This window comes from Epinephelus fuscoguttatus, linkage group LG20 (assembly GCF_011397635.1).
Source record: "Epinephelus fuscoguttatus linkage group LG20, E.fuscoguttatus.final_Chr_v1".
NCBI classification, from domain to species: domain Eukaryota; kingdom Metazoa; phylum Chordata; class Actinopteri; order Perciformes; family Serranidae; genus Epinephelus; species Epinephelus fuscoguttatus.
Genome location: NC_064771.1, coordinates 12,455,709 through 12,597,424, shown reverse-complemented (window position 1 = coordinate 12,597,424; position 141,716 = coordinate 12,455,709). Strand labels below are relative to the sequence as shown.

The following is a 141,716-nucleotide window of genomic DNA, read 5'->3' as shown; positions in this document are numbered from 1 at the left end:
AGTTAAGTGTCCAGCTGTAATGGGAACAAGATATAGTGTTATTTATTGTTTTCTGTGTGGTGATATGTGTTTAAATAGGCTTGACGAAAACAAGTGTTTAAGTTTTAATGTATTGCTGTCGTAACAATCATGCTAAAAATAGCTGCAGGTGTAATTGCATATCCTAAAGGTTTTTATTGTATGTATTTGATATGGTATTATGGATTATGATTATGTCCAAATAGGTAAAAGCTTATTGTGTTATGTGTGCTCTTAAGCTCTCACAGTGTTCTCAGAAGAAACCATGTTTAGTGATTGTGGTGTTTTCTGGAGAAAGGTGTTTAAGAATAAAAGCTAACGATGGTGTTCAAATAAAATGGATGACAGCTGAACATAATTGAAAACATCAATATGTGTCACTACTTTCTGGCCTGGGGTTTGCTGCATGTTTATAAGATCTGTTTTTTGCTAATTTTCACAAGACATCATACAAACCGTTGTATGAGGGTATGTTCACTGATAACAACCCTTCATCATACTCTTGTTGAGACAGTGAACATGCCAGCTTCCATATTGTCAGAACGATGTTGGGGGATTAGTGATTATACTGTAATTACTGAAATTCAAATTGTAATACCATACACTATTCTTACATTACTGAAAAAGTAATCACATCACTTAGTAAGTTTCTGCTCAGCATTATAATGAAGTACGGAATGAGTTACTGTAAGCCAATATCAGTACCAGTAAAATGACTGCATTTACAAGTATGACTCATCTTCAAAGTGCTATGTGGAGTTGAGCAATGAAGAGAGAAGTTATTTGAGATCTGACCAGAGATTACAATAATATTAATGTAATCCTTTACAGATGTTCAGTATTGTTTCATATGAAATTGTGTAACTATATAAAAAAAGTGTCCCGACACACTGAAGTGTATGTAATATGGTGCTGTAAAATACTGTATCATGTTTTATTGTCTCATTAATTTCTAATTCATCTTTCTGTCTGGCACAAGCAGAGTCATAAGATACTTACAAATCAACTGACAGCGCACCAATAACTGGACATGAACTAGACACGAAATGATGCATTTCAGGTCACTCGTGGTTTTTCGCTCACGGCACGGGCAGCACGGGGGGCGTCTTAACACCAGTCATCTGTGCACGCTCCTTATACTGCGGTGATACAGACCTGGTTGAAAACTGAGAGTATCCCTTTAAGTTGCCTAGGTTTCATTTCAAAATGTGGAAAAATTCATCTTGATAAAACCGGACAGGAACATTTTCAGCTCATACAGAAGAGGAAGACATGGATGTAAGGCTCTGCGGTGGGTAAAAGTCTCTGGATAATCAGAATTTACCACGCATAGTTGCGGATAGCTTCTTGAATTGTTGACTTCATGTTCAGCCATGCAAATCTTATTAAATGAGCTGAGCTACAATGGGACAATTGGGCTGCAGTTAACAAGGCAGAGAGCATCTGGTAAAAGTAAATCTTTACAAGCCCCAAACACAGACAGAGCTGCATGGTGAAAAAGCCGCTTTATACAGAGATAGGAAGAGAAGGGCTTTATGGGACAGCTGTGTAACCCAAGAGAGCAGGAGGAAGTGTTAAAGGATGCTACTGAGGCATGTTGACATCCACCATCCTCTCTGCCTTTTTGTCACATTGTGTAGAGGAATAGAAGGTGACTTGTTAGGTAAGAGATATTTCAATTTCAAGACTTTTATGGATTTGTGCCTTGAATAATGCAGAGAATTAGAGTTAAAACATTATTATTGATAAAAGTGTTAATTTTACATGAATACTTCCTGTATAGGTTGGTACAAGAGACTTAAGAAAACACCTCACTGAAATCACTTATAGTTTCAAGCAATATGTGCCGGTGTTTAAGTCGTGTTGTTGCATACAAGAAATTGTTCATCTTTATTCTCTGACAATGTGTCAGACAGTCAAACAGTAACTCATTAGTCAGTTTGGTGAAGGAAAAAATGGTTTGAAGAGACATGATAGGTGGGAACCAGCAGGAAATATTAAAACATTTATAAAATAAACTGATATAATGAAATATTTTACAACATCCAGTGGATACCCAAACAAAAACTTAAAATCTTTGCAGCTTTTGACATTGGTTGAGGTAGATATGAGGTTTTCGAGGTCATTAAAAATGAGAAACTTAGATTTTTTACCGTGACATTGCCTCGTTTCCTGACGGGATAGTGCCACAAAAAGCATGTTTTTTTACCAGGACATCACTGCCACAAAAAGGTGTTTGTTTTTTTTACCAAGACATCATTGTATTTTCTGCAGGTACAGTGCCGTGAAAAGGTTTTTTGTTTATTCAAACTGAGATATTGCTTCATTTCCAGCTGAGGTAGTGCCACAAACTTTTTTACTGAGACTTTTAATTTCCTGCCAGGATACAAGAAAAGGTTGCTATTTACAGAGAAAAGCTTTTTTTTTTGGTTGGTTGTTGTTGTTGTTTTTTTTTACCAAGACATCACTGCATTTCCTGCCAGTATGTTCCTGTCAGTATGTGCCGTGAAAAAAAGTTTTTTTTTTTAAACTGAGACATTGTTTCGTTTCCGGTTGGGATAGTGCCACAGGAAGGTTTTGTTTTTTTACCAGGACATCGCTGTGTTTCCAGCCAAGATACTGCCACAAAGGAGTAGTAGTTTTTTACCAAGACATTGCTGTATTTCCTGCCGCTACAGGTCCGGTAAAAAGAGTTTTTCTTTTTTATTAAACTGAGACATTGTTTTATTCCTAGCCGGGATAGCGCAACAAAAACAGTTGTTTTTCAGCAAGTTATTGCTCTGTTTCCACTAAGGATAGTGCCATGAAAAAACGGTTGTTTTTTACCGAGACATTGCTTCATTTCCTGTCAGGAAGTGTTTTTTATTTCCATCACTACATTTCCCACCAACATAATACCAAGAAAAGTGTTTTTTTGTTTTGTTTTGTTTTTACTGAGGCACAGCTTTGTTTCCTGCCACGAAAAGTGGTTTTCTTTTTTACCGAGACATTCCTGTAGGAATACAAGTAGCCGTAGTTCTTCAATGAGACATCACTGCATTTCAAGCCAGAATTACACCATGAAAAGCAGTTATTTTTTTTTACTGTTTTGGTCCCCCTTTTACTTTTTACCGTTTTAGCCCCTTAACATAACCACACGTTAACCACAGCGTTGTTGAAACGTAAAGTTTCAATGTATCCACTACATAATAACCTACAAATGTAACATATCCGTGGTTTGGAGAAAAAGTACAATGCCAATTTGTTCTAGCAGTTGGGTTTGGATCTTTCTGAATCAAGCTTTCATAGCTTTGCTATTTGTCATCATTGCTCAACACAAGTAAATGATCTGAAGCAAGCATTTCTCCCCGTGTGTGCAGCTTGTAAAAATATCACAGCTGCTTTGCGACTGTAGAGTTAAACGGCTTTAAAAGCTGTGTGTGTCTGTCTCCGTGTGTGTGTGTTAATGTACTTGTCTTAAAGCCAGCATGGGTTGCTGCCCGTCTGCACGAGCTCTTAACCTCAGAATACCACACATTTACAGGATACCTATTTGCATAGCAGACATAATTGAAACCATAAAAATGTTTGTCATCCTCAAGGAGGGAAAGTCACTAATTTGAAGTATTTGAATTACTGTAATTATGCATGGGATTTTTGATATACTGAGAACATAAAAATTGAGAGAGTCTGTTTGAACTGCCCCACAGCATTTTAAAAACACGGACATATTTCACATGTCTGTAGGTTTAGTTTCAACCCAAGCAATCTTGCTTGAATATGAGCTGTATTTACAGGACCATACCCCTTTTTGCATGTTTTATATTAGCTGTACTTTACAATAGTGGTGACCGAAGAATACTATAGTGTTTCTGATATTTGAACCATTCCATTGATCACATACACAATGAACATCACATTGCTTAGACTTGACACTATGCCATTGTAATCTGTTAATGGAGGGCAGACTTTTCTGCTTTACTGTGCATACATGTTATTCATTGTTACCTAAATCCTCGGGCAAAGTCACTTGAGCAACTCAAAATTCATGCCGTTGCCTGCTATCCCACTGATTTACAGCTGTTGGCAGTTATGTACCAAACCTGCTGCTTGTCTGTGTTTAGTTAATTTTTACTTGTGTCTATACCTGTGAGTTTATGTAAACATAATTTTTACCCATCACACAACTCTTTTGTAGGTCACCCAGTGAGTACCCATGGATACGGACCGGTGCAGGACCTGGACTTTCGTCAAGGGGCCATGACCATGTCCTCAGTCATGTAATTTGTGTGTAACTTGTGGACAATAGGCGAACAAACACCAGCATATAAAGGTGGGCAGATGCTTTAAACTTCAAATCCAAATCGGTTGTCCCCTACAAATTTTTGAACTGCAACAAATTCAGGTCGGTTGTTGTTTGATGTGCAGAATGAGCATGAAAGCCGCACCCAAGACAATTACAATGTGGGGTTTGCGTTAACACAACATACAAGATTAAAAAATCTACAGTGTCTTCCCAGCTTGACTTAAAGGGACACGTTGCCAATTTTCAACCAGATCTGTGTCAGCATGGTGTGGGGAGACTGTGCAGATGAACGGGGTTAAGGTGCCCCTCGTGCCACCAGCTCCAAGAGCTCCCAGCCTGTTTGCTAGCTAAAATCTGCCCAATGACCAGAAATGATGTGTCTGGCAAGGAGCTCCTGGTGCTGGGGTGCCTGGACACTGCACATCATCTGCACACACTCCCCACACCGCAGTGACACGGACCTGGTTGAAAATCAGCAAGGTATCCCTGTAAACATAGAGTATTGTGTATTGAGAGAAGTGTCATTCCTGTGCTCTTTCTGTTTTTGGTCGTACTGCTCGTCCTTTAACTTTTCAGTTCCTTGAATTTACCTGGACAGTGTGTCCAGGCACAATTGTGCCTATGTCTCTCAATCAGCACATGAGATAGTACGCTGATGCTTTTTGACTATCTGGCGATTTCTGACGACTTTCTGAGCAGCCAATAGTTCTTTGGCGTTATTCTAACTCAAATTCTAATGTGTCCAATGTTCCCTTGTGTTCAGCTCAGTGCTGTGGAAAAGTTTGCAGGTTTCGGCAGCTGCAGTTGGAAGAAAACCTTGAGGACCGAACAGCGCTGGCTCAAAGGGAACACTGGGTGCAACTCACCTCTGCGAGTGTTTTCTCAACTGGTCTCCAGTATGGGAGACTCAGCACTAAAGCACTATCCCAGATGTATGCTATGCATCAAGGTTTTTGATTGCTGTCCATAGGACACGGCGCCCAAATGGCCGTGGATCCGATGGCTTTCCAGTGGCTTTATGACTTGAGATCTTAATAAAGTGTCTGAATGACTTTCCAGTTCTCTCATTGGTTTTTATTCTCTTCACTGAGGGAAAGCGAGCCCTCTCTGAGTGCTGCGAGGATCTGCCTTGAAGAGCTTTGCAGGTTTTTTGCCTTTGAAGAATCCGTACAGTAGGGATTTTCCCACTACAATTCATCACTGTCTGTCTTCTGTGTGTCTCTGTGTGTGAGTGTGTCGGTCTGCCACAGGCCTTAACCGCTATTAGTGGGGATTTTGCCCTCTCTTTGAGGTGGTGATCTGTTTCGTTTAAATAGGTGAGAACTTGGATTAAATCTGAATCTCCTCCACACACTATGGGATTCACTTCCCCACAGGGGCCCTGCAGATCATCAGGAAGTGGACCACCATTTCCCTGGATGTGTGGTGGGTCTGCATGTGTGCTTTTATAGAACCTCTGAGATGAGATCACACTGGGAACGTGGGGAGCACAGTGACCGAGAAATTACACACAACTGTCATGTAAACTAAAAAGGTCAGAGTTTGATTAGCTGGTGAATGTTAAAAAGCCAAATATTTCCCTCAGGAGTTGGCGGAAAGCAAAAGGAAGCTAAAAGGAGATTGAACATGAGACTTACAGCTGTTGGGTTTTGAGAAACACAACACCAAATGATTGTTAATGATTCTCTATGTCTGCTGGATGCATAAAGCAATCACACAAGTAGATCTGGCCAGGCAATGTGATTGGTCAATCAGACACTGAGAACGTAATAAAGTTAGTAGAGAACATCACACCATCCTCATCACTAAAAATATTACTCCACAGTTTCCATGGCAGCAATGTAATTTCCAGAGCTGAATCAAAAACCAGTAGGTTACATGTTGATACAAAATGGACCAGTTTGTTGTTAATTTAGATTTAAATAAACTTTTTCTAAAGAATATAATTTATGGAGCTGATAACCAGAGAGCAAACAGTTTTGTGACCATGGTGAAAATTTTGTTTTGAACAGCTGGTGGTTGCTGGTGACAACTGGTGGCCCTATCTTTAAGGGTCGGCCTACTTGCTGGAGTAGTAAACTAGGTTTCATTACACTGGAGTCTTCTGACGTGACTGATTGTTTTGCAGTCATTAGTCAGACCGGAGTCAGAAACGGAGATAACACCAGCAAAAAGCATTTTGCATTTGAATTGCCCCACAATATGAGTGCATTTTAATTATATATTTTGTTTTATTGGTAACCGTTGTATAATCAAGATATTACATTTGAAGATGAGCTTTACCATCATTACTGGTACGACAGTGATGCTGCCAGGAATGAAGTGCTTGCCAGGACTCATAAGGACCTCGGTGCAGGCAGCTCAGTGCCGGGCTACATCAGTGTCGTGCCACAAGCTGTTCTTATACACTATACTTATGCATAAACAAAAAGTAATGCATAATTGGGAAGACTGCAATCACATTGCAATGTACTGATGAGAGTTAGGAAGTAGTGTGAAGACTCAAAGTCCATATAAAGATGCATGCTGGGGCGGCAGATGGGTCACAGAACACAGGACTTTCTCCCAGGAGACATGTAGTCATGTACTGTGTGAAACCTCGTGAATTCTGAGTTATTTTTAGGTATGTTGTCATCATGTTTCTTTTCCTAACCCTAACCTACATGACTTTACGTTGAGTATGCAATGTGAGGACACCATTTGTGAGGCATAATTTGTTAGATATTATACAAACCATTGTATGAGGATATGATGTGTGCCAATAATGACAGTGGGACACACCCTCTCATGTAATATTGCTTGATTGTTAAGCTGCCCCCTGGAGGCAATAAATGAATTTATGCTGCTTTAAGTTGTAGCTTTGAACAGAATAAATACGATATACAGCTTTTTTGAAATGAAAAGTTGAATTTCTAATCAATAAAACATACCCTTACTCAACTCAGTACGCTGCGTTTTTGCTGCTGCAGCCACTTGGTGTGGTATGACCAGCAGCTGTATGTTTGTTATCATACTTTCTGTACTTAGATATTACTGTGAAATCAGCATCATTGACTGGGTTTGCGGACTTGCTTTTCTCTCCCTGTGATACTGTTACACAATGTTTTAGCATTTACCATTATCCCATAATTGCTTACCTTAATGCCCTATAAAAAAGGTTGTTGAAAATGTTGCTGCTGAAAGTGAAAGCCGTATTTGTTTCAACAAAGCTGAACAAAGAAAACAACAACAACATTATACCCTGGTTGACTTGATAGCCCAGGTTGTGAATTTCATTGCCCCTAACTGGTTTGTGTTGAGGCACAAAGTACAACACGGAAAATGAACAGATAAAAATGGATAAATGTGTCCGTGTGTATCTGGCAAGAAGAGTTTTACAGTACATTCCACAAATACTGAGTCTCGTATCTTTATTTCAAAGGGAGGCTTTTCTCCAGACATCGTTGACAATTTACAACCTTAGGGTTTGCTTCAGGTCCTGTATGTCCCATTTCATGCACATTTTCACACACACACACACACACACACACACACACACACACACACACACACACACACATACTGATTTGAAGTACCTCTCCACCCAAGTATTTTGCCAGGGAACCTTAGATGCTTTCATGTGCTTAAGTCACGTCTATCACATTTACCTTAATTGGCATGTGCAAGCGCAAGAAACAACAAACACATTCTGAGTGCTGCAGAGACAGCTCAGGCCCGAGGGAGAAGCAAATATGCATCAAAATAACTGTGACAGGAGAAGAAGGGAGCAGACGCTTCGGGACAGATGAAACTGGTCTCTGCAGAGTTGCTACTGTGTGGACAGTGATAATCATACAGGTAGCAGAGGTGCACACGTGGACTATAAATGCATGCAAGTTTTGTGTGCAAACATTCTCTTGTGCGAGTGTATTGGTGGGAGTTTTTTTGTGACCCTGTACTTTCCGCCATCTGCTGTCACCAAACTCAAAACCTTCCTTTCATTCATCTGGGGGAACAGCAGCGTCCTCTTCCTGTTTTTAGATTGTCATAAAAAATGACCACAATGGACCCTGTCAGGCTTTAATCTAACTTCGTTACAGTATTTACATTAAAATAAACGTTTAATTATGTGCTGATGTTTAATCTTTGAAGTGATGACGTCACATGTGACCACAGTGTATACCAAACAGGCAAACACCAATCAAGACCAGCGATGGTGTTAAAAGGTTGCAAACAAACAAAAAGAGAAAAATGACAAATATATCCACCTCCACATTTTTTACTGCACATTTTTTTCTTTTCAGCTCTTGTGACAAAACAACACTTTTGGACCCTCGAGAAGGAACAGCAGCTTTTAATGACAATAGTCGGGTTTCCATCCACCTATTTTTATTCGCATTTTCAACAATTGTGAAAAAAAAACTTGAATGGCAACGCCAGAAATTCAAAAAAAGGCCGAAATATCGCAAAAAAGTTTTTACGCTTGGAGGGGGTGGAAAAGTCAGCGTATCGATATTAGGAAAATGCGACTTTTGGCAATGGAAACAGATTTAGCGAATAAACAATGACGTAGGCTACCGAATCCCACTTCTACTTCACACACACACCTGTGTGAACTTAGTGAGTATAGGCTACTTCACAACTTACCTGAATAGACTGGACGTGCTGAATACCGTTGCATCATGTGCGCTGCCTGGTGAACCAACACAGACATCACGGCATTATGTAGGCTATGCTGACAACGCTGATATGAGTGTGATGAGAGCTCTCACAATAGCCAAGAAGTTCCCAAGGAATCTCTCCATCTTGTCGTAGTCATGGATGTGCCGGTAATTGTTTACATCAGTTGTGGACATGAGACGTTTTCAATGACGTCATCTCACGGCGCCCTCTTCTTCTACAGGTGTTCTTTTGCATTTTTATTTTTATTTTTCACGAGAAGCGCCACCTTCTGCTCGACCTGTTGACTCCCAAAACTCGCAAAACAATAATGAATGGAAACGTGCATAAATTCGCATTTTCTTTTGCGCATTTTCACCAAATTCGCTTAAAATTTGTGATACATTTGGATTGAAACCAAGTTATTGTCTCTCCTTTGTTGAACAACAAACTCCTTTACTTCTCCTTTTTTCTCCTTTGAGAAAACTGAACTATTTGAAAATATGTTGCATTATAAGTTGACCTTGTAATAACTTTGATGATCCGTTGACTTTTAATCTCGCCATCATCAGGTAATTTTTTAATTTGTCCAATTCTTTGCTTTATCACGAGATTCCCTAAAAAACTAATGACATTCCCATCAGCCTCAGCTGTATTTTGTGTTTGGTGCTAATTAGCAAATTTGAGCATGCTAACTGAGCTGGCGAACATAGTAGACATACCTGCTAAACATCAGCACGTTAGCACTGTTGTTGTAAGCATGTTAGTATTGTAACATTAGCTTAAATCAGCCCAGAGTTAGGCAACCTGCAGCTCCGGAGCCACATGCGGCTCCTGTGCCTCTCTTTAGCCAGTCCCTCCAGAAAATCACGATCTTACTTGATTTATTGTTTCATTGTATTAAGTTTTTATTTTGATTGTACTGTATATATGAGTGTCTGGACCCCAGGAAGAATAGTCTTCACTTTGTGAAGACTAATGGGGATCCATAATAAAAACATGAAACATAAAACATAAATCTTGCGATCACAATACTTAAGGCAAATTCAATGAAAATCCGCAGTATTTGCGGGGACTTGCAATTTTTCAAAAGTCCCGCGATTTTTCCGCATTTTCCCGCATTTTTCAGCAGACCAGAAGTCGTTTGAAACGTCATCAGGCGCATCATAAAATCGGGCTAGTGGCTTTACAGAGAAACGTTCTATATTTTAAATGTATATAATATGTATTGAATGTTTTATAATGTTATGTTTACAGAAAATGTAGCTTACATGTTGTCTACAGTCACATTGTCTGGTTTGAGAGCTACAATATCCACTCAGGATTTTTTGCAACATTGTTGGAGTCCTTGATTTTAAACTAATTAAATAAAACGGAAGAAGAGAACTATAAAAAAAAAAACATTTGCAACTATTTTTGTAAAATTCAGTATGATTATCATAGCAAGTGATTACATGACTTTTTTTTTGGAGGTAACAGTTTTTAAAAAATCACTTTTTTTTCTCTTTTTGTCATTAGCCGCAATTTTTGTCATTTGCCGCAATTTCCTGCAAAAAAATCACAAAAAAATGCCACAATTTTTATTGCAATTTTTGACAAAATTGGCCGCAAATACAAGGGGTTTTTTTTTGTCGTGAGATCCTGGAAGGACTGTTTAGCAGTTCCACTGTGGCCTTGACAAAAAAATTCATATGGGAATGAAAAACATTTTTTTTTATGTTTTGATTTTCAGTAATCATTGTTATAGGCCTTGAGAATTTTTTTTGCATATTCCAGTTAAATATGTTTCCTTCACACTAAATAAAAAACAGTTTTAAAATTTCAAAACTAAAATTACACATCTACAGCTTGCCGCATTTTCCTCTCAATTTTGCCAAACCTCAGTGGTTGGGCTGGTTTTAAGTCGTCCTAGCTAGACCAGCTATAGATTCAAAATTCAAAAAAGGAAAAGTCTTGATGAAAAAAGAGAATTTATTAGTAGGCTATGTGAACAGTTAGCTTTTACCACTAACTTTTACAACTAACTCTGCAAAGTTTAAGTAACAGATAATCAGAAATAGCCCACTGCAGAGTAGCCATCTTGTGGTAAAACATAAATGAATGCTCATTTAGACTTATTAATACTGGTAGGCTAATTTAGATCTAATAGCCTGAGTTACCCTCAAGGCTTAAAAAAAGACAGATTTTTGATAGTAAAGGTTGCCTACCTCTAGTATAGCCTTACAGGGCCGCGAACAGTACCTACTGTAGACTGTCTGGAGGTTTTCATTGGATCCAAGTCCACTTGACCCTTAAGTCCAGTTTGTTTGATTAGTGTGAACTCTGTCTATCATACCCACACGCAGAGTGCCATTCCGTGCCCAAGTCCACGTGAAAAGGTTCGTCTTGGGTATGGTTTATGTGTACTCCGGTACAGTATGCATCGGGTGTGAACACCAGCTGTACCAATACACATAAGTGGACTGCTATTTAACACAACTACAAGGTGTTATGAAACAGTTGCAATTTAATTCTGATGCCCTTTATATTAGATGGAAATGCCGCCTTTGACCTGCAGCTGACAGCAGCAGCTCTTCCTCTGGCCAGAGGCAGAGCTACGCCTTGCTGCTCCTCTGGTCTCTGGTGGATGACAGTCACCAAGGCAGCAGTGTCTTGTCTGCAGTGCCCTTTTCTACACTGTAGCACAACAAAAATGTCACATGCATGATGTTCTCAAGTGTACATGGGTACATAACAACATAACCGATGTAAAAGCTGAGCATTGGGGGTGTTGAAAGGGGGGTTAATCCTACTGGGGGGGCATGGAGTGAAAGTTCAGGTTTACATCTTTTAATCTACCACAGATTACATCAAATGGACTGGAGACAAGTTAGTTGTGTGTATTTTTTTCTTCACATAAATCTAGTTTAGTTCCACTGTGTACATCTATTACAGCATGCAGTCTGTAAACATGCAGAAATATGACAGGCAGCTTAATGTGTTTGTATAAGTCTTGGGAAAGCATGAGTGGAGCAGCTTAGTTAAGTGTTTGATTCACACCTTCAAACACTCCCACCACACCGTACACACACACACACACACACACACGCACACACACCTTTCCCTCTCCCACCATTCCTGGCGTCAGTTGAAGCACTACATGTGAGACACCCCTCATTAAGTTTGTGTATGTGTGTGTGAATTTTGACTGGCCCCTCTTCTCACTTATTAAACATTCATAGGAGGGTGACTGCTCTGATGTATAAGTTCCTTTAGGTTATGTGTGTGTGTGTGTGTGTGTGTGTGTGTGTGTGTGTGCGTGTGTTTTCTATGAGGCCTGCATCCTGCGGTGATCGCACAGGGAGAGCGTTTCGGTCTGCTAACAAAGAACCACTGTTCAACATGTTACTGTACCAAACTGCGGAGGAAAGCAGTCGTATCTGCATCCTGCTGTAGAATATACATTTCCTCATATATTTATTCTGCAATGTATATCAGTTCTTTACTGTGTGTAAAAAGAACCATATCTGTAAAACATTTAAATACAGTAAAACCCTGACCGTATGCCTCACATGACCAAAAATGTATGATTTTCTAGTTTCATTTTTATGTTTTTGAAGTGTAAAATACAATAGCACAGAGTAATAAACACATCAAATATGATGTCTGTGACCATTTTCAATCAACCACACCAACCCCCCCCCCCCCCAAAAAAGTTCTATGTTCACCACAGGAAACAGAATTTGAGGTCTAAATTTCACATTATAAGTTGATGATGTAAGTGATCCATACCTTTCCTCATTCAATTTCCACCTCATTTGAAAGTTAACAAGGTACCGTCACATTACACTTCCTGCCCTGCACTCAGCTCGTAAAAGAAATATGATGTCATGGCTTCCATGGGATTAAAGGGACAGTTCACCCCAAAATCAAAAATACATATTTTTCCTCTTACCTGTAGTGTTATCAGTCTAGGTTGTTTTGAAGGGAGTTGCAGAGTGTTGCCTGTAGAGATGTCTGCCTGCATCATGCAGTGCTCTCTCATTTGAAAAAGTGAACAGCAATGTCTCTTTCTAGAAATCATGATCTAGTTACTCAAGATAATTCACAGACCTTGTTGTGAGTGGTTTCATGTAGGAGCTATTTTCTTTCTACTGAACTACACCCACCAACAGGCATATGACACACATGGAATGTAAACATTAATGGTGTCCTCCTTGGCTGAACTGGCGGGTGTTCAGTAGAGAGAAAATAGTTCCTATGTAAAACTACTCACAACAAGCTCTGTGGATTATCTTGAGTAATCGGTTCATGATTTCTGGAAAGAGACATTGCTGTTGAGTTTTTCAATTTTATGTCCTTTTTTTTTTTGTAAAGAGCTGGGAAGTAGGACCGGGGGGCCGCAGGACCCAGGAAAAAAGGCCTCTCTATTATGGAGGAGACTTTGTTATTCAGTTATATTCCCATGGCCTTATGTAATGTATATTCTTTAAATAGTAGTAATAGCATAAGTAAAAAAATAGTAAAAAATAAACATTTTGATTTATTTTCTTTTCCCATTTGAGGCGCCCCCTAGATAATGGCGCCCTTAGCATTTGGCCAGCACTGAGTAGTACGCTTCTTTCTGTCCTGTGATGCAGTTGGTGGGTGTAGTTTGGTAGAGAGAAAACAGTTCCTACATAAAACTGCTCACAACAAGGTCTGTGGATTATCTTGAGTAACCAGGTCATGATTTCTGTTGTTGGTTTTTCAAATGTATTTTTTTTGGCACTCTGAGCACCACAAGCTGAGCGCCATCTGGATGCATTATATTGGAGAGAAGGAAGACATCTCTACAGCTGATCTCCAGCACTCAGCAACTCACACCAAAACAATCAAAACAGCACTAGGTGAGTAGAAAAATACATAATTTTGATTCGGGGGTGAACTGTCCCTTTAAGACAAACATTAAGCAGAACACTTGTAAATTAAAATCAGTCTTTAAGAGTGTCGCTGCAGTTCGTAGTGTGCTAGTGTGATTAAACAGGGTGATGACACACTCCATTTCTAATTACAACATGTTTGCATGCACATCACTTGTGACCTCAGACCTCCTCAGAAATACTGAGTACGTCTTCAGCGTAGAAGATTTTACAAAAGCTGAATTTTTAACCTGATCTGAAACAGACCATATCAAAACCTACCGAAACCTACACAGCACAGTCAGACCTTACGTGCATAGAGGGAGAAGAGAACCAAGGGCATCACCATTTGACCTATGGCTAAGCCACGCCCCCCTCCACTTACTCGGACAAACTATCAACATTCAGTGACCAGCGCTATGGCAGGTGTCACAGTACACGGCATTTCGCAGGAGGCACTTGATGATTTTTGGAGACATAACGATCAGATGTCATTGAGAAATAACCAAAAGGGCCTAAACTACGCATTGGAGGGATATATTAATCACTTTATTGTTGAGAAGGTCGATGAAAAGCTTAAATTACAAGCCAAAATTTAGAGGTCACAGTGTACGCTTGTGAACCGCATCTCATTGCCGTCGCCATCAAAGACAACAAGTTAAGTACCACTGAAGTTAAGGTTTTTGGCTCAGAATATGAGAAAAGGATAACAGCCTTTTTACCATCTTTACCAAGAGTGTCTCTCCGTTAGTTTGGTGCTACAGTATTTACACTGAATCATTCAGCATAACGTTTGCCAACCTTTGTTATCTCTGCCATTACAGATAAATTAATGATGCTAAGCTCCAGAAGTTAATGTTAGCTTAACTAGAGACCTCTGGACAACAGCTAACAATGATGTAGGATCACCAAAGTACAAAACTAGAACAAAACAGGCTAATGAACTCCCAGCAAACAAGGTGACATGATGAACAACGCAGCTAGGACCTAACGTTAGGCTAACTTTAGCTAACGTTAGCTAGAGATGTTAAAGATAGCTTTATATTTCTTTCCAGCAAAGTGACAATATGTTGCCTCAAACACAATGTTGACTTACCTTAGAACAGATGTAGACATCATTGTTAATCTTATTCACGTTGAGTTGGTGTTGTGGTCTAACATTACCACACAACTTTATCCAAAGGAGACACTTTTCATGGTTGAGATGTGGTTTAAAGTGTAAAAAATACACCTCCTCGGCCAGCCTCTCAGGATACCTTGTGTCGGAGTTGCATGTACCCCATGCACACTGTTAGACCATTTTTAATCTTCAAATCTCCGAAAAAGCTCATAAAACCAAACAAAATTGACCTTCTGTAATGTATTTCGATGAATGTCCAGGCAGAGAATGTGCGAGTATATGGAAATGGCTATACGCACTGTGATTGGCTCATCAGGTTTGAGGGCAGGACTTAGCCATAGGTCAATTAACATGCAGACACCTTTAAAATAAGTAGTAATATTTTTCGTTATATCTGTGTTTCATTCTTTGTCTCATCTTAAAACACTTTTCCAGTACCAGCAGTGATTATGACACACCATGCTGATACTAAGCCTGCTCCTCTTGGGCATTAGACATATTGGCACACAAACCTGGGGCTAGCAGCAACACTATGGGGCCCTACTTGACAGAATTAGACTCAATATGATTTGGACCCAACCCAACAAGGGGCCCTGGTTGAGTCTCAGTTGTTGGAGCTGAGTGGACCACCAGCTGTTTGCACTGTTTTCTGAAATTTACACCAAAATATATTTTAGTTAATCACAGCTGGTCAAAGCTGAACTTTTCCTCCTGCTCTCCTTTACTTGTTCCTACTGGCCTGTGAGACCGACTAAAGACCTGTGAAGCAACTTAAAGAGGTGGGAAACTCTTAAAGCTGTTGGCGCACACACCTGCCGCTTGTTTACTCTTTCGCTTTGATTTATTCATCCAAATAACAAAAAAACGGTTAAAATCCAGAGAAAGAGCCTTTTCTTACATCTCGTCAGCCTAAGCAGTCATCCTCAAGCCAGCAGGGTTAGGGAGGTTGGATCTTTTAAATCCTCTCTCTGGGGAGCTAATCTTCCATTCCATGCTTTAAGCCAAAAAACCATTTTAGGCGATGTAATTATTCAGCTTTCACAATGCCTCCAGCCTCGCCTGCCTGCGTACCTGGCTGGCTCCCCGTGCAGGGTTATTTGCTCGGCTACCAATTGCTTGTAAAAATAAGAAGTAAAAAAGCAGCTTCTGAAACAGAGCAACTCATTACTTCTCGTAATCAAGTTCAGATTTGGTTTATTCACTGACTGCAGTTTTTCGTAGCGTTATGAAAACCAGGCTGTTTCATTTTCCACTAATTTAAATGCTGATGGTGCTGACTGTCTGAAATATTACAGTGTGAGTAATAGTGCAGGGACATAAATGTGCTTTTTAATGACAGATGATAAAATATAGCTGCACATTCAGAAATCCCAGCAAAAGATAGATGCAAACACATCCTGCACATAAACTGTGAATGTCTAAAGATACACACAGGATCATTACTAATAAGATCTAAACCTGTACACAATTGTTCCCAGGTGAATTTGCAGGGACACATAGTCACACTGGCTCTTCTGTGTTCCATCTCTGATGAGGCCGGAGCGACACAGCCAATTATTTCATTACTGTGTCTACAAAATTGTGTCGCAGAGTCTATGTGAACTTATAAAACAGATCTGAGACTCAGAGCTGTGATGCTCAGCCGAGTAGACAGCTTTCATTTCAAAACAAAACAGTGTTTTAGTAGAATAATAATGTAGTTTCCTGTAGAAAAAAACAAGGTTGGAGGTTAAACTTTAATCATGTGTAAAAAACTGTAGTGTGTTGAAGGTGGTCACTTTGAGTTAGTTTTTTATGCCAGCCTATGCTAAAAACAAGGTGTCAAATTATTAGCATATATTTATTTTTGGAAAGAGTTAAATTTAAATTATTTTGTATATTTCCCCATGTGAACTTGACAGCAGGGCTACTTTATACCAGATTCAGTTGGGCTGGATTTTAAAACCAGAAAATGTACATGGGCCAAACATTTTCAGCAGCCTATTCAAAACCTTTTTAGTTTTTGGTAATGACAACTTTTAATAAATGCAAATGAATGTAGTACAAAAATCAACGTTTATCATTTCACTTATGAAGTAAAAAAAAAAAAAAAAAAAGTAAAAGTGCTGAAACAAAATTTAAAAAAAACAGCTATCAGTCCTATGAATGCACAGAGCCATACCAAGTTGCAAGAACCAGTAACCATAAACACTCTATCTTTCTCTACTAGTATCTCCGTCCCTCCATTTCCCCTCTGTCACCCCCTCCACCACCACCACCACCACACACACACACACACACACACACACACACACACACACACACACACACACACACACACCTCACCACGTTTTCCATCCTGGACTGGAAAAAGTGTTTAGGAAAAGATATATTTACTGACTATGCCAATGCAGCCCAGATGTTATGAAAAGGTACAAGCGTGGTCGGGACTGCATCACATGAAAAAACCATTTGTGAAAAATATGATTGGCAACATCTCTTTACCGAGCAGTACATCCTGCCCAGTCAGTATTCTACTGCATGCGTGTAACTCAACAGAGATGAGGAGGAAGTGAGATGGCTCACTTTTAGCTACTTTCAGATACTATTTTTTGTTTGCGTATTTTGTCATACCAGTACATCAGATTTATGTATGCTGGGTCACTTGGACGTTGCTGTTGGGCTGGATGTGGACCTGCTGTACAACATTTTAACTGTAGTAATTTAAAGATTTACCAGAATCTTCAAGTTAAACCTACATTATTGCCATTATCTTGTAAAGTTGATTTGTCCTGCGCAGGGTTCAAACTCAAAAGCCACAAGGAGCAAGGAGATAAGAGCTCCCCAAAAGGCTTATTTGAGAGATTTAGGAGGAACCCTGAAATATTGTCATTTTCTGTGCCAGTGTGTTTCAAACAGAGAATAGGAAATACCATTTAAGTTGACAAGCAGTAAATGTGCAGTGTAAGTTTCCGTTTGTCAACGAATAAACATTCCAGTAGAACTCTGCTCGGGACTGTTTTCCTAATCCCGCCTCTGCCTGCTCACACTGGATTTTTGACCATTACCGCCCACTTCTGCAAAGTGTGTTATCTGTTCCCACCCATTCCCATGTTCTGACCATACATGCCTGCACAACTGATTGATTATCAACAGGTTAAGTCTTCTCCCATTCCGCAGAGAGAACACGTTATTTTACTGAGGTATTTAGAGAAAAATGCATAGCAACTGGTAATAAGTAGAGAAATTACATTCTTGTGCATAATTACATTCATGATTACAGCCATTTTGTGATATATTATATTCATATTATATATTTAAAGCCTTGTTTTTCTTTTATATTGTAATACCCTGCTTTCATCTTCTTTTCCACTTCACATGATGACATCTCCTCCTCCTCCATGTTAATTAATCTCCAGAACCCGCACATTTTGTTTTGACTGCCCGCTCCCAACCGCAGCTTAGATAAAACCGCCTGTTTTCGTGAGATCTGCTTTGGGTCTCACAGGAAACATGGAATTTTAATCCCAATGCAGTCCTCTACTCTCCAGTTCCTTAAGACCCAAGTAAAGTTCCCGTGTCTAGCTCCCAAACTGCTGGGTAAGGGGGTCAGCCCTGAGGTGACCATCAATGATGGCCCTGGAGGCAGTTCATAACACTGCAATCTTGACAATATAATTTGTACACTGGAGGATGCATTTATGTATGTTCATGCATGTGTATAGTAGACTTCCACCACCTACCCCAAAATATGCGGGCTCCCCCAAAAGCTACAGTGTAATTTGGCAAGCTGTTCTCACAAACTGTTTAAAGTAATGCACCCAAATTCATATCTATCTCATGTATTTTGAATGGCTGCAATCACATGACCAATGCGCTGATGGGAGTAAACAACAAAGCATTCCCAAGCGTCATGTTGTCACAAAAAAATGGACTTTCCCCCAGGGCCTTCCCCATGGAGTTACGTGATTGAAAGCATGTGAACTTTGAGTCATTTTAAGATACGTCTTCTCCATGTTTCTTTTCTTAAATGTAATCACAGTGACTTAACCTGCCTGTACCTAACTTATGTAACTTTATGTTAATTACGTAACTGTACATTAGGAATGTAACGTCATTTGTGGGCAGCTAATTCAAAGGATATCATACTAACCGTTATACGAGAATATGTTGAATGTGGACGCTCGGCTAACATTAACAGTCACAGAAGACAAAAAGAAACCTAGGCATTCACTCTTGTTCCTGGCTGCCTTGAAAATATAAATCTTAAATCCACTTTCCTTTTAGTTCTGGAAAAAGAAAGAAAACAGTTAGCATTTTAGCTAGTCCAGCTAAGCTAGCTAAGCATTTACTTAGCTAGCAGTCTAAATGGTTCACTTTTCACCAGCTAGCTTAGCTAGTCACTAAGTGCCCAGTAGGTTTGGCACATGGACATGTGGTACAGCGGATTCATCAGAGCTTTTTGAATGAAAACAGGAGTCTGCTGCTGGAAACAGAGCAATAGGAAAAGTAAAATCAAGGGCTGTTAACCAAAACAATCAGCTGAAAGACACTTAAAAGTTGTGCACAGCTGAGAGGATCTGCAGATTCTGGTTGTGGGTTTGTCACCATGAGCAACCCTTTTCACATTACAGGTGGCCATTTGATCCATTGCTTTCATAAGAGTATTGATAAGAGGGGCTTTAAGGTTTTGCTCTTTTAATATTTCTTATACAGGTCAAATAAGTCTGGATGGCAAATGTATCAACACAAATCTTTATAAATACCAAAATCTTCAGAAGAAGTCAACACACAAAGGTCTGGAAAAGTTTGGAATTTTACCATTTAACCTAGAAACCCTGCTTTTCTCTTTAACATCCTCTGTTCCCTCATCGCTGTCATTTTTCTCTCTGGTCCTCACACACAGTCTCACACATACAGTTTTGTTATCAGTTCAAAGCACATAGAGAGGTCAGTGAGGGAGCATGTCAGTCAGACAAGTTGTCACCCAAATGATGACAAATTGGCCGCCTCTCCGCTCGCCTCCCAATCAAGTCCAGACCTGGCTTTCATGCAAGCAAAGTTCCTGTAAATGGAGATCGATGGCGCTGAGGTGAAGCTCACAGTCACACGCAGTCAGCACTCTGTCACTGCCATATAAAGCTGCTCACAGTCAAATAACTGAATTTATCTGGCTTTTATCTTGAGAGTTTTACTGTATGATGACTTATGATGACTACAATGATGTTGTGAGAGCTTTTCTCCTCCAGAACACACACTGAACGCTTTCGCTTCTGACAGGAAAATTGTCCTATTTGACCATATTGAACACAATTGCTGCTGGCGTCAGACTTCCTCTCACCTCACACAGTAAAGAGACAGTATGACCGAGAGGGAGAGCCTTCACCTGTTTCTGATCTCTGCCTCTCCGACGGGCTTGTTTCCAGGGAGACAAACATCATGTAACCCAACACTGTGAGTCTTGCAATAACATTGTCTTTATCGTCGGCGATGGATGGAATTTTCTCATTTCGCGCATTGAAGCTGAGAGAATATGCAGGAATGCTTCCTCCTGGTGAACGTAGAGCGGAACATGGGGCAAAATATTTGCTTGCTTTCATGTTATTTTCTCCCACTTTTCTGGACCTTTATTGTCTCTCTATCTTACACGCTATGTTTGGTTTGCAACTTCACATGGAGCTGGAGCTGCTTATGTTTCATATTATGAACATATTAATGTGCATTTCAGCACTTATAAGTGACTCAGTTCATACTCTGGTGGAGATAAAATTTGGTATTACTGAGTGGGTACTATATTAGCACGAATATAAGATTCTTTATGCGGATATTACAAAAAAAGTGGGGGTCGTGTGGGGACTAGACATTTTTGTATTCACAGCAGCAGATGTTCTTTGAATGAGGGAAGTACCAGTACCCGCCACACACAGTAAGCCTGAGTGTTGCTGTATGCCTTGTTTTAGCTTGAATGTCTTTAGCCTTGCTAGCGGCATGGCATGGTTACACAGAGGGCAATATTTAATTGCCATGAAATTTAGTACAGTCATTCATGTTTCCCTCAGTTTTCCTCAATTGAAATAAATTTGGTGATCATCTGACTTTCTATCAAGTGCCACCATGATGTCCAAATTTCACTTTATCCAATCTTTCCAAAAACCTGCAAAACTAATGATATTCCCAACAGCCTCAGCTGCATTTTGTGTTAAGTGCTAATTCTTAAATGTTAGCATGTTAAAATGCAAAACTAACATACACATCATACCTGCTTAGCTTTAGCATGTTAGCATTGTTCTTGTGAGTATGTTAGAATGCTGAAGTTAGCATGTAGCCAACAGCACTGATGTGCTTCGAGAGTACTGCCTCACAGAGCTGTGAGCATGAGTGCAAACTCTTATGCTTTGGCTACATTGTAGACCTAACAGGTGCGGATCGTTCCCAAAGCGGATGTGCCTTAAAATGTATCTTTTTAATTAGCCACACCTGCAACGCACATACGGCGTAGGGTTGGTTGAGTAAAAGGCACAACAAGATGATGAACTTTTGTGTTGGGATTGTATGAGATTGTTTCTTCAATTTTTCAGACCTAGCACAGCGCTGTGAAGCTTCAACAGTTTCACTGAGTTTGTGTAATATGGGTGAGCTAACATGTACAGACTACAGTTGCTGTGTAAGGACTATGGTTACCAAGCAACTGCTAACTGGTGCTGGCAAAATAAGAGCCGACAAGGTGATCAAGACCCCAAAGTGGAAGCCCTGTTAGAGACCTTTTGCCGACACACAGAATGATTAATTTACTTTATAAACTGACAGGAAATACTGATATAAAATTATGGTGCTTCATTAACTTGTTTTTGAGCTTAGCCTATTATCAAGTAATTTCTTGTATAGGAAGGTGTCTGGTTTGGGAAGCTCAGAATTCCATCTCTGCTTTTTGCAGATGATACGGTTCTGTTGGCTTCATCACACTGTGACCTCCAGCATGTCAAGTGTGAGGCGGTCAGCATGAGAATCAGCACCTCCAACTCTGAGACCATGGTTCTCTGCTGGAAACTGATGGATTCCCCCCTCTGGGTTGAGGGAGAGGCGTTGCCTCAAGCGAGGGAGTTCTAGTATCTTGTTGTCCTGTTCACAAGTGAGGGTAGAATGGAGCATGAGATGGATTGGCAGTTCGGCGTGGCATCTGCAGTGATGTGTGCATTGTGCTGGACCGTCAGGGTGAAGAGAGAGCTGAGCCACAAGGCAAAGCTTTGGATTTACCAGTCCATCTACATCCAAATCCTCACCTAAGGTCATGAGCTCTGAGTAGTGACCGAAAGAATGAAATCATGGATACAAGTGGCCGAAATGAGTTTGCTCCGCTGGGTGGCTGGGCTCAGCCTTAGAGATAGGGTAAGGAGCTCGGACATTTGGAGGGAGCTCGGAGTAGAACCACTGCTCTTTTGCGTCGAAAGGGGTCAGTTGAGGTTGTTCGGGCATCTGATCAGGATGCCTCCTGGGCACCTCCTGTCGGAGGTGTTCCAGGCACGTCCCACTGGTAGGATGTGCCAGGGCAGACCCAGAACATGCTGGAGGGATTATCTCATCTGGCTAGGGAATGCCTTGGGGTCCCCCAGGAGGAGCTGGAAAGTGTCGCTGGGGAGAGGGACGTCTGAGGTGCTGTGCTTGGTCTGCTGCCCCTGCAACCCGGCCCTGGATAAACAGTTGAAAATGGATGGATGGATGGATGGATGGATGGATATCCTGTATATTGCAATTTTTATTTATTTTTTTGATGTACAGTTTATGATCTAATTCTCTGTAAAAGGGCTGCGTACAACTTATATAAAAACATAAATAGAAGACCTATTACTAAATTTGTAGAGTGGATAGCTGCAGCACATAGCCTATGCATCATGTTACGAGCTGCTCTCATGTCTTGTGTTGCCAGTTTTATTAATTACAGTGTTGCAGCAGCTGCCCCCCAAATAGTCAGTGTCCATTATTTCTTCACTGTATTCACAGTCTTAGTCTTGTGAGAGTGTTCTTTAAAGTTAGTCAGCTTTAATGTGTTTTGGAAGCCTAGTTTAAGCTGCTGAAGTTTCTGATGGATTCAAACTGTTTTGCTGCTCCTAAAAATAAAAATGAATGGAAAGCATCTCCCAAAGAGAAAAGACACTAACTGCCAAAGAAAATTATTCCAACCACTTCCACAAGCCTGACAGGAAAGTGTGGTAGTCTACGACTGATAAACAGAATGAATAAGCAGCTGCACTTGAAAACTCTGACAAGCTAAACAAGTGATTTATGTCATGGTTTAACTGAGTGTTTCATAATTCACTTCAACATGAGAAAAGACTTCCAGGATGAGAAATATCTTATCCTGTGACTAACAATATCTTAGGGGAAGTTCTCCATTAGGACCAGACAGATGAAGTTATTTTGTATATTCAACAAGTTTTTCGAAAAACAGGAGGTTGGAAAAAGAGGGGTTGTCTTACAATTGGGGTTATCTTAGAACTGGCTAACATGTTAGGTTCATTGTTGATCTTGGACAAAGTAGTTAAAGATATTAACTCAACATTCACTTTAGCCCCTTTTCCACTGCACAAAACACCCACTGACACCTCGCTTGTTTTTTCATGGATAAAGTTACAATTGGCATTCCCTCCCTGGTAAAACGACTTTGCAGTAGTCACGTGTATTTATTGGTTTCAGTTCCACTTGTCTCCGATCGGCAGTGATCAAAATGTGACATACGACACTAGAGTAGACGTACTAATATAAGTCTCTTTGCTGGCACAATGCAGTGACAGACAGTAACACAATAGGTTTCTCTCCATTTAGGCAGTGCTAGTTCCAAATTGGTCTGAACTGAGTTTGAGAAACAGACTGAAAAAGTAAGAGGTATAAAAAAAGAAGTGACATTTTTACTGGCCCCCATGCTGCTTTCTGTTTACTAACCTGTTTTCTGGCCTGTCATGGTGTCTAACGTGACACACCGGGAAAAAAGCATTGGTCCACTGGCAATGGGAAAGGAGTCTGACATTTATTTTTAGTGGGTTGACACGTGCTCATTTTGGCAGAAATGGGGGTATTACCAGCTTTTTCAAAGTCTCCAACTGCATTTCATCAGTACTGTCGATGGACTCTGATAAAAGCTCTGGAACATTTGGTTGGGACCTTTTGGTTTTTTTGGTCAATCATTTGAGATGGTCTTTTTTCCTAATTGTAGAATTAAATGAGATAAAGACTTTATTGTGAATTCAAACCAAATTTTTGTACCATCAAAAAACAAAACAAAAAAACATTTGATTTGGAACTGAAGTGACTGAACACAATGACAGAGAAAAGCTAAACTTTGACTGAGGTTTGCACTTTACCAACTTGGAATCTGTGTCTCAATCACAACAGAGAAGAAGGAAAAGAGAAGCGTATAAAATATCAGGGAAATGAGTTTAATATTGTGTATGAATCCCACCTCTTACTTTACATTTGCACTTTTGCTCCTGTGATCTCCTTGATCTGTGGTATAAACTAAGTATCGAGAGACACAGGAGTTTGAAGTTAAAGCACACTGACTATATTCTATTTTGTGGCATCACACAACAAATTATTTCGAGGACAAATGCAGGACAACCAGGGCTTCTGCTGTGATGTGGACAAATCCCAGGACGAAGCTTTCACTCTGATTCATTGCCATCACTGCATTCATTCCCATTTGGTCAGAAAGTCGTTTTGGGAGGGAGGGGTGCGGGTGTTAGTGGGGGCAGAGGTGAAATCCAAACTTTAAGGCCAAACCACAGGGTTTGCATGAAAAAACAACTCTGGACCTCAGATGGCAAATGTGAACAAAATAACCTGACTCATTTTCTTTTCTTTACCACAAGCTTCCTCCAGGCGGGGGTCCGCCAAGTCACAAATTAACGTTGATTTAGAAACAACAGAAGCCTTTTGTCTCAGAGGGCCCGGATTTTTTCTTTCTTTCTTTTGACCGTCAAGCCACTTGGCTCCGCGTCTTGTTATTTTTCCACGCATAAAACTTTCATGATGAAATAAAGCAGAGGGTGTACGGCTGTGAGGACGGGCCGCTCACTAGGCCTTTGGCTGCTATCACTCATGAACCTGTCTGATTGATGAGATGAGGCCGAGCTGGCTCTCTGGTGTTTTTTTGTCTCACTTTATGTGCCCCAGCCTTTCTTTTTACACTTTTTGAGTGTTTCTTTGTTTCAGTGCCTCTTTTTGTTTCCTTAAATGTCTCCTTTATATATCTGCCTCTTCACCTTCCTGCTTATTTCTTCTCTTTGTCTAATGAAACTGTCTTTGTCAATCTTTTTCCCTCTTTTCTCTGTCTCATTTTCAGTCCACTTAAAGTCAATTACAAAACCTTTTTATTGGCTTGTGATTCTGGAAATTAATCCAGATGACAAATCAGAAAAACTCCTGTTATCTGGATCATTCTTTTTCTCATTTTCCCCCACCACACACACTCAGGTTCAGGTTCCCTTAGATGTCAGGTTTTGGGATTCACTCTGGACGTCTGATGAAGAAGTACGTCTGGGTCATTTCCACGCGGATGTTGGTTTTGCCTGCAGAGTGTCTCTTTAACGCTGATATCTGATATTCATATTCTGTCATCTCTGATGTTTTCCTAAGCCCCTTCTACCTGTCCTCATAAATAAGGATAAGCTGTGGATTTAATGGGGCAGCGGCAGACATTGATGACTGAAAACACATTTATCTCATATATCTTGAGTTTTGTGAGTCAGAGTTTTATGGCCAGGGAACTCAACCTGTGTCCCCTGGATTCAAAAAATACGATTTTTCTAATCAGAGAAAGGGAAGCTTGAACCAAGTTATGCTTTTAAAAGCCTCTCAACTAAGCCAAGAGCTAGGAGCTGATTTATGCGCCCTCACTGTGTAAAGATCTGACACACCTGTTGTGCAACCATACTCCTGAACAAGTATCTCATAAATCACTACTAGTAAATACTTTTATATTAACAATAGATTAAATGGCTATATACATGTGGAAAGTCATATTTGTAGTGATGAACCCACAAAAAATTATCACTCAACTTAAGTTCACATCAGTTCCACTGAGATTTTTAACATCTTTCAGCTCAATGTTTTGATTTTACAGACCAAAACTTAACTATTTTGCTTTAATAATTTATTAACCTTTATACGACACTGTTCCCACTTTAGATCCGGTAGCTGCAAAGGATCATTATTAACTATTAATAACACGTTATTAATTTAATCTGATAGGGTCTTATAGTGTCTTATAAACCAGTAATAAATGTGGTTATTATTCTATAATTAACCCTTATAAATCATAATTAATGTAAATAGACATCTTATTAATATTTAGGATGGCTTTATAAACTGTTAACAAGTTTCTATTTAGTGTTTATAATGCTCCTATATGCAATAATAACTGCGTTAATTATGCTATAATTAACACATATAGTCTTATTAATGTCTCAAGTGCTCATTAACTGTTAATTGGTGCTTATTAAGAATTAGTTAACGCTTATTACAGTACCTTAATATAAAGTGTTACCCTGTGTTGGTTTGTTAGCATCTTTGACAAATCAAATCTACCGGCACGTAAACTAAACAATGTATTGCTGTGGATGGGGGCAGCAGCAAAAAAAACATACCTATTTGAAGCACCTAAGAAGAATTACCTAAAAAATCCAGTTAGTGTGGGGCGTCGGTGGCTTAGTGGTAGAGCACGCGCCCCATGTACAAGGCTGCTGCCGCAGCGGCCCAGGTATGAGTCCAGCCTGTGGCCCTTTGCTGCATGTCATCCCCTCTCTCTCTCCCCCTTTACACTTGACTGTCCTGACCATTAAAGGCAAAAAATGCCCAAAAAATATATTTAAAAAAAAAAAAAAAAAAAAATCCAGTTAGTGTAGTGTAAGCTATTTTTGGTATATATTTACCGCTTTACCCCACACACTAACTGATGGGGGCAGTGGTAGACCAGTAACTCCCATGTTCTGTGAAGTAAAATGACTGTTATTGTCGATGGAGTCTGGTGGCTTAGAGGTACTGGCTTCAGTTATCTATTGGACAGGACTATGGGGTGCCGTTTGTAAAGTGTCTCACGCTGAAAATAACATCAACATTTTGCCACATTTAGCTTCAAACAATGTTTAAAAAAGTATTGTGATTTTTTTAACGTCACCTTTTACCACATTTACAGCAATATTTGTTAACTTAGAAATATATTAAATAGTTAAATCTAAATATTAAATGTGGCACCTAAATGTTAAATGTTAAATCTAAATGTTAAATCTAAATCTAAATCTAAATCTAAATGTTAAATCTAAATATTAAATCTAAATCTAAATGCTAAATCTAAATCTAAATATTAAATCTAAATCTAAATATAAATGTTAAATCTAAATGCTAAATATAAATCTAAATCTAAATGTTAAATCTAAATATTAAATCTAAATCTAAATCTAAATGTTAAATCTAAATGTTTTGGGTGAAACTAAATATTTAGCTAATATGCAAATTCACACTGCCGGTCACCGGAAGTACCAAAATAAAAGCTCGAGATGGTCAGACTGTTTATAGAATCAAATAACGAATTAAAACCAACTTATCGGGGGAAATGGACACTTGAACATACATTAGCGTGATAATAACTACCTAAAATAACAAGAAACGTGTTTGGAGAAATTTTATTTGACGTGTACTTTGAGTTGTTAGTGTCCCTTCGGAGGTATAGTATTATCACGCTAATGTATGTTCAAGTGTCCATTTCCCCCGATAAGTTGGTTTTAATTCGTTATTTGATTCTATAAACAGTCTGACCATCTCGAGCTTTTATTTTGGTACTTCCGGTGACCGGCAGTGTGAATTTGCATATTAGCTAAATATTTAGTTTCACCCAAAACATTTAGATTTAACATTTAGATTTAGATTTAGATTTAATATTTAGATTTAACATTTAGATTTAGATTTATATTTAGCATTTAGATTTAACATTTATATTTAGATTTAGATTTAATATTTAGATTTAGATTTAGCATTTAGATTTAGATTTAATATTTAGATTTAGATTTAGATTTAGCATTTAGATTTAGATTCAATATTTAGATTTAACATTTAACATTTAGGTGCCACATTTAATATTTAGATTTAACTATTTAATATATTTCTAAGTTAACAAATATTGCTGTAAATGTGGTAAAAGGTGACGTTAAAAAAATCACAATACTTTTTTAAACATTGTTTGAAGCTAAATGTGGCAAAATGTTGATGTTATTTTCAGCGTGAGACACTTTACAAACGGCACCCCATACAGGACTGTCTGATGGCAAGGTAAAACAGTAAAAACCATCTAAATATGGCATACACTTAAACTGATAATGATTTTTTTAGATGAATCTTGGTGGCTACAAACTTACCAATTGAGGCAGCATTTGCTCAGGGCCATTATACTTTATGTAGGTGATGTTGTGGTTTTCAGCCTGAAAATTGTAAAAAAAAAACCAAAAAAACATTGGGGTTCAGTCACTACTACACTTTCGTTTTGGTTGTTGGAGACCAAAGCAAAGCTAAAAGTGTAAATGTTGGATTTATATCCAACAGGTGGCCGGAAACATGACCTCTACTGGATGCTAATGATGCCCTGTTTCTTTCTTTTTTTAAAGATATTTTTTGCCTTTAATTGATAGGACAGACAAGTGTGAAAGGGGAAGAGAGAGAGAGGGGCCACAGGCTGGATTCGAACCTGGGCCGCTGCGGCAACAGCCTTGTACATGGGGCGCCTGCTCTACCACTAAGCCACCGACGCCCCGATGATGTCCTGTTTCTAATAGATGTGTAAGCAACTGTTTGCTAACAAGTTAGCCATAAAACCTATGATGTGATTTTATGTAAATGTTGTGTTCACAAAAAGAAATATATTAATATTGCTTTAATGTTTAAATGTTTATAACAGAACAATTCTTTTCAGAAGTACCAGTGAGGAAACTATATTAGCAGAGACCACCAGTATCATGTGGAGGAAGTTTACTTGCACCACTCTCTAATCAGGCGTTCTTTATAAAGACTTTATGAGCTGAGAACTAATGGCTTTATGAATGGTTAATGAATCATTTTCAAATGCTTTACGGATCAGGTTTAACTTGTTACAACATTAATGACAAATTTTACTGGCCAAAAGTTGTCAGTGGTGTCTAACTGAGCTAAAAAGTCAATGATTAATTAAGTCATTAACTACAATTTGTAAGTACTTCATTTAAAGAACTTTATTTAAAGTTTTATTAATTTACTGATTTTGTATTTTCAGAGAGAGGTTTTGGTTTTTCCCATTCACTTCAATGCAGTCAGGTTTTTTTTTTATTAAGCTTGCATCTAGTAGCCATTAAAAGAGGTACATTTTAACTCAATCAAAAATAACCCATCAAATTAAATATATATTATATTATTCAGTGGTAAGAATGTTGAAAACAGGCTAGAGTGTCCTTCTTAGTTATTTTTAATGCCACATGGGAAAATCTGTCATATGTATCTCCATTTTTTTAGTTGTATTTATCATATTTCACCTGTAAACAAAACTGCACAAGTCATACTATTCAGTCTTTATAATTCTTCTGAAACAGCTTACTTTCCTCTATATATGGAGCATGTGACAGGACAGACATCAAGGTTAATTGTGAAATGATGCATGAAGTCCCTCTTGCCTCTCCCGCAGAACTATGAAGTAGCGGTATCAAATATCTAACTGAAAAGGGTGTTTGGCAGAAAGTAGCAGCCTGACTTCACTTTATACACACTAGAAAACGCACTGACTGACAGGCAGCGTGAAAGAAAGGAAAGTGAGCTGGGAGCTGGGAGTTCCTCTGTATTATTTGATGAAGGGAGGAAACAGAAAGGAAACAGACAGAGTTCACTGTGGTTTGATAAACGCAGCAGTCAAACTTTTACAATCACATCGCACTACATGTGGAGTATTTGATGTCAAAGGTTCAGGACTGGGTCACATGATCATTAACGGCAACCTGAGAGCTTGTAGCAGCACGGTGTGTGGTGGAAGAGTGCGATTACAGAAATAATTCAGTCAGAACCAGAAATTAGCTCCATTCAAGTCATTGTTGGCTTACTGACAATATGACGTGTGTGCGTGTGCACTGTGAGGGTGCATGCTGTTTAGTCTGTTACAGTAGAAATATGGGTTAATTAGTGTCAGTGAAAAAGGAGACTACACAATTATAACTTCAGTCATAAAAATGCAGAGGCTGACATAACAGCACTCCAGCAATAAGACCTCTGGGTTTTGTCAGGTATGATTGTGGGACAGTAGATACAAAGCACAGCTGCACACTTTAATGACGGTCAAAATGTCACCAAGGGTATTTCATAAGTATTTAGAATTATGGCCTCATGGTTGTATGCTTCCACGAACCACTCAAGTTGCAATAACAGTTTGCATCCATGTCTGTGAAAACATGGATGCTTCAGATACATCTTTTCCCCTGGCATCAGAGAAGATTTATACAATCAGCACAGTTTCAAGGTGGACACCCAAGATTTAGTATCTGACCAAATGTTTCCCCTTCTGTTCCTGAGTTATGATGTTGAGTAATGGCCAGAAAAGGGTTTCTGCAGAACATTATGATGACACAGTGAACCTGACCTTTGACCTTTTAGATATAAAATGCCATCACTTCCATTATTTTATCCTTTTTTACATTTGTGTGAAGTTCTGTCATGATTAGCGCATGAATTCTTGAGTTATGGCCAAAAACATGATTTGTGAAGTCACAGTGACCTTTACCTTTGACCTTTAACCACTACATTCTCATCAGTTCATTCTTGAGTCCGAGGGGACGTTGAAATGAAATTCCCTGAAGGTGTTCTTGAGATATCGCGTTCACAAGAATGAGACAGATGCAAGGTCTCAGTGACCCTGACCATTGACCACAGAAATTTATTCAGTTCATTCTCGAGTCCAAGTGAACATTTGTGCCAAATTCGAAAAAATTCCCTCAAGGTGTCCTTGAGTTCTTGAGTGAAATGACTCGTTTCACTATCGGGATGTCATCCATTTGGTCCAGTAACATTTGGAAAGTCTTGAGGAACCACACGATTTAATGTTGAAAGTTCAAGAAGTAAACCATTTTGTCTTCATGCGCCACTGAGCACTTTTATAGGAATGAACGGGGCCCCGCCTCCAACACTGTATCCAGTTCCCTTTTTACATCCCTGATCTACACACCTGCTCTGAATCAGCCTTGTTAGTCCTTCACTGCTCCCAGAGTGTTTCCCAGCCAGTCCACTTCCTGCTTGTTCTCCTGCCTAATCACCTCATTCCTCTAACCTGCCCTTCACCTGCACTTCATCCCCTCATCAGATAGTTCAGTTCAGTGTTTGTTGCATCCTTGGTTTTGTTCTGGCATCATTACTTTCACCTTGCCTGCATGAACCATAAATTAAGAGTTATTTCTTCAACTTCCTGTTGCCTGCTGTCTCTTGTGTTTTGGTCCAGCAACACATGAATCAGGAGATAATAGCAGCAAGAAAATGAAATTTTGCCTTTCTGAGTTCCAGCATAACCTGACTGGTGGAGTGGAACGCCTGTGGGTCGAGGTGAAGAAAGAAAGACCGGGTAACATAATACCACCTCAGACTTTTTGCTCTTGGAGAGCAAGAAGCTTCCAAAACCTCAAAACCCACCCAAACCCAAAAAGCTGGTCAATTTACCATTAAACAATCTTAATATAACATCACTTTTAATTGATGTTTGTATTGAGAGCTCCAGTTCCATGAGAACGGACATTTTTAGTTTGAGCATTCCCAGCAGGACCAGACCATTTCAAGTATTAGGTTAGTTTTTCCCAGGAGAAAGGCTACAGCCAACAGTGAAGATTGAGCTTGGAGTCAGTGCTCACTGGAAGAACAGAAACCAAACTAATGTGCAACTGTTCTGGCATCAAAAGGGTGTGGAGCATCTAGGGGCATCTATTGGCAGAAATGAAAAATAATATTCCTAACTATGTTTTCATTAGTTTAAAATCACATTCGATGTTTTTGGTTACCTTAGAATGAGCCGTTTATTGCTACATACGGAGCAATTCCTCTTCCATGGAGTCCACCTTTCTGTTCTACAGTAGCCCAGAATGGACAACACTGGGCTCTAGATAAGGTTATCATTCGCTGTAGTTTACACATGCTTGGCACATGGTAGAAGTTTCAGTTCTTCAACATCACAGCTTGATGCCAATAAATCCTAGACACTAGACCTTTGAAGGTGCAATGTTGGATTGAGACAGCGATTGAAAATTATGGCCTTGAATGAGCAATGAACTGTAAGCCTGCAAGCTATTTAAGCCTAGCTGCCTTAGCTTGGCTGTACACTGACGTTAAGTGCCTGACCTAACACCAGTATCAAGGATTTTGGACTTGATTCTGGACATGACTTCTTTGACTTTTTCATGTAGGACAGAGGGCAGACTGAATGCAACAGTGACTCACTACTGCCTCTCGAGGTAGCCTACAAGTGGTTTTACAAGACATTATAGGCTGAGGCTAGCTGGTTAAAATGCTAATTTCAGTAAATATCTCTGCAACACAATATATAAATGTCTTTGATATGTCAAAACTGTTACATTTTCACATTCTGTTGATAATCTCTGGCCATATCTTACATGTTGCACCTTTAAAGGTCCAGTGTGTAGAGTTAAGTGGCATCTAGTGGTGAGGTTGCAGATTGCAACCAACTGAAACTTGTCTCAAGTACCAAGCATGTAGGAATACTGTGGCCAGTGCGAAAATGTGACGATGCAAATGGCTCCATCAAGAGCCAGTGTTTGGTTTGTTTGTTGTGGGCTACTGTAGAAACAACATGGCAGACTCAGCAGAAAAGGGCTTGCTCCATATAAACAGCTCATTTTGAGGACACAAAGACACACCAGTTCTTATTCCTAAAATGACTATAAACAATGAAAATATGGTTATGAATATTATATTTAGTTCTGTCAACAGACACTCCAAAATCCTAAACACTGGACCTTTAAAGAATTCTTACACATTATCAGAAATACAGCCATTGCAAGTTTCATTTCTTGAAGGAATAGTTTTGAAATTTGGGGAAATGCTCATTGACTGTCGTGAGGATTAATACCACTGTCATACCTATACTTCCAGCAGTCATTTAGAGATCTTGGGGGTGTGTAGTGTTCGCTGCAATTCAGAATAAAGCTGACACAAATTCTTTTATGGCATTTATTGCATCTGCAGATGCAATTTCAAGATACTTAAGTGCAGAACTATTTCTTTCTTAGATTTTTTTTTATAGTTTTCCTTTCTGATTTCTCCCATCACTCTTTTTGTTTTGCTAACTTCCCTACTATCTGCGTTGTGAGCGTCTGCTGCCTCCTTCTCTGTCTCACTCGTCAGCTCTCAGACACAGGAAGCAATTCACTAACCCCTCTCATCACCACTCCAGTTGTTCCCGTCTCCAGCATTTCGGTGAGCCATTCTGATAAATACCATGACAATTCATACGCAGCGAGTCCAGCCATACCATATAAGCTTCAATATGATGGAGTGTGTGAATATGGAGCACAAATCTAGGGGCCCCTGACTGAGTATGGTGCAGTATCCTCTTAAATCCCTTCAAAAAGCGAGCATTCCCTCATGGATTCATGAAAAGAGCCCATTTATAGACATGAAAAAAAAGGCCTGTTTCAACAGACTTTAAGTGCAGCAGCCAAGGAAAACAATGTGCCTGGCCAGAAAAACTGAAGTCTGTAATGCACCGACTTAATTCCATTCTCTCGCATGAAAAGAGAATAAAAAGTTCAGGCCTGGCTGGAAAACTCGCTGTGTCCGAATTGTGTGCGACTGACAGAGGCACTGACATACAAAGTATCACTCTGCACGAAAATCAACTGGAGACTAAATCACACCGCAGGCTGCCTCAGCAGGGCGGGAGTACGTCACAGTGATATGACAAGTGATTTATAGACAACCAGGACAAAATGCTGAAAACAGGATTGAGAGAAAACGTGAGAGGGAAGTGAAAAGAGAGAGGGAGGAATAAGCAGAGCGGGTGAGGGAGAGAAAGTATACAAAGAGTAATAAAATGAGGGGGAGATGGAGAGCGCTTGGTGCCAGTCGTCAGTCCATTTGGTCCATTAATGTGGAGAGTAACGGCCTCACTGACTGAGGGATGATGGGAAAATGGCCCTTCCTGTAGGGTAGCTCTTGAAGTGATGTATAGTTGCGAGGACGGAGCGCGGCGCTCGATGGCCGATTCCTCCTTCCCCAGCTCATCACAGGCATAAACAACAGGGGGCCTTCCTGTAAAGAGAGGGCACTCTCACAATACAGAGCCAAACCAAACTCAAGTGTGTGAACAGTTTCATTTTGATCTGCTGAAATCTGCTCAGGTTCAACTTTAAATGTTGCTGCTTCTGAAAGGGACGCTGTGATAACACATAAAGGCTGAAATTGAAAGAATACAGAGTTATGCCGCAAATGTAGTTTCAGTCAAGTGTTTAATCAGTGCTTTTAATTACCATGACGATGGCACTAATACCTATAATATTTTATAATATTTGATTCAATATTTTTATATTACGCATGGATCAAATGACCATGTGTAACATTTATCTACTTATCTACTAGGCATTATATTGTCTTTCAGCTTGTTTTGGATTAACGGCCTGAAACTATTAAGACAGAACCAGAACTGGAACACAGTTTTGGTTCTGCTTTACTGCTCTCATCAACCTAATTTCCAGCATGCAGCAGGCAACTGATGTCAGCAAATAAGCTTTGAAACACACACCATACACAACTAGTAACTATCTAGTGAACACAGTGGAGGATTAAGCTGCTAAAGTGCAGAGATGGTGGAGATCACACCAGACCTGCAAAATCAAACATAGATATTCTTCCTCTTACCTGTAGCGCTATCTATCAATCTAGATTGTTTTGGTGAGAGTTGAAGAATGTTGGAGATATCAGCCATACAGATGTATGCCCTCTCTGTAATATAATGGAACTAGATGACACTCTGCTCACGTGGTGCACTCTGTGGTGCTCAAAAGTGCCCCAAAAAACACCTTGTTGTGAGCAGTTTCACGTAGGAACTGTTTTCTTTCTACCAAACTACACCCGACAACTATATCACCGGGGCGGAAGGAAGTGTGCATCTGCTCATGGATGACAGGCTTCTGCTTGTGACAGTGTGAGATGTAAACATTAATGATGTCCTCCTCGGCTGAGCTGTAATGTTAGCTAGCTCAGTGGTGCACTGGCAGTAGATATACGCCTCCTTCTGCACAGTGATATAGTTGGCAGGTGTAGTTTGGTAGAAAGAAAATAGTTCCAATATGACACTGCTCACAACAAAATCTGTGGATTATCTTGAGTAACCAGGTCATGATTTCTGGAAAGAGACATTGCTGTTAAGTTTTTCAAATATATTGTTTATGGCGCTTTGAGCACCACAAGCTGAGTGCCATTTGTTCCACTGTATTGGAGAGAAGGCAGACATCTCTATGGCAATAGAGACACCAAAACAATCTACACGGACAAAAGAAAATAGTTCCTCCATTAGATTAGCTCACAACAAGGTCTGTGGATTATCTTGAGTAAGCAGGTCATGAATTCTGGAAAGAGACATTGCTGCTGAGTTTTTCAGATGCCATCTAGTTCCATTATATTGGAGAGAAGACAGACATCTCTAAGGCTGATATCTCCAACACTCTGCAGCTCACACCAAAACAATCTAGACTGAGAAATGGCACCACAGGTAAGACAAAAAATATGTACTTTAGATTCTGGGGTAAACTGTCCCTTTAAATATCAGTGTATGTAATAAAACATGGGCTGTTGAAATATAAGAAAAAAGCAGACATGCCAGACTGGAGCACTGCATCTTCTTTCTGGAGTTATTTTTTTGAACTGACAACCATGTTCCCCAGTGGAAATAAAGCTTGTATTTACTTTTATTTCACAGATAAAAAAAGACAATAGATTATGAAGACTTAGACCCCCACAGAATAGCCAAATTAAATGCCATTTGCATTTCACACACAAGTTTGCATCTGGTCTTGTTAACAATTTCCAGCTGTCTTAGTTGCAGCAAACAGGGTATTTGAAGCCAAAACATTTTGTTTTCCTAACCCTAACCAAGTGTTTTTGAGCCTATACCTAACCACACATCAACTACAGTGTCATCACAACATAACATTGAAAACTGAAATGTAAAGTTTCAACATATGGTTTGAAAAATCTACAATAGCAAGATTTATTCTGGCAGTTGGGTTACAGTAAAACAGCAACAATTGCATCTACAACAAAAATTAATATTGTACAAATGAACAGAATCTATAGCTGTAGTTTAAGCGCATTATTTGAGAGTGGCAGCTTTAAGCTCGCCTCGCCTCGTCCTCCAGTCTGACACAACAACAGCACAGTCTGGAGGTAGTTAACAAGGAGAGAGCTGACAAGGTGAAGCCAAGTACGAGCACAGGTCTGCTCCCGGAGTGTGAAATCGACTGGAGCGTCTGGTGCTGCGAACCGTTCCTACTGGCAAAGAAAGATATGCAATCATGGCTGGCTTTTAAAATGCAGCTGTTCCAGAAGCCTGAGATGTGAATAATAGGTGCAATTTGAGATCGTTGTCAATTTTTCAAATAACTGACAAACACGTCGTGGATGATTGTTCTCAGACGGGGGCCTCTGAGGAGGAATTGCCAAAACAACTCGCTTAGAGAAAATTGCAGTCTTGAAAACACTGGAGGAGAGTGATCACCATTTACTAATGAAAGCTCTCCTCATGGGAGACATTCAGACTCATCCGTCACACAGTCTCAGACTGACGTTTGGTTTAAAGAGAGAGATTGTAAGGTTTGGGCCTCAGCTATGAAAGCTCCCTATGACATGTTTTCTCATGATTAGTGTGAGTAAGAACTAAGTGGAAGTCCCTCAAACTCCTCAGTGGAAATCTGCTCTTGGATGGCATGGCAAACTCGTTTTTCAAAAGTGCCGTTAGTCTGTCTGCAAGTTTTCAGGCCTTTTTGCGCCTGCCTGTCTTTGGTTTTTTGAGTTCAGCACCTTGCTTAAGATCTGGTTTCTCACTTTCCTTTTGTGCAAAGGGATTTCCCCAACTCCTTATTCCTAACCATAATGAAACTAAATTTCCTCTTTAAAGTCAATCCATCTTCTAGCCAACAGTACAGCACATCAACCACTGGATCAGACAGTAAGACACAATGAGAACTTAGCTTTGTTAAAGAAAGAAAAAAAAACAACCCGCAAAAGTATTTTCCTAATTGGGCCGCTTGAGGAAAAGCGTGTCAGGGCTGAAATCCATCACGCTGATTGCTGGCCTTGTCTGTGTGGAGCCACATGGGGGTGGTGCTGTGTGGGGTTTGTTGGGGTTCTTGTGGTTTTGGATTCTGCACATGCTAGTTGGATCTCCGGAGGGAAGCCCTTCGCACAGCCGAGAGCAGCTCATTACCTCGGTTAGTCATCAGCTCCACTGTCTGCAGCGGGATGATAAATGAGCAGGTCCTCATGTGTGGCTCTGACAGCCCTGTGGCACCGGGTCAAGCTGACATGTATGGAGGGGCGCAGACAGGAGGGAGGCCGAAAGAGAAGAATCCGTGAGGGCTTTCTGGGAATTTAAACACAGCCTCCAGTGGCTGCAGTGGAGGTCTTCTCTGGCGGCAGTAGTTGTGTGAACAGTTGATATTGTTTCTAAAAGAACAACTTCCCATCCATCTCAGCTCCGATCGCTCTGTCACTGACGTTAGTGATGGCCAACACACAAGCAACGCTTTACAAAACTACAGTCAACTGCGGTTGGGCAAAGGAAAAAGTTCAGTCCATAATCTGTTTAATGTCAAAATCCCTGTGCATGTACAGAGTTGTGGTTGACGATCACTTCAGCAGAGAAAGTGTTCTCTATCAACTGCAGGAGACACTTAGAAACAACACAGTGGAGCACTACAGGGTTTTTTTTCTGTTCCTCACTTTATTGCAGAAAACACACACCAGCTTCTGTTTTTACTAAAACAATTAACAGTGGAATTGTTGACTTTCACTTTCTCATTACACAATCGAGAATTCTGAACTGTAATATACGATTCCCAAAAGATTCCCACCCCTAATCCATGTCTAATCAATGCCGTGTTAAGATAATGACTCACTATTTCTACTTTTCATCCCTAAAAATAGGTCCAAATGGGCAACAGGCACAATGGTCAGATCGTGTTACAAGTTGTATACAAATCTCCAGGTTAAGCACATTGTTTGGAAAAGATATTTGAAGGCAAGTGACAATTACTGCTCCGACTATTACCCAAACTGGCAAGCTTCCTGGTTAAATGCTGACCTATGTGCTGAAGAGCACATACATTGTTCTACAATTTTCGATTATTAGCAACATTTTTCACTTCATAATGTGCTGGATAATCTGGAAAAGCTGTCAGCATGTTTACAACCTGTCTGACTGTCTGATCGCTCAAGCTTGTTGCCTTGTCCTGATCTACTTTCAACAATGTCGCCATGTTTTCAGATTTATGTTATTACCTTTTGTACAATTTTATCATAACCTGTAAAATGGTTATAGTTGTAATAAACTGTAGTTTTCCTTTAAAGCACGGTACATTTAGATGAAAACTGTCAGAAAATTTGGATTCTAAAAATATATTTTGCAGTGCTAATGTTCTGTAGTTTCAGCATCAGTTGAGAGCTTCAGGCTGATGTGCACTGTAAGCGCTGCCTCTTCTGCATTTTTTTGTACATAGTTTTTGATTTAATAGTTTCTTTGCATTTGATGTTGCTGTCCAGACAGAGGGCAGGCAACTGAAGGAAAAGACTACCAACACTGCACAAATCCCTATGATTTTAGGTGTTTAAAGCTGTTCCAATCAATCAAATGAGGAAAAAACAAGAGCTACTTTAAGTCCAAAAAATAATAGGATGTAAATGGGAGAAGTAAAACAAACAAACAAAAATTCACTGAGAAACAGCAGCAGATGTGGATCAGAAACCACCGTCCTCAGTCTAGAGGAGCGGAATTAACTAATTTCAGACGTCAATGTTAAAGCATTGTGTTAAATATGCCTCAGGTTGGATGCAATTGCAATGTCTGCATGTTTTTAGCCACAAACCAGACATTTAACAGATTTTTTTCACTAGACCGGTAGTTTAAAACTTAACTCAAAATCTCAAGGCACACCTGTATTTATATCTGAGCGCAACAGCCTCTATCACTATCACTCTTATCACAACATAAATGTTTGTTTTTATTTACTAATATCAAATAAAATTGACAGCCAACCATTACTCATGAAATATATTAACAAATCATTCAAGAATTCATTTTAAACTTTTTAAAATTACATTAAAGCACCAATCAAAGAACACATCCATTTCAACAGAAAATGATGGAAGATAATGAAAGATAATGTGATTTGTCACATACATGCCTACGCACGAATGGCGAGAAATAAGTTCCCCGGGAAGGTTTTTTAAATTAGGCTACATTAAATTAAATTACATTTTTTAGCTGGACTTTGCCTCTTTATCAGGAAATGGCTCTGCACAACATACTGATACAGTCAATTAAAAATTAATTCATAACTTTTTGTATAGACCCAGTTGAATATTGCAATAATAATGTGTGGTTATCGCAAAACCCCACAGCACACCTGGATTTGCATCACAGCACACCATTTGAGAATCACTGCATTAGACCTCTGGGAACAGTTGACCTAGTAAGTTGAAAATAGCAGCTAAAGTTAGCTAACGTTAGCTAGTAACATTAGCCTCTCAGTGGGGCACGTGTGTACAGAGCTGAAATATGAAAAAATTAGAGCACATTTACTCACTCAAAAAAAAGTAAGAAAACTTGTATATTTAAGAAGCTTCCAAGTTAATTTTTCATCTGGCTGGTGCCTGCTATTTGTTAGCCAGTTAAGCTAACAAAGCCTAAACACTCAGTTCAGATCAACATATAGCAAAGACAGTGGATAAACCAAGACGGTCCCCTGCGAGTCAGTTTCCTGTATTAGTGTCATGTGGGGTTCGCGACCACCACGCCCCTTTAGGAGACTAACAGCAGGTCCTGAGTCCATTGACTTCAGTGGGAGAAATGAATGTGATTACAGATTATGGCTGATTCTTTCGCCCCATAGTCACAGAAGCAAATATTGGACCCATTTATCACAAGCCACATATCTTCAGAACATTCCGACACCAAAATGGCAAACTTCAGACGGACAAATCAGGAGAAAATTGACTTTGTTCAAGACCTGTCTCTGTCTCAAAAAACACACTCTCGCGAGATCTGACAATAGATATCTTCTCTCTGGTGCTGAAATCAGTGCAGTTTCACCAAAGATACTGGATTAAAAAAATATTTTTTTCCAGCGGATATATTAGTTACAACATGACTGAGCTAGCAAAGCAGTTTTGTGTTGCTATGTGTGGTATTTATTCAGTTTTGAGAAATCACAATGTCTAGAAAGCATCAGTGGCTGCAGCTGACAGGGACAGCTAACAGCAGCAGCAAAGCTAACATCAGGACATCATCTGTTAAAAGACTCCCGTTGTCAGATATGACATGAAACTACTTCTGTTAGCTCAATCATGTTGTAACTAAGACAATTTTTTTTTTCACGGACCGTTTATTTATTTAGCTTACGGCCAGTAAGGGTATCTTTGCATATAGCTGGCTGTCGAGATTTTGGATTACAGTGGATGAGTAAAGGTGGCATTTATCTCTATCGGGTGGGCCATTCTCATAAGTTTCTTCGATATTTTTTGCATACAGCCAATTCTGCAATTGATTTTTCATTAGACATTTGAACTGGATGTTTCAATTATACCTAGAAGATTTCAAAATCAGTGAAATAGGAAAAGCTTTTAATATTCCAGTGTCAGCTTTAGGAGCTGTCGTTAATCACCAGACACTCTCCGTCTCTATGTCACACACATGACGGTGATGACTTCCCTGTCAGCGTGTTGCCCAGGTGCTGCATGAATGAATAAATGTGGTCTAATCCTCCTGAGATGTCAGTTGTTGTTTTTTCACCGTAAAGTTGGGCTAATTGCAGTGATTTGCAGTCATAAATTTGTCATGCACAAGTTTCCCCTCTGACTCCAGCAGACATGCCTCTCTCGGCTGGCACTGCTGCGGCTACTCTCAACGCTAATGCATGAGACAACCGGATGTCTCCCGGAGAGAGCGGGAGGGCTGTATGTTTGTGTGTGTATGTGTGTGTGTGGACCTGTCACTCCTGGTTGAGTGATGTTGATGTGAGCTCAAGTGGCATGACTGTGGCTCTCTATGAGGGAGGTATGGCACAGAGTCCAGACTGGAGCGGGGCATGGTGTGTGTGGATGCTTTGGCAGACATCAGATGAGGGGATGTCATGCCCCTCAGATTCTCTCTCTCTCACACACACACACAAACATAAACATCCATATCCAACAGCAGCGAGCATGAATGGTCATTCAGCTCCAGCCAGCAGTATGAAAACAAGTCAAAGGGAGGAAGAGGAGGAGGAAAAGGGGGAGGATGAAGGATGGGATCACAGGCCAAAAGAAACATGGTGGGCTCGTCTGTCCTCCTCCCTGTCCTGATGAGCACCCCAGGCAAATATTCTGTGAATGAGAGCATATTTTGGGGGGCTACACTTCCCATTTTACCCTGCGGAGGAGAAGGAGGGGGAGGTGGAGGAGAGGTGACTCATCCATGATGTCATACATAGATGAAAAATTTTAAATGAGTCTCAATGTGTAATAGAGGACGTGAATTTTGGCCTGCCTCTTGGTCTGGTGCTGCTATTACTGTACAACAGCGCTGGTCCTCAACCTTTTCAACCTCAGTGATCCCGAGAATGAAGAAATTAAATTGCCTGATCAACATTTCCTGCATGTTCATGTGGTCCAGAAAGCCCCTCAACAATGTACAAGACATTTGTGGTGAGGCATGAATGGATGATGTACAAGAAATAGAAGGAAACACACTTATTCCTACTCATGCTGAGATGTAGTTGACAGATTGATGCCACTTTCATGTCTGTACACTATATGAAGCTACAGCCAGCAGCTGGTTAGCTTAGCTTAACAAAAAGACTGGAAATGGGGAAACAGCTAGCCTAGCTTGGCCTGAAAAATTAATAAGTACCAGTTTTTCCAACGGCCCAAAATTCCACAAGCCCAAGTAGTCCAAAAAATGCCCCACTGAACTGAAAACCCATTTGTATGACAGTCAGTTATCCCGAAAACATATGCCTATTGCTTCAAAGGGCCTTTTTCCAAACAGAAACACATGGCTAATCATTATACAGAATGATGTTATCAGACCCTGTCTCTATAGCGAGGTGTGACCAAGTAGCAACCTCCAGAGCTGAAGAATTAAGCCAACAAAGAAGTGCCAAAAAACAGCAGTTCCTTTAATGGCCACTTGAGGCTGGCCCCAAAAGTTTGACAATCCCATAGACCCCAATGTTGAAATGTCCAACTTTACAGCTAAAATAAACATGTTTACAGCCTGGTACAAAAACGGTTTTGGTCGCTATAGCTAATTTCAAAACTCATGCATTTACATTTTATTATGGCTTAAAGTAACACATATTTAAGAACAGGGCTGCTTGAGTGACAGGCTGTCTGCGAGGCACTGCTACAGACTATGAGTCTGTATGAGTCCAATGAGCTCCAAAAATCCAAGATGCTGAAATGCCTTACTCTAGGCTTCAAAACAAAAGTCCACAAATCAATGGGTGACGTCAAGGTAGACTATTATTTTATACAGTCTGTGGGCATGACCCGCCCAACTCTGCCTCTGATTGGCTTGTACTCGTTGCCTTCATTGGTTTGGTTGGTTAGATTTAGGCATGATGAGTAAGGCCCAATCCCAATACCCCCCCTTATCCACTACCTTTTAGCCCTTTTCCACTACCCCTTAGCCCTTGTCCACTACCCCTTGGCTCTCAAAATGAAGCAACAAGGGGTATGGGTAGAAATCTTTCCCTAGGAATTGGGACACCATTCATTATGTCACCGCATAGGTTACGTTCACGCATACATAACTATTTTAAACAGGAAGCTGCGAGCCATCTACATTTCCAACCAGCATCTACAATGGAGTCTCATTCATCCCACAGATCCCGTTTGCCGCATTCATTATGCTTCGTTTGATGAACGACAGATGACAGGGGACTTCTGCTAGCTAGCTAACCAGCTAACATTACGAGGCAGCATAGTTATACTAGCTGGTGTGTTATCGTAATGTGAAAAGTCCGACAATTTTGCAGAACAGGACAGATGACAGACGCCAGATAGTGCAAGCTAGCTAGCTAGCTAGCTAACAAACAGCCTGACGACGTTAACATTAGCTACGTATGAACTTTTTTCCCCGTCTCTTGCTCGGTGGTAGCCATAGCGACGTCTACCCCTCACTGGCAAGTCAGCATCTGAAATCCCTCGCTCCGAGGGGCTAGTTTCATACCCACTACCCCTCGTTATGCTCCCTACTCCTACACGCAAAAAGGAATTGGGACACCAGTGCCCCTCGCGGGAACACGCAAATGTAGGGGTAGGACCAAGGTGTAGGGCTAAGGGGAGGTATTGGGACGGGCCCTAAGAGTGGATAAGGTTAGGTTAAGAAAATCAGGGTAAGCCTATTGGCGGCAAAGTAGGGTGGGTCTGGCCTTTGCTATAGTAGGAAGGTCTGATGATGTCATCCTGCATAATAATTAGTTTTTCTGTTGGGGAGAGTGAGTATTTTCGTAGAAACAGCTCTTTGGAGCAAGCTCACGTTTATTTTCAGGGAAACCCAGGCTGTTGGACAAATGGACTTTTGGTTCAATGGGACATTTTTCAGACTACTGGGGCTTTGTAATTATTGTCTGTTGGAACAATGGCACGGCACCAAAGATCCTCAAACGAGCACCTTTAAAGCTTGCTAATTAACACTTTATAACTTGTTTAGTCCCTTTAACCTCAACTTTATGGTGATGACGGTGATGGAACTCAATGTGACTAGTGAAGAAATACTCAGGCACATTAAGTCCCTGTAAACTTGTCATGTTTACTCCTTTTTTGTACAGATTCAGTAAACGAGATACACACATTCATTACTGAGCTTTAGAGGCACTGGTAGGTGGATTTTTTAGGCAAAGCTATACTTGTTGTTTCCTCTTGTTTCCAGTATTTATGCTAGGCTAAGCTAACCAGCTGCCGGCTGTAGCTATATATCTAGTGAGCCGACATTGTAAGTGTCAGTCTTCTTATCTAACTCTCTGCAATAACACAGATGTGTTGTGGGGTTTTGTTACATCCTGACAGAGCCAGGAAGCTGTTTCTTGCTGCTTTCTGTTTTTATGCTAAGCTAACTGGCAACTGGAATTAGCTTCCCAGTAAATGGACAGACACAAGAGTGGTAACGATGTTCTCATCTAACTCTCGGCAATAAAGTGAAACATTTTTTCCAAATGTGTTGAACTTTTTCTTTAACTGTCCGAGCACAGAGAACGTGATGAGCTGAGATATTTCCAGCAAAGCTACAAAGAAGAAAAAGGTTAAAAAGCCTTTTTTTCCAGTTTTATTCATAGAAGAAATTAAAAACTCCCCATGGAACATAAAGCCTCAGGCTCTTTTTAATATTTAAGCTTTAACACCTAATAATGACTATTTTCTACGTTCACATTTCTCTCTTTACACCCTTTACTTTGTTTAGCGGCTATATTGGTAACCAGGCTGACGTGTGTGGGACACAGTGCCTGCACACGCTCCTTTGATCCCTGGCTGCAAACCCACGATAATGAGGTGACTTTATGATCATTGAGAATTTATGCTCATTGGATATAACAGTTTTCAATTCAACAAATTATGAGCCTTGTCCGTCTGACATTTTCTCTACTTCTCCCATTGCAGGAAAGCCATTAAGTGAGAGGTCTTATGAAGTTTGCTGTGGGTGTGACAAGTACTCATAAGGGTTTAGATTACCTTTGAAGTGGCAGCTAATCACTGTAGTGAAGCAGTTTTGGCTCAGTGGCAACAGCTGCTGAAACAGATGAGTTGATTTGGAGTTGTGGCCTTTTGGCTTATGGTTTCTACAAGGCAAGGTGGCACAATAGAGATTCTTCCAACATTACATGTCAGATTTTTGTCTCAAATGAAAGAGCCACGGTTGAGCAATCAGTACTAAGACGAATACAATGACAATCTTACGCACAAACTTGGAGTGCAAGACATCATGACCTCAGTGGCTCCAGATGGAGGGTGATTCAATTTTGTGACAGAGGTGAGGATAGAAGTCACTTCTCTATCCAAGTGCCAGATGCTGAGTGTAACTTTCTCTATTATTATTTTTATTTTACGTGATGAATTTTTGGAACAATCTAGGAGGTGACAGAATCTGAAATTTAAGACACATTTAAGAGACACTTACGTCAAGGAATTGTTCACCCATAGCAAATGGTTAACTACAGTTATATTTGGTGGGAAAAAAAACTTGCTCTTTTAGGGAGCTCTCATAGTATCCAAGAAGAAGCAAAAAATTTGCAACATGTATATACAGATTCTGACCTATTAAATAGCAGTGCACTATTGTAACACAACATACACAACAGTGTGTTCAATGCACCACCATTTCTGTTGAAATTAACCTTTGATGAATGTGCCCCAGGTAATGGCCATGCTGAACAGCCTGGTCTCACTGAAAAGTCGTTGAAATCTGATGCTTGGTCAGATCAGACACTAATGAAAAATGCTGTCCTTTCATGGCATGATACCTGGCCAGTTGCAATGATAAATGGTGCCCAGTGGTGTCAGAGAAAACTTACATGACGGACAAGAACTGAAGTTAAGGCAGCGAAAGTCCAAGTAGGATGGGCGGGAGGGGTGGTGGATGAGTCCAGCGACTACCATCTTTAACTCGGGGGTTTGCTTCCGGTAAGAGTGTAAAGCCAAACCCTGTTCTTTTTTTCTAAAGCCAACCATGTGTGTGTGGTGGCAAAACATAACCACGTGTGTTTGTTGTTGAAGGAAAAAAACCTCAAATGGCTGTGTTGCACCGACGTAGTGCGTTTATTTGAAAGAGACTGTATGCACACAGTACATTTCCTGTGAGAATGGAAGTGTATTTTGAAAGAAGACAATGCATGTAACAGGCTGAAGTTAACATGGCTTCCCAGAACGTCAACAACCAACGCAACCAGGGTACACTGCATGTCGAATTTGGATGTGGGAAGTCTATGACCAAATGTTGATATGTGACAAGGTTGGAGTGAGAATGTGTTGTGCTGAATGGACGCCTGAATGGATGCCTGAATGGACGCTATGCTCTTTTTCCTCAAGCTGCAAAGATGTAGACCCTAGATCTCATATACACAAGCCTAACATGATAATTACTTATTGATTTATTATGGACATGACCTCAACCATTACACAACCGTATTGCCTGTTGTGTTTCCTTGTTTGTTTCGTCAGAATTATGACAAAACAATACTTTAAAGACGAAACAGCATAGCTTACTAGTAGCCTGTAACTACAATTTTGGAGTGGAAGAGGCACAGTCCTGATAGTCTTTAGCTTGCCAACTTCTGGCATGAGTCAAAAAGTTTGTCATTTGTAGTTTTACCCTCAAACAACTTCATGTTCCACTCTGTAAATCCATCGGCAAACCACCCGGCTCCCAGAGCTTCTATCTAATCTCCGGGAGCTAACTGCAGCACACCAGCCAGATCATAGAGATAACTTTGGTGTTCCTGGACCTTTGCTAAACTTGTATATTAGTTTGAGACTTGGCCAAAAAAAACAAAACCAAGTGATGCCTCTTGTGACTGATTATTTTTGTCCCATTCTTATGAAAGTACTATAATTTAGAACTGATATACATATTATAAAAAATAGTGTCGCTTTTTAAAAATATGTTAAATATTTTCCATATTCCAATTCCAATGTCTTAATATTAGTAAGAACAAAAGGTTCATTGCACTTTGAAAGGGTGTACTTGCATTTTTTTTGCTGTAATTTCAACATTATATTATTGGCTTAAATGTACTTGAAATCACAATAATATTCTTTATCCCAGTTATTTCTAGGACAAAATAGTGTCCAACAAAAGCAGTTCTCGTGACAAGGCTATGTATGTGATGCCAAATATATTGCGAAAGATTATGCAAAATTATAAGATTACGTTAGATTTGAATGACAACTGATTGCAGCAAATCAAACAGCAATCCATACTTTTACAAAAGCAGGAAATTGTCACTGCAGAATGTAGAGTTATAAATGAAGTGCTTGAACTCCTCACACCTAAACAACAAATAAGTTGTGTGTCATTGCCGTCCAAAATGATCCATGTGACTGTTTTCTAATCTGCTATCTGCTAGTTTTAGGTAACTAAAATTTTAGTTAGGTTGTGGTCATGGTTAGAAGCACCCAAAATTGAGCTGCTGGTAGCAGATTGGATATGAGCTGTGTTCTCCAGCATCAAAGTCATGCCCTTTGTGCCCCCAACCATCTTCCCTGACCTCCTTCTGAAGAGGGTTTGTGGCACTATAACAACGTCAAGCTACTTTAAGAGCCCAGATCCCAAGGGGCCGGTTGGAAATCAAGCCTCGTTTACTGTCGCCTTTGCTTCTAAGAGAAAAGAGTCATTATTCACATGACCAAGAGACACTGCTTGTCATGAAAACATAAGCCTTGGTTGTTTTAAGTGTTTGATCAGATGATTAATGTGATTGTTTTTACTGGTGAGGACAGTCAGAAACGCCATCAAAAGAAGACACAAGAGCAACATTAGTTTTTCTAAGCCCATTAGAACCAATTAGACAAACCCACACTGAGTGATAACAGAGCCTGATAGCCCCCTGGGTGGAGACAGATGTTATCTGACTCCTTCGTTGAAGCAGCACGAACTTTAAACACACCAGTGTTTTACTGAAGGGGATCCCAGTCCCAGCAGAGTCCTTGTATGACACGGCGGTGTCAAAGAGCCCCTTGTGATTCCTTCAGGACCAGTAGGAGGTATTTTAATAGCTGTCTGACCCATGGTGGCTTTAGCCTGCTGCCATCTCTTTAACAGCAAAACTATTGTGCAGTGACAGAGAAAGTAGAGGAGACCCTAAAAAGACGTCCGGCAGTTCTTTTTCTGCTGTTGGCTGCTTGTCAGTCATCTTGACGAGTTATGGTCTTTCCTGAGGCTGAGATGAGAGTCCTCAGTGAAGTCCCCCTCACTGCCAGATGTACTGTGGTTTTATGCTTTTTGTAACCACTAAAAGCTGATACGACTGAATCAGCTTTGCAAACATACACAGGTCTACAGTTAACTTGAGCTTCAACTGGTGAACTTTAACATGCAAATTCATGCCACTGACCAAGCCTTCTCGACAGCTGTTAACTAGGAGCAGAGAGTGAGAGGCAGGAGCTGATTAGAGGGCGTTAACATTCTTCAATTTCATGAAAGAAATAGGTCCCAACCGGTTGACTGTCAGCATAGCCTTGCAAGGTTTAGGGCTGATTTAAAATAGTCATAAGTTTTTATTCCATGAAATGATGATTTTTAGAAGTTTGGAACAAAATGTCAGTATTGACAATGCCCCTACAACTGTGCAAAGGTTCCCACCCACACAGGGTTTATAGCCTGCTACTTTGTACCAGTCATTTAGAACTGAAGAAGCTTCTTGGATGAGAGGCGGAACATCTTCAAGAACCGCAAGCAAGTCCTCTGGCCTACGATATTAGCACTTACGATTACCATGACCTGGATGACTGAGAATCTTCAGCGACAAGTCATTGTAGACACCGCCATTGATGTGTATCATCATAGCACAGTTGTATCATTTAGCCAGCAGCTCAGTTTTCCTCTTTTAACTCTTCATTGAGTGACATACTATAAATTATGAGGAGAAAATGTGAGGGGGAAATACACACCACAGTGCATAGAAACAGTGGCACCCCCAGGAATTTTTCATAGGGGTGGCCAGATGGGGTTACTGAAAATCTTGAGGTGGAACACCAAAGCTAAGAGTCATAACAGAATTTCAGGACTTCACTTATGCTGTTGAAGTATATAGGCAAGTTGAAAACTGTCAATATGGAGAGGAATCACATACTAATATACCTTAGTTTCTTATTTTACAGTTAGGTTATTAATTCTAATTATCTGATGTGCACGGGTACATCTTTGAGTCCTGTTTTAATGATTTAAATGTTTTAATGTGTTATGTACACATGTTAGGCGATTCATTGTTACTCAAACAGGATGGTTGTCCTTTTCCTTAAAAATACAAATACATAGCTTTACTATATAAGGAGAACTTTGATGTCAAGTTTCTCAAGAATCATGGGTACCCATAAAACACATTTTCATTCAGCTATGTTGAGATGAGAGTTCAGGGGACCCCCTTGAAAATGACCATGCCAAATTTAGCCTAACATTGGAGTGTTATTTAGCCCTTTTACCAACAAGCTATGCCGATATGGTTGGCTGAGTGCATCACAGCCTCTTTATGACAGAACTTTTGGCCTCCAATTATTTTTGCCCGAGGGGCTTGCAATTGCATGATGGGGGCCATTGTCCCCCTGGCCTTCCCTTAGGTGTGCCATTGCAGAGAAAATATTTTTGAAGTGACTTTTCAATGCTATGTACACCACAGATAAAACTCCATTCACCTGTTTTGTCCATAGCCTAAATAATGATAATGATAATAAAACAAATATAGCCTATAAAACATAGCCTGCATGTTGTGTGTTTAATCTTAATTATTTTTATGTTAAACTTAATAGCTTTATCCTCTTTATGTCTGGCCTTAAATAGCTGCCTATAACTGCCTGTGTGCATGTTGTATAGCTTTAATATTCTCATGGGAAGCTGCTCTGTACTTTCCTTTGCTGCAAATCAAAACTCGTGAGCACTTCACTACAATGCTGCATGTTTCTCGTTGGCTGTGCGCTCCGACGCGTCACCATCTGTCAACCAGCAGCAGAGGTTCATGCATGCGTCCTCCCCCGCTCTCCTCCCATTGTAGAAACAGCTGTAGACCGTGAACCGTGGAGTGCGGGTCTGACACGGATTACCTGGATACCGGCTTGAAGTCTGGGTGGGCATCAGTGAGCGCGAGACAGAAAGGCAGCGCGCCTGTAACTTTTTTACTGAATTAAATTATTTCTTTTTACTGGAAACATCTCCTGCAACGTCAACCATGGCGAGCCGGCTTCTTCACACTCTGTATTTATTACTGATTCTGGAGTCGAGCTGGAGTAAAATCGTGCTGGAGGATCTTGGTGAAGCCGTGCGTCAAGGTGCCGATGTCTCACCGGCTGTGGAGGAGCGCGTGTTTGCGCACGAAAGCGCAAACCGAGACATGGTCTCCATCAACATGTTCCAAGTGTACGAGAAGTACAGTAAAGAGCCGCAGAGCCAAAGGGACGGAAACACCGTGAGAAGTTTTAAAGCTGTCCCGAGTGAGTGACCACAGCGTTTATTAATGATCTTACAGGAGAGAAATAAAATAATATTCACTGCTGGTGCTTTGCTTGTCAGTAGGGAAATCTAATTCTCATCATGTATATATGATCTCATATACATTTCTCTAAGCTTAATTTAAAGTCCCTTGGGTTTATTTAGGTCACTGGAATTATTATAAACGAATTAATATTGATTGGCCACTTTGTGAAAAAGGCTAAATGAGTTTTGAAAAAGTAAATTTGTATTTTGAAGGCTGCTTTTGTGTCACTCATGTTATAATAATTCAGCTGATACCCAGCTACATAATAGACTTCTAGACAATGGACAAAATGCTTATTTCCTAAAGCACTTTAAAAATAGGAAAAGGAGCATCAGCATAGCCCATTTTTATTTATCTTATAAAAATGAATTTTAAAGATACGTTATAACAGTTTTATGCCACTCATCCTTGAATGAAAGTTAAGGTTCATGTAATCTTTCAGTTTTATTTTACTTTATTTTTTATTTCTATTGCGCATTTCATTACAGATGAACCTTTTACAAATTGAAAATACAGAAGAAGGCAGAAAGTTTATGTTAAACTTGCAATCTCCAATCTTGTGCACAAAATAATGGCTTAGAAAACAATTTGATGTTAATAATTTTACATCCTAAACAGCCCAAACACAGGTGTTTGGTCAATCTCACAGCAGCTCTCACTCCCCTTTGTGCTTAACATCTTCACCTCCATGCTCCGTCTGCGTTATGATTTAGTGATCTGGGGGACTTTAAGTCTTGAGCACTGTTAGTTCCCCAGTAGCTGCTGCAGCCTAGGTGTTAGACAAGAGCCTATTATCACACCCAGACACCGGCTGCACAGCGAAAAGCCTCAGAGGAGCTCTTTCTGCTATAAGCATTTCCATATGCCTGCGACAGACCTACTGGACCGATCCAATGTTTGTCTTTCAGGCTGCGGTGGAAGTGTGGGAGACGAGGTTGAACTTCAAGAGTATAGCCATCTAGGATGAGGCTTTTGGTGATTCGTGAGGCAGGCACTTAAGCGTGCCGCGCTTAATATTTTCCATGCTGCTGCTTATGTCAGTCAGATGTGTTGAGCAACATTTTGCAGAAGACATATTGGATGTTGTTGTTCATGTCAGTCAAACGAGCCAGGATGAGATGATAGAGGAGGGGAAAAGAGGAGAGGGGGAAAGGTTCAAGGCAGCAACTTGATCGCTTTAGTCGTCTTTATTGTTCATTTCAGAGAGAGAACCCTCTTCATGGCTTTAGCATATGTTTGACAAAACATCTGTACGGTTGAACCGGCGAGCACATCACTGTTTATGAGTCCTTTTTAAAGCCAATAGATAAATTAGAAAAAGCATGAAAAGAAGGTTGTTTTCTCAGAAGAACGTGTTTTTCCAGTCAATCTTCTCATTCTTCTTCTGATCTCTTTTCCTCAGGAGTCTTGCACGGGAAAGAGGTGTTCCAGTTCAACTTGTCCTCCATCCAAGACTCAGAGCTCATCCTCCTCGCCTCTTTTCATTTCCTCCACAAGCGGCCCCGCCACCACCAGCGACCGTGGCGTTTCCGAAGGCCTCGCCACTCGTCCGGCGGCCTCCAGCATCCTTATCCTCCCTCCCCACTTCTCCTCTTCCACGGATCATCCTCAAAATCTTTTGCAACACCTCTGGGAAACATAACTCTGGCGCCCTTCAAGAAAGGCTCTTGGCAATCAAGGGATGTTACAGCAGTGCTGAAACACACCAGGGATGTCAAAGAACTTGTGGTTATGGTGGAGTTTGATATGGGGTTTGGGGCAGCTAGGGGGCAACAAAAGAGCCCTCACGGCCAAGAGCGCCTCTCTCCAGCCAATCTGCCGTATATCTTGGTATACGCTGATGATCGAGCTATAGATGAGCCGAACAGTGTGGCCAATTCACTCCAGCGGTACGGACCCTTCCCTGTAGCAGAAGACACCTCAGCTTCAGCCTCAAGGATTCGGAGGGAGCTTCATCTCCAGATCCAAACCAACGACATTCCAGAAGTCCAATACAACACTATGAAGAATCATGAACTGTGGCAGAACACGTATTTCCCAGCGAAAGCCAAAGCAGCAGTGAAACCGGGAAGGAAGCAAGGTCAGGAGAGCAGCGAGGGCCTGAGTAAGCCTCAGGTGCTGAGCTTCGATGAGAGGACGATGAAAAAGGCCAGGAGGAGACAGTGGAGCGAGCCCAGAGTGTGCTCCAGGCGCTACCTCCGGGTGGACTTTGCTGACATTGGCTGGAGTGAGTGGGTTTTGGCGCCAAAGTCGTTTGATGCCTACTACTGCGCTGGGGCCTGTGGATTCCCCATCCCAAAAGTGAGCAACAGAAGCCTTTAATTTACAGGGTTCATTATCCTTTTTGAATTCAGATAAAAGAAACGCACCAAAAACATGTAAAATGTTTGTATGTAAATTAATTTTTGCCTTTATCTTTATAGTTATAAAAGTAAGTTCTAAGAGTATTAATCCCTTTTCCTCCCACTCATTTCCTTAGGTGGTGCGTCCTTCCAATCACGCCACCATCCAGAGCATTGTCAGAGCAGTGGGAATCGTCCCTGGTGTCCCCGAGCCGTGCTGCGTTCCAGAGAAAATGAGTCCCCTCAGCGTTCTTTTCCTTGATACAAGCAGGAATATGGTGCTAAAGGTTTATCCCGGCATGTCTGTGGATACCTGCGCCTGTCGGTAGGGCTGGAGCCACTGGATGTGCGATTAATGAAGATAAAAGATCACAATGGGATGTAGATATAGACAAACATTTCCACATCAAAGAGGACAGTCGAGGATAAACTGATACGACGCACAGAGCACCAGTTCTTGAGTCTCAGTTTGAGAACTCTTTTCTGAATCTTGGACTAGTCTCTGTCATGATCGGACGTTGATTCAACTTTTTACAGCTTATCTAACAGTTAACATATATTAGTCTCAATTATTTTCTCTCTGAAAGCAGTTTTAAGAAGTGCACTTAATAGAAACCTGTGTATGTAATGTATTAACCAGCTGGACGCTGAAGTTAAGCCAAAACTCCTGCAGGTATCTTCATCTCTGTTGATCCTTCTGAAACTTTTTTAGTCCTTTTTCACTTTTATAAAGTGAGCTTGCCTGTTTTATTATTAGAAAAGATAAGACTTGATTTTCTCTGGACTCAGACCTGGACTCAGACCTGGTTTTGGACTTGGTTACAATTTGGAGTCTGCATTTCAGAAGTTTCTGTGTCCTCAGCCGCTTGCCCCTCCCTGTCTTTGGGATTCAGTGAACTGCAAATTGACTCACAGACTCAGGAGGGTCTGGGAGACACAGCATGGACATTTACACACTTACATCCTATCTGATTAATCAACCCTCATTATGTAAATACAGTAGTTACTAACTAAATGGTACTCATTCTTAAGTGTTGTGTCACACTGAGTGACGCATTGTTTCCATGAACACCACCCGTATATAAGCAAGAAGCGGTATTCATGCATGAGAGGCAATATCTTCTTATCTGAACTATATTTCAATAGTCATTTGTTTATATCTTGTATATAATGAGTGTATTTTGACACCTACTGAGATTTAATGTACTGCAAGTGATGAGTAGTTTCTGCGCCATGTTACAGCACAGGGGAAAAGCAGTGCGTTGCTGCCACCTGCTGTGCATTTTGGGTAAGTTAAAGGAACTAAGACAGTACTGTTTATTAAAGCTATGTACAGTTTGTAAGAATGGTAGATTTCCATAGTAATTAGAAAAGAACAAGTGTATCTGACCTTATAACTGTATGGTTAAAAGTGTATTTGAATAGTTATGTGAAGTGTGCTTTAACAAATTATAGATTTAATGTACGCCTGGAAAGGAAATAAACTGAATTGTACATACAGTCAGACGTGCTTTTCGACTTTATTAGGTTTTACAGGAAGTGTATAAAGCATAGGCTTTTTGTGCACTTGACATATATCTTATTATGGGTTACTGTCTGTTGATACTGCACCTATACATTAGATCCTGGGTCTTCAACAACGGGTCTGTGACCCCTTGGATGTCCTCAAAGTTACTGCGAAGGGGGCCGCCAAATTACTGTTAAGTAATTTCAGTTTTAATTTAAGTTTTATTTTGTTTTTCAAACATTAAAGTAGGTCTGAAAATATACATTAACATAAATCCAACATTTTATTAGAAAAGCCAAATTGGCCTATTCATTAAAAAAGATTACGGTACAAAACACTGATGGTAGGCTGTTACCCATGAATCCTTGTGCAATCGTGTGAGCTATCTAACACTAAATCATTGTGCAGCACCCATCCAAAACAGCGAGGTGACCTAGTTAGTTAACAGTTATGTACTATTGAACCATATAAACCAGTCAGCTGAATTATTATTCCAAGTCTAAGGACATTATTGTGAGCCACAACGGATTATTTTGTAACTTTTTGAGCAAGAGACTGAAACATTGCCCACCTCAGAAACAACCATGATGTAATAGCACAGTACTGTATGCACAATAAAAAGGGTATGATTATGTCTAAGCTGCTATATGTGTTATTGCAGGCCCAGTTTAATATGCAACTCAGTTTTATACAATACATGTAGTAGGGGATCGCTGCTTTATCTTTGTTTCAGTTCAGGGGTCCTTGGCCTAAAAAACACTGAAGACCCCTACGTTAGATAGACAGCATTTCATTAGATTGCATATATTAATATATTTAAAGTTAGGCTGATATCTTTGGTTATTGATGTATTATCTCATTCGATCTTAGAGATAACAGCTATTGGCAATTTAAATGTGAGTCATCTCTTCTCTGAACTCAGTTGCTACAAATTAGAAGCCTGGAAAACCTGTTGCAAAATTTGATTACATTCTTCTTCTTTTTTTTAAATCAATTGTCATTTTTGTTTTGCACCTGAAGGCAGAACTGTAATGTCCAGTTTTTTTCTACACGCACTGAATAGATGATGATGGTGAGTCCACATTTTAGCTGCACCAGTTAATATTTGTATATCACAAACGGATCAGATGTGATATGTGAAATGAGTCCCTCAGTGACAAACCCACAGAGAATTATCACTAGACTTCTACAAAGCATTTTAGTGTCTTTAAGCTCACTGTTTTGGTTTTATGGTCTGCAACTTTACAGCAGACAGCCATTTCCAACCAAATATCTCAAAGAAACCAAGAAACGTGCCTAGCACCAAATGCAGAGAGACGAGTTATCAACGAACTGGTCACCATGGTGGAGAATTTAGCAGCTAAAGAGCAAGATGACTTTCTCAGGAGATGGTGGAGACCAAAAACAGAACTAAAAGGAAAGTGAATGTGTAAAGGAAAATGCTCCACCAGGTGTGCATTATCAGGAATTAATCACTGATGGGGAGGTGTGAACCATCCAACACACATGGACTTTTGATTATGGACACCCCAAAGGGCATTATACTTGCCAAGAAAAAAAAATATAAGAATTTTTTTGGCCTTTTGTAATCAAAATCTGTCTTTCACAAGCCATAACTTGGTTTCTCTGGTACCACCTGAGAGTTTTACTGATAACTGGAACAATCATTGCCATCTCAAAAGGCTCTTATGCAATGGAAACGCTGTTAACCACTCCAGTAATTAGGACGAACCTACTATGATACAGCTTAGCAACAGGAGATATTCCTAGTCCTTTAACCTCATAGAACCTTTTGGCTCAGCTATTAGCTAGAAAGCTAACATTATGCTAGCAAAATTCAAAGTCAGAAACACGGCGTACAGTTGACAAACAGTATATAATTTGACAGTATGTTAACAGGGCTAGCTAGCTATTCAGCCATGTTATTTTCCCAAAATCAGCAGTGAGATTTTAACAAAAGAAATGGTACCCCATGTATAATGTCTTGGCCGCAGCCTGAAGTGGTGAGGTGAATAATGATGAGATGTGAGATGGTTGCTGATGTGATATAAAGTATTAGTAAGTTCAGAGGGCCAGTGTACTTCTTGCAGCTTGTGTGTTCGTCTCCACCCTAATAAACTGTAAACGGAAGCTCTGACTGTGTCCCAGTTTCACCAGAACTACTTAGTAGGTGTCCTGTATCAGATTTGAATGGACACCCTGCAGCCAATCAGAATCGGCTATCATAATCTGAGTATTCCCCCACACCATGGTATAATGGACTTAAATTCATCAGACAGACAGAAACATGACTTTCAGAGAATTCTAATGTTGCTCCATGTGTGCGGGTGGATATGTAAATAGGCAGCTGTTTGGCACCAGTTTACCAACTCAACTTTATAAGGTGATAATGTGTCAGCATTGTGTTAACAGTTTGTTCCTCTGCCCCAAAGTAGCCAAAAAGTTAATGCCGCTTTAAAGATCTATTCATAAAATAGGTAATTGGAGAGTTTAAATGTTACATGATGGTCTAAATGTTTCAAAACCTTTTTCATCCTGATAAGTAAGAAATTCTGGAAGAAACGCGTTGATACTTTTGAACGACTTGAAAACAGCAACTACTGGGACTCAACATTGGCCAGTGCAAGCCTCAGTATAATATTAATATCAACCATCAAACAATCACAAGCTATTCACCAAACTAATATAATTTAATGGGTTTTTCCTGCATATTTTTCAACCCAGTAATTTGGCCTAAAGTAATGTGATCTTTCTCAGTCTACTTTCCCTGCTGCGTTTGTTTCCCTCCTGCATGCCGACATTATTTGCTGTATCCATGCCAGTAGATTTTGTCGTTGCCTTTCATCACTGATTGACTCCATAGAGAGGAACTTGAAAGGTCCACAATGAAAGCATTTTTATGAAACCCGGCATGAACCAAGTACTGAGTGACTGCATGGGTGAAAGACAGAAATTCCAAGATAGGCCGGACTCAGGCCAACGTCCTCAGACACATTGGCTTGGTTCGGGCTTAAACCCCCCACAGAAACAAGGGACGGATCCCACCATCGATCATCATGTGTTGCATTTGCTGGTGGTGTGAAATGATCTCTGCTCTCATGCCTATCAGATTTTATAGATTCCCATTATAAAAGCTATATCAATTTCAACATTTTTCCATGTGCCGTTCCAAACGTCTGTTTGTTTCTTGCTTAGAAGAATCCTGAGGAGCAAAGAAAATGTTTGCAATACAGAAGAGGAAGGTAGAAGTTAATGACTGCCAACATGGATAAACAAAACACTAAAAGAGATACACCTACATAACCTTACACTTGATATGGTATAATCACACCTGCTTTACATAGCATTACAGTAAAGGTACATTTAAGGTGCTGTCATACATGAAGTGGTTGCTACCCCCTCCATTGTTTTCAATGTAATCTTGACGGCAGCCATACTGCTGAGGACAACAACACAATAAGGACAGGGAGGATAGTGGCCCCTCTTGTGAAACATATAAAATAATGGACGTAGCTACCTTGATATCACCCACTGATTTGTGGACTGCTGTGTTGAAACCTCAAGTTTGGCATTTGCCATCTTAGTTTTTTTGGAGCCAGAAGTGACCATATTTAACCGAGAGGGTGGAGCTGTGGAGGAACGAGGTGTGAGTCTGACTCATAAGCCCCTTTTACACTGCCAGATTTTCCGCGAATGTTGGGCCGTTTTGCCAGCAGACTGCGAGTGTTCAGACACACAGAGTGGGATTTGTGAGTTGATCCGAGGTGCCCAATTTTCCGCCTTGTAGGGTAGTCATATTGGCGCAACCCTTTTAGTTTAAACAGACCTAGGTGGCCTTCCGCAACAGGAGGAGCTGTTGATGACGCTGCACGTGCGAACCACTGGCAGTGGATAAACAGGAAACAGCTGATAGCAGGAATTAGCGAGCAGCTAGTAGCAAGAGGGAAACACAAACCTGACAGACACTGTAAAGATGAGCAACTGGGGAGACAAAGAATTGCGCACCCTCCTTGTCCTCGCAAACGAACAGACCATTAACCGTCAGATGACGGGAACGGTGAAGAGAAGAGAAGAGAATTGCCCAAGGACTGACTAGCCGTGGCTTCCCTCCCACGTCACTGTTTACATCACATGCTGAGTTACACGTTTTGTTACTTGCTCAAGCCCACCATTGCCCTGAAAAAGGCATATTCTGTATAAACAAAAGTAGTGTTTTTATACTGCCAATGCTGAATAAAGACTGATTGGGCTTTCCTGCAAATTTGCACAATTCCTATCTAAAAAGGGCTATAGACTGTAGCAAAGCCTTGCAGATAACCTGTTGCATAAGCAGTCCTGCCTTTAAATATGTGTAACTTTAAACCTGATAAAATATAAACAAGTGAGTTATACAAAAATTCAATCCCCATACAGTTCATCAAAGTTGAAAATAACTATAGAGACCCAAACTGTTTTTTGTACAGGTGGTAAACATGTTTCTTTCTGCTGTAAAGCCCGGCATTTTAACATTAGTTTCTATACAGATTGATTCTGTCTTGGAGCTGCCTCAACTGGCCATTCGATAAACTGCAGTTTTTGGCACTTTGTTTTAGCGTTATTTGTCAGCCTCGGAGGTTGCCGCGTGTTGTGAAGACACAGCAGTGGCTCATCGTGCTGCTTTTACTAGTATCTGAGTTCCCTCTTCACCAGCTGAAAACAGACAGATCAATGGAGAAAAATGATCTTGGCGCAACATCAGCATCAGAGTCTAATTATTCATCTGGTACAGTAAACAATTCATGACACTAGTCAGCAAAACTTTCTAATCGTGTCATATTGCTTAACCTTTCCACTTCATTATGCTACAATTGGCTCTATTTAGCTATGTAGCTACTAAGTAGATAGAAGCAGCCTGTAGTGCGCAGGCTAGTAGGATTGTTTCTAGCCTGCTCCAGAACAAATACAGAACATTGACGTTGTTTGCTGGCGGCCATAGTGGTAGTTGCTCACTGTCTGAAAGCACCTTAAATGGTCTGTTCACACTACGAAAAACAAAGCTACACCATGGCCAGCTACATTGTCGCTGTCATTGACGTAGTTATGTCATCATGGGCTTGTGTGCGTCTGTGAACATATAATTGGTTGATGCCTCACCACGCCATTAGAGTGCTGACAAAAGCTGAGGCCAGCTTAACTTTGATATGTAGCATGTCTTGCCAGTCATGTAGCGTCAAGTGTTGGGTGTCAGTTTGTGGCGTCATGTCAGCGGCTTCCATTGAAAAGAACTTGTAGCCCGTTGCGTTGTCACTGGTAGTCTGAGCACAGCATAAGGTGTGTCTGCATTACAGCAGGAAAACAAGAATCTTTGCATATTCCACTCCGCACCTCCTGGTGGCACTGTACCAAAGAACTAGATGTAGATCGCCACATTTCAGAGACTTTGACCATAACAAACCTGGCTGCATCTGCATGGTGATATTTTGCCAAGCAAATATCTCTTTTGTCTGGTCTGGTATGAGGTCAAATTATGATTTTACAGTTGCATTCAAATGTCCATAGTGTGTAAGATTTACTGCTTTTTGCATTTGTGACAGCTTTATATTACTAATTGACTTACAAGATCATTTCTCTTGCACATTTCAATAACTATCTGTCAAATATGTTACCTTCCTTTTCAGTACCTTTGAAAGGATCAAGGTCATTAAGTTTTAATCACATTTTGGTATCTGGAACATGTGCCTGACCTGCAATATGCAGCGGTTAAGCACAACTAATCTGTAAGAAATATGTGGCAATGGTGGCGGTAAAGAATGCAATTTGCTGTTGTGTTTCTTGTAAGCGTTTTGTTTCCACTGGCCTCAACACTTTCACCCTCAAGCTGGGAAAAGACTTTCAATGGAAAGTCTCTGAGTAACCTCACAGTTTCCTCTGCCTCCCTCATTATCGCTGTCAAGTGTTTACAGTGTCTTCATTAGCAGCCAGCCCTCTAATGATAACAAAGCTTAAAAGAAGGCATCAATGGCAGTGATAAGCTTGGCCAAGCTACTATTTTGGTGACACAAGTCCCCCTGTTTACTCTGGGAGCATGGGAGCGGACATCAGGACTGTGGTCCTTGCATTGGGGATCTCCATTTTCAAACCTTGCCGTCACAAAGCTGGGAAGAAGGTAAAGTTTGTGCAAGCTCAGTGGCTTAGAAAGGATCGGATTTCAAAATGTGGAGCTCCAGATCATCCCTGTTCCAGGTGTCTTTGTGTCTGCTGGTTTCTGTTGGCTCCTGCACCTGTAAAGCTCTCAATAATGACATCCAGAGCGAGATCCCTGATGGACTCTACTCTCATCTGTCAGAGGAGGACCTTCTGGAGGAGGAAGACACAGACTCCAGGATGGAGAACCTCCTGGGAACCATGAAGGAGGGCTTTCTGAGAAAACTCAACCTGTCAGACGTTCCTCACGAGAACAGCAAAATCTACCCTCCTCAGTTTATGATGGAGCTCTACAACAAGTACGCCTCGGACAGCTCGGCAAACCCTCAGTCTGATGTCATACGAAGCTTCACTGTCCAAGGTACATGAACAGGGTATAAATCAGAGGTTTTTTATAAATTATTATTTTATATTATATAAAGCTCCAAACCAGTGGTTTCCAACCTTTTTGCCTCTGATGCCTTTTAAACGAATCCTTTCTACTCATGAATACTCATTACCATGATAAAAGCTGATCTTTTTCATTACTATTAGAGGCCTCAAATGCAAATTGTAACGCAAAAGTTTGAGGCCAAATTTATAAAACTACAGTATAATTTTTCTGTTGCAGAATTTGGCTTTTTCAAGTTCCTAATTATGTCACAGACCCTCAGATGTATCTTGTGATCCTTATAGGGGCCCCAAACCCTTAGTTGGGAACCACTGCTCTAAAGTAGCCCGTAGCATTTTTATCATTGAATAGTTACAATACAGTAATTTATTTTCCCATGATAGCCTAATTGCTACCTCTAAAAACTGGTATGCTTGTATTTTACCAATAAATGGCCACGTAGAAACATATTGAAATTTGAATTTTAGACACTTTTTTATAATTAAATATAAACTAAAATGATACTATTGTACATAATTTTCCATTTTTATCAAAAGACGGTGAAACAGTTTTTGGACATATTTATAGGCTATACAGTCTAAGCTTCAAACCATTAAGATGATTTTGAGGCAGACTTTGCTTCAAGACACGCTGTCAGTGTCAGCAGTGTACTCTCATCTGGAGCACATAATGGCCCTGTAGCTTACAAATGTTGATAAAAGATGTTTTAGCATTGGTTATCAGCCTTTAGCAAATTCAGACTTCTGTCTCTTTACAACATTAAACATTTGGGAGGACCTTTTGCGTGATTAAATTTGTATTTCCCTCTGAAATTGGAAGCTAACAGGCAAGGCTAACAAGCTTCCACGCAGAGAGTGAAAGGTAATTAGCTTAGCTTGCTAGCATTAGCACGGTAACACCTGCTGAGTCATTGACAGCTACGGCACAATCCGTGTAGTGTTCATCCTGCATTATATATATATATATATATATAGAAGGAGGGGGTCTAACTACTGTTAGCTGTGTCTCTTTCATGGGTCCGGTCGAAAGTCCAGCCTGCGAAAACTCACAGGTAGTCCTGTGACCTCAGCATTCTTCATGTTACTCTGTAATCATGACACAAAGTCAACATGACCTCATACCTGTTCATCATATTTTGACACTTGGGCAGAAGCTGCCGGTACGACTATAGTGATTCTGCAGTACATTGTATTGTATTGTACTGCCCCGGTGTGTCGTATTGTTGGTATCTTGATGTAAAAGGGGTTGGTGGTCATGTGAGTTGACTCTCCTGACTAAGAAAGGGTCAGCAATTAGGTTTAGGCAACACAACTCCTTGGTTAGGGTGAGGAAAAGACATGACTCACGTGACAAAATAACTGCAAGTTGACTTTCAGTTTCACACTGGACACAAACACCAATCTCCTGGGTTAAAGTCCTTAACCCGACCCATCCACCAAAGCAAACTCAGTATTTATTCTATGTCTGTTGCTCTAATAATGATGCAGATGGGTTTACATTGAAGCTGTTTGAAAGTCCAGTGCATCTTATATAGACGCTAAAGGGTGCTCCTCACATCACTATAATGACACCGGGGCACCTTTTACCATTTACCCTTTTCACCCACTGCCCCAGGTGGTGTATATTAATGCCCTTGGAGTGAGACCAGGTTGAAGTAACTAACATACAAATACAGACAAAATAAAGTAGTAACATACAGATTGTTCAAATCGCAGATGAGGCAAAGCAAAGACGTCAGCATTGTCTGTCTAAACCAAAAATTCACACCTGCTGAAGAATATAGGGGCACAATCAGAAGAAAATTAGTTAATTTGATTTATCTATTTTGTAATTAAAGTTTTGACTAAATCAGTATAAAAAGTCTTTAAAAAAAAACACAAACCACAAACAATACATTAAAACACTTTATTTGTTCCCGAGGGGCAATTAAAAGGCACACAGGGTAGCACAACAACACATACAGACAATTGACAGGACAACATAGACAATAAAAAGGATGCTACATGCATTAAAGTGCTAGAAGTGCTTAAGTCCATGAAGGATTTAATTTTAGTCAGACAGCCCAAATCTAGCTGCTCTACGATAAACTTAGAGCGTTTATTTGACCTCTGACCTCTTCTTATCTCCAACAGATATCCCTCTCTCTGAGACTAATGGCACAAAGTCAAAGAGCAGGCTGCAGTTTAACATCAGCATCCCCACCCATGAGAAGCTCACCACTGCTGAACTACAGCTCTTCTTCTTCCCAGATCCCAGGTCAACGGTCACCTACCACAGATTCAAGACCACTGTCAAAGTCTATGAAGTGGATTACAACGATTTCACATCCACCACCCAACTGCTGGTTGGAAAAGAGGTGACAAGCTTTGAGAGCATGTGGGAAACATTTGAAGTGACTGCGGCGATTCAGAGCTGGATCAAGTCGGGCCATAGAGCAACTGTTTTTGATGTCGTGGTGGATAGGAAGGACTGTGAGGCCTCTAAAGGTGAAGAAGAAGGAGCAGGCTGTTTGAATATGAGCGTGTCTGTTGGAGATAACACTTCAGCGGCTTTAATCATCTTCTCAGATGACCTGGGTAGCAAGAGGAGGGAGAAAAAGAAGGAACTAAGAGAGATGATCCTCCATGAAGAAGAAACCATCTTACATTCAGGTGCGGACTGGAACAGAGGAGATCAGCTTCCAAACGAGATCCCGGAGGAACACCTACGAAGAAAGAAAAGAAAGGTAGAGAGAGAATACTGCCAGCGGACCTCTCTCAAAGTCAACTTTAAAGACATTGGCTGGGACAGCTGGATCGTGGCGCCTCCAGAATATGACGCCTTTGAATGTCGAGGACTGTGTTACCACCCGCTGACAGACGAAATGACCCCATCAAAGCACGCCCTTATCCAGACGCTGATCAACATCAGGAACCCCAAGAAGGCCAACATGGCATGTTGCGTCCCCATCAAACTGGACCCCATCACAGTCATGTATCAGGAGAACGGACGCCTCACTATCAGATACCTTTATGAAGAGATGAAGGTGGCAGAGTGTGGCTGCAGGTAGTCAGAGAGAATTGGTTTGCTCTGGTGGTAGGACAGGTGATTATAATAGTGCAAATGCTGCATTTCATTTAAGTCTGTTCCTGTAATTTCCTGTAATGGTCCAGTAGAAGTACCACAGGTCTAACAAAAAGATAAAATTTTATTTATACCAAGGAATTAAATGACTGTGCAACAGTTGCATTACAAAGTAGAAAACAGTGCAAGAAACATGGACGCCTCTATTTTCTTAAGTAGGTTGATAAGATTAAAAGTCCGAAATACTCATCCCTGCAACACAAGTTACATCAGTGATATCAAGACTGAGAGTATACAGCCATACTCTGTGAGGTTGTACTTAGGCTCAGCAGTGCTTTAAGCTGAATGCTAACATGCTCAAAATGACAATACTATCATGCTGATGTTTAGCAGGTTTAATGTTTATCCTATTCAGGATCTTTTTTTAGCATGTTAGCATGCTAACATTTGATAATGGAATGGGGAATGTCAGTAGTTTTGCAGTTTATTTTCCAGAAAGTATTAAAAGTTTTGACCTGATGAAATGTCAGAGGATCACCAAAGTCAGTAGGAATTATCCTCTGGGGACAACGAATATCTCTACAAGACATAAGGCAATCCATTAAGTAGATGAGGTATTTCAATTTGGACCAGTCTGAAATGCAACTAACAGTGAAACCTCAAACAGGTCAATAACACGTTGTTGCTTGTGCTGCTATGAATTGTAACGGAACCTGCAGCCAGATACCATGCCTGTTAGCATTTCACATGTCATCACCATCAAGCACGAACCAAAGGAGACAGATGTCTTTATATTGTGTATTTAATACTGGTTATATGTACATAAAAAGCTTGCCCGTACACTATCTTGATCTAATGTGTTATAACAAAAAACAAAATTGTATTATGCAGTAAATAATGTAAAACATAACATAAAGTGTGTAAAAAGCAACAGTATTTTGGTGGTTAACAAACATCTTTGCATTGTGATCTCACATATGTGAAATGACTTCTACCTCTTAACACCGCATTACATGGTGGTAGCACGTCATATGTAAAATTACGTAGTGGGAGCACGGCTGAGTGTAGGCACCAAAACTACTTGGTTAGGTTTAGGACAAGATTATGTTATCGGGTAAAATAACTTATGTTATGTACAAAACATAAGTACTTGACTGAACATGGCATAACTACAAAGTTAAAGGAAGTAATCATCGACTTCTTATTTTACATAGGACACAAACAGTGCTCTCCCAGGTGAAAGTCCTGCATTTCTTTGACCCATCCACCTCAGCCTCCTCCCTACATGGACTTTCTCACTCATTATACAACCTAAGGGTTTGGATTGTTAACCACCACCTAATGCGTGACATCATTTCACCAGGGAATTAGTGTGTTTACCATGACAAACAATCCTAATTGACTTTGCATTGGCATTTTTTGTAATTTTAACACACTGACACCGATACGTAAGGCGATGTGAAGAGGTCACGGTTATTTGTATTTGTGAGATCGGGTTGCATCTTTTTTCTGTTTTTTTGTTTTGTTTTGTTTTTTAAGATTAAAAAAATCTTGCCAAAGCAGATCTGTTAGTAATGTGAGTTTTGTAAAACAAATACAGTAAATAGATTTGTTGGCATTAATAGGGTGACATTTAATCACAGCTGTTCATCTGTTAATCCTATGCTAGTTTTAATGTAAATCTGTACATTACTATTGTAACTGTAATTTGTTTATGTTAATATATATTTAGCAGTAGTTGGTAAGTTACTGCCATACAGACAACATTAATGCTGTATTGCTAATGTTGCATCTACTATAAGAGAAACTGTCGAGAAAATTCTGTATTGCAGTGCAGGCTGGCCGTAACAAACTCCTAAAGTCATGAATCTGCTAAATATATAATGAGCTCTGCTGCTTCCTGCATGTCAGAGCTGCTAATCCTAACACAAAATTCAGACTACCAAGCTTTCAGTGGCAAGTTTTTATTGTACTGTTTGTCTTATGATGTCTACATTTTGTTTTTGATGCTGTCCTACCCTGAAATCAATAAAAAACTTAATTGTTCATTTCCTACTTTTTTGACTTCCCATGGTGACCATATACCAAAAGGGCAAACGATTACGTTTGTCTGCAGCTTTAAACTAATAAATATCAGCAGTGCCTTTCACACACTTTTGATTGACACCTTCTATCCTTGATTGGAAAAATAAATGGATTTTAAAAAAAAATTGCTCAGTTTCTTGTTATAACCTTTTTACGTGATCCTTTTCACTTCATAACAAGATGTTTTTAATGTTATAGATACTGAATCATACTTTTTTTTCTTAGCATGACAGAATTATATATCAAAATTTATATATCAAACCAATGTATCTTGTTAAAATAAACTTTTTATTGTTGTAACATAAATTGGTATTTAAACATCCAATATTTTTTATGGTGTTAAGACAAGATGTAAAAATTGTAGCCCACATTGGCTAGAAAAAAACTGTAGTGCCTGGTTTACAGGTTTACATATGGTTTAAGTTTTATTTGATGCTTGACCTGAGGTGTGGCTGACCTGAGGTAAGGACTAATTTAGCAACTACTTTTGAGTTACAACAATAAACAAGACAGAAGATGCTGTATCAGCTCCAACAGCAACTGCTGCTCCTATATTTTCTCAACCAAAACTATCATACATGAGTTCCCACATGACAGGACAGTTTTCCAAAGTGTTTTCTCTGCCTACAACAACTAAGAGGAACACACAATGTAGAGCATGAAGAGAGAAACAAAGTTGGATAAACTACATTTTAAAATTATTAAGTAAAATAAAGCAAAACAAATAGTTAACAAAATGGTGAGGAGAGACTCTGGCCCTACGGAGTCTGCTTGCTGAGAGTGACAGTGAGCAAGGGCCTTTTGTAGGTGAAACAGGTGCCACTGATTGTCCCAGGAAGCTCCCAATCAGTTAACTCATCCTATCCAAAGAACACAACTCAGGTACACAGGACACTACATAGGTGATGACAAAATGTACATTTAAATATAGACGTTATTCTCAGTTATTTGAATTAGCATAACATTTCAAACTTAAAGTGCTCTGGGATGTTTCACCTTAAATAAATGCAGCAGCAGCAGCAGCGGGGATTATTAAGAGGCTGTTTACACGTTGCCGGCTATTTTCATAAACGGACATTTCACCGTCTCCGTTTTCAAAAAGATCTTCATTTACACTTACCCGTGTATATATACACAAGAGCATGCCAAACCTATAGGTGGCAGTGTAACAAGAAGCTCAAGCCTTCCATGTATCCATTGTCACCATAGCAACATAGGTCGCACTTTTTACACAGGCGCAAGTTCTGGGGCATACTGTGATGTCGGCTGCCTATAACTCCGTTTATCTCCGTTTTTCTTAGTTTACATGCAAATGCGCAACCGGAGTTTTCCAAAATCTCCACTGTGGCCGGAGTTTTTAGAAAGACTCGTTTTCAGAGGAGAAATCTCCGTTTGTGTACAAACGAAGGGCCCAAACGAAGGAAGATGTCTCCGTTTATCAAAATCACCGTGTACGTGTAAACAGCCTCTAAGTCCCCACAGAAAGTGCAGCTGCATCCAACTGCTCGTTAGATGATAGTGACAACAGCTGTGCATCATTGTATCCCAGCTTAAGCAGTGACTGGACTCTGGACTCTCAGCTTTTCACATTGTATAAAGTTGAATCTTGTGAATCAACATAGGTTTTATCAGTCGCGACAGCAGGGGCTTGTATTATTTTCTCCTTGTGAGTCTGTATGTGTGTGTCATCATGGCAAAATGTGGTCCTAGACAGGAACTACTACATTTTGAGTATTTTGCCAGATGTATACATGTCTTTCTGTCTCTTTGAGGACAGATTTTGTCTGTGTGACAGCATCACAACTGTACAAGATCACTGAACGTTACAGATGTGTAGTTGACATCACAATGAAAGCTGAGTTCAAAAATTGGCATGGTCCGAACAAGGGCACCAGAAGCAGGGGGGTGGGAAAAAGCGAAGCCACTAGCAATCCAACTCTTTTCAGCTTGCTACGGTTACATGATGGCTTCTCATTCGGAATGAAATAAATCTGAATGAAATCATTCAGAATTAAAGTTTTTCCAGGTAGTTTACATGGGAAATATTCATTCCGAATGAGGGTTTACATGGGAGATCAGTTTAATCGCCTTCATTCAGGTCTGTGCAAGGTTTGGGGCTGATTGGATAGAGGGCGGGGCGGATGTTACGTGTTTATTTTTACCGGAAGAAAACACTGTAGTCCTCGCTCCGGATAAAGCCTGATTTATGGTCCTGCGGCGTACCTACGACGTACCTACGTCGTTGCTCTGACATCGTCATGAACCCTTCGAACTTCTCCGTCACTCCATTTCGTCACAGTGCAATTCATTGCCAGAGCGGTAGGAGGCTGCGTTCCTTTCCTGAATGGTTATCGTCATCTCTAGTTGATTTTTGTTTAGCTTCCAGCTTTTCCGGTCACAGAGAAATGAACGCGGAGCACGGACAGACGGCTCCGTCCGTATCCGTATCTGTATTGAACTTTGAGCATAAATGGGCCTTAATACTGCAACATCTACATCGTAACAGAAGATGTTTAAAGATGGCGGGGATGGCGCAATCTGGAAATATGGAACCGGAAATGCGTTGCTACCAAGCAAACCAATCACAGCCCTCTCAGTCTGCGCTGGGTCTGCGTCTCCTCAATGTGTAGTTACATTTTTGGGGAGGTGCACGTCAGGCTACGCCGGGGGCTACGGCGAGCCTTCTGCGTAGCCACATACCCTACGACGTAGCAACTTTGTTGATTTAACGCAGGACCATAAATCAGGCTTAACAAGATGCTTGACGACGCCATTCTTAGTGCCTTTTTCGGGCATGTTTTGCTTATATTCTTGAAGCAGCAGAACAACCTTGTTCTGCTAATGCTTCATCTGTTGAAGAGGAGAAGGGAGATAGACGACCGTGCTGTGGTGAATGGAAACCGGTGAGTGCAACGAGTCTGACTGCTCTATCTCAGCCCGTTGCTATGCAGCCCGTTGCTATGCGCGTTATATACGTCATCGCGCCAGAAGGGCAAGGAAACGAGCATGCGCAGAAAGACCAGAATGAACTTAAAGAGGAATGAGTGCATTTTTCAGTCGGAATGACCGTTTACATGACCACTTTTAATCGGAATGGCCTTTCATTTCGATTAAAAGTGGAATTAAACTGTCCATGTAAACGTACAGAGTGTTAGCTTTGTAAATATTTGAAGTCAGTGACACGTCCTTATCAGAGCTCAAACCTCTGTGATGAAACCAGTGAGGGGACAAGTTCATGCACGTCCTTTCTGGTAAGCCAGAATTACTCTTGTCCCAAAATAGCACCAATAACAAAGCTTCCCATTTTAATGTCCACAAAAATAATTGGCTCAGTTGACTTTTGTTTCTCAAGAGATTCCCCCTGTCATCAACATGTAACAACAGAGCCATATTAAAGGTTCTGGCATTCAGAGCATTAATACAGCAGCAAACCAGTAATTAAGCTCGTTCGAGATGAACTGCGCCTCGCCTGGAAAGTAGACGAGAGCAGGCGGCCACAGCGGGGGGCGGTGACAAAAAGCTGCGGTGAAGTCGAACAGTTTCCAGCAGCCTTCAGTCCATATAGGAAGTCACAGACACACTCACATCCTGTCTGGAATGATGTCAATTCATTAAAAAAGTGATCAGACCCATATATCAGTTTGTTTTCAATCTCCAGTTGTTTTAATTATGATAGATTAATTTATTAAAATAAACAAATCAGACAAATACAATCTTAATCTCTAACAAAAATGAATAGTTCATCTAAAACGTCATATTGTTGAGTCAACATCTGAACCAATCAGCTGTTAGATCAGGTGAGAGCCAGGTGGTGCAGTCGGTGGAGAGCAACTGCAGCGCCTGGCTCTAAAAACTGCGGCCGCCTTGCTCTCACGGTTTTATCACCGTCCACTTTTGTAATACGTCAGAGCAAGTCAGGATGAAGTCAGACACAAAACTAACCGGCATGCATTGTGCGCCGATCGCCGGTAATCGAATCTGGGCAGGCCTGGCTCATCTCAAACGAACCTATTGCTAGACAAATAGTGCAGTTGTGGAGGAGGGTGCGGTTAGCAGTTGGCTGCAGGAGAGAGAGAGGGGTGTGGGGGGATGGCTCAGCCTACTTAAGAGCATGTGCCGCAGGAGCCGGGCAGCTGCGGGCACATATGATTTATTAATTAATTTAATGATTGTTGTTCGGAGCAGACAGCTCCATACTGTAAACCTATCAGGGGATCTGTGTGTCACTGCTGGGGAACTCACAAATGTAGCAAGATGGCTACAGTAGTGTCCTGAGCAGAGAATGAAGTCTCCTGTGTGTGTGTGTGTGTGTGTGTGTGTGTGTGTGTGTGCTATAACCCCAAGCTTCTTTGTGGTTTGTATTGCCGTGGATGCGTAGCACCCAACCCCTGGTTAGCACTGTTAGCTTAATCAGCACTGTTGCTGTTGGCCAGAAGTGTTTATGGAGTTAGCACTGTTAGCTGCAGCTAGCCACTGGCCCAGCCTCCTCTATTTTGGAAACTATGTCCAGACAATTTATATGCTTTGAATTTTGCATGGAGGTCCTTTCAAATGTCTGCATTAGCGGTATTAAATCTTGAGCCTGTCTTAATTGACCTTTTTGGTCCACTTATGGACAGTAAAAAAAGCTGTAAATGCAAAAGTTACAAATTATGATCTTTCACAGTTAATATGTTAGCAAACAAAGGCTCATTTACACACTGATTTACACAGTTTCCACTCCCTTTATTTCAAGCTAGTTGCTAACTTTGTCTGTTAGCTGTTTGGTGTTGGGCACGTAGCCTGTAGAGGGTTTTTGGAGCTTCAGCACTGAAAATAGCTGTCTGCTGTATTTGAATTTCTGGTCTTGTGATATAAGAATCTCAGCAGGCTAATTAGCTTACCAAGATAACTAGCCCACTGTGTATAGCTGTAAATTATCCAATGAGATTATTTCAACCAATACAGCAGCCTTGCCCTGAGAGAATATTTCTACATCTGAAATTCCACAATGTGTAACCTGTCCTTATATTTGACACATGAGGGCATAGTATGACACAATGCAGTGTTCAGACATCTTGACTGGTTTACAGGGAATTGGCAGAGGGAATTGTATTATGTAAAGCAGGAGGCTTAAAAGTTAAGACGCAAAGATTAGCTGAGCACAGTCTAGCATCCGGAAGAAGATGACGGCTGGCTGCATATTTCTGAACTGCAAAACTGTCTGACTCAGAGTCTCACAGGGTCATTGATGTTGGGTTCAAGTTCAACATACAGATTTAGCACTTCAGCAAATAGGTTTTCTGTCTTACATTTAATTTATACTATGTCACCTTGGGACTTGCAATGGACACCTTTTTATTAAAACAAAATGCAACAACAAAAAATCTAACAAGGGGAAACATTACTGTGATTAAATAGCAGAGCAGGAGAAAATGGAGAAAAAGCAAATAATTCAGCATTTGATCCAGATTAAGACTTTCCAATCACCCTTCTGTTCCTATATCCAGGGTGTGTATTTGTGTGCTTTTTTATTTATTTATTTTTTACCCAATCTGATCCTGTGTATATTTTAAGAAGGCTTTGCCACGTGGAATGACCCAGACATGACCCCTAAAGCTACCAACAGCACCAAAATACACCACCATAAGCTTTCATAACAGACAAGAGAGAGAGGGAGAATTAGCGTGAGAGTTTGTGATCAGGCTTTCGCACCAATAATTCCATTGTTAACACATTTTACCTGCCTCTCAAACCAGTTTTTTATCTAAAAGAAAAGTTTCAGTATAAATATGATAACGTGACAAATTCAGAAAATGAAGGCTATAGACTGTAAATCAAGCCAAAATAAGACTACATTTTAACTGTTAGTAATAGTAAGCTGTGTCAGGTTCATTAAGCCTGCTAGTCAAAGGACAAAAACAAAACAAATGCATGAGTGTTCAATAAAAATAAGAACCCACACATGCAGTGGATTTGTGTAGGAAAGGATAACACACTGCTCAGGCTCCCATTTACCAATTTTTAGTCTCTGTTATTGTCTACTGGCTGAAGCACCAAAGATAATGCGATTAAAGGTTTATTGGGGACAAAAGCCTCTTATGTGGATGCTGTTGTTGTCCAAAAAACTCATGACAGTGACAATGTTCCCTCCTACAAAAAAATCATCATCTTTCAACACGAACAAATGAGCTAAGGCAGCCCAGTCAAAGAGAGGACTGAGTAATTCCCTTTCCAGCAGTGATGATGAGGACATTGACGATGGCGCAACACACACCACCACTGCTACTGGTGCTTCTTCTATGTACTCTATCTGTCAGCTCATCATTCCAGCCTGCCCTGGTGTTAGAAATGGCCAAGATTCTTTTAGAAAACTACTGCTTTCCTGAGAACCTGGTTGGGATGCAGGAGGCCATCCAACAAGCCATCAACAGTGGAGAAATCTTGCAGATTTCGGACCGAAAGACCCTGGCATCTGTGCTCACAGTCGGAGTACAAGGAGCGCTTAACGATCCGCGGCTGACTGTATCATACGAGCCCAATTTTGTCCCAGTGATGCCACCGGCGCTGCCGTCTCTCCCCAAAGAGCAGCTGATCTGGCTGGTGAGAAACTCTGTCAAGCTGGATATACTGGACAACAACATTGGATATTTGCGGATAGATCGGGTCATTGGGGAGGAGACAGCGGCGAAGCTTGGATCTCTGCTGAGGGACAACATCTGGGACAAAGCTGCTCAAACATCCTCATTGATCTTGGACCTGAGATATAGCACAGCTGGAGAATTGTCTGGAGTTCCCTTTATAATCTCCTATTTCTCAGACCCTGAGCCCCTCATTCATATTGACACTGTGTATGACAGGCCCTCGAATACAACAAGGGAGCTGTGGACCGTGCCGTCAATAGAGGGTGAAAGGTATGGAAAGAAGAAAGATGTAATTATTTTGACCAGTAAGCGTACCATGGGGGCTGCTGAGGCAGTGGCATATACATTAAAAAACCTAAAGAGGGCAATCACAGTCGGGGAAAGGTCTGCTGGTGGGTCAGTGAAAGTCCAAAAGATTAGGATCCCTCAGTCAGAGTTCTACATAACAGTTCCTGTGGCGAGATCAGTTAGTCCGATCACCGGCCATAGCTGGGAAGTGAGTGGTGTTTCCCCAACAGTCAACGCTATCGCCAAGGAAGCTGTCACAAAAGCCAAGTCTCTTCTGGCTATCAGGAGCACTATTCCAAAAGTTATGCAAAGTATCTCCGATATAATCAGGAGGAATTATGCTTTCACTGACAGAGTCCCAGCTCTTCTTCAACATCTGCAGTCCACAGACTTATTCTCTGTTGTATCCGAGGAGGACCTGGCAGTCAGACTCAACCAGGACCTCCAGACTGTGTCTGAAGACCCACGACTGATCATCAGATATATGCAAGACAATGCTGCTATTACAGAGGAGGATCCTGTGCTTGACAACCCACCAAATGATTTGAATTCATTAAAGAAACTGGTCGATACAACAATCAAAGTGGAAGTTCTCCGACACAATACCGGCTATCTCTGCATTGACAAGTTTGTCAAGTGGTCTGCAGGGGCTGAACTAGAAGAGCTCATGGCTAAAAAGGTATGGGAGCCCCTCAAAGACACTAATAACTTGATTATTGATCTACGCTATAACACTGGTGGATCCTTTACTTCTCTTGCCCTTATACTGTCCTATCTGCAGGACACTACCCAGAAGCATCATTTTTTCACAATATATGACCAAATTCAGAATACAACAACAGAATATGACTCTCTGCCTCGGATTATAGGCCCATCCTATGGCTCCAAACGTGGGGTTTACGTGTTGACAAGCTACTACACAGCAAGCGCCGGCGAAGAGTTTGCCTACCTGATTCAGTCACTCCATCGTGGCACAGTCATTGGGGAAATTACATCTGGTACCCTGATGCATTCAAAGACGTTTCAAATAGAAGGGACAGATATTGCCATCACAGTCCCTTTCATAAACTTTTTAGACAACAATGGTGAATGCTGGCTAGGAGGGGGTGTGGTTCCAGATGCCATTGTGTTAGCTGAGGAAGCTGTGGATCACGTTCACGAGATTGCAGATTTTCACCAAGGGCTTGAGATACTCATAGAGAAAACTGGGGAACTGTTAGAAAACCACTATGCAATCCATGCAGTTGCACTAGAGATCAGGAAAGTGCTGTTGAGCAAATGGTCTGAGGGATTGTACTGGTCAGTAGTTGACTTTGAATCTTTGGCATCTCAGTTGACTGCAGACCTCCAAGAGAGTTCAGGTGATCACCGCATCCATGTCTTCCACTGCGATGTTGAGCCAGAGTCACTTCATGATGTCCCAAAGATCCCAACTGCTGAAGAAGTTGGATATATAGTAGAAGCGTTGTTTAAAATTGATATTCTGCCTGGTAATATCGGCTATCTGAGGTTTGACCTGATGGCAGATATAGAGGTGGTAAAAGCCATTGGGCCTCAGCTGATAAAATTAGTGTGGAGCAAGATAGTAAACACAGATGCCCTTATCATTGACATGAGGTACAACACTGGTGGATATTCCACAGCAATTCCCCTCTTGTGCACCTATTTCTTTGATGCTGAACCTCTGAGGCATCTTTACACTGTCTTCGACCGCACCACAACCAACATGACAGAGGTCATGACATTGCCTCAAATCAGAGGTCAAAGGTATGGGCCCACCAAGGACATCTACATCCTCACCAGTCACATGACGGGGTCAGCAGCTGAAGTGTTTACCCGCTCTATGAAGGACCTGAATAGGGCCACAATCATTGGAGAGCCAACAATTGGAGGTTCTCTATCAAGTGGAACCTATCAGATTGGGGACAGCGTCCTGTACGCCTCCATCCCTAACCAGGTTGTGCTGAGTGCAATCAGTGGGAAAGAGTGGAGCATTTCAGGTGTTGAGCCACATGTTATAGCCCAGGCAAATGATGCTCTTCCTGTGGCACAGAGAATCATATCAGCAAGGCTGAAGAAAGAGCAAGGAAAATAGATCTTCTTGTTGTATTCTGAGTATTAGTGAAAGGTGTACTATGCAGGATTTGTTTCTTAAAAAAACAATGTACTCATGCAGAAGTATTCCCTCTCAATCACCACTTATGACCCACTAGAAGTGTGTCATGGCCTAGATTTATTATTTCTTCAAATTTTCTGCTTTTGGGACATTATGTGCATGTACCTTCGCAGCGCTTAGGTGAGGTTGGGGTTTTATAAAAAAAAAAATGTCCAACCAAATACTAGACTATAAGCAGCAAATAAAGCAAGGTGAACTGCCAAATGAGAGTGAATCTGGGGTTGGCTTTTACTTTCAATTTTGCTAGTGAACGTGTAAACAAACAGTAACCAACACTCCTGCATAGTATACCTTTAATTTTCTGGTATGTAGCCCCCACTTCAATTTCAAAGTCTAATTTATATGTGTGGCATGTGTAGCACTAACCAGATACACGGTAAATACAATTTAATAATTGAGTAAGGTATTTGATAATTACTCCTTAAAGGCAGTAATGTACCACATAGCTTTTCTTGCAATTTAATTATTTTTTTCTGGTTTTGGTTTAGAGGTTTAGAGTCCCTTATTCCTTGAATGGTTTCAGAGGCCTTTTCACAAGAAAGGAGAAAATAATCTTTGTACATTTTACATCAACATAGGTAGCTTTAATACAAAATGACAATCCTCCACGACCTGTATCTTTTACATTTATGCTATACCTCCCAGAATCCCAGGCAGTTGTCTCCACCTTTGAATTTATTGGTACTTTTAAGGTGTTAAGCTGATGCCTTCATCCAAGGGACTTGCATTAAGTGTTTATGGATACAATATAAGTCTCATTACAAGAAGGAATTTATTTGCTGTGGTTATAAACAAACCTCAAATCTACTTATCTGTCCCGGCATTAAAAACACTAAGAGGATATATAGTCTGATAACCCATTGATATTACATCAGCCTTGTTCCAGTGTGAGCAGTAGCTTAAGTACTGTGAATATAACAACTGCTTATTAATAATACACCAAATATCATTGTTTCTTGAATTAAATTGCACTGTTTTTATTTATATGATGACCTTATAACTCCCCACCCGCATGTATTCATTTACATCATGTAAAGTTGCCTTTATTTTGCCTTTACATACATATTAAATACCATGTGTTTATCCAGTACATATTCTGTTGACCCATGTTAATGTATGAAATTATTTAATACATATGTAAATGTATGGTGATGTATTTCATTATGTTAGATTGTAATTTCTTGGCTTAATTTCTTGATTGTTTGCTGAAGTTCTTTGCACTGTGTTTTTTTCAGTATGCTGTAATAATGTTTCACTTTTTCTGTTCCTTTACAAAAATGTACCAGCAGAGGGCACAAGTATCAAACAAACCTAAACAGAGTCTTGCTGATCACTTCAACACCATTACAGTGGGGAGTCATCCACCACCAACTGAACAACTGCTATGAAATGTGTACCATTTATGAGACAATAAACAAATTCAGTGGTTATTAGTGGAATTATATTTGATTTACTTTACAGACATTAATCAGAATATTCCTCTTTGGCTATGAAAAGTAAATGAGATGCTTTAAGTTAAATGTTTAATTAAATGGCAATTGTGAGTTCTCACATGCTTTATTTTGACATTTTCTCCTGTTTTTATCTTAAAAAAGGGCACAAAAGTCACACACTAAAGATTCCACTTACAAACACTGACACCAAAAGTGCTTAATGAGTGAACCCACCAACCTTAATCCCTTTCTCGTCATTTGTCAGGTACAAAGCTTGCCTTATTTGACACAGGTAGCTTTGGATAGGTATTCAAAATACCTTGTGTAAATTTAAGACGATTATCTTTGGCAACACCTCCTTGTTACTACACACCTTCAAGGCTAGGCTGTTATTGCCTTACAGAAGCACTTGGGATAATGCGTTTAGAGGTTTATTGTGGGGCAAATCCTCTTACGAGTGTGTTAACAGAAACCTTGCAGCCAAAACAGTGCCATTTGACAAAGCACCTCTCCGGAGAAGGAGGCTTGGCTCAACAACCTCCACTTCTACTCACTTTTTGTTTGACTAAACTTAACAAAAATGGCAAAGGCTATTTTCCTGTTGGCACCTCTGCTAGTTTTGGGGAATGTTTTCTTTATCCATGCTGCGTTTGACTCCAACCTCATCATAGATATGGCAAAAATTGTCATGGACAATTATTGCTCACCAGAGAAGCTGCAGGGGATGAAGGAGGCAATTGAAGCAGCCAGCAGCAACACGGAGGTTCTCAACATCCCAGACGCTGAAACCTTGGCAAATGTTCTCAGTGCTGGAGTCCAGACCACAGTCAGTGACCCACGCTTGATGGTCTCCTATGAGCCAAACTATGTCCCTGTGGTTCCCCCGAAGATGCCCCCCTTGCCCCCTGAGCAGCTCATTGCCGTCCTACAGACTTCGATCAAGCTTGACATCCTGGAGGGCAACATTGGCTACCTGAGGATCGATCACATCCTTGGGGAGGAGGTCGCTGACAAGGTTGGCCCTTTGCTCCTCGACCTGGTCTGGAATAAAATCTTGCCAACATCAGCTCTCATTTTTGACTTGCGCTACACTGGAAGCGGAGACATCACAGGACTCTCCTATATTGTGTCTTACTTCACTGAAGCCGAGCCTGCACTTCACATCGACAGCGTGTATGACCGTCCCTCAAACACCACCACAAAGCTGTTTTCTATGCCTGCACTCCTGGGGCAGAGGTATGGTGTTACCAAACCCCTTATCATCCTCACCAGCAAAAACACCAAGGGCATTGCTGAGGATGTCGCCTACTGCCTCCAGAACCTGAAGAGGGCCACCATTGTGGGCGAGAAGACCGCTGGGGGCTCTGTAAAAGTTGATAAAATCAAAGTGGGAGACACTGACTTCTACATTACCGTGCCAACCGCAAAGTCAGTCAACCCCATCACCGGCTCCACCTGGGAGGTTACAGGTGTGACCCCTGATGTGGAGGTCAATGCAGAGGATGCCCTTGCGACTGCCATCAAGATTGTCAACCTCCGTGCCCAAGTTCCAGCCATCATTGAGGGATCAGCAGCCCTGATTGCCGACAACTATGCCTTTGAAGATATCGGGGCCGATGTTGCAGAGAAGTTGAGAGGACTACTGGCAAACGGCGAGTACAACATGGTTGTCTCCAAGGAAAGACTGGGGGTGAAGCTGTCTGCTGACCTGAAGACCCTGTCTGGAGACAAGAGCCTGAAGACCACGAGCAACACCCCAGTCCTTCCACCCATGGTGAGTCCCTTGTCTCTTGAAATGCTCTAGTGTTCACAACTTTTCAAAAAGTATTTAATACATTGTTGTAGTAATGTCAGGTAGATGACTAATGAAACATGTTTTTAATGCTTCTAAAGTCAAATTAAAAGAGAGAATTGTGCAGTACATTGGGTAAACATGTTTAGTCTATAAGGGATATGATGTCAATAATACAATCTGGAAACATTTGTAATGTTCAGCAATTCAAATACATTTAATAATATGTGAAATACAAGTATATGTAGGTAATCTGCTGTTTATTTATTTATTTTAAGTGAGACTTATTGGCCATGCCTACAATCCATGTGTTGACTTGCCGCTTCTTCCTCTCCCATAGGATTATACTCCAGAGATGTACATTGAGCTGATCAAAGTCTCCTTCCACACTGATGTATTCGAGAACAACATCGGCTACTTGCGCTTTGACATGTTCGGAGACTTTGAGGAGGTCAAGGCCATCGCCCAGATTATTGTTGAGCACGTCTGGAACAAAATTGTCAACACTGACGGTTTGATCATTGACCTCAGGTGGGTGATCCTGCTCACGTAGCAAGTCAAAGCTTCTGTCCAAAATGTAGTGTGTCCATTCCAAAAAGCAAATGCCCATCAGTCCATGACTAAATAGAGGTGATTTAGTTTGCAAAAGTATTATTGTTTAAATAAGGATTTATCTCTTTACTTAATGATCATCTACATGTCATTTTAAAATATGGACCACCAACAGATAAAGAGGATGAACTCATTTGAAGATAGCTTCTTACTTGCCTGCACTTATGCAAAGTTCATTAAGGATAATTTAATTATTATTTTTTTTAATTGTCTGCAATTGTTTTGCAGGAACAACATCGGTGGCCCAACAACAGCCATTGCAGGCTTCTGCTCTTACTTCTTTGATGCTGACAAGCAGATTTTGCTGGACAAGCTGTATGACAGGCCGTCCGGCACCACCATCGAGCTCCGAACCCTGCCTGAACTCACTGGTAATTTACCAAAAAAACCCTAAAAAGTCATAATATTTTACTGTGTATAGCACCACAGATTCCTGTTAGCAACAGAGTTAGAGTTAGCAGCTAGCTGGTAATGTTTTCTCCGGAGGTGGCAGAGACCAAAAACAAAGCTGAAAGGAATGTTATATTGGACTTATTTCACCAGATGTCGAGAAACATGACTCCAAATGAATGCTAACATTGCTCTGTATCTGCGGGGTGTGTAAAATTAGCAACTGCTTGCTAACAAGTTTAGCGGATCATTTGAGAAGGTCACCAGTGTTTTGTTTGCACTGTGTTTCCACTGGACCCTTTGGCCAAAAATCAGTTACATGAAGGCTCAAAAATACAAGAACAAAGGTGCATCTGACCTTTTTAAGATGAACTGTCCTATTAGCCCAGTAAGCCATAAAGCTGTCTGGATTATTGTCCGTATAGTGATAGGTCTTTAAAGAACCAGTTAACCCCAAAATTAAAAATACACTCTCACCTCTTAGTATTTATCAGTCCAGACTGTTTTGGCAGAATGTTGGAGATATCGGCTGTCGAGGTCTGCCTTCTCTTGAATATAATGGAACTGGATGGCCCTCAGCTTGTGGTGCTCAAAGCACCAAAAAAAGACATTTGAAAACTCAACAGCAATGTCTCTTTCCTGAAATCATGACCCAGTTACTGCGTGACCAGCTGCCAGTTGAAAATCCATAGACCTTGTTGTGAGCAGTTTCATGTAGGAACTATTTTCCTTCACCAACCCAACTTCACCCACTAACTGCATCACCCCGCAAAAGGAAGCCTGCATTTCCTTATAGACGAGAGGTTTAGGCTCATGACGTAAGATGTAAACATTAATGGTGTCCTCCTCAGCTTAGCTGTAGCGTTAGCTAACTCAGTGATGCTAGCTAAGGTATGTTTCCTTCTGCGTGGTGATAGGTTTGCTGGGTGTAGTTTGGTAGAAAGAAAGTATTTCCTACATGAAACTGCTCACAACAAGGTCTGTGGATTATCTGGAGTCACCCTGTCATGATTTTTGAAAAGAGACATTGCTGTTGAGTTTTTCAGATGTATTTTTTTGGCACTTTGAGCACCACAAACTGAGTGCCATCTAGTTCCATTGTAATTGAGAGAAGGCAGACATCCCTACTGCCGATATCTTCAGCACTCAGCAACTCACACCAATACAATGAAGTTTAATAAATAGCACCACAGGTAATATGAAATATGTGTAGTTTTGATTTTGTTGTGAACCGTTTCTTCAAAGTTGTTTTTAAGGCAACTTTGGTCAGCAAGACAGCTTTATCTCTGCAATGCTTATCTGTTTTCTGCAGCCTTTAGAAGGGAGGTGTGATTGCTATAAAATTGCTTCTACTTGTTAGTCACCCTTCATCTTTTTCTTTACCTAAATAATTTCCTATCATTTTCACTATCCACCCATCATTTCCATGTTTTCTGCCTCAAATTGTTGGCATTGTCCTGCCTCCCTCCTCTTCCCCAGGAACAAGGTATGGCTCCAAGAAGAGCCTGCTCATCCTGACCAGTGGAGCGACTGCTGGCGCCGCAGAGGAGTTTGTCTACATCATGAAGAAGCTCGGCCGTGCCATGATCATTGGAGAGACCACCGCCGGGACTTCCCACCCACCCAAGACCTTTGGTGTTGGTGAGACTGACATCTTCCTTAGCATCCCCACCGTCCACTCCGACACTGCTGCCGGGCCAGCCTGGGAGGGAGCTGGCATCGCACCTCACATACCTGTCGCAGCTGACGCCGCCCTTGAGACCGCCAAGGGCATCCTCAACAAGCACTTTGCAGGCCAGAAGTAAACCATGTCCTGAACAAAACCAGGGGGTTTGCAACAGTCACTTTTGCTTTGGCCAAATAGTTTCAAGATTTCAAAACTAGACTGGTCTAAGAAGTAAAGAATGTAGATTAAGTACAAAGTACAAAGTGTAATCTGTTGTTCATTATGTCAAAACCTAAGCCTTTTTAGCCTGTTTGTAATGTAGAGCAAAGGTTCAACAGTAGGATCAACTTATAGGTATTATTTCTGTTGAATTTTACTGACTGCTGAAGGTTGTAAGAATGAATGGTGCTGAGAAGCCGATTGTTTTGTGTGTCAAAGATCAGTTGTAACATTAAAACAACTTTAAAAAATTACATTTTTGAGAAATCACATTTAACACAGATTAAGCACACACCAAAAAGGCTTTGAAACTATGTTTGCGATTAATGAATTATGTTAGATTTTTGGATTTGGGACCTTTTGAAGTAATACACTTATTGCTCTGAGCAGCAAACCATCACACAATGTCCTCATTGTGTACGGGAAAAACTGTATGCCCAGTGGTGAGACACAATAAAAAAGGCAACTGAAATATGAAAGTGTGTGTCATGTTTTACATCAACAGAGGAGGCATCACACAGACATGAAAAATCTGTATTTATCATTACAAAAGTCCTTGAATATACTGTGTAGGCTATCTATTCTACACTGAAGTGTAGGTAGTTCCCTTTATAATTTGATGCAGTTAGTTACTACATTATTAACCGACAGCTGTGAAGAGTAAAGAGAAACAGCACATTTCTTTTTGTAATGCTGCTAAATCGTAGCTTTAGCTTGCCAAAAATGGAATAACATTACAGACTCTGATATCTGTATCACAACAGACAAAGTCTTGGTACGTAAAGCATTCATTCAAGAGAGAAACAACATCAAGACTGAAGGTGAACTGTACAGCAGGGACAATTTGATTTAGGGGGTGCTCTTGTGTCACAAGATTACACTGAATTTAAAGGCAATCATATCAAGGACTACTGGACATATGAGTCTTTGGTGGATGACAGTTCAATCAGAAGAGACAGAAGATAGTAGTAAAGAGAATATCTAATAAAGAATATTGTGATCGAGGGATTTTGAGCGACAGCAAGATAAATCCCCCCCATGGAGTCCAGTCATTGGTGGCTGATGTCTCTGAGGCTGCTGACTGCTGAGGTGGATGAGACCGATGAATCCGTAAAGACTAGGTGGTGATGTGAAGGAGGAGGCTGTGCACAACTGCAGCAAGAAGGAACTACGGTGAAGAAAGAACCATATTTAAAATGAGACGCAGTAAGATGATAAGCTGACAGAGAAGGTGTGTCACTGTGCTGATGAGTTAATTGACCCAGACAATGACACCTAGAAATAGTAAGTGAGAATGTGTGCAAGGAGTGAACAACAGGGTGAGAAAGAACATTTACAACCTGAGCATGAAAAGTATTGTCTTCCTGACTGAACTTTCATTAGAGCTTCATCTTTGGAGGTTGGAGTCATTTAGGTTCTGACTGATGGGACCATGTTGATCGGAACAAAAAACAGTCTCAAAAGAATTTTGATCCCATGTTTTAAGAACTTGTCATGTGGTCCTAAAATACAACAAGGAAAATAAACTAAAAAGAAATACACACAAGAACCAGAGATGGGACCAAATTATTGTTTTGCAAGCCATAAGTAAGTCTCAAGTCTTTGCACTCAATTCCCAAGTCAAGACTGATAAGTCCCAAGTATTAAGCTTTGACTTTCAAACAATCCAAACAAGACATAATGCATCCTTCAATAATAGTAATGTCAATATCAGATTTACAATAATCATGAATGCTTTTTTAATTTGCATTTATTTTTTGAAAACAAAAAAAGTTTAAAAGTTACTTAGCTATTAAGCTAACATTAGCTAAGCATTAGCTCACTGACTCTGTTGACTTACTGTTCTATGTGCAACTTTCAATGTCAAACAAAGTTGGAAGTTGTACATCGTTAGCAATTTTGACCCACACATTTTGCATACTTCATTTCTATTTTTGTTGATCAAAATATTTTTTGTACTTAACAAAGTCTTAGGTCATAGGGGGAAGGTATCAAGTATTTTTAGGTCAAAAGACCCAAGTCCAAGAGAAGCCATAAGTCACTGGTGTTCAAGTCCAAATTAAGTTGCAAATCTTTTTACAATGGCTCAATTTGAGGCTAAAGTCATCAGATTTGTGGCTTGAGTCTGACTCAAGAACGCATTTTTACTGTTGTGCATGCCATAGAAACCAAACTTTAGTAGCAATTATCAAGTCGTTCAGTGTCTTCTTATTAAAAAATAAAACCAACTCTAAGTGTGTCTCAGGTATTATAAGAGATGGCTGAGGTCATTTGTATTTAATGGTAACAGACTTGAGCTTAATTGTACACAAACCATTATTTATCTGTGGTGCATGCACCCAGAGAGTTGGGTGGCTCTTACAGAAGAGAATATACTATTCTTTTAGTCATGAATTCGAGAGTAAAATATATTGCATTCAGCAAAATAACAAAATGTTGACTCTGTTAAGCAGAGTGTGAAAGTAATGATTGTGATTGACTGTATACACTGGACGTGGGTGTTTGTAAGTATGTATGTGGTACATATGCATGTGAGCGGATGTGAAGATTTATGAGTGCATGCGAGACAGAGGAGCAGGGCTCTGGAAAGCGCTAGACTTTCATTTGTAAACCACAAGGATCAGAAAGGGGGGGCGGGGGGTCAGCACACGTCAACATGAGTTGAGACCTTAACCAGGGGCCAGGCTTTAAGCCACACAACTAGACTGACCGTGTGAAGAAGTCATGCCACTACCAACTTTTTAAGAATCTGTTTCGTGGCCTGGTTTGTGTAGAAGTGACAAGACAGCAGATTAAAATTCAGTTCTACAAACATTTCCCAGCGAAAGAGTGGCTCTGGAGGAGGAAACCTCAGCAGGCATAGCTGAAGAACCAGCATTTTTGTTGTTGTTTGTTGGTGTAAGTATTAGCTGTAATACCAGATTTCAAATAAAAAAGGCAAACATAAACAATGGAAATAGTCTCCTGCAGATGAAGGCAATTTGAATCGTCAGCAGCAATGGCAGACCCCGCCACTATCATTAATAGTATTGCTGAGAAAATGCTTATCATAAGGGTTTGATCTCACAAAGAGTTTAAGAATTATAACTTGATACAGAAACATGGTGCATTTTCATAACACATCACAAATTGACACATTAACCCTGAGTCCATGTCACATTCCAACATATCCTCATACGTTGCCTCATATGATATCCTACAAAAAAGCACACACAACTGCTCATATGATATCCTAGGAATTGGCACTCCACTAATGATGTTATGCAATTACTATAAATTTATACGCTCAGTGTAAAGTCACGTAGGTTGGGTTTAAGCAAGAAAGTTTGTTTCGTTATGTTAAGAAAAAGGAACATCATTGTTGGTCTTTTGGTTTAGGAATAGAAACATGGTGACAACGTAGGCTACCTTAAAATGACTCAGAGGTCATACTGTCTCGAACACCAGTGTCCTGGGAAAAGTTCTGTGTTTTATGTCCCATCCACAACCTAACCTACCTCTTTATGAGACCGCTTTCCCCTTTTTATTCTTTACTCCCATCAGCGCATTGGTCACATGAACACAACCTTCCAAAATACATGAGTTACACAAGAATTACTGGCTCATTACGTAGGATATATACGAAGTTTGGTGCAATTATTTGTGGTAGGAAAACATATGAACAGTACACAAGAACAGTATAAGCATTCAGGAATATTGTGCGAACAACAAATATAGTGAGACAACACATTCTCACTCCGACCTTGTTACATATCGATGTTTGATCATGGACTTTACACGACCAGAATGTGAAAGGTATCCTGGGTGTGTTGAATGGTGACATTCTGGGACAATGGGTCACGTTTTGCCTGTTACGTGGATTGTCTTCTTTCGTAATACACTTCTAATTTACAGTTTCCAATCTGTCTCTTTCAAAATAAACGCACTACATTGGCACAACACCACGAATTGATGTTTTTTTTTTCCTTCAACAACTAATGTACGTGGTTGGGTTTAAGCAACAAAAACAGCTGGTTAGGTTTAGGAAAAGAGAACAGAGTTTGGCCTTATAATCTTTCGGGCCTCAAACACTGCTCTCCCAGGTGAAAGTCAGTGTTTGTTGTCTGCTGCTCAGACTTCCGCCACCTTAACTTTCGTTCTTGTCTCGCCACATGTCCCCCTGAAGACGCAGAGCGCTGTTAAATTATAACGGCAACCGGCCGTGTATCATGCCGACGTTAAGGTACAACTTTTTTCGTCAGTGCCTGACGCCGCAAATCAGATTTTGACAACTTCAGAGTGAGACCGGGTTGAATGAGAGGAACTGGAAGTTCAAAGGCCCTTGGCAGGTTACTCCAGCTATGCTTACAGAAAGGATGAGGATGGTTTACAAGACAAACATGCAAATAATGTGTGTAGAATTTTAAACTTTGCACAGCTTGATAAATCATTTAGATTTTCGTGAGATTAAGAACACAGTTTATCTCTGCAAATACTACACATCCTAGGGCAACCCAGGTAATGGTGTTTAAAAGGCTATTGCAATAAACAAAGTAATCAGAGTATGTGAAATGTGTTAATGTGAAATGTGTCAAGAAATGTGTTAGCCAGATTGCTTTTCATCTAAAAAAGATCTTTATGATGCAATCTATCCTTCCATCCTCCAAACTTTACCCCATGTTATACTGAACATCATAATTGATTAACAATGTGTGAACCACCTCCATTTGTTTGTACAAAAACAGATTTTATTTAAGTGTATGTTTGTTCTACCCTGTAAATATATTTTCCACATTACAGCCTCTTGTTTATGATGGTGTAATTATAGAGGATGTTGCTCTTCATGACTCCTGCTGCTGTAATTAACTGGTAGCTGCAGAGAAAACAAACTTGCAGTGATTAATGAGGACAAAATGCTGGGAAACTAAACTAAATGCACACATTGGTTTAAAGTCGTAAGACTAATTTATGTCAATGTGCTTCAGCATTCAACAGAGACACCTCAGAATTAACATCCCATCCTGCTCTGCGCTGATTCTCCGCAAAATGCGCCAGTCTGCCACGTGAGGGAGGCGCAAAATGGGATCTTGACCCATTTTTACTCTTTCTCTCTCCTCCTCAGTTTGAAATATGAAACCTGGTCCATTTCAGCCAAGTCTGTCCCCTGGGCTCCCAGTTCCTCCAGCGCCAACACTGCTCTGCATTATCCTGCTTCATTTAGCCTTTTCAGACCTCTTTTGTCACTTTGACAGGAAACTTTTATCCATATTTTTTAGGAACCACCCAGTCCATCATTTGTAGCTCCCCTTTGACGCAGGTTTGGATTTGTTTCTGCAAAGATTGTTCTTAAAACTTTTTTTTCCGACTCACTGCATGTGGATTCTGAAACATCCCAAACTTTCATCTTTAAGTCATCCCCAATGAGAGAAAGCATCTCTCCGGCTGGCTTTCTGACCGGGATGCGGGTGGCCATGATTGTTTACTGAGCTCAAACTAAGAGAGACGTGGAAGCATCGCCTGCATCCTTTTCTTTTGTCTCGGTCGCATCTCTGCCTCTTTAATCAGATAACTGTCTCTGGGATGTAAGAAGACGCTCAAACTTTTTTTGCTTTTTTTGCTTGTTATCCACAAAGGAATTAACTTTTATTTTTCCTCGAGGAGAAACTATGGCGAGACTTCTGTTGAACATGCGTCTTGTTCTGGTTTTATTCGGATTATTTTTGCTGTCTTCTCCATCCGCACGAGCCGAGCCGGAGCAGCCGGACGAGGAGGAGGAGGAGAGTTCCTGTCAGGGCGCTTTTGACCTGTATTTTGTGCTTGATAAGTAAGTGGAAACAGCTTTGAACTGTTTTATATTCATAACGACATAATAAGTATATCATTGGGTTGCTAGCCTACAGCAGTTTCAGTGGTAAAAGACGCTAGCAAAACACCGAAAATAAGCTAACATCTGCATTAACTTTTCATGTTGCTATTAACTTTATTGCGGTGTGTTATTTTAGCCCGGTCATGCTGTTAAGTGAGGTTAAAAACAGGCAGCTTTTCCTAACATGGGCTTAAATAAAGCAAAGTTTCAGTCTTTAATGTGGTTGTTAAAAAAAAAAGTAGATAAAGTTAGCTTTTTGAGTTAGCTTGTTAGCACCGCTGCATCTGTGCGGGCGCGTGCGTGCGCTCGCGCGATGAAGCTGGAAAGGAGGCTGACTTGCGGAGGACAGTTTGCTGAATAAGCAAAAAGAGAGGTGACGAATTGGATGCAACTAGAATTATATCTCTCTTTCTTCTCAATTTTAAACCCCCAGCCTCCTTCTCCACTTTGTTTTCTTATTCTCCTTAAAAAGACAAACTTAAAGAGAGGTTGTTCTTTTATTCCACTCGTGCTTCAGGGACTTTTTTATGCTCTTTACTCAGTGACTGCTCACCGTGCACTCTTTCATTTCCACTCTCTGTACGCCCACATAGGAAAAATGTTGTGGTTGTGTGACATCTTAGCGCTGGACTTCAGCTGAGGAGAAAATAAAATGTCAGAGGAAAAGCAGGAGAAGCCGCTTGAGTGCCTGCTTCTCTTTCAGTACCCTTACTGTACGGTCCATACACATTCAAGTGCACTAACTTGTGTTTTCTGACATAATACCATACAGAAATCACAAATTAAAGGCTACTTGTTGAATTTTAACAGCCTTACCTCATTGTTGCATTCATTTTAGAGATGCAGATATAACCATAATTACTGTAACCAAACACACCATCATCATCAGAAGCCACTGGGGAACAATTCTGCCCCATAAGGAACTTTATTGCAGCTTAATTATATATCTTGAGTTCGCTTAACCTTGACTTAAAGCATATTGCTGTATCAGCTCTTCTCCTTCTCCTTGCATTAATGGAGCACTGCCAGGAGTGGGGAGGGGAAACAGGAAAGGACAGGAAGCAACAACATTTATGGAAAATGTGGTCTTAATTTGGAGAACAAAATGTTGCACGCAGCACCTTTAAAGGCCTGTTTTTTAGGGGGGAGTTTGTCTACGAGACGTCCCATACAGATTAACATCACTTCTGACCGTATAATATTTTAAATGACACTGGATTGATGGTTTTATCAAAAGGGCATCCAGTGGGAGTCAATGTCTGGTGACAGTTTAAGTGCTTTGCTGTACCAACTGAACTTCACAGCACCTTTGACATTATTCCTGGCTCTTGATTCCTGAGCCGAAGTGGACACAAAACATGGAACTGCATCCCAGATGTGGAGGGCTGCATTTGGCTTGTGCTTTGCGGTAAACACTGACACATGCTGCAAATAAGGAAACAGCCTCTTTGTTTTTTTCAAAGTCAGATGCTATTGTTAGCTGGTCTGCGTGCTTTGGTGCCCAATCTGGGGGTGACTAACATGGTTTAGACATGGGCTGTGGACTTCAAATGGGAGGAAGCTCATTAGAGACCTGCCTCCACCACCACGCAACTTCATCCCTCAGGCCTGAGTTGGTTTTATGAGACTGAACTCTCTGCCCTTTTTGATTCATATAAAAGGCGTGAAGTGTTTGAGAAGGAGCTTCAGCAGAGGATACAGAGTACTGAAATGCTGACATCCTTCAACTATTTAAGACACAAATAACCACTTTTTGTCACTTATATGGCTTTTCCATCTGCACTTTGGCCACACCGGATCATACCCCATTGATTTTTGGTTTCCTCTACCAGTTTAAATGCACAGAGTTGTGCCAGAGATGGACCATCTCCGAAGTTGGATCAAAGCATGCCCGCATCCCAGCTGGTTGCGGTGACATCATATGGGCTTTGACATCATTCAGGGAGTATTTGGGGTCAACATTTGTCAGTTCAGTGGTTTAGTGATATTTTTAATAGCCTCCTCCGTCATCCCATCTGCATTTTTCAAGCAATAGGCAGTAGATGCCAAGCAAAGCTGTAACAACTCCCTGAAAACCCATGATGATGAGTAGCTGACTACCAACAACTGCTGCACAGCACAATAGTAAACAATGCTAAAGAGGGTGCTGCTTTTGAACGCCATTGACTTAAGAAATGCACTTTATCAGTAAAAGACGCACCTTCAAGTGGGTAATCCTGAGCAATAATGCATGGATGAGACTTCACATTTGAGTCGGAAAACCAAGATGTTGTTAGTGATACCACTTCTAACCAGGTCAGCCATTGTTAGCAATACCAGTTGATCCACCGCATTACACAGTATTTTGCACATACAAACACTGCAGCAAAATCTCCACAGACAGAGGTTGGATAGTACTTTGTGGACGATAAATGAGACATAAATGCTAATAAACAGTATAGTACTGCAGCTTTGACCACTGCTGATGGGTAGAGCAGCCATACTTGATTTTGCAGTAAGGTTTGGTGGGGTTTCTCTGACCTTCTGAGTTGAAGATTTGACTTCAGGAGGCGTTCCAGTTGAAATTTGCGACTGGGAACTGGGACAAAACTGAATTGAGCACTATGGTTGAGCAGAGGGGAAAACAAGGCTGACAGTTTTTATACTATGGCCACAGAGGATGTCTCTTATTAGCTATGTATCTCTCATTTAAGCTGTTTTGAAGCTGTTTTCATCAGTAATAGCTGCTGTAATATCAGCCCAGTACCCTTGTAGGTACATCCTTACTGGATAGTTGTGTAGCACACAATTTAAATCATTGTTAATTGCCTGTGCTGGCAGCTCCTTTCATGTAGCAAGGTGAAAAGTAAAGCTTTAACCAGCTGTTTGTTGATAATGTAGGAATAATTGACAAGACTAGCAGTTCTGTGGGACTGGACTTAGGCACAGTGGTGCTTTGAGCTAAATGCTAATGTAGGTAACAGTGCTAACATGCTGATGTTTAGCAGCTGTATTGTTTACCAAGTTCATCGTGTGTTAACATTTTAGCACCTTACACAAAGTACGACTGAGGCTAAAGGGAATGTCAGTTGTCTTATTGAGATATTTCAGTCAGGATCAAAGTGGTGCACCAACCAACTGACATTGCCATCCCAACAGAGAGAACATTAGCACTGAACATTCATCATCAATAGACATGATTAGGGGTGTAGCAGATTTGTCCAATATCAACACTATGTCTGCAGATGGGGTAGGTAGTGTTAAAGTAGAAAGAAAATGTATAGACAAACTGTAAAGGTGATGCAGTTGGTTTGTTTGATTGAAAATGAGAAACACGCTTTGGGCACTGTGTTGTAGCATCGTGAGCTTCACAATAATGAGGAAAGATAACTGCTGCGTTGGCTCATAAAGTTGACTCCAAAGGCATTTATTGCAGACTCGGGCAGATGATGTCACTGCACAGCTCAAACATGTAGGACAGTGCTGTCTGAGATGGGTGGCTGCAGTCTGAAGGGTAGAGGAAGTGGCTAATGCCTGTATGGTTGGTTGCCAGTTTGAATCTGGGACATCTGGGACTGGGTTTGGAAAACTTAGGCTTGAATGAGACACTCTATCCTTCATCGCTAAATGACCTGCAGAGGTATGTATGACATCCTAAAGGAAAGTAGAGGTGTTACAATACCCATTAAGCATCACAGGCAGCAACACAACAACCACTGACAGGATGAAAAGCTTGCAACCAAATAAATGTACAGGTTGGTTGTTCCCTCAAGTCCCAGCAGCACATAGGTGTTGAACTGTGACTTTAGCACACAGACAGTAATAACTAATAGGACACAGCTGGTGGAGTCAATGGGAGACTGCCAACACATATGATGGTTGAGTAGGAGGAAAAACAGTCTGACACATTGAACCAAACCAAGAGCCACCAAATGACAACCTAAAAAAATTATAAATCAAGGGTGTTACATTAAAAAAAACTATATATGGTCCTAGAATCCTCCTTAATATGACACACAGGGAGACCTTTCAAAGGGTTTTATGTTCTCATTAATGGTTTTTCCCTCGGTCAAATGTTCGGTGTATGTTTCCCTGGGTCAGTATGTTGAAATCACCTGCCTTCAACTGACAGCCTACTGATGATTTACTCTTTTAAGCCTATGTCTTCCTATTTGTGGGCAAGATTTCTTGAATGTAGAGATTAATATCTCCACAGTGAATGAATGGATTTTTAGCATTCACACTGCATTTGAAATGTCCATATCCCTTTGTTTTTTTTTGCAGTTTAAACTGCAAAGCCAGCCCTTAACAGTCTTTTTTTACTCATGAGACACATTGTCAAATCAACATAAGGCTAGAAAAGGCCCATGGGAAATATAGGACCCTGGGAACAAAGGGATGACCCTGCTATAGGCGCACCCTGTCATCTGCAGTTTACGATGTCAAATATGTCCCTGTGTTGTGGTGGATGAGACATACAGCACCAATTAACTGATTTCTCCTCTAGCCCAAATAAAGGCACAGAGGAACTAGACTAAAAACTCTGCAGCCATGCTACTGGCTCTGTGAGGCTGCACTCAGTCCACTATAGTGCATTGGCATTAAAAGTCATTAAATGGTCTTAAATTTGAAGTTGTGAGGCCTTAGCTGCCACAAACATTTGATCCAAATCCATTTATCCATCTTTTAATTTTGTTTTGTTAGAATCAGTTAAGCTGCTCTGCATGAAAGTCCACATTTCTCAAGCCTTTGTTGTTGTTTTACTTTATACTTGCATTTACCCGTTGGCAAAATTCACATATATTTGAACATTTATACCTACCTTGAATAAAAACAAAGATGATTTGTCCAAAAATCTGTCTTAAATTTGGTTAAAAATGTCTGAATAGATCTTAAAAACCATTAAATTTTAGCATCTGATATCTTTAGACATCCTGTAAAAGCTAACCGCAGCATGCTAACATGCTCACATTGACATGCTAATATGCTGATGTTTAACATGTATAATGTTTACCATTTCAGCCATCTTCAGTTAGTGTGTTAGCATGCTAACACTTGCTAACAGCACTAAAACAAAGTACAACTGAGGCTGATGGGAAAGTTTTACTGATATATGATCACAAAGCAATGGATAGCATCAAGTAAAATTCGACCTGATGATGGCGCTAGAAAAAAAATCAAAGGATCACCGAAGTTATCAGGATTCATCGACTGGAAACCATGAATGTTTGTACAAAATGTAATGGCAATTCAACTGATAGTTTTCCAGACATTAGTTCTGGCCCATAGTGATGGACCAACCAACCAAGAGATCGACATTGCAGTCCCTCAAGCAACACTAGCCTAACTCTGCTAAAAGTGTGCATACAACCAAAAACAGTCAATGGCTAATGGTAGTTTCGCACCCAGAACTCCAGAGACATGACGCCTACATAGTGAAAGGATTTTTAGGAATCTAAGTTTTGAGGAGATTTGCTTGTCAGTCAGTTTAGCTATCAAATTCTGAAACTATAGGCCTTAAAATAGTCACTGTGGTCATTTGGATTTCGTGTATACCTTTAAGCCCTACTGCCGTATATGTTTCAATGAGGATGTATATCTGCTGATTCAGAGCAGGCGGGCCGCAGCTTGCTGTTTTATATGGAACACAGAGCTAGAGGAATGGTTTTGGGTGTGTTCATATGGGAGATAAAGGAATTCACCTTTGGGTCAAATGCTCACCTCTTAATGAATTTAACCATGTTGTTTATGTTGACTGGGCACAAATTAGAAGCGTATATTGCACAGTATTGCTATCACTGTTGAATTCATGGATGGTTTAACAATATTAGAATTAACCCTGTAGTAGTGTTTCATTAATTCACAGATAATGAAATCAACAGGCATGCGAACAGATACATGTATTCTTACAAGTGATCTTTCCCTCTTTCCTTATGTGTCAGTCTCTGTCTGGTTTCTGACACTTTTCCACAGGTTCTTTCCATTTATCTTGTTTCCACCAGACTCCCATTACCGCTTCAGTCCACACTCCTCATTGCCCTACTTGGTGTTACTGCAGTATCATTGTTTAAATATATAGTGATACAGTATTTTCTCAAGACTTTAGTGCTTCCATTAATAATAATCTATCTCTGGTAGCCCTGGGTCAAATCACAGTCATTTCTGTCTTGTCTTTGTTTTTCAGAACACTAATAATGGCTGCAAAGCGTTGTTGTTATTATTATTGATGTTGTCACAAGTTGGCACAGTGGTTGGTTTTTCCGCTGACTTGCCAGGATTCAGGCAACATGACCCAACGCCCAAACTGCAGCTGCAGTCCATAAATATTTTGGATATGTCTCGCAGTGGAATACGTTCTAGCTGTGGAATGACACCCGCTCTGTGTTTTGTCATTTTCAGCGTGCAGCCTCAGTGTTTTCAGCAGGAAGACATGTCTTGTTAAATGGGATCGTGCTGTGTGAAGTGCCCCAGGAACAAAAACAAAACAATAGGTTTTAAAGGGAATGAATGTCACTCTAAAGCTTATCCAGAACACCTGGTAAAATCTGACTTAATCGACAAAAAAAAGTTCATTACAAAGTCAGAAAAAGAAAAATCTGAATCTTTTGACACATCTCACATGCCTCTCCACCAGCTAGTTATCCAACTGTTTTTTTCCACACAATTCCTCTCGGTTTTGGAATAGACATGCAGCATTAGCTCAGCAATCACGCAGTAAAGACTTTGACTTCTGCAATGGCTGTAAAAGTAGGTTAGTGGTTTTAAACAAACAAATCCTTGTGCCCAGTCAGTTAAATTGGAGCACCATCATTGGTTGCAGGCTGGGGTGGTGTGGGTAGGCCCAGCTGGAATGGCAGACAGCCTCTTTAGTGGAGTTGGGATTTTTTTTTTTCCAATTTTTTCTTCTCCGACACTTTGAACCGTGAGAAACGAAGCTGAGAGCCACTTCTGAGATTTCTGACCGATGGAGCTTTTTCCCACATGCCGTCATCCTGCTGCCCTCTGGGAGAGAAGTGCTTGCTGGGTAGTTAAAAGGGGACTTGGTTGAGAAATTAAAGAAGACTTGATATCAAACATGCTTCAGTTGTAATATCCTTTGCTGGAGTTACAGGTTTGCAGGTATAGCAAACAATTCTCAGACTTTTCAAAATGGCCACTTTAGGGCCCTTAGCACAACATGTCTGTATGTTTCTACTTTTAAGGCACCCTGAAGCAGTTTTAATTTATATGCTTTGCCACGTGGGTACAAATAAACAAATATTAGCAGTCTAAAATGCTAAACTGATGGGGACGGTCATTTGTTGCAAAGGCGTGTAATTCCAAAGCCCCAGTGGTCCAAAAATGTCCCACTGAAAGCACATTTATACAACAGATCTGTATCCCAAAATCAAATGGCCATTGCTCCAAAGGGCCTTTCTCGAGTGGCACTCTACCAAATAGAAGCACATGGCTAATTGTTACTGTATGCAGAACGACATAACCGGACCTTATGGCGCATTCCAGGTAACCCGTAACCTGTGTTTTTACAACCTTCTACCTGTGAAAGTGCACTGCAACAGTCGTCAAAGCTGTAACTTACCACCCTAAACTCGTATCAGATTGATGCACTCCCAGTTACATTCTCTGACGTCACACAGCCTTCTAAACAACAATGGCAGCAATACGAAATATGTTTCCAAACACACAGATAACGTAAAATAAAAAGTATAATAGCATCTGTGACCTTATGTGCCGTTTCTCCCCTGTTTCGCTCAAATGAGCAAGGAACCGGCACCTTTGGTGATAGAAGTGATCGTAAACAAACATAAACCCTGCATAGTCCACCATGTTGGTTTGACAGTTTGGTGTGATTTGCCTGGAACGCAATGAAGTTGTGAGCCGTGACTTGAAGTGGTGACTTACGGGCTCAGAAACTTGCCTGGAATGCAGCATTAGTATGGCCAAGGCCTGGTTCGCCCTAGTCTCCCTCTGATTGGCTAGTACTCAATCAATCAATCAATCAATCATGTATTTGTTACATGGAATTATACATGTTGCCTTCATTGGTTGGGTGGGTTAGATTTAGCCATGAGGAGTGGGATTGGTGAGGGTTTGGGTAAGAATATCAGGGTAGGCCAGTGAGAGGAAGATCAAGGCGGGTCATGCCTCCACCATATTAGGAAGGTCCAATGATGTCATTGTGCATAATAATTAGCCATGTGCTTCGGTTGGGAGAATGTGTGGTGTGTTTTTGGAGAATACACATTTGTTTTAAGGCTAACAGGGTGTCGGACAAATCATTTTTGGTCAAGTACAGCTCTATTATGCGGTAATGCAATGTACCTTTTAAATAAATCTTCACTTAACTGTATTATGCAATACTAATATAACACTGGCAAACATTAATTCAGACTTGGCATTCGATGTAATGAAACATCACAACAGATGTGTTGCACAGCTGAAGAATGCGTCAGCTAATTGATTTACATACTGTATGGAAATTAATAGAAACCAGTGGAGGACTGGAATGTTAGAAAAATTACATCCACAGCTCTGCATCTGTTGTATTTCATGGCATCGCCAGCTGTATTTTAAAAATATCACCATAAATGTAGAGTAAGCATTAGCCTACTTGTTTTGCTATTTTGTTGTCCTTTACTTTTCTTGTTATGTTTCTGTCTGTTTTCTGCAGAGCCAGCCTTGCAAAAATCATCCAGTCAGCAGAAAAAGACATTATTAAAAATGACTGAAGATGTTTGTATCCTTCAGGTCTTCTCAGACCCCTGGGAGACATCTAGCAGAATTCCTGTCTCCTCTTGACATGGTCTGTTTAGCACCGCTGAACAGTAATGATGCGTATTACCTCCCTTTGTGCCCAGAGCGATTGGAAACAGTAGATCACTGCCCTGAATGTTACATGTAGATATACAGATCTAGCAGCAGAGGGAATTAGTATTCAAACTAACTTAGGACAACATGACTTAGAGGTGATTATAACCTCAAACTGCAGAAAACATCTAGCATCATCTTTGTCAGTAACAAGAGCCATGAAGATGGTAAAACAGGCGAGTGGTGCCTGGGTGGAGTTGAAGTTGATTGAGCCAGCTGCAACATCATAGCTGAATGGCTGTTGATTAAGCAAACCAAACCTCATAAACACTCCTTAATGTCATATTAATGAGGCAATTTTTACCACAGAGCGTGGATAGTTTTAAATTTTGTTCAGCATCTGGACTAAGATAAATGCAAACAGACAAGACCAACACTGGTCAGTGGTTCCATAGAAGTAAAATCAACACAAAAACACAACTGTTAGTCACTGGTAAGCTTCTTGGTATTCTGTACAGTATTTTTAGGACACGTTGTGCCCTTGTTGGAGAGTTGACAGTAGAGAGATAACAGGGGATAAGATGGAGAGAGATGCAACAGTGGTCCTCAGCTAGACCTGAACCAGGAACACTGTGGCTCATGATCCATTCCTTAAAACCCCAAGGCCACATGGGCACCCCAGCTTTTTAGATGTGGTAATGCTGATCAGTGGTCCCCTGTAAAAATGAGGTAAAATGAAAATATTCAGGTTATTCTTAGGCACTGTTCGTGCATAAGTAATGCACCACAATTTTTTGTAAAACCCATGTAATCACGGTCTTCCTGATTACGTTGAAGATTAAATGTGCAGACAAAGTAAAGAGGGAGAGACTGTGTAAGGAGGCAGGTTGTGGTGGTGGATGGGTCAACCACATATAGGACTTTCCACCAGGAAACTGGACTTTGGCACCATGTGAAACCAAGTGAACTATGATTATTTCAACCTATGCCATCATTATATTTCTTTTCCCAAACTTAACTTATGTAACATAACATTTAATGTGTAAATTTTTGTCCAGTATGTAATATGACTACACACAACCATGTTTCTTTTCTTAAACTTAACCTTCGGACCTTTATTTTAAGTATGTAACTCTACATTATGCATGTAACATCACAAGGCCATTCATGGGTCACTAATATGTAAGAAATAATATATGCCATTGTATGAGGATGCAAGGAAAACCAAATGCTACATTGTTGCATTTAGTTCTGGTTCTGTTCCTGTTCACACTGACTTTTTATTTACTTACTGTGGGATCACTGTCACACTTTTTTAAATGGATTTAATGAACTGACAAAGTACACAAAGTCAGATACAATCACAGCAGCTTTTTAATCGGGGAAAATACCCACGCTGATGTGCATACTTGTTACCCTGGTTACCAAATGACTTGCATAAATGGCCTTATACAGATACATTTTAAGATTGCTTCCTGAATAGATTTCACGATCAGCAGATGGATTTATTGGTGGTTCAGCTATTGAAAAATTACATCTGCTATGGTGAAATCCAGTGGTTGGTTTGTTTTTGCTTTCACACCACAAATGAACCGCATCAGAGCCAGTCTGGAAGTGGACCGAGACCCACCTTTTCAAACAGTTTAGTTTCAGTTGTTTGAACCACACCTGGGTTTAACTGACAGCTTTCACACTGGTATGAATGACCAGTATTAATCTTGTTAATGGACCTGAGTTTGTTTTAACTGAACCAAACAGATTAGGTGTGAAAGTACATTTAATCAATTGTTGACACCTTGCTTTGGTGTTTGGTGCTGTTGGAGCTTCGGGCTGTTTTGTGTGCCAGCTGTGTTGGCTGAAGCGCACTGAAGCAGCTTGGAGAGAAACTTGGCTATTAAGTTGAAGTTTTCATCGAATCATCGGCATGTTTCCTCTGGCAGACAAAGTTTGCCACAGAGCCAGCAGATTTTTTACATTATCTCACTCCCAGTCATCTGAATGCACTGTAATCTCACTGATAAGGCTTTTTATCTTTCCCTTGCTCCTTCCTTCCTTATCTTCTCTTTTGTTTCTTTTTCTCTCAGTTCTCAGATGGCTTACAGCCATACACATGCTCCTCATCTTGCTCAGTGAATCTGTCCAATCAAGAAAACACTGTTGCCCGGCTTTGACGATTTGCTGTGACATAACTTCAAACTGCTGTTGGGGCTTGATCACTTTGTCGGCAAATCGTAACGCCCCTCACCTCTCAAAAACCTTTAATTTCTGCGTCCAAACCCCAAACCACTGAACTCGAGGGCTCAACTCAGACCATTAAAATTAGATCAAAGGATTTAGTGGGGAAAAAGACACCGCATAAAATAGTTTCTTCAAGAATCATAGAACGAAATGGCCCACTTCCTTTCCCAACGCTGTTTGGACAGGTGAGTGAAACTGCAAGCTAGGTCTCGATCCCACGACTGCAGCCACCTCAGACAATCGAATCCTTCCAAGGCAAACAAGAGCCATTGTGGTTCAGAAATAAAGATAAGCAGCTGAAAACCAAATGTGGGAGTCCTCACATTCACCCTTATGTTAAATAAATACTCAAAAATGATCTCCACACCTCTACATGACTGTTAGCTGCAGGAGAGTTTTACCAGACTCTCTTATTCTTTTCCCCTCCTCTGTTGCTGTAATGGAACAATTTGCAACAGAAATTGGCGCCTGCCATTCCTTCAGGTCAGAGGCCGTGTGTGTGTGTGTGTGTGTGTGTGTGTGTGTGTGTATGCGTGCGTACGTGCGTGCGTACGTGCATGCGTGCGTGCATGTGTGTGTGTGACTGTTTCTGTTTGCGTTGCACATTTTGTTGTACATCCAAGCTAAACATCCCTCTTCCTCCACCTCAAGCTTTTTATATTTTGGGCGGATTTTGTTGAGCTTGTAAGGTCTTGTCCACTTTCTTTGCTCAGTCAGCCTTGATGTGGGGGGACGAGTCATGTCATTAGATCAACAATAACACTGAGAAAATGCTTAGCTAAGATGATTAGTTGCCATAGCATTTGTTTCTGACTAGACAAGTAAAAACACTGAAACTTACATAATAAGTACATGTTATTGGGGATGCTTTTATTGTGTTTGGAGTCAGGGTCCAGATAACACCAGCACGGGTGGCCCAAGGGAACCCAAACCTGAACCTCTAGCTTTGGCTGAGTTGCAGTGCTCTACTGTTTTTACTCAGAAAGTTGCTTTTCTTTTCAGCAGCTTGCTGCCTTTTGAGCAATCAATGTGCTTGCTTTTCTTGGATTTTAAGTTGACTAAGTTTGAGTGTGAGCTTGTCTCAGCTACCGTTGCTGGTGTTGATTCTCCTTGAAATGCTTCTAGCTGCAGAGTGTTTGTTCTGGGTTTTAGATGCCAGAAAGTTCAACATCTGCAAAAGTAATGGCTGATTAATAGCTCTGTCAACAACTTGTAGGTATTATATGTGACAGTGAAAAGCTGTTTTGTTGCTTATGTAAAGGGACAGTTCTTCCCAAAATCAGAATTACGTAAAGATTGTGTTGGAGTGAGTTGCAGAGTGTTGGAGATATGGGCTGTAGAGATGTCTGCCTTCTCTTGAAATAAAATGGAATGGTGCTCAGTGCGCCAAAAAGTTAACTTTTGAAAAACTCAATAGCAATGTGTCTTTGCAGAAATCATAAGCCAGTTACTTAAAATAATCCATAGACCTCGTTGTGAGCAGTTTCATGTTGGAACTATTTTGTCTCTGCACCAGTCAACTGTATCACCACACAGAAGGAAGTGCTAGCTAAAGTTAGAGCTCAGCTGAGCAGGATGCCATTCATGATGCAGTTGGCAGGTGTATTTCGGTGGAAAGAAAATAGTTCCCACATGAAACTGCTCACAATAAGGTTTGTAGATTATTTTGAGTAACCAAGTCATGATTTCTGGAAAGAGACATTGCTGTTGAGCTTTTCAAATGTATTTTTTGGTGCCTTGAGCACCACAAGCTGAGTGCCATCTAGTTCTATTATATTTTAGAGAAGGCAGACATTTGGCAACTCACACCAAAACAATCTAGGTTGACTACAGGTAAGAGGAAGAATATATATTTTTGATAGTGAGGTGAACTGTCCCTTTAAAGCGGAAAACTGGGGATAAGTAGAATAAGAACGCACAGTATTCATCTTACATTGTCTAGTCTACCAAATAGAGCATTTAGAGCCCACTTTGGCAGGATAAAAAGCCCTGAATAACTGAGGCATGATGGGAAAGTCCCTGGTGCTCCCTGGCTGTATCTACCTCCCCAAGCCTGGCCAAATAATTACCCCTCTGCTGCCAAGCAATAACACAAAACACCATAGGGTATAACCTCCGAGACACTCAATTGCAAGGCAAATAACATTAGTCACAATTCATTTCCATCTCAAGTTTTGGCCGTGTAGCAGGTGCTCCTTTCCAAAGCAACCCACGAGACTAAGGATCTGTCGGTTCCCGTCTCTTCAAATATCCAAATAATCAAAATACATTGAACAGTAAATAAACGTTGTTGGTAGTAATCTCATTTACTGAACAAATGTTATCTCATTAGCCCGGGGCATGAAAAGCCCATAAGCCAGAAACACTTAGTTATGTTCATTATGTCTAATGTGCTGGGAACTGATACAACTACAAGGTAAGCGAGGATAACAGTCACACAGTGTTTAGTCTGTTTCCCATTAACTCCCATACACACTATTTCAAACTGACAATTTCTTGCAGTCAATAATCAAAGTACAACAAAACAGATTAATATGTTTTACTTTGACAGGAGTAAAGACTCCTCAGTGGACTCTGTGTAAATGGAATCTCTCCAATAAATTGAAATCCAGCTAATCCCTGTGGATAAAAATGGTGTTGATCTCCTGTCCCACACAGGGAAATAGCAACACATCAATGCTGGCCAGTCCCAGTGTGTCTAATGCCGTTACATCAGTTAGTCGGCACCTAGAATAACATTGAGTCAGCCTTGCACTGTATGCTAAGTTAAGCCTCATCCTCTAAACAGGCCTCTAGTTTGACCACAGTCAATTAGCTCATTTCCCATGTGTCATCTCTTTGGCTCCCTTGTTTGCTAACGGATGACCTGCTGACTGGTCACATCATGCCGGAAGCCTTCCTTAATGCTCCCACTTAATAAAATTGCCACAAACACACACACATACACACAGTCTGCCCAGAGGAAATGAAGGTAGCTCCATAGGGAGTTTTTATTTTTGTCCAGTTTTATAGCGGTTCCCCTGGGGAGACCTGGACCTGTTTCCTCAGCCTTCAGGGCCTCAGTCAGGATATAAGAGGGTGCTAAATTACACGCCAGACCACGCTACAGACTCTTTTATCTCAACAGGCCCCTGACGTATAGTGCGGGCTAATTGTTTTAACAGGATGGTCCATGTTCTTTATGGAACTTAGGTTTAATTTCCTTCCCTCTATTGTTTAGTATCAGATAAAGGATGAATTTGCTTTCTGTTCCTAGCTAGACAGCTAAATAGCATTCTAGTTGGTATTGGCAACTATGGAATAAAAGTAATTTTCTTTTTGTTAAATTAACAAAAAACAATACTTTCTGTTATTATTTGCAACAGATTGTTAAGTTACTGTAACAAGTTGTTTTTTGGCCAGAATACATCACAGCTTGTTCGTGTTGTGGCGCTAATGATTTTACCCCTTGTCGTTTTTGGCTAACAAAGCAGTATTTTTCTTGTTTAACTGCTCTACCATATGGAGGTAGTGTGTGTCTGATAGATGGCACAAGTCCTGATGTTTTGATTGAGTTCTGGCTGAACAATTAATGTTTTAATCACATATCTATGTAAAAAATTATATTTTCCAACTGCTACAGTCATTTAATATATCTACAATCTCGGATTAAGGGTAACTGTGTTTCACAGTTTTTATGCTAGCTGTATTTTGATGAGCATTGAGCTACTTTTGCTTACTCTTGTTACGATTATGTTTTCAATCCTGTATGATTATTCATGACAGTTGAACACAACTGACTATTATTATTTTTTGTCCTAGGTCTGGCAGTGTGAAGAATCACTGGGAGGAAATCTACTACTTTGTGGAGAATTTAGCTGAGAAATTCAAAAGGTAAGAAGCACTTAATAATCAGGTATGTAAACATACATGCTAACACACAATAAACCCATCAAATATGCAGGAAAAACTTGAATTACATAGGTGAACTGTATACTATAACATTTGAAAGGTTTCACTACCGGAATGCAGGTCTCCAGACACTTAACAGCCTTGTTGCCGTTGTACTCCACTTCCTGTAGCTCTGAGATGTAGATCACTGAAGCGAAACGCACACGTTATGCAATAGTCACCCCGGTAAAGTAAAATAAAATCTGTCCTTACAGTGACAGCTCGCCATATGCTAAGTCACTCAGCATTCAGGCTGATGTTTCACTCTGTCTCTGCAGTAGCTGAGCTGATGTCAGCTCGGGTTTTACAGTCTCTCCAGACTTGGGGCAGGAACATGGTCCACACAAGTACGCAAATGACAATGCCTGGCCCAGCAGGCACTGATGTGCAACCCTGGTGGGTATACTCAACATGTGCTCTTATGCATTACATCAGTCCTCAAGAGTGCGATAAAGACATAATCAGAGCGTTTCCATGATCACACTAGTAAACAAACATGGCAGAACTCTGCACAGAAGGATAAAAAAACATAAACAATGGTATGTGTGTCTGAATGAGGAGGTGATGAAGTGTCTTGAATATGCCTTCACACATGGACATGTTTAGCTAGAACTTCATCAAACTGATAAGCTGTGTTTGTCCAGAGCAGAAGTGAACCCAAACAGAAGGGGTCAGTTGTGTTTCATGTTAAAGCGCATCTAGCGGCAACGCTTAGACTGGAGCTCGCACTGTCGTTGCATTGTGATTTTTAGATGACACACTACAGAACGCAACAAGGCACGAAGCGTCTACACAGGCGTACCGATGTGGACCGGATGCTTCCGAAGGACAAAGCTGACAAAAACCACAGCACAATTATCCCTAACTGACAACACTAAACAAACAGACTTTAAAGTTTATCCAAGTGACAGAAAACACATCTTTAAATCCAGGCAACCCAGAGAAAATTGGCTGTTAAGGTTACGTGTCATCAAGGTTCATGTAATTATCTATAATCTGCATCCTTTTTTGTTTTTGTAGCACCAGCTACACTGATTACACTTGTCAGACATGCAAACCAGTGCATGTTTTGCAGTGAACATCAACATTAAACTCAAACTGCACCTTTTAACGAAACATCTGTGAGTGTGTACCCAAGCTGTTGTGGACTGTAGGCTGTCAGTATGTTACTGAATCAGTGTCCCTTTGGACTGTGACAGAGACTGCTGGTAGATTTCACTGTAAGCTAATGGACAAAACACTCAATATCATGAGCCATTGTGTACATGGTCACTTTTATATGATGTCAGATTAGTCTTACTCCTTTAGAGCGCCATCCTGTATTTTGTAACTATTCAAGCAAATGAAGGGACTGTAAATATGACTTAAGTATTTGCATCCTCTCATGGCTATAATATGAACTATATTTTAATACAATACAGACTAACATGCTAAATTTCAACAGATGGCTTTCAGCTCGTGGGTGGTTTTGTTTTGTCCATACCACTCGAAAGCCACAACAACACCTGGAGCTTTGTGGTTCAGCCATAGCAAAGAACCAACCCTCCTTTAAGTTCCTGTTTTAAACAAACATGAGGACGTTTCAAACAGCCCAAATCTGCCTTCACTTACTTTCTCTCACATTTTTTTTCCTTCAGATAGCTGTGCATGTGTGTATGTTTACATGCATGTAATTCCTTTCTAAATATAAAATTTCACCAGTAAACAAAAATAAAAACTTTTCCCCACATCTGAGGGTCCAGTGATGTTGTTTGAGCACCAACATTTGAGTCATTGTCACGCACAGAGGGTTCAAATCCTGCATATTGGCACCAATCTGTGCATGGTGTCGCTTTGTGTCTTAGCATGTTGAGCTGCAAGAAGCATTTCATACACAGCCTGTTGGAGCGACCTCAAAGGGAGCACAGTCGTTTGTCCACGATGAGATATTTATTGTTTAAATGAAAGGACTTCTACATTGTTTGTCTGGCATGAAAGGACAGCACAAGATGGGTTGCTGCCAGTTATTTTCTGTGTTTGAGGAAAACAATATTTTGCTTTCGCAGAAATAGTGTAGCACAATGTTTCTAATTAATCTCAGATGTCATAGAAGTGTTTATGTTATTCACATGTTGTGCAAGGTGGGAAATCACCGGCCAGATTCTGTTGAATTTTGTCCCTGGCACAAATCATCAGTAACTGGTTTATCCATGGGGATTTTTCTACTGCACTGCCAACAGTGTGGGCTGCTGAATGACAAGTGTGATAATTTTTTTCCTATTGCAGTCCTATGCTGAGGATGTCCTTCATTACATTCTCCTCCAGAGCATCCACCATCATGAAACTGACAGAAAACAGGTAAATAAAGTTACATCAACATAAATTTTTAACGTAGTTACTTAACTGCAACTGACTAACCCAAGCTGCATATCTGTTGTGGATAAATGTTATTCTAGCATGGAATGCTGTTACACAAGATGAACAATCAGCAGTAAAATAAACTCAAACTGTTGCACCAGAGTGAAAGCAGATGTCCTCTGAACTGACATGAAGCTGAAAATTGGCCCGTGTCACCGTGTGACTGTTGCTGCAAAAAACTCAGTGTTATTTTTGTGTGAGAAAGTATCACGGAAAACTGTGTCTCCACTTCCAACAGAAGTCTGCATAAGTGCTCCAGTGAAAACAATGAAACAGAATCGGGTGAAAAACATTTGTGAAGGACAGAGACATAAAAATTTACACAGTTGAGAGCAACTATAGTGCTAATTGATGGGAAAACAGGGAAAAACACAAGAACTGCAGGGAGATGGATTAGTTAGAATAAAAAAGAGGCGGTCTACATCCCATGGGTGTAGCTTGTGGTACACAGGCACAGGTAATGTAACGTGCACTCTTCTAATTATAAGAGATGGCACACAAGACAAAACAGCAGTTTACATGTTCCCCCATCCAAACCAACTCTCATCTTCTCCTCCTTCTCTGCAGAGTGGACATCAGAAAGGGGCTAAACGCTCTGAAGAGAGAGATTCCTGGTGGAGACACATTCATGCACCTTGGGTTGCAGAGGGTAAGCCTTTGTTGTGATGCCTCCTTTTTGTGTTATTTTACACTGAGAGTCAAACAAAGAGCAACTCAAAGTGCATTGAACTGCAAATTTAAATGCCAAACCTCGGTATTTCCTGACTTTTTGTGCATGATGTCTCCTTATTTAAAGGCAAATGAGCAGATTTACAGGGAGAACTTTGGTAAGCATCATATAACCCATTTGTATAACAACTTACTTCAGGCTAAGTAATGAATTATGTTGAAGTTATAGCATTACTGTATGTTTCTTCCAGGCACCGCCAGTGTTATTATTGCGCTGACAGACGGAGAGCTGCAGGAACATCAGCTCATCACTGCGCAACAAGAGGTACCAACAAAAACGTTGCACCTAAAATCACAAACTATGCACTACATACCCAATATGTGAACTATTGTTCATACTTGAGTTGTAATCACCTGCCACTTCCTGAGAGCCTCGTACCAATTGGAGACATGAAGCCATGGTAACTCGTCAGCTCAACTGGCATCTGCATGCATGATGAATCTTGGTAGTTTACGTTTTTTATCACATCTGTAGGAGTAACTTTATTTTGGCTGTCATTTAACATCATTTCACAGGCACAGATAATGATATGTCAGCTAAATGCTAACATCAGCTGAGTCTGGGTCAAATCTGGGTCAAAGTGGTGGAGTGACCGACTGACATCCCTGGAGCCAGCATGGCTAACAAAAAGCCCAAACCACGTTATACCCAAAACGAAGCTCAATAATCATGTACTGTGTCATTTGTCTGTAATGATACCCCAAGCACAATGCTTCATATTGTGTTCCTCAAATTGCACATCAGTCAGCAGACTTGTGACCAGGGTTTATGCTAGACTTTTTTTTTTTTTTTGATGGCCAATATGGCTGCTAATATTCCAGAATTCCAGCCATATAGATAAACTACGGGACATATAATTTAAATAGCCATATAATAGCCTACATTAAAACAGCAATAAAACTATTCAAATTAAATAACTTATAAAGTTAGCTAAATGAAGAAGCAGTCTATTCAACAGAGTGACTGGTTTAGTGGCAGAGGCAAAGGAGCAAAAGGACTTGGTGCACCAAGCGTCACCATAAATCAAGCCCACTATTCACCGTCTGGCTCGCCATGGCGGAGTGAAGCACATCTTCAGGCTGTTCAAATAGGAGACCCTTGGTGTGTTGGTGGTCTTCCTGGAGAGCTTGATCCGTGATGCCGTCACCTAACTTTACCAAGAACATTAAGAGGAAGACCTATGGATGTGGCGTATGCTCTGAAGAGGCACACTCTACACTCTGTATGGCTTTGGTGGAAAAATAGATCCATAATTAAAATCCTAAAATCTGGTCTGCATAATTAAAGTTTATATTAAGGGTGACTTGGTAACATAACTTATAGAACATACATTATTAGGCTATTTAATATACTATGAATTAATTTATTTATGTATTTGGTAGATTTCCCACCAAACATTTTGGTTGCTGATATTTTCATTTGCCAGACAACTAAACGCGATACCAGCAAAAGTTATTCATCTCTTTAAGTAATAATGACTTACTGATGTTGCAGAGTTGCCCTGGTCGCTGTACCCTGTTTTGAACATTGTTCTCACTGCTGCATTGCATTGTTGGGTATTTATGCTGGTGTAGTGTCTAGTATTTGCATACTGTAATATTTCACCACAAATAATATGCAATTCACATACTGGTGGTATCATACTAAGGTTTGTGACATGCTAAATAATCTCACATACTGTTTGAGCCTACTAAATAGCATGCCAGTATGGAATTTCGGACTCAGCCCAAACCTGCTGCAGTTCTATCTCTGGAGACAGATCATACTTTCATTGCTTGAATCCCAGTTTTCTGGAACTTAATGGCTTTATTGCTTGTGTCTTCCCACAGGCAGAGAGAGCCAGGTCTCTTGGAGCTATTGTTTACTGCGTTGGTGTCAAAGACTTCAATGAGACTCAGGTAATGCCAGTGTAATAAATCTGCTGCGCTGCATATGGTAGCTTTGCACTTATATCCCCTAAGAGTTATATATCTGGTTTGCAATAAAGACAGCACCATACATGTACTGTACCACATGTGCTCAGGAATCCAGACTTGTGGAAAAGCTGTTACTTTCATGTTGCATAGTGCGTATTCAGTGGCCCCTGTGCAATTTGGCTAACCCATAATTTAAAATTTCCTGAAAACCAGTCCAAGTAAATTTTAACCCCGAGCTGCCTCTTAAGGATGCCAACACACAAAGCTGGACTGGAGAAACGTCTGTAACTTCAATAATACTCAACAGCTAGCTTCAACATGATGATGGGAGGATGATTCAGGTTCCTGTATTTAATGTGAAAGATATATGAGGCCACTTGAGGGCTAGTCTCACGTCAGTAACCAGACGTGGTCTCCCTCATGTTTAATATGAGCTCCATTTGATTGGTTGTAAATGGGTCTATTACCTGACTGTGGATTAAATGTGATCATTACTGTGAATAGGATTTCCTGGTTTTACAGTGTGTGTAAGCAGTTCTTCATGGAGACTCATTGTTAGGATCTTCCTATCCTGGAACGTCTAAAATTATGTCACCAGTGCATTTGAGGTCGATTTCAGCCGGCTATGAAACATCAGCCACTCAATGTCATGTCTAACCATAACCACAGTTACAGAGAACACAATTTTCCACAATGTACTTACCCAGTTAATTGTTCATTAATCTTTTTTGTGAGTTATTTAATGTAGTTGCTTAAATCTTTTCCCCTTTTTCCTCCATCCACATCTCCATCTCTACCTCCCTCTCTCTCTATAGCTGGCCACCATTGCAGACACCATCGAGCACGTGTTTCCTGTGTTGGGCGGCTTCCACGCCCTCCGGGGAGTCATTGATTCGGTAAATAAACTCTTCTCTGTGCAGGGGAGCATTCCTGTAGCTGAAGCTCACAAACAGCGGACGTCCACATTCGTGTATTTATCCTGAGACTGTCTTGCGTTGGTACAATGACCTTTTATTACTCCCTTGGGTGTCGGGACTGACTTTAGAAAACAGTCTAGTATGAATAAACAGGAAACCTTGTTCTTCATCAGCCATCCAGTCTCTAAACTGGTTTGCAATATGCTAGAGTTAAAATGTAACACTGATTTATAGCCAACTGTTGCTGTTTTGGATGAAGATTCAACTCTAACAGTACATAAACACTGTTTTTTATATGCACCAGGCAGAACTGTAAGTCTCTGTGTACACTGGGCTCATGAAACACATGCACATATTCAGAGAGTACAGTACGGGCAGAGTGAGGCAACTGCAACTTGCAAAATGAGAGAAGCTAATATTTTCATCAGTTTCTCTGTTAGTCTGTTAGCATAAAGTTTTTCTGTCATAACATCCTCTAATAAGCTCCACCCCCTGCAGTTGCTGTTCCTTTGCTTTTAGGCTTCCCAATCTCACACAGCACATGCAGTTTACAATTATAATATTACAGATTTACTACTTTACAACATTATAGTGGAGCATACTGATGTGACCATAGTTGTCAAAATAAGCACAGTATAGATGGATGCACAGTCATAGCATATGATTAAGGAAATTACTTAATTCTTAGAGAACTCTAGAACATGTTTATTGAGCTTGCTAAAAGAATACCTCAACCCCAAATGACCATTTAGATTTGAATTATTCAGCCCATGTTACAATGAATTCAAAGAAAACTTTTCTCTCATGCCTCCAGTAAACAAAGAATCCAAAAACCTGTATTTACAAACTCAAACACAACTCGTGCAGTATCATCCAGCTCTCATAATCCCAGTTGTATGCTTAGTACTTCCCAAACACATACATTTTTGCTAAAACCTTAGTGTTTAAAACAGAACTGAAAGTGATACTTCTCCATCTCTTCAAAGCCAGGCTCCATTGATAATTACAGTAAGTTTACCTCAGTGAACACTGGAGCTGCTGGTTTACCACTGCTGTGATTAGTGTTTTGTGTTATTGTGTGACATTGGTGAATCCAATAAACCCATTAAAACACCAAAATCACACAAAACTAACTAACTGAGCGAGGCAGTGGTAGACCTGCAGCTCCTGTGGTCATTACTGTAAAATTACTGTTTTTGTCAGTGGAGTCTGGCTTAGAGAGCGCGCAGATGAGCTTCACTTTCAGTTCAGTTTTAAATAGTAAGGTTGTAGCGAAAAACTGCAAGAATTGTGTGAGAGTTTGTAAACGGATATTTTGATATCGTTTTGCTGTTATTTAACACGGCCCCCTATAACTTAAATTCCCTAAGAATTTTGTTTGGATTCTTCACTCACCCAGGCATGTGCGGAAAAAAGTTTTCTTAAGAAATTCAATGTAACATGGGGTGAATACTTGATATAGTCATAATCATTTGGGGGGAAAGTATTTCTTTAAATTTGATAAACCTGTCTGTTACTTCCAGCATTAGTATATGTGTACAAAAAAATAATTGCTGTCTTCATTTCCCCTCCAGATCATCAAGAAGTCCTGCATTGAGATTTTGGCAGCTGAGCCCTCCAGTGTGTGTGCAGGAGGTGGGGAGTTAGAAACACACACACACACACACACGCATGCACACACATACACACACACAAACACACTGCGTCTCTGCTGTGTCACCCACACCGGTGCCAGCCTCCCATCATTTCTTGAACTGTATTAATTTCTGGCTGGGTGCCCCGTCTCCCCTTCCCTCACTCCAGTAATGACAATCCCAGGCTGAAAAATGACCATATATGGGCATCCAGGTCACTCAGGAAACCTATGGGGACAGGGTCGTGCTTTGGGGATAATATTATAGGGTGTCATTAAAAGGACTGGCCGTGAGAGAGCAGCGGTGGTGATATTGGCTCCAGCTGAAATGTAAAATGGACAAAATCCTTTAGTGTCCAGCCAAGAGAAAGATTATGACAGTTAAAGGAACATTAAATGGACATTAAAAGGCACAAATGAAAAGATAAAATTTGATTAAACACTTCTGGCAAGAGCAGAGGGACTTTTACAGCTTCTTACATCTGCGTTTGTTTTTTTATTGAATTGCTTTCGCTCTTTATGAGATAAAATATTACTCTTGAGACTGAATAGCAGTTGCTGGCCTGCCGTGAGGAATGTTCAGTTCAGTCTTATCTTCATGTATTTATAGCTGAGTATTTTCCGTGTTACAGGCAACATTGCAATATTTGAAGTTAAATACATAGAAGCCCATTTACTGTACATGCACATTTACACTAAGTATTTTAAAAAAAAACATGACAAATGAATGAAACACACATTTTAGTGCCATTTTCTGCATTCATTGTGTTTTCAAATGAACCACACTAAGATTCTTAAGCTATGTTCAGACTACAGGAAAAAGTCGCCCAAATCTGATTTTTTTTTTTGTTCATATGTGACTTAGATTTATTTTATTTATATCTGTGTGAATGCCGCAAATGACTGGGACTCTGTCCTCTTCAAATCTGTTATAGTCCTAAAATCAGATACAGGTTTAATTTCTTTGCATTGCGCTCTCAGTCTGAACAACCATATCCGAATTCATGTGTCTTTTACATCACTTACAGATGGATTGCCTGAACTGAGTGTGTTGCCGCAAGAGTCTTGTAAAGAGGTGCTGACAGATGTAGTTAAAAGTAGCCCTTGACATCCTGAAATTTTGGCTGAAATTTGTTTTAGAGAAGCCATTCACGTCACAATCCCAGCACTCCTGGCTCTGACTCCACATCCACACACACCGTTATTGCACAAAGAGCAATATTTAAACATTTAGCTCTCTTTCTCTTTGTCTTTTTTATTATCTCCTCATCATTCTGCTGGCCTCCGCTACACATTAACTTATAAATGAAGCTGTACACTGACTTCAGTGGTCTCCATGTTTACTTCAGCGTGTTGTGATTGACTTCTTTGTTATTGCTCTTTTGAGCATGTGGGTCAGTTCAGGACCATGACCGGTTCACACCGTGAGCTGATATTGGCCACTTTTAAAAAAGGATTATAATCATAAAGCACTAAAGCTTGCAGTGTGACCATGCTGATTTGAGGACTGGAGCCAATATCCTAGCTCAACTGTCACTGTCCTTATACAGACAAATACACTGAATTAATGTAGGAAGCCATTCACAGTTTAAATATTGCCCGTGTAACCATGCTGGGTGTGAAATCTAACTGCGGTTGTGGAAATGAGCATTATGTTTAATACATACAGTGTAGAATATCATCTTGCTTGCCAGAGATCGTAAAAATGTCAATCTGTGTTGTGTGACCAGAGTCTTTCCAAGTGGTGGTGAGAGGAAACGGTTTTCTCCACGCCAGGAACATCAACCAGGTGCTCTGCAGCTTCAAAATCAACGACACTGTTACAGTCAGTGAGTACACCTACACTTGTTCTTTCATGTAAAGCCAACTTGTTTGAAACAGTTTATATCAGCCTCTGTTTGGGTCATTTTCAGTCTTAGTATCTGTTTTATCAGAGTGTCTATAGTTTACAATAATAAATAAAGGAGTCATTTTTGCATTTATTCGTGTTGTCCTTGCCTCCTAGATGAAAAGCCGGCGCGTGTAGAAAACACATTCTTACTGTGTCCAGCTCCTGTCATCGATGAAGTTGGGAAGTAGGTGCCTCTCTTTTATGATTTCACACGCATCTTAGATCACATTCCTTGCCTCAAACACAGAGAGACACATGTATGCATACACGTGTGTACTGGCACAGACCATAAGAGGCCTGCCATACATTAGCTCCTTTTACGATCCCCATCCGTGGCCACATTCCTCTTTTCTAGATCCCAGAGCAGCTTAGCAAAATATAAGGGGCTCTGTAGCCGTGCCAGCACATGCAGTGGTAAAGCCTTCATGCATTTGTCCTGCTTCTGTCCCGAATTAGAACACAGCACTGAAAACAACTGGAGACTTTTGGTTTTTGGCTTACATAGACACCAAATAAGTCAAGACTAGAAAGGTACAAATCCAAAGTGACTTGCTTAATCATTAGTATTTGAGATTTTATCTGTTGTTTCTTTGTTCTTCATTGACTTCAGATCAGAATTTGTATGTATAATGTAATAGGGGCAGTTTCTAGTGACAAACCCACAGAGGATTATCAGCCAGCTTTGTAGCTCGTCCCAGCTTTATAGGGCATTTTAGCATTTTTCATCTCATTGTTTTAGTTTTATGACCCACAGCTGTACTGTTTTGGTTCAGTCTCACTGCTCATATCAGTCATTTACAGCTGCAGCATGAAGCTGTTTTCTGCAATAAAAGTTCTAAAAGCACACTGTGTGCTACCTGTCCAGCAGCAGCATGTTCGCAACAAAACCCTGTTCAGACCAAAGATTTGTATCAAGATGAGCTTACAACTCCTCACAGTGTGCCAGCCTGGGATGTTCTGAAACCAGTCAGTTTAAACCAATGCCATTAGTTAAGATAGTGTATCGTCTGCATAGCAATGACTCTTTACACTACTGTTCCAACTTTCGGCTTTGGCACGTACATGGCACAGACTCAGGGTCAGTAGAACGGGAAGCTGTTGTCAGAGAATGCCACAGTGAATGAACACACCGTCTGCTGACAGTTTGTAACTGACTTGACCAGCTGACTTTGCCACAAGCTGACTGGCTGTTGAAATAGGTGACATGCCTTACGTTGTAAAAACAAACACTGGTGACTTGACAAGCTGTGTCACAGGTGACACCATCAGCCAGAAGGGCCAGTGCACACCTCTGGAACTTTCTAAAGTGTTCTAGTGTGGTGTTGAGGTGGTTTCGTTGTGAATTTTTGGTCTGGATTGGACTTAGCAACTTAGTAAGATGATAATATGTCCATGTTGTGTTTAAAGCTTGTTATGGTGCCCTAAATTGGCTAGAAAAAAAATCAAATTAAAGGCTTTCAAACTACTGTTTAATACACAACAATGTCCCAGTGTACCATATACAAGTCAATACAGTGCCTGTGCCTAAGTACCTGTACTGTTTTGTCACTTGGTACATGTACTTTGAATGATTGTTGAGAAAACTTGTGCATTTAAGAGCCTGATACCAGGTCTCAAATCAAACTTTAATGGGACTGTATAATATTTTCTGTTCTTATTATACCCAAATGTAGTGCTCCTTTGTTTAGTAACCAGGCATTTTGCCTGTGAGAAAACACACATTTTGACCTGAGCTGAAGTGCACTGCTGGCTTCAGACTTAGTTAAGTAGATCTGATTACAGTGGATTGTATTTGTTAGTTAAGGATCAGGTCTGTGGACACACGCATTAAAAAGACAGTGTGTTTCAATCACTTCAGTGCTCTCTGGCTCACTGGAGTAAAAGACAGAGGCGGCGGGATGTGAAATCTCAGACAGCCTGGGTTGGTATACTCCAGCGTTTACCAAATGACAGTCACACAACTTTTTGGTGCAACCCGAGCGGCGGCCAGAGTCGCTCTTCATCAGCTGGCTGTGCTCTCTTTTTAGAGCTCAAGCACATTCCAAGATCAACAATCCACAAACCTCTCTAACCTAAGTCTTTATGGGAAGAAAAGTACAACAGGCCACAGAGGACAAGGTTCAGTGGACGGTGGTTAAAGACTTTAAACTGCATGGCTAGACAAAGAGGGGAGGAGAAGGCCTGTTGGCCCATATAAGACCCTCTTTTCACACTGTTTCTTGACTTGTAATGGTATTTGTGATGGTCATAGTATACTTCTATAATTATAATACAAATAACTTCATCATAGTCTCCCACAGAAGTTATAATTTACATGTATTATTTGACCTGTCAGTGGTGTGGAAAGAGAGAGAATATGATTTTAACGGCAGTGAGGAGAGATTTAAACAACCTGGACTGATGACTGAAGTTTTAATCGATACCTTAGCAGAAAGGTCGTAAAACTGAGGGTACATCGTGTGCCTTCGCTTCAATTAAACGTCCCATTAAGCCGGATTTGCCTTTGTATGTATTTTCTAATCTTGCCTTAGTTCTCTCAAACTTTCCATCCCCTTAACACTTAACCCCTTGACTCTCCAATCCCACACTTATCTTTTTTCTCCTCCCCCTTCCCTTTCTCTCTACCTCTTGTCTTTAATTTTGGTGCCACGGTGGCTCTTTTCACCGTCTGCTGTGCCTTGCTGGTTGTTTCCAGCCCCCTCACCCACCCCTCTTTTTTCTGGCCGTCTGTTCATTTTCTGTCTGTATCTGTCTTTTATTTGTCTCTGTCACACAGAAACTTTCTTTCATCCCCTGTCAGTCTTTCACTCTCTTTCAACAGTCTACTCTGGCTGATCAAAGCCATGTAGCAGCTAGCCCGGTCTTTCATGTGTGTGTGGTCATATATTTGTATGCAGCATGACTCTCGGCAGGGTGGAAAACCTTCAGAGAGTGTTTGATCCATTAATACCTAGACTCGGAAAGTTAGTTTTTCACTAATTAACAGCCATTCTGTCATGAAACTGATTTATCTCTGACAGATGTGTTTAAAACCCCAACCTTTATCACTGCTGCGCTGCATTCTGGTCTGTTGTCACATAGATTGTGTATAGAAATTCGTCTCTCTGCCTCTCTGGATACGACATTATGTCACCGGTTATACAGAAGAACACACAAAGTAAAAATGTCACACTACTTGTTAAAGTCTTTTAATGTAGATTTGTTTTTAAAGCTGGGCTGATTCACACCGCCTAAGACGAACTCTAGTGTTGTGTCTGCTATGTCCCTTGTAAGTGTGTCTGTGTGTGTTCATGACTGGACGGCCGGCCCTGTCTGTTTTACTTCCGCGCCTAACAGCAGTCAGACAGGGTGCTCAACAACTAACATTTCCTCCTAACTACTTTATTTCCTCCACATCCTCAAATTCACACTGGTCAGTTGTCTCTGGCTCTTTCCTCTCTTCTGTTCCAGGTCTCTGGGCATTCTTCTGACAGAAATATATCCAGTAAAAGATTTAATTATAAGGCTGGCAGTGTTTTATTGCCTGTGTAGCCAGAGCTTGTTATATCATATTGTCACAAAGCTCCATTGTTGTCCTCATGAAACATGTTTCTTTGTTACAAAGAATGCTGTAGTTTATTTTGACTCAATCCCGCATTCACCTGACAGAAATATTCACTAGAGAACCAAATCTGTATTAATCCGCCACTAAAAACAGCCCCAGACAGATGCTGTATTTACTCCTGTTTGAGCAAGTTTTGCTATAACATGACAGCCAAGATCTCTAAAAACAAAACAATACATGTGTGACCCAAATTTAAATAATCATGTCTTGAAGAGACAGAGTAGAGAGGTTAGACGGTTATTGGGAGACAAACTAACATACTTTTGGTTTTGGGCCTTTCATGTGATTTGTCGACAGTAAGACAAATAGAGAGTAACACTAGCCTCATGCTTTAAGCTACACCCATGAATAGATATTAAGGTCCACCGTGGTTGTCAAATAATGCTGCGTTGGTATTAAAGGGGGCCTATTGTGCTCCTTTTAAGGTTCATACTTGTATTTTGGGTTCCAACTAGAACATGTTTACATGCTATTATGTTTGAAAAACATTTGTTTACCTCATACTGTCTGTGCTGGAACATCTGCATTCACCCTCTGTCTGAGACAATCTGTTACAGGACCTGTCTCTTAAAGCCCCCCTCCTGAAAAAAGGCCAGTCTGCTCTGATTGGTCAGCATTACCAGGTCTTCCGCATCTGCACTGTTGCTGCCTCTGCACCATTATTGCACCTGAGGAATGACTGAAATGGAGTATAGCTGAACTTTATGCTGCAAAAAATCACCAATACAAGCTACTAAATACATTCAGACATGTTACAGCAGGAATATGATCCGAAATTGGGGAGAAATTAACAATGTCAGCAACTAAGATTACTTGTTTCCCTGACGTTAGCATGTAGCTACATGTAGCAGTGTATGTAATGTTAACACCGGCAGTAGTGTGACTGGAGTAGATGACCATATACAGAAATTTGTCACAAGCTAACGTGATTTTCTCATGAAAGAATAAAGAAACAGGAACAGAATGAGGTTTGAGGTTTTTGCTTACAGGGATCAACTTTACATAAGTTTGCCTCATTATTTGACACTATAGTGAAAACCATAATAGGCCCCCTTTATAGAACCTAAAATTTGTCATGAAATGCTTTCCAGTGCTATTTCACTACTATTTTATGTATGCCATTTATACCAAACTGTATCCGTAGTTGTCTGATCTTAGCACCCACGTTTTAGTTGCCTAAACTTAAACCCTAACTTAAATTTAAGGCAGTGGATTCTAGCTGGTCCAACCACAGGGTCCAGGTTTCTCCTTAGTCATCACTTCAAGGTCCACACAGTTCAGCATCATACTTGCATTTGGCCATGTAATCGTGCTAGTTTGTTGTCTCTGTCAAGTAGCTGCTTAGTTACTCACTCTACAGCAGGAAACGACACTTAAAATAAATGCTGTGAGCTGGAAATTCACTGCACTTTAAAATGAAATGTGTGTTTGACAAACTTGACATGTTTGTGAAACGCTTGTGTTGGGACCCACTTTTGGACAGCAACCCACCAACTGGGAACCACTGATTTAAGGGATGTTTTTCATCCAGGTACATATGGCCATACTGTGCTGTATGTAGGTGGTCACATCTTTTACCTGCTCACACTAATGCATTGAACCACTCAGAGATACAACAAAAACATTAACAGAAACTGCTCTTTCTTTGGCTCTTAGACTGTTTTGAAGTTTCAGTCCCTTAGAGCCCAGCTGTTTATTGTCAACAAGGCCCGTCTGCTGTTGATCATGAACTTCACCCTCCAACCGAGCTCTTCTCTCTTTCCCCCCTCCTTTTGTTTAAACCAGACAGACAGCTCACTGAGTCAGAGTAAAGACAGGTTTATCGGTCAATGACCTGCTTTCCATTTGCCAGACCTCTCTCACATCCACCTGGTCCTCAACTGACTAAGAGCAGGGGGTGTTTTTTTTAGATGCATACCTTTTATCCACATGTTTTGAAGATCTTAACGAGAACAGGCTCCAAGAAGGCCACTGGAGGTCACGTGAAATTCTCAGAATTGTTTTTCCCCACTCAGAGGAGGAAGGGATCCTTCAGACCATCAAGAAAGACTCACTCTGTTCCAAAAATCTTCGAAGGCTAGGAGAGGAGTTTGGACTGGAGGACGGGCAAAGACATGTTTTGACAAGGAGTTTATCCCTTATGTATGAGAGGAAAGAAGTTGTACTTTGGTGTATTTTACATTCCATGAAAGGAAGTGATTTTGTAGCACCAAGTGGAGATCACAGACTGTAGCAGAGATTGTTCTCATTTCTGAGAGTGAAATTAGTATGGTGTCATGTCTTGGAAAAATACACAACTCGGCCAGAACCATAAAAACAAAATCTGAACGAGCAGGTTGTGTTGTTTTTTTTTTTTTCCATTTCGTTGAAGTTCATCTGTCCTACTTTGGCTCGTGTGCCTGCTGTGCAGCTCAGTAGGTCACACGATCACACCTACAGTTTGTTTATTCTCCTTTGGATTTCAGCCACAGTGGAAAACTCAATTACATGTGAAACAGGGCTCGTAAACAACAGCCACTGGACTCACTGAGTAGCTCATTTATTGGGCACAGTTTTGGTAACATGTTCTTCTGCCAGGTTGGAGATTTTGGCAGCTGAGAGAGAACACCAATCTGAGTCCAGCAGCCTTTGAAAAAATAACTGAATCTGATTATTAGTCTAGACGTCTCTTTGTTCTACCTCTCATAGTCCCTTGTGTTCTGTGGTTGTTTCCTGTTGGTTCAAATTACATTCTGACTTCTAACAAACTACCTCACAGTTTGCAGGCGGTTTGGTGACGTTATTTGGTGTGAACCCAAGTTCAAGTGACATCATCCTGGTCAAACAAATGGAGGTTGAGGAGGAAATGTTTCAGACTAAATAAACTGCTTCAAACATGCTTGTTTTTATTGTTACATCCCAACATGACGAAACAGTACTGACCTGCCCTGAATATGTCTGTTGTTTTGTTTCAGGGTGATTTATCTCCAAGTGAGCATGAACGACGGTCTGTCCTTCATCAGCAGCAACGTGCACATCACCACCACAGAGTGTGTAAGTGGCAGTTTTTATAAATCTGTTAATACATTCAAAGTGGACCCACAATATTCATTTTCAGGTTTATCCTTGTATTTTGGATTCATCAACATTTCCGGGTCTTCTGCATCTCGGTGTCTCTGCATTACAACCAGGGAATGACTGTAACAGAAATAGCTGCATTTTTTAATCATGATAATAATCACCAATAAAAGCTTGTAAACCAATATCTTCCAACCCAGTCGCCAGAAAAAATGTTGGTGTTGTACATTTCTGTAAATTACAGATATGTTACTGTACATTGGCACGTTCTTATGTAGCAGATACGTTGAAATGTTAGATATAACCATTGCTGTGGTTAAAGTGTAACCAAAAACCACTTGGTTATGGTTAGGGAAAAAAAAATCATGTTTTGGCTTACAACCCCCAGTTTAAAGGCCAAAATCCCAGTTGGAAATGCAGCGATGTCTTGGTAACAAAACAACCGCTGTTCATGGCACTATCCCTGAGGGAAAAACAGTGACAGGTCGATAAATCATTAGTGGTTTTGTTGTTTGTTGGTCTCGTATAGTGTCTGATCAGCTAGTATGCTACATCCCTTAACAAACACTGATATGATATGAGTGAAATGTCCAAACATAATGTATTCCTGGTGTGCAGAAATGTACAATTTCCAACATTTTCTTCTGACAACTGGGCTGAAGTCTGAATAACTGATTACAAGCAAGAATACGATCTGAAATTGGGAAGATATTAACAGCACTGGCAACCAAGATTACATGTTTCCCTTATGTTAGCATGTAGCTACATGTAGCAGTGTATGTAATGTAACCACTTGTTGTAGCGTGCCTGGAGCAGATTGCCATGTAAAGAAATCTGTCAGGAGCTGACATCAGCTGGTTGTGAGAGTAGATAAAACAGTTGAGAACAGAGTATTCAGAACAGTCAAAGGCCTGAGGTTTACATATGTTTACCTCATTATTTAAAACTTTGGGCACGTTTAATATGAACATCTGAAATTGTAACATAATTTTTATGACAGAAAATAAGGAGAAGCATAATAGGCCCCATCTGGCCTACATTAGTATTAAAGATTATTCAGAGTGTGGTTCAGTTGGATCTTATTACTCAGTATTTAATTAAAATTAAATTTATAAATTAAAACTCTTGCAATTTTACAAGCATTCATAAACATGTCTGATGGCTGAAACAGATAGAACTTGTTTTTCTCTACAGTTCCTCTTGGAGGTGCATTATAGTACAGTAATGCAAAAAACATCATGCAGTGTGAGAAGTACTGTTTTAATTTGGAGTTAATATGGCTTAAGATTTACAATTATAGGTTTACTCTTGTTATTTTGTGTGTTTTGTAACGTGATAAAAGGGGTTTCCCATTACTTTGTGTATTGCATGTGGTTTCCACCCTTCTTCCTTCTGCTTCTTCTGTCCTCTCCAACTTTGTCCCTTTTCCTAGAAGTTTGTTATTTTATTCTCTGCAGTCAGTCTCTTTACTCCCCGTTATCTCTTTCATCTTCCCTTTCTCAATTTTGTTATTTTCCCTCTTTTTTTCGGGAGCCAAACCACAGGGGCGTATAGTAGCAATCCACCCAAAAAAGACTCTGAAGCCCCCAGGGGGGCAGGAGACAAAAGGTTAGAGAAGAAGGTTCATGACCGTGAGACTGCCGCTTCAAGTCTCAAGATTTGGGTTGTGAAAGTGAAAGACAAGTAGTCTGTCCTTGAAGTACCCTTGTGCAAAGCTTTACCCCGCAGTTGGAGGACCTCCATGTTAATCCTCCCAGGTGTGTGAAAGTATATAACTGAGTCAGCGTGAAGCCGGGTGGAGCTTCATTCCCTACAAACCAAAATTAAACAAGATGCAATTTAAGACAATTTAAAGCAATTTAACAAAATAAAACACGTATGTTGGAGCATATGGGCCGGAGCCACAGCAGATTCCCACCCAGCCAAAAAGAAACATGCTCTTTGAAGCCGTTCTCCCTCAGTCCATGTGACATCATAGCCATGAAAACACTGTGAATTCAGACTGCTGTGTTGTGGTTCATGATATACAGGGCTCAATTAGACATACCATTGCAATTAGCCGCTTCTCGCCACTAAACTAAACCATATAGGCTGAAGTCACACCAGGCTCAAGGAGGCACGACAAGTTGCTAACTTGTGATGGGTAGGCCTGGAGCAATAAACAACATGCATGCTAAAGTCTATGGATAAATCAGGAGTGAAACAAACCCCTCCCCAAATCCTCCCACTGTGCCACTTTGAGCAGTTTAAGCCTTTGTAGTCCACAAAATGTGCCCATATAGCCTGCAAAAACACACGCATTGTATGTGCAAGAGTTACAAGACGCAGATGTGGTCACTATCTGCAGTTCGCAAAACCATTCACAAATTCTGCCTGTCAGCTGTTGAAAGTTATAGAGAACTTGCTGATTGAGAAACTTCTGAGGAAATAATAATTAGGTCCCAGTGACGACGGACCCCACTGCTGAGAAGAGATAAATCCCCCGTCTTTGCCACGAGATAGATAGGGGGAAAGTGTAACCACATGTGATCCTCATCTGTGGTCCGTAATGGGAACCACGTTTGGCTCATGGACGCCTGCCTCGCTTAAAGTGAGCAACTGATGGATTCATTCAGGGATCACAGCTTACACTAACCACTGTCATCGAGAAAAACAAAAACATGAATATTTACAGTGACAGAAGTGATGAGGAAAATACTACTAGCATTATTACCGGGTGTGTGACATCCTCTGCTACTCTTTAGTCCCACCTCTACTTCTGTTACTGTAACTATTAACACTGCACTTACTTTTTGAAAATATCTTCTCTTTCCCTCGACTAACACTTAGAGTTGTAACAATTAATCGATTAATTGTCAGCTATCAAATTGATTGCACACTAATCTGATAATCAATTAATCAGTTTGAATCATTTTTTTAAGGAAAAATTGTCAGATTCCAGCTTCTTAAATGTAAATATCTTCTGGTCTCTTTACTCCCCTATGACTGAAATCTTTGGGTTTTGGACAAAACAAGACATTTTGGGACTTCGTCTTGGGATTTGGGAAAAACCTACTGACATCTTTCAACCTTCTCTGATGTTTTATAGGCCAAATAACTAATTGATCAATTAAAAAAATAATCAGCAGATTAATCGGCAGAGCTACTACGACTTACAGGCCAGCAGTGTGGGAATGTCTTCTCTGTACAGTAGCAATGTTGCTGATGTAGCATGTGTTTACTCTCCAGTTTGACGGCACCATTCTCCTCATCACCCTGCTGGTGTTGTTCCTGCTGCTGGCCCTGCTCTTCCTGTGGTGGTTCTGGCCTCTCTGCTGCACTGTGGTAAGAAAATGTAAACTACACTCAGGCAGGGGTCAGTTTTAAACAGCAACACTTAAATTACAGTTATTGAGAGCTTCAAAGAGGTTTGTCTGAACTCCAGAGGGCCAATAAGCACCTTGGGGGTCCTTTTTGAAAAGAAACATAAAGACTCTCAGGAGGTCCTCTGAGATGTGATTAATGTCTCTTATTGTTCCACAGGTGATTAAAGAACCACCTCCTCCACCTCCTCCTGAGCCTGTGAGTCAAAACGCACACATACTTACCCACCACTTCTGAGGAAAAATGTGTCTGATTTGTATAGTACAGTTTTAAAAAGCAACCACACAGTAACCTTAACAAGATTAGAAAGTATTTAGTAGTGGAAAAAGACTACTTTTGTGTAATTATTTGTGATTTAGGAGAGTTCAGATGATGAAGATGGCATGCCCAAGAAGAAGTGGCCCACTGTGGATGCCTCATATTACGGAGGAAGAGGAATCGGAGGGATCAAGAGGATGGAGGTGACAAGTCCCCCAAAAAAGTAACGGAAATTAGACCACTGCTTATATTTTCTAGTATATTCATGTACTGTCCACTGTCTGCAGGTGCGCTGGGGAGGGAAGGGCTCGACTGAGGAGGGGGCTAAGCTGGAAAAGCCAAAGAACGCTGTGGTGAAGATGCCAGAGCAGGAGTACGAGCCCTTTGAGCCCAAACCTAAGAAACCTCACAACAAGAAGCCGCCTCAGAGCCGGAAGTGGTACTCGCCCATCAGGGTAAGCACAGTCGCGAGCAGTTTTTTGTAACTCAGGACAATACGGGAGAATCAAGTACAGGCTTTTTCCAGAGTTCCCCTTTCACACAGAGTTACCTTACAACAGGAGATTGTCTGTGTACCCTACTGGTAATAGTCAGTTTGGTTTAGGTGAGGGGTGGCGCCTGGGTAGAGCATGCATGAGGAAGGACATGATGTAAAACGTAAGGTGCAGAAATCGTAGTGTTTTGTGAATTCTCTGGACAGTCACCTGCTTCATTCACACATGAGTTCAGTCTGACTTTGTACCAGGGAGCTGGCAGGGTAAAGTCTGTTTAATGTGCAGTCAACTTCATTCGGACATTTGAGTTCTCACATACAGCTTCAGAACACATCTCAGTGCATCCTTGCTGCCCTGCAACAAAATGTCAGCTTTTCAGGAACTCAAAAATCCGCCTTGTTTACAGTTTGACCACTGTGCGTTTTTGAGCTCTTGCCCGGCGAGTTTCAAATAACTGCGAGTGGTAGAATATTCTCAACCCACAGAGAAGCCTGAACTCCTTCAACTGAAGTTAAAACATGAAAAGCACCACGAGAGGAGCTGCAAAGTTTTCACAAGACAGCAGAGAGGAATAAAGCCTGCTCAGGACATATTTGTGTATAATTAGTTGCATAAGCACAAAGTCCAGCAACTGTCAACGTGCACACATAACCAAAGTAATGTAACATATTCTCCAGACAGAGAGCCATTATTGGACTTGGCGTCAGGGCTGTTTGTGCTTTAATCGTACACTACAATAGAGCTCTGTACGGCACCACTGGTCTTTCATACAGTAGCAGCACTCACTGTTATCTTACACACTGCTACCTTACAACTTTAAAGGCTGTATTTTGATTATGACACAGACTCCAAACAGCAATGCAGTGGTTCATAGTGAAACAGAAACTGAAGGAAAAAAGTGACTTTACACACTGACCAGTCACTGTGTGTTGGGTTGTATTGCTCCCTGTGCAGCTCTGTATTTCTACACTTGAACCTTCCTCTCAAGTCAACGTGTCCTCGGACAAAGGTTTGTATGACATCCCACAAATTCATAAAGTTATGTAGGTTATGTTTAGAAAAAGAAACATGGTGACAAGGTACCTTAAAATGACTCAAGGTTCACCCCAAGTTCACACAGTTCTGAACACCAGTCTCCAGGGGAAAGTCTGGTGTTTTGTAAGCCATCTGCCACCTTAACCTGCCTTCTTATGAGACTGCTTCCATCTTTATTCTCGTCAGTGCACTGGTCACATGATCGCAGTCTTTCCAAAGACGTGGCCTGTGCATGATTTACTGGCTCGTAATTAGGTGGGATATGTACAAATTTTGGTGCATTATGTAAATTGATAAAAAAATATACACCGCTTGACTTCACCAGACCGTTGGCGCAAAAAGGATTAAATGCAGGCATCATTTGACTGGAGATATTTTGCTGCTTCTTGGTGCTGGGTTATTTTGGTCAATACCTTGAAGGAGTAGAAGACCAATACCAGGCCCTACCATCAACCGAACATTTACTTTCATCCACCATGTTTCTGCTTATATGACATCAGCTATCAGAGTCATCATGGTGACTTTCCAAGTTGTTGCTCCAACTTGAGAAGGTGTTCACTGAATTTTCCCTGTTGGAAACTCATTTTTCCGACACCACATGAATGAAGGGTTACACCTTATGTAATGAAGGAGAATCTCTTTGACTCTGTTGCTGAACTGTTTTGTCCTTTGTTCCCTGACAGATCGTTGTATTTGTGAAAAGAACCACTTTGATAAGTGCTTTACTTGTGGCAGCAGGGATTCACGGGGAATTAAGATTCATGTGTCTTAAATTAAAGAAACATGAATCAAAACACGGCCAAGTGACTAATCAGCACAGCTTCAACCAGAGAGGAAAGAACCAATCAGTCGAATCAGCTGCTGCCGTGTTTGTTTGGGATTAAAACCTGCAGACTCTTGTCTTTAAAGGCACACTGCTGAGGACCACAGACCAAATGTTCGCTGATACAGTAGAAACAGTGTTAATAGGATTTGATTAAGTTTAAGATTGCAGTGTGGGAGAGTTTGTTGTCCAAATGCAGCCAGCTGTTAAACCTCTCCCCTCTCCTTTGTCCTGTTCAGGGTAAACTGGATGCTATCTGGGCCCTGTTTCGCCGCGGGTACGACCAGGTCTCCCTGATGAGACCCCAGCCCGGGGATCATGTGAGTACCTCAGCAGTATTTCATTTCATTAAATGCTTTTATCCACACCCTCTGGAACTCACTTCCCCTGTTCCACATATTTCGCTTCCAGTTCATCCCTCCTGCAGTGATTTATACCTGTGATGACCCACAGCTGTAGGCCCTCCTTCTCCTTTCTTCCTCCTTCCCATCTACATTCATCAGTCATGTTTTTCTCATATTTTTCTCTTTTTTTATATTGCTCCTCTTCTAAGCTTTATTCAGTTTACTGTGAAACTTGGATTAAAAGTAAATTGCTCTTTTTTTGCCCCCTCCTCACTGTTGCTTTTCCATTCCCAAACAACATATATGCAGTTTACAAGGATAAAGGTGTTGAAATGTTAAAACAATGAGTCCTTGACTTCAGACAGCGGCATACTAAAGCAGGCTTCTCATTTTCAGCCGGGACCACTGATTTTAGATTTGAAGGGTTTGTTTTTTCACTAAATAATGCGGTATGAAATGCTCCATGGCTTTCTGGGTTAGCTCACTACTGTAGGTGGTAAGCTAAAAATCCATGCGTGGGTGCAGATATTTATCTCAGAGGGACAAAAAGCGCAACCCAACACTGACCTGGCGTACACTTGGTTTTCAAATGCATTTCGGTGATATGAACACAAGTGGACCACTTACATTCAGATTTTGTTGCTGCCTACTTATGCTAGAAGGTCAAAGGGCCCTGCACACAATCATTACGTTAACACTCTCCCCAGTCATATTTGCAGTTGTGTTAGCTTAAAATATCGCTGTCACCAGAATCCAAAGGGCCAAACAATGGATGGTCACACAACACTTCATCCAATTTGTCGTAAAATGGGCAAGTAATAAAGTGTTGGTGTGATGTCACCAAAACAACCCCCACATCCTGCACTGATGACCAGTTTTCCCGTTACCTCCTTGTCTGGGATCATCGACTGTTTAAAAGAAGTGCACATGGTTTGCAGGCTCCTGTTTTGAAGCTTCAAGTTTGGGTTTTATGCCATCGCCATCTTGATTTTTGGGGGGCCAGAAGTGACCATTATCAGACAAGAGGGTGGATGGATCTGACTGAGAACCTGAGTACACTGCTGTGGTAGCATACCCTTCTTTATCGTCTATTTTACTCTAAATGGGGCCATGATTTACTAAATAAACATCATGATATATTGAAGAAGATTTGAAACTAGTGATTGAGACCAAAACTCAGTGTTTACTGAGGTAATAAATCAAGTGAGGGCCAAGTAGGGTCATTATCTTTCTCGTAGACTATACAATCAGTCTTCTTTTTACAACTATTGAAGTCACCCCCTGCTGGCCATTAGAAAGAATGAAGGTTTAAGGCACTTCCACACTGGCATCATTTTTCGAATTCAGAAATAACTCTTGTGGGAGACACATCAGGATACAAAAGCGTTTACACTACAAAAAATAGGTCAAGTGTATCCCAGACCACTTTGGCAAGTGGTTTGAGTGATCGCATCACAATGCATCTTGGTAGTTGTTAACAGCTGTATTTAGTGCTGTCCACTCTTGACAAGATGCATTTTAAATCCAAGTGTAAACAGGGTAAATATATATATATAAAAGTCTTTTATTATGTCCAGTCTGAAAATGCTTCAGTCATGTGTATCCATTACTCATCCCGTCATCCCTTCCTCCATCTGTCTCTCTGTCTCATTCACTCCTGGCGTTCCTGTGCTGGCTAACACCTCGGCTGGCCTGTCTCCATCCCACTGAGCCAGCTCACACCTGCTTCATATTAGACGCCATAAATTGGATAAAAAGCAGAACCGCAGCTCGCACCCAGACACATCCTTGTAGCTCGATAGGAGTGTTTCCTGATGTGTTCGTGTGTGTGAGATGGTAAAAAATCTCTCCTCTTCTCATATCAGGCACGTGGCTTAGTTTTAATGCAGGGTGCTTTTATATTAAAAAGCCCCAGATAAGATGTTTGGTCAAATGTGGAGAGAAGATGAGAAGGTCACTGAGTACAGAAAGTACTTCCAGGATGTTTTAAATCTCCCTGACACATTTAGCAAAGTCAGTCTTAATGTTCAAACGTGTTCTGGTTTCCACTTCACTATTGTTGATGGGCACCTTGTAAATCACTGGCATATGATACAAGAGGAATAAAAACTAGTTCTTCGCAGGCTGCCTGGTTTTTAGGTACGTTAGCAGTATGTTTAATTGGCAAGCATTAGCATCATTTAGTTTAAGTACAGCCTTGAGGAGCTGAAGACTCCTAGTGTGCAACAACATGATTCTTGCCTTCTTCATCTACTCTTCTTCTCTTTCTCCTTTTCATTCTTCCCTCTCTCAATCTATTCTCTACCTTTACCATCCCAACTCTCCACAGCCGACTCTCCCGCTGATCAGGCCCCATCCCAAGCTCTAGTTAAAATCATGCCTTATTAGCAAAAAATTTCCAATGATCTTTTTTAAGAGGAATTCCACTTTTAAGAGTGTTTTCTTGGCACCACAATCAGGAACAGAGACAGGATTAGCTTTCAGCTTTCCTTTAGACGAATGAGACAAAAAACAGTCGCCATTAGCTTACGATTACATCTTCACCAAAGCAAACTGGCACTCAGATAAAAAAGATTTCGGATTTGATATCCTTAGTCAAGTAATTTCTCTTACCCAGTGAAGCTTTTAGCAATTGCTGCATGCGTAAGCGCTGCATGGCGCAATGCTGACTTTCTCAAAGAAATCGTGCCTCTCTTTCCACTCAAATGATGTCGCCTCCTCAAGTCATTTGCGGTTTGTAACGAAGCGGCAGAAACATCTCTCGGGCCAGCAGGTCGGCTCATTTCCAGGTAGTGTAATGTTTTATTTCATTGGGAAAAGAGTGAAAACAAGCGCAGGACACCTCTGTCCTTGCTTTAAGTGTTACCTGAAAAGCTATTTGGTGTTAAATTTCCTGTCACAGTCCCACCCAGAACTAGCTGGCAGGGTTACAAATTAATAGGAACATTTACTCTTTACACAAGGCCGAGTTGGCCGACTTCAGTCTGGATTCTTCATTGGTCATTCTGTTGCCATGGTGCGCTTTTCAGAGCCAGAGCCGATTGCCACAGTAACAGCTGAATGTCACCCCTGGGACCAGCCTGGCCACAGTCCTGTACAGTGTAGCCATGAGGCTAAAGGAACACTTCACCCACAAAATGATCTTTTGTGTTCTCAGCGTGTATTATGTTGAATTCAAGAAGAAAACTTTTGTTTTTCTCGTATGCTCTCTCAGTGAACAAAGAATCCAAAAACCAAGAACATTCCTGATGAACTGAAGTTAACAGGGTCTGTGTCTAACTACAGCAAAAACGTAGATCTCACACAACTCGTGCTGTATAATTCTCATTTATCCAGTCATATGCTCAGTACTTCCCAAACATGCATTTTCACTAAAGCCTTACTATCTAAAACACTGCCACATAAACAATTTTTAAACTCTACTTGTGCATCCCATTGAGCTGCCAAGGCGCACCGCTAGGGATGAGCGAGTAAACCATTATCTGTATCTGTATCTGTTGAAGCAACTAAGTCATCTGTATCCGTACCTGTACTTTAGATGGACGGGGTTTATGGTGGAAGTGGGTGGAGTTTAAATTGGAAGTGGGTGGGCCCTGACCAGAAGTTGTCATTTCAAGCCTAAATTTAACATGGGTTGATCAGAAGTTGCTGTATTTATTTTTTATTAGAGAAGTATTTATAGAACAATCTTAGAATTAGGCTACAGATCATGTTTGATCACACAAGTAAGAGATTGAACACAGCTACCTAAATTCGAATTGTCCTTTATCACAAATACAGATATCGAGACAAATTTTTACTCGTATGATACTTGTACCGGATGCTTGTTTCATCCAAGTATTCGGCTCAACCCTACACACCACTCATCTGTGCATGAGACAGTTTATGTCAGGGGTGTCCAAAATTTTTTTGAATGTTGGCCATATTAGAGAATGTGAAAACACCTGGGGGCCAACTGCTTTTCGCATAAAAAATGAGATAAAGGCAACTGTTTCATTTTTCAGTAAAAAAGTATTCAACTTTCCACCACTGTTGGACTTGGGACATGTGTGCTACCTGCTTGAAATGTCTGCCGCTGTGTTTCCATTTGTTTGCCAATTTATCATCTGTTTATGAAAACACATTAATCTGGCCAGCGTAGTTCCTACTTGGTGCATGTCTACAAACTGTGTGATAATTCTGCCAGTGTCAGGTAAATGGAAAAAATGCTAAATGAACTTCCTTGATCAACCAATACTGGGTCATTTTAAGTCAGTCCACGGGCCAGACTTTGGTGCACCAGATTCATGTGAAAGTGTTGTAAACGATAACGTTAAAAAATGCGCGTGGTTGGAAAGTAGTGAGGATACAACTGGATAAATGAAGCTTGGATTATACTGCATGAGTTGTGTGAGAGAATTAATGTTTTGATATAGTTTTGCTGTTGTTAAACTCAGACACCTTCTACACCTGTTCATAATGCGTATTCTCCCTTTTTTGGATTCTTTGTTTACTGTGGAGGCATGTGAGAAAAAAAAGTTTTCTTGACGAATTCAACGTTACAGATGGTGAGTAACTGACATAAAAATGATCGGTGAAGTATTCATTAATGCTGTAAAGTTGTTAGTTCTTGCAAATGAATGCAATCACACTAAAACAAAAAATTGACCTCCTGTAGTGTTCATACAGTACACAGTACTGAATACACACAAACACACTTTTTCTTTTTTTTCCAGCAATGAACTCAACAACCCCTCCTCTTGTTTGCTTAGTACAGGCTCTGTACAGTGTGATATAGAGCAGAGCGGTTGTGTGTGTGTGTGTGTGTGTGTGTGTGTGTGTGTGTGTGTGTCTGGGTGAGCCTCAGAGAGTATCATTATAAAGCTCATACTCATGGTTTGGCTCACAGAGAAACTCAGGACTCTGTGTGTGTGTGTGTGTGTGTGTGTGTGTGTGTGTGTGTGTGTGTGTGGACATATACTGTATATAACCACATAATTCACCAGTGATAGAGCCGAGTTAAGATCACAAGGATGTTATCTACATTGGAGACAGGAGTTAGCCATTATGAGAGTGTGTGTCACCAAACCACATCCATTTCACTGACGTCAGAGTATAAAATATGAGGTAGAGCGAGTCCTCACTCTCTCTCATGCACATTAACATGAGCAGTTAACTGGCTAAAGGACATGAGGTAATACCTAAAGCAGACCACTGCCAGGGCTGTCTCCACCAACCGACCATGTCTCACACACGTTGTGCCCAGGCCTAGACAATTTTATGACCTTGGTAAGACTGTAGACAGTGGAGGAGGTCAGTGAGAAAGAACGAGCGAGTGTGGCTTTCTTTAATCCAGGAAAATGTTCATAGATTCAAACCGCAGCTGGGCGCTAACAGAATGATGTACATGAAGCGAAACCGGATTTACAAAAAAAAGAAAAAGAACTGGACTCCAACAACTCTGACAACTCAGCATTTCTCAGTTCAATGGTCTTTCTTTCTTTCTCTCAGATCACCTGCAACGAGATAATACACATTTAAAGGCACCTTGCACCTTGTTTTTATTTAATTGACAAGCTAATGTCTTACAGAGGTGGAACAAAGCCATTGTTTTGCAAGTCACAAATAAGCCTCAAGTCTTTGCACTCAAGTCTCGACTCAAATCCCAAGTCCTAAACTTTGAGGTTTGAATCCCAGGTGGGGGAGCCCTTCTGTGTGGAGTTTGCATGTTCTCCTTGTGTCAGCAACAATCAAAAAACATGCAGGTTAATTGGTGACTCTAAATTGCCTGTAGGTGTGAATGTGAATGTGATTGGTTGTCTCTCTCTGTATGCGATAGTCTGGCGACCTGTCCAGGGTGTACCCTGCCTCTTGCCCAGTGTCAGCTGGGATAGGCTCCAGCCCCTGCAACCTTGAAGAGGATAAGCGGTTACAGAAATGAATGAATGGTTGCCATACTTGATGGAATTCATTGACTGATCCTTGAGTGGAATATCTGAGCTTTTCCAACTTCAAGCCATGACATCATTGATTGTACAAAATGAGACGCCTTGTTAGCAGTGATAAAAAGGCTAAAGCACGTGTCTGGGCTCAGGAGAGTCCCAGATCTCTTTGGACCACACCAAATTTTGCCAACGCTGGCTCTGGGTCTATGGTTTTATTACACATGTGAGAAAGTGTCTCAAAAATCTAAACCCTAAATCGTCTAATCCTTGGGCATGGTCAAAATGAGTGGAAAAGAGTTGCTGGGTCCCGATTACACCGTTGACAGGTTGGATCAAATTCAGGAAACAGCTGGGCAAGTCTGATCCTTGACAGGTGAAGTCTGTGAAGTATTTTAAACTGAATAACATTCTGTCTGACACACAGACAGGCTGAGTGGGTCCCAACCACAACCAACCTCCAGGATTCTAATGAAATCCTCTCAAAGTCATTGTCTCCCATAACTTAATCATTAGGCTAATTACTGTAAGTCTTTCATAGCAAATACCACTATTAACAAGTACCACAGCAGAATGAGTGTGTATGTTTCTATCCTGTCTTGTTTTGTATAATGTAAACGTAGAAGTTGTTAAGTAGTAACTAGGGTACTTTGATGTAGTAGGCGACATCACCAAAGTTAACATCCTTTTTTTCATCTATGGGTTTTGGGGGAAGGTGTCAGGTATTTTAAAGTCAAAAGGCTCAAGTCCAAGTAAAGTCACAAGTCACTGCTGTAAAAGTCTAAGTGGAGTTGCAAGTCATTTTTGATTTTGTCAAGTCGGGTCTGAAGTCAAATTTGTGACTCATGTCATGTGACCCAAGTCCACATCTCTGTTTGTACACGTAATTAAAAGAAAAGCTTGAAACATGTCCCTTTCATATCTGTATGTTAGATATTTAGCCCCCACTAGTAGCTGCTTATCTTAGTGTAGCACCAGTCACCCAGACCAGCTGAAAAAAAGACTGATTCTTCATTAGTTTTTCAATAAATCCAGTCTGGGATGGAGCCAAAGTACAGAGCTAGTGTTGAGTGTTCATGTTGCCTAAAGAATGCAGCCTCTACACTTCTCCTCTCTGTGGGTATTTCCATGAGGCATGAAAACAGTTTAAGAATCCGAGAAGATCCTCACCCTGGCTTTTTTTATCGATGTCTAGGAATGCCAGACTGGATAAGTGGCGACAGACCAGAAACTGGTGGTTGCCGCGAGGTTCTTGTCCTTTTTGAGTCTGTTTATTCAACTTTTTGTTTTCGCTCACAGCAGCTAATTTACAGGCTATGAATGGAATGTGTCCTTTGTGACTGCTTTTTATGTGATTTTGTGAGGAGTGTGTGGTAGATGTCGACTTGTTCGGCTAAATGGGAGAGGACAGGAGTGGTTGGAGTGGCTGGAGTAGAGGGCAAAAGTTTAGAGTGGTATATTTAAGAATTGCCTCATGTCAATTTGGTTTATTATCATTTTCCTCTTTCTGGTATTGTTTTTTGTCGTTACTTCCAAATGCCTTCTCTCCCTTTGTCTTACTTTCACTCACTTAAATTGGATTCTATATCTGCGAGGGCGTTACACTACCGTAGACAAAGAATAGGTCCAAGACGTGGCCCTGTATCCTGTGTTTATTCGTGATTTTTCTCCATAGACATATCAGTAAATATAAAGTTTTTAAAATCAGGCTAAAACACAACAGGTACAACACTTAATGTGTTCCCCACAGCTTTGTAAGAGACATAAATTCCCTCATTTTCCACTCTGTAAAACTGTGGTCCTGTGGCCCCAATCACTGGTTATTAGCAGATTAACATTACTTCACTCCGCTCCGACTGCCAACCACATGCAACTATGGAGCGGGTAGAGTTACTATGGAAACAGCGACCTCTGCGAACTCGGGTGAAGCTTGTGGTTAGTGTAATATTTTACAAGCAGCTCAGGAGTGAAATGTGATTTCTGCCAGAACAAATTCATTTGTTTTACAGTCTGATCACTGTTTACAACTCCGCTGCTACCTTTTACCCCACCCTCACTTCACCCACCCACCTGCGCATACACACACACACACACACACACACACACACACACATACAGCCTCTAACCTCAATCCTTTCCTATCTTTTTTGTTCTCCATATGGTCTCATCATGAGTATGAGGGAACTTTGGTAAGTGACAGTTCTCGGGACAGAACATTGGACTAACGGGGATAATTTGTGTGGGGGCGACAAAGCGGGGATTTGAGTGTAATCTGGAACACCAGCTGGCCATGCACACACACACACACACACATACACACAAACACAGAGCAATGACTGTACCATGACCACATGGTGGACTGATGTCACTGCCCTCTTAGCCCAGATGTGCCTCATATCAGTGTGTCTTTACCTGAAGATGTGTGAGTGTGTGCACATTACTCCAAGTATCAATTATTCATCAAAATCCAACCCACTTTCACGTTATATATACTTTCAATGTTCTTTTCTGTAATCCTTGTTAAAGCCCTCACTGAGTCAAAAGTTTCCATATTATCATTTAAACACCACCAGTTGGAGCAAGACTCAGAGTCCACAGCCATGTGAGCAGCTCTGTGAGGCAGCACTTGGGCACAGTGGTGCTTAAAGCTAAATGCTAATGTAATTGTGATGACATGCTCACAATGACAATGCTTACTTGCTGAATGCCTAGCAGGTACTATGTCTATCATGTTCACCATCTTAGTTTAGCGTGTTGGCATGTTACCATTTGCTAATTAGCATTAAAGGGATTGTTCATATTTTGAGGTGAGGTTGTATGATACTTATCCATAGTCAGTGTATTACATAAAGTGGATGTCAGTCCCAATTTGGAGAAGCAGGCAAGAGTACCACCACAGAAGCTATGCAATGTACTGCTGTGGATGGGGGCAGCAGCAGAAGGTATTTTAGCCAAATAACAACAAGGTCCACCTAAAAAAAACTATATCATTTTAAGTGTATGCTATATTTAGAATATTTTCACCGCTTTACCTTGCTGCAGACAGGGAAGCTGTTAATGGCCTTAGTACCCATCTATGCTCTTCTCAAAGCACCAGGCTCTTTTATGAAAACAGTTTTTTAGCTTGCTCAACACAGGAGCTACTGGTCTGCAGCTGCCTCCATCAGTTAGTTAGTTTGTAGTATTGTCTGACTTTGATGAATTGGAACTAAATCTGTACTGCTCCAAAAGCACGCAATCAGTGCGTTTACATGCACGCAGTAGTCGAGCTAAGCTCATAGCTCGGCTAACCAGTCAAGTCGGTCTTCTCGTCTTGTCTGAGTATACATGCAGAAGACAAAATCGAAGTTCTGACCAAGTACGTCTGACTAGTTCCAGTTCTTGTTCAGAAACTTTTTAAAACAAATCTGTATTTTGCGTTTTCACACACTGCTGCTACGTCATCTCCTTCTTCTTTTGGGTGAAAGCCCGCAAAAGAAAAAGTGGTGCACGCGCAGAACGGCGAGTCCAACTCCAGCCGGACTAAGTAGATACATGCAACAGTAGTTAGATTTTCAATCAAATTATCTAGGTGTGTTAGTCGAGTTACGGATAGTCCAATTTCAGTTGGACTAAGCTGTTTACATGCATTTAATAGTCCGGTTTCAGTCGGACTAAGCCAATAATGTAATGTATGTAAGTGTACTGTGTAACGCAAACAAACTATGTGCACCTGTATGTTCAGCATTGTTAAGTTACTGTTTTTCTCAATAGTCTGGCTTTGAAGAGAGCAATATAGCAGCTTCAGTTCCCTATCGGAAATCGCTGCCTGAACAAATTAATTTGGACCTGATGTTGGCCCTAGATAAAAAGTCAGGGGATCACCAAAATTATTCTTGAGATCATGAATGTCTGTATAAAGTTTCATGGCAGTCCATACAATAGCTGCTGAAGATTTTCAGTTTGGGCCAAAGCGGTGAACCAACTGGCAGATCAATTCATCCCTAATCCATCCACACTAATATCTAAATCAAATTTACAGCAGATTTAAACTCAAACTGTTTCTAATCATCCATGTCTCATTCCTTTCCTTCAGGGTCGGTGCATCAACTTCACCAGAGTGAAAGAAGAGTCAGTAGCAGCCAGGGCCCCACCTCGCACCCCGATCCACACACCCATGCCCCCACCACCGGACTACCGCCCTGTGACCACCCCCCCGTCTCCCACTGCCGCCAGCCCTCCTGCCAGATCACCCCCATCAGGCCAGTTACCCCCAGGACCACCACCAGCCCGCACACCCCCGGGGCTTCCCTCTGCCCCGCCATCGCGCCCCCCGCCCACCCTCCGACCCTGAATCACACAGACAAACCCCTCCCCACGCACCCGCTTTGATATCACAGACTTACCGCTCTGTTGACCAGATCTTTCAGTTTGAGGGTCTGGTCCTCGCTGCCAAAGATATTCCTGCTATAAGCCAAAGATCAGCAGTATTTTCAGTCCCAGATGTGCTGTGTTCCTCTTCTTGTATGGGAGAGAGTGTCAAGTCAAACTATAAACTGGCAGTTTAAGTCACGTCAAACATGCTACCACCTAGCATGCTAAACTCAGGAGGAAACGATGTAGGAATACCAGGGAAACTCCATGCCCATGTTTATGTGCAAAAAGTTTGACTTGTCAGTTTGTCCCACACAGAGGGGGAATGTGGTGATTCGGGGAAATATTTACTTAGTGTTGGCGTTTGTGAGATCAGGGAGGATTGTTGCTGGACAGCAAAGCATGTAGGGACAGGAAGTCCATAGAAGAATACTGCAATGGATGAAATTTCTTTGTTGTCTTTATCCACTACTGAGCTAGGCCATAGTTTTTCAGGAGTTAAGGCGAAAAGTAGGTGGTGCATGAAAATCTGAGAAACCAGGTGAAACCTGGGGCAGAATGGATTGGCTTTTTTCTCCATTGCTGTGACAGTGAATCAGAGATTTTGTGAATAAGATTTCAAAGAAATTTAAATTGGTCACGTTGTTAACAGCGTTCAGTAACTGAGATACTGAGATCTGATTTACTTTTTTTGGACATTGTTATTTGTTCTCAGTGCCAAAGTGATTTTTTTCTTCAAATTTTTGTGATGTTTCTGTTGTCCAACAACATGCTAACATATTCCCACCCTTTAAAAGGACATTTTCCCCCTAAAATCAAAAATGCATATGTTTCCTTTCACCTGTAGTGCCGCATATCAGTCTAGATTGTTGTGGTGTGAGTCGCAGAGTGTTGGAGATATCAGACATGGAGATGTCTGCCTTCTCTCTAATTTAATGGAACTAGATGGTACTTGGCTTGAGGTGCTCAAAGAGTCCAAAACGTGCATCTGCTCATGGACGACAGGCTTGTGCTCTTATCAGCACTAGATGGAAACATTAATGGTGTCCTCTGTGGCTTAGCTGTAAGGTTAGCTAGCTCGGTGGTGCTAGATAAGCTAGCAGTAGATACACACTCCCTGTTGTGGGGGGAATGGTTGGTTCAGTTCAGTAGAAAGAGAAAAGTTCCTACATGAAACTGCTCACAACAAAGTCTGTGGATTATCTTGAGTAAAGAGGTCATGATTTCTTGAAAAAGAGACATAACTGAGCACCACAAGCTGAGTGCCATCTACTTTCATCATATTGAAAAGAAGGCAGACATCTCAATGGCTGATGTCTCGAACACTCGGCAACTCACACCAAAGCAAATAGGATTAATAAACGGCGCTGCAGGTAAGAGTGAATATGTATTTGTGATTTGGGTTGGGTGAACTGTCCCTTTAATACAGAAATGATACAGTTACATGATTTGTGGTCCAGTTTTTGTACCATTCAGTGACAGGGAAGTGTACAGATGTTATATGGAGGGTATGTTTTTACAATATGTGTTTGAGATGCGTTTTTGAATGTTACGTTGGTCGATATCTATGAGGCTTTGGATTTTGTCCTTAACCACCTTTTCATGTTTCATTGAATTTAGAATACAGCAATATATATTTTTGTTTTTTTATTTTGGTATCTGCGCACATAGACTGCTGGACAACTACAGTACTTATTTGGGGGTTTTTTACCATTTGGATATTGAAATCAAACAACCAGAAATCAGGTTAACGTCTCTCCTCACCTGTACTTTGATACCAATATGTGTGTTTTATGTCTTCAGTTTTATCATCACCGGTCACATTGCAACTGCAGGGCAGTTCAAAGAGCATCTAATTTATTTTACTCCCCGAGAGAAATAGAGGAGAGTACTTGAATATCGACAAGGTGTCCAACCACCAAGACGGACACTGTGCGCAGAATTTAGAAACACAACAGCTAGCCAGTTAAAAGTCATATAAGGCTTACCAGCATTTCACAACCCCTCAGCTACACTGATTTAAAACTGAATGTGATCCCGCCACAGTTTGTTTAACTCAACAATTTACAAATTATGTGAACCTTGGTGTGCATTACGCGCTCCATAGCTAAGTGCTAGCAAGTGAAAAGGCGCCTAAACATGTTAGTAGTGACTACATGCTAAATACGGGGGAAAATGACCCCCCAAAAATGAACATGAAAAGAAACTTCAGGGTGTAGAAAAGAGGTTGAAAATGTTGGTATTCCTTGTGTATCCAGTGCCTTCTGGAATTTTATTTCATGTTTGATTTTTTTATACTTTTATTTTGATGTACGTCATTCAGTTACGTTGTGTACCGTTGTGTTACTATGGATTCATTATCGCTCTTAGTGCCTTAAAGTTAAGCTACAAGAAAGATGCATACGTTCTTTAACTAAAGTTACAAACCCCAATACAGTGCAGTTGAGTTAGAACAAATTTGAAAGACAAGGTACAACATGTTGCTATCTAGGGCTGCGTTATATGGAGAAGTACAATATCCCCAATATTGAGAAAATATTGTAGCAAAATCAATATTGAGGTATTAGGTGTTTGGAAGGGTGTGAACTTTGAGTCATATTTCTTTTTCTAAACATAACCACATTACCTTTACTTGCCTAAACCTAACCTCCATAACTTAACATCAATTGCTTAACTTCACGTTAAGTACGTAATGTCATTCCTGGGGCGATAATTCGTAGAGTATCGTACAAACTGTTGTATGAGGAACGTTGCTTTACTGTATTACAGCCTTCAAAACTAGGAAAATACCATACTTATCAATTACGATATCCAAAATCTAAGACAATATCTAATGTCATATCATTGTATCAATATAATTACCATAAACAAATCATACCTGGGTAAGACAAAATTGGATAAAAAAGGAAAGTATTGTTAATTTGGACTCAGCAGAGCGTGTGTCCTTGTTTTACCTCTGCTCTGATGAGAACATAGAGATATGTGTGATAGATCTTCCACTCATTGCTGCACAAACTTGCTGAACTAAGGTTTGAAAGAATTATTGTTTGACAGACGTAAGAGGCTTTGTTTTTTTACAGTGTGCTAATTCGGTTGAAAGAATTTCAGTATAAATGCAGCATTGATGCAGGATCAGTGTTCGGCTCCTGCAGAGGCCGTCAGAGCTGTGTCATTCTTAAATAAGATGAGATATGTTAATCAGTGTTTTTTTTTTTTTACACGTATAAACAGCAGTACTGAAGCAAATATGAAAGACGTATATGATTTTCTATTGTTGGTTGACATGACTTTTTTTTAAAACAATATCAATAAAGGTTGATTTCCAAGCTTCTACCAGACAGTGCCTGTGTGTGATTTTTGCTTGGACTCGTGTGTAATACAGCATTCTGTGTCCCGCCTGTCTCATTTCCCTTTTGCAGCTCCACCCCTGTGAGTTTGTACAGTGGATAACTGTACCATTCACAGTTAGCCCTGTATACTACCCACATGTACATTTTGGCTGCCCTCATAAACACAGAAACAACATAGTTAGCTTAGCCTATTCATATGAAACTGACACTGTACCTGCAAAGAATTCCCTGGTTGCCAGAAATAGACCTATCTTAATTTATGATAGCAACTACAGGTGTAATTAATGCCATTAATGACATAACTGTTATGAGGTTCCACTGACCCTGACAGATGAACCAGCATGCATAGAAGCTGCCTTCAAATTACACGTGAGCTTTTGGATACGACATAGGAAGTTCTGAGTCAACACTGCTGCTAGGCAACAGCAACATTTGCGCTACTGTCTGCATCTACTAAGGCAAAAAATTTAGCAAGCTGTGAGTCAAATAGTTATCTGCAGCTTACTGTTTTATCTGTATTTTATTTCAGCAAAAAAAGCTTTGATACACCCACAACCAAACACAAAACAAACACCAAACAAAAAACCTGTCCAGCACAGTAATGGATCATTTAGCAGCTACAGAGCCAGTTGGTGGAGACCAAAACGAAGCAAAAAGCTGAGTGAATTTTGAACTTACATTTCCCAACACAACTCCAAATCAATTTAATTCAGTTCAGTAGAACTTTATTAATCCTTGCTGTCACTTGGCCGACAGACATGACAGACTCCATGTTGGTCCATGACTATTCATCCCTGGTCGTCTTTTGTGACGTGGGTGATGTCATCAGGTTATTCTTGGCAAACTTTCTGGGGAAAACCTGGTCTTATTAGGAGAGACGGCATTCATCCCACTTTGGATGGAGCTGCTCTCATTTCTAGGAACCTGGCAAACTTTATTAGTAATTTAAATCCCTGACAACCCAGAGTTGAGACCAGGACTCAGAGTCGCAGTCCTAAACGCCTCTCTGAGCTTCTAGTTCAGTTACCCAGCCATAGTTTTAATAGTTTTATACAAACGGTGTCTGTCCCCCGACCGCCTAAATTATCTAAATCTAAAATTAAACAAAGAGGAGTTGTGCATAACAACCTCATAAAAATTAAAACCTCTTCTGTGACAGAAAGACAAAACAGGAGAATTAAATGCGGACTGTTAAATATCAGGTCTCTATCGTCTAAAGCAGTGTTAGTAAACGAATTAATATCAGATAATCATATTGATTTACTCAGTCTCACTGAAACCTGGCTGTGTCAAGATGAATATGTCAGTCTAAATGAGTCCACTCCTCCCAGTCATAATAATACCCACATTCCTCGAGGCAGCGGCCGAGGAGGAGTTGCAGCCATTTTTAACTCTAGTCTGTTAATCAGCCCTAAACCTAAACTAGATTATAATTCATTTGAAAGCCTCGTTCTTAGTCTTTTACATCCGACCTGGAAAACCTCGCAGCCACTTTTATTTGTTATAGTGTACCGTGCTCCTGGCCCGTATTCTGAATTTGTATCTGAATTCTCAGAGTTTTTATCCAGTTTAGTTCTTAAATCAGATAAAGTTATTATTGTAGGCGATTTTAACATTCATGTCGACGTTGATAATGACTCCCTGGCTACCGCGATTATCTCATTATTAGACTCCATTGGCTTCAGTCAGGGTGTACATGAACCTACTCATTGTTTTAACCATACCCTTGATCTAGTTCTGACGTATGGAATTGAAATTGATAACCTAATAGTCTTTCCACAGAATCCCGCTCTCGGATCATTATCTGATTACTTTTGATTTCTTTTTACTCGATTACGCCACTCAGCAACAGTTACTATACTAGATGTTTATGATAGTGCTGTCGCAAAACTTAAGGAAAAGATTACTCGTCGTTAAATTCATTACCAATACCTTCAGTAACAGAGGTTTCCCGTGCCGACTTTAACCTCTCCCGAATTGATCATTTTGTTGATAGCACCGTAGGCTCGCTACGAACAACGCTCGACTCTGTAGCTCCTCTGAAAAAGAAGTTAAAAAAGCAAAGAAAGTTCGCTCCTTGGTATAACTGTCAAACCCGTAAGTTAAAACAAATATCGCGAAAATTTGAAAGGAATTGGCGATTAACCAAACTGGAAGAATCTCGTTTAATCTGGACAGACAGTCTCAAAACTTATAAGAGGGGCCTCCAATGCCAGAGCAAACTATTACTCAGCTCTAATAGAAGACAATAAGAACAACCCCAGGTTTCTTTTCAGCACTGTAGCCAGGCTGACTGAGAGTCAAAGCTCTATTGAGCCTTGTATTCCTTTAGCCCTTAGCAGTAATGATTTTATGAGCTTTTTTAATGACAAAATTCTAACTATTAGAGGCAAAATTCATGACCTCCTGCCCTCAGATAGTACCTATCTAACCTCAAACACAGCTGTAAAATCTAATATATATTTAGATTGCTTCTCCCCAATTTCTCTTCAAGAATTGACTGCAGTGATTTCTTCATCCAAATCATCAACGTGTCTCTTAGACCCCATCCCAACTAGGCTACTTAAGGAGGTCTTGCCTTTAGTTAACACTCATATATTATATATGAACAATATATCCTTATTAACAGGCTATGTACCACAGTCTTTTAAGATAGCTGTAATTAAACCTCTACTAAAAAAGCCCACCCTGGATCCAGAGGTGTTAGCCAACTATAGACCAATATCTAATCTTCCCTTTATGTTATGTAAGATCCTTGAGAAAGTAGTCGCAGACCAGCTGTGTGATTTTCTCCAGGATAATAATTTATTTGAGGAATTTCAGTCAGGATTTAGAGTGCATCATAGCACTGAGACAGCTCTAGTTAAAATTACAAATGACCTTCTGATTGCTTCAGACAAAGGACTCGTCTCTGTACTTGTTTTATTAGATCTTAGTGCGGTGTTTGACACAATTGACCATCAAATTCTGATGCAGAGACTGGATCACTTAATTGGCTTAAAAGGTTCAGCACTAAGCTGGTTTAAATCTTATTTATCTGATCGTTTTCAATTTGTTGACGTTCACAATGAACCATCCTTACGTACTAAAGTTTGTTTTGGAGTTCCGCAAGGTTCTGTGCTCGGACCAATCCTGTTTACTCTATATATGCTTCCTTTAGGTAACATCATTAGAAATCACTCTATAAATTTCCATTGTTATGCGGATGATACTCAGTTGTATTTATCAATGAAGCCAGAAGAAAGCGATCAATTAACTAAACTCCATAATTGCCTTAAAGACATAAAAACTTGGATGAGCACCAATTTCCTGATGTTAAATTCAGACAAAACTGAAGTTATTGTTCTTGGCCCCAAACAACTCAGAGACTCTTTATCTGATGACATAGTTTCTCTAGATGGCATTGCTCTGGCCCCTGCCACTACCGTAAGAAACCTCGGAGTAACATTTGATCAAGATTTGTCTTTTAATTCTCATTTAAAACAAACCTCACGGACTGCATTTTTTCATCTGCATAATACCTATCCTGACCCGAAAAGATGCAGAAAAATTGGTCCACGCTTTTGTTACCTCAAGGCTGGATTATTGTAACTCTCTATTATCAGGTAGCTCTAGTAAGTCCTTAAAAACTCTCCAGCTAATTCAGAATGC

At 40.7% G+C, this 141,716-nt stretch overlaps 5 protein-coding genes across 5 annotated transcripts; all 5 read left to right on the top strand.

Moving 5' to 3' along the window:
* The first annotated feature begins 49,938 nt into the window (after window positions 1-49,938).
* On the top strand, window positions 49,939-54,374 carry gdf10b (growth differentiation factor 10b). Its single transcript, XM_049563210.1, has 3 exons — window positions 49,939-50,365; window positions 51,812-52,710; window positions 52,889-54,374. The coding sequence occupies exons 1-3, from the start codon at window positions 50,104-50,106 to the stop codon at window positions 53,078-53,080; spliced, it is 1,353 nt and encodes a 450-aa protein (XP_049419167.1). The 5' UTR covers window positions 49,939-50,103; the 3' UTR covers window positions 53,081-54,374.
* Window positions 54,375-60,316: 5,942 nt separating this feature from the next.
* On the top strand, window positions 60,317-66,028 carry gdf2 (growth differentiation factor 2). Its single transcript, XM_049563421.1, has 2 exons — window positions 60,317-60,802; window positions 62,965-66,028. Exons 1-2 carry the CDS (start codon window positions 60,451-60,453, stop codon window positions 63,879-63,881), a joined length of 1,269 nt encoding a protein of 422 aa, XP_049419378.1. The 5' UTR covers window positions 60,317-60,450; the 3' UTR covers window positions 63,882-66,028.
* Window positions 66,029-72,220: 6,192 nt separating this feature from the next.
* Window positions 72,221-74,986, top strand: LOC125881263 (retinol-binding protein 3-like). The gene has a single exon (XM_049564352.1). The coding sequence runs from the start codon at window positions 72,221-72,223 to the stop codon at window positions 74,984-74,986; it is 2,766 nt and encodes a 921-aa protein (XP_049420309.1).
* A 2,021-nt stretch (window positions 74,987-77,007) lies between these two features.
* rbp3 (retinol binding protein 3) lies at window positions 77,008-81,658 on the top strand. The gene is made up of 4 exons (XM_049564422.1): window positions 77,008-78,274; window positions 78,633-78,823; window positions 79,133-79,275; window positions 80,774-81,658. Exons 1-4 carry the CDS (start codon window positions 77,081-77,083, stop codon window positions 81,097-81,099), a joined length of 1,854 nt encoding a protein of 617 aa, XP_049420379.1. The 5' UTR covers window positions 77,008-77,080; the 3' UTR covers window positions 81,100-81,658.
* Window positions 81,659-86,301: 4,643 nt separating this feature from the next.
* On the top strand, window positions 86,302-138,043 carry antxr1c (ANTXR cell adhesion molecule 1c). Its single transcript, XM_049563435.1, is given in 22 exon segments — window positions 86,302-86,982; window positions 101,851-101,922; window positions 104,245-104,316; window positions 104,944-105,025; window positions 105,173-105,203; window positions 105,297-105,370; window positions 106,936-107,004; window positions 107,838-107,918; window positions 109,514-109,574; window positions 111,303-111,401; window positions 111,578-111,647; window positions 118,022-118,100; window positions 121,353-121,448; window positions 121,647-121,685; window positions 121,847-121,948; window positions 122,033-122,200; window positions 124,337-124,417; window positions 134,438-134,540; window positions 134,543-134,710; window positions 134,713-134,778; window positions 134,781-134,839; window positions 134,841-138,043. Coding segments are annotated over 22 exon segments (1,899 nt in total). The 5' UTR covers window positions 86,302-86,824; the 3' UTR covers window positions 134,910-138,043.
* Window positions 138,044-141,716: the final 3,673 nt, after the last annotated feature.

What these genes read in the sequence shown, in the direction of transcription:
- LOC125881263 (XM_049564352.1), top strand. Translation starts at nt 72,221, where the DNA reads ATGGCGCAACACACACCACCACTGCTACTGGTGCTTCTTCTATGTACT.
- gdf2 (XM_049563421.1), top strand. Translation starts at nt 60,451, where the DNA reads ATGTGGAGCTCCAGATCATCCCTGTTCCAGGTGTCTTTGTGTCTGCTG. An exon ending in ACGAAGCTTCACTGTCCAAG is followed by an intron (nt 60,803 to 62,964) that starts GTACATGAACAG and finishes TATCTCCAACAG; the next exon opens with ATATCCCTCTCTCTGAGACT.
- rbp3 (XM_049564422.1), top strand. Translation starts at nt 77,081, where the DNA reads ATGGCAAAGGCTATTTTCCTGTTGGCACCTCTGCTAGTTTTGGGGAAT. An exon ending in GGTTTGATCATTGACCTCAG is followed by an intron (nt 78,824 to 79,132) that starts GTGGGTGATCCT and finishes ATTGTTTTGCAG; the next exon opens with GAACAACATCGGTGGCCCAA. An exon ending in AACCCTGCCTGAACTCACTG is followed by an intron (nt 79,276 to 80,773) that starts GTAATTTACCAA and finishes CCTCTTCCCCAG; the next exon opens with GAACAAGGTATGGCTCCAAG.
- gdf10b (XM_049563210.1), top strand. Translation starts at nt 50,104, where the DNA reads ATGGCGAGCCGGCTTCTTCACACTCTGTATTTATTACTGATTCTGGAG. An exon ending in AAGTTTTAAAGCTGTCCCGA is followed by an intron (nt 50,366 to 51,811) that starts GTGAGTGACCAC and finishes TCTTTTCCTCAG; the next exon opens with GAGTCTTGCACGGGAAAGAG. An exon ending in GTGGATTCCCCATCCCAAAA is followed by an intron (nt 52,711 to 52,888) that starts GTGAGCAACAGA and finishes TCATTTCCTTAG; the next exon opens with GTGGTGCGTCCTTCCAATCA.